This window comes from Dipodomys merriami, unplaced genomic scaffold (assembly GCF_024711535.1).
Source record: "Dipodomys merriami isolate MVZ:Mamm:240054 unplaced genomic scaffold, mDipMer1.0.p SCAF_238, whole genome shotgun sequence".
Classification (NCBI taxonomy): Eukaryota; Metazoa; Chordata; class Mammalia; order Rodentia; family Heteromyidae; genus Dipodomys; species Dipodomys merriami.
The window spans coordinates 616,541-760,719 of NW_027203804.1; positions in this window are offsets into that span (position 1 = coordinate 616,541).

Consider the following 144,179-nt stretch of genomic DNA (forward strand, 5'->3'; position numbering starts at 1 on the left):
GTTACAATGGAGTACTTCCTGATAACAGGGTTAGGGCTTGGATCATGAGAACTTCATTTGAACCCAGGATGGGTCAATAATGTTTCTTTCTTGCTTCTGTAGCTTCAGAACTCTAAGAACATTTAGAGTGCAAGTAACTTCTTATCATCAAGGGAAACCCAGGAAGCTCTTGAACATCTGACCTTTCAGAAGTGGAAGTCAGTGTGTCATAGACTTTCCTACTCTGGCTGGCTTTACCCTGTGATCATGAGACCTCAGCCTCCTAAGCTAGGGTGATGGGCGTGAACTACTAATGCTCTGCTAGGTTCAGAACTGTAATGACATTGTCAGTACAAGTCAACTGCTTATCACAAAGGGCTTGGGGAGCATATTAACCCTTTCAACATTGGACCTTTCAGAACCTTGTAGCACACAAGGTTATAATGCTAGAGTCTCAGAAGCTGGGCATATGGATCTACTAAACTTGAATCTTGAGCTCTGACTCCAATTCTGGTATATATCAGCGTTCATTTTCCAGAGAATGTTCCCTTAATTAGCAAATAGGAAAAGTACTTTGATTAACCCTCAATTTTTCAGTTGTGTGTCTCGAACTCAAGCCTGGGCACTGTCCCTGAGCCCTTCAGCTTAAGGCAAACAGTACCACTTGAGCCACAGTGTCTTTTGGTGGTTCATTGGAGATAAGAGTCTAACTGGCTTTTCTTGCTTAGCCTTTCTTTGAACTGTGGTCTTCAGCTCTCAGTCTCCTGAGAAGCTATTTTTCCAGATGTGAGCCACCAGCATCTGGCCTATTATTTTTGAAAGTCCTGGGGCGTGATCTTAGGGCCTGGGCACTCTCTCTGATCTTCTTTTTCTCAAAAGTAGAGCTCTACCTCTTGATCCACTCCACAGCTTCTGGGTTTTTGTGTGTATGTGACACTGAGGATTCAAACCATAGCATTCATGCATTCTGAGTGAGCTCCTTACCACTAAGTCACATTTCTAGCCCCACCCTTACAATTTTATCACTCAACTTGCCTATCCTCAAGAAAAGCCCTCTGATTATAAATCATCTAAAGAAATCCCTATAGGAAGGTGTTCAATGATAAAGAAGACAAAGCTCATCTGTGGGAGAGACTCTAAACATGTGAAGACTGTGACAAATGCTTCCATTGAATTATGTATCATGTTTCAACACTTAATAAAGTATAAATGAAAATGAGTCAATGTCCTAAATTATTGTGAATCATTTTATAATAGATGTAAATCATGTACTAAATATTATGTATATAATAATACTAAATACAATAAACAATAAATAAATGAATCAAATAAAAAATAAAATAAAAAATCAATAATAAAAATAAAATATGTAGTAAACATAGATATGTAAGCATATATCATATATTACAATTGTACAGAAATATTTTTTCCATTGCAGGGTGTTCACTTGGGCCCTCGGAACTCTAGCCTGAATTTGTTTTCCTCAAAGACAGTAAGCTTCACCTTCACCCATGGTGCAAAAGAGTTACTTGGAGGAGGAGATCAAATCACAGCAATTACAGAAATACTGGCTCCAGTTTCAAGACAATGGCTTAATTTTTTTTCAATGAAGGCAGTTATGTTCATTCAGTTCCATACAGAACACTTTTTTAAAAAGCAATGTCGAATTTTGTACAGCTTTTCAGACATCCTTACCTTACCCCCAAAGTGCTTCTCTGAGCACTACATTGTTTCTTTTTTTGTACATTTTTATTGCAAAAATGTTGTACAGAAAGATCACAGTTACATGAGCAAGGTAATGAGTTCATTTCCTATTGAGCATTGTTGTTTTTTTCCCCCCTACCTTTTGTTTTCCCCCTACCAACCTTTCCCTACCATCTCCACAACTACTCCCCTTGCCGAGCTCAGTGAATTGTTTTTTTTATTTTTGGCTTGGCATGGGGTTTGAACTCAAGTAGTAGCAACTCTGCATCTTCTCTCACATTGCTACAGATTTACCAAGACCCTGAGTTCAAATCCCAGGCTAAGGAAGGAAAGTGGCAGAAATTCCAAACCAGAGAGCTTTATTTCTTTTTAATTTAGTTAAATAATTAATTAATTTTTATTTATTCTTTATTTTTTCCAACCACGGGGCTTGAACTCAGGTCGTGGCAACTCTGACTCAGCTTCCATCACCCTAGGCTGGGGTGCAGTCTCTGGACCCATAGCCGATCCTGGGATCCTAGGCCATGAGGGTTTGCAGGAAGAAAAAAAAGTATGATACCACAAATAGTGGCGAGCTTCAGAGGGCTGGGGTATTACGTCTTTTTCTTTACACCGTGGGTCTTACAAGGCTGCAAAGAGGACATGACCTGCTGTTGCTCATACATGCAAGGCAAGAACTCTACCACTGAGCCATCTTCTATTTTCTCCTTCCTAGAAGAAGCTGCACATGAAGACAACACTGATCCTCATTTTCAGTCTGTACTATTGAATATGGAGGAACATCTTTCCTCTGTTCTCCATCAATTCCCTACTTTCCTGTTAGAATGACTTAGAATAATATAAATGAAAAGAGAGAAAATAACTCATCATGAAAAAAAAAACAGAGAAAATTCACTGTATTTTTCTCACACGTTCAACCAATATGAACTATTGGGGAAATACATGGACACCTTATTTCCACTGGCACTTAAAGTCTCTAGTTAGGCAATTCTGATGAAGATGAGTAACAAAATGAAAAGGGAGAAATTGTATTAATTGCAAGAAAAAAAATGGAGTAGGATCCAAGCAAATTTCTTCTTTGGGCTGCTGAAAATAATTGGCTTACTAGAGTATGGTGACTACTTTCCATAAAGGCCACTCATGTGAATACTATGGATGACAATGAATATACCCCTATTCATAGGGAAGCCTACAGTGGACACTTTGACATTGTCCATGAGTTGGTGGCTCAAGCAGCAGAAATCCATGCAATAATTGTTAATAGCTGGACACCCCTGTGCAGTGCATACTTGTGAAATAATATCAGTGTGGCGTCTTTCTTACTTCATGCAGATAACAATGCCCAAACTAAACGCCTCTTGACTCCCTTGCATCTTCCTGGTGGGAATATAGATAGAAAAGATACAATGGATCTCTTTATGTTGAAACATTATATCAAAGCAGGTCTGAAGAACAACTTGGAAGAAATTTGATATTAACAAAAGGATAAGTATGTATCACTACCTGTTTGAAGTTGTGGAAGGCTGTACAAATTGTTCTATTAAATTGTAATGGTTCGGTTAAGTTTCTTTTCTCTTTTTTTCTTTTTCTTTTTTTTTTTTGTTGAGTTTTATTATTTTATTGTGAAAACACCCTACAGAAGGGTTAAAATTACATGGGCAAGGTAATGAGAACATTTCTTATCAAGCATTGTAGCCTCCTCCTTTATTTCCCCTTTCCAAACTTTCTCATCTCCCCCCCACTCCCCAACCCCCTCATTACCCCTCCCTCCTGGCCAAAGTTGTAAAGTTCGTTTTTCTACATGATGACTTGTATATCTCATTGTTGCAATGGGTCAACCTGTATCCCTATTTAAACAATTTGTTTTTCCCTTCCCCTCCACAAATCATAGCAACATCAAATACAGTTAAAGCAGGCGTTATACGGTGGGGGAGGGACATACAAAGCAACAAAGAAATCATCTTATAAATATGTTAGAAACAATTGCAACAAAGAAAAAAAACATTTGAATCTTTATCTTGGGATTCATTTCTCCTAACATTAACTTATCTGACCATTTCTGCTTGTCTCAGACATATACTAGTTATTGCAAATAAGGGAAACCATGGAATCTATGTTTCTTTGGGCCTGGCTTACTTCACTTAATATAATTTTTCCAAGTCTTTCCATTTCCTAACAAATGGGGCAATGCCATTCTTTCTGAAGGAGGCATAAAATTCCATTCCATAGAATTCTATTTTCTTAATCCATTCATCTACTTAGGGGCATCAAACAAGACCATACGAAAGCTAGCAGAACAACTATGTTTATTGCAGCATTATTTAGCATAGCTAAGATATCAGTTACGTTTCTTAAACATCAAAATGGTAGTCTATTCTTTGTTTCCATAGAAAATATTTTCACAATCCAAATAACAGCAAAATCTTACTGTAAAAGTTCCATGGAATTTTTCCAAGTGAATTGCCTGACTTTGATGTCAAAATGTATTTGAGTTGTTTGTGTACATCTATAATTTCTGCAGAGTTTGTGATTTTCTAATCAGAAATAATTTGATCTTATCTGTTGAAATGAGTAGTACAGAAAATAAAGATATTTCTGGTTCTTGTCTGAAAAAAGTATATTTTAAAATATTCTATATTCTATGTTTGCATATTATCCATAATGTATTTCATTCTTTCCTAGATATAATTTGAAGTCTACATTGTTTTATAATATATATGTATTCATTAATAAATGAGTCCTTTCAGATTGCATTCCGTATAGAAAATTTAAGATTACTTTCTTCCAGGTTCTTTTTTTTTTTTTTTTGGTCCAGTCATGGGTCTGAACTCTGGGCCTGTATGCTGTCCCTCAGCTCTTCAGCTCAAGGCTAGCACTCTACCACTTAAGCCACAACGCCACTTCCGGCTTTTTTCTTTTTGCTTATGTGGTGCTGAGGAATTGAACCCAGGGCCTCAAGTATGCAAGGCAAGCGCTCGACCACTCCTTCTCAGGGAGGAGAGGAGGGAAGGCCACAGCTTCACCCCCAGTACTGGAGATCTCCATCTTGGGTACCAACAAAGATTGCGTAGCTGCTAATCCAACTCAGGCCTTGGGAGAAAACTGGAGTTATTTAGCAGGTCACAAGATTCTAAGCTGACTTGCCAGACTCAGCTTCACCCAGGGAAATGTCACCCATCTCAGGTGACAGCCCTACGAGTGGCTTTCTTCACTAGGTAATCAGAGCCAGAGGCTGCCCCTCCCTTTAGTAGCCTTGACAATCAATTGAAATTCAGTAAACATAAACCTTGAGAGTGGCTCCAGGCTGGGCTCTGTGAGTTTCTCACAAACTAGCCCCCTAGAAAAGCTATTGTTTGTTGAAAAGCCTCAACTCTACCCAGAACCTAGCCTCTTCACAGCATCTCCAAACTTGAGGAAAAAATCATTTCCCTCTTTTGTGAAACTCAAAGCAGATCTCCCTTCCCTTGAACTAACCTGGGAGGAGGATTGCAAAATCCTGGGTAAAGCAGAGCATTTTTCTGCCTGCTCAAACAAACTGACATAAGAAACCAACCAAGCAACAGGACCACAAGCAGACCAGATTTCAAAAAGAGGCTGGTTACGGAAACAAGGGTGATACAGGATTTTTCACAACCCTCCCCCAAGATTCAAAGACCTTTTTTTTCATCTTCTTTTTTTTTTTGTACTTTTATAAAAAAATTTTTTCAAAAACTTTTTTTAATTTGTAATTTTTACCTTTTTTGAAAAAAATTGTTTTCTTGTAACTTTATTCTCTTTATTTTCTTCTCATAATATTTATTTTATGGGTACATGTGTGTGTGCGTTTTTCTTTCTTTTTTTTCTATCTTTTGTAAGAAAATTTTTTTTGTTAACTCTATTGAACTTCTAATCTTTTTATCTTTCTTCCTTATCCTTTTCACCTTTTCTTCCCTTTCGTTCTTCTTTATGTGAATTAATTGTTTTTCTGCACATCCTCAGATAAACCCATAGTTGACTATTAAACCCTATCCCCCATTGTGTACACATTTAATCCACAAATTTATTACTCAATGCAAAACCTCTGAGACTTAAATACCTTAATAGCAGTACTACCTCTTTATACCTATATAATATTTTAAGTTTTTCACATCTCCTTTATATCCCTCCCCTTTTCTCATTATATTCACGTTCTTCTCTGAATAGTTTGTTTTCGTTCTGCATAATATTTTTAATTACTACTTTTCTGTTTTTTTCTGGTCTCTTTTTTTTCCCTTTCTCTTTCTTCTTTTTTTCTCTCCCTCTACTTTCATCTTATGCAACCTATTTCCTGCTTTCAGATTAGGACTTCGTTAAGTTAACTCTCCTTGTGCCTTCCCACATCACTGTATTCATATTTTTATCTACATCTCTCCTTAACCCTAATAATTTCTGGTTTTCCAAATTCTTCTTTGCGGTGTGTAGCCCATTAATTTATAGTTGTTTGATGTTGAATAGTTGTATTTACTGAACAAGATTGTACTGTACAAATTGACTGTACAAAGTCAGACTTTGGTTGATGCTTGCCTTAAGATAGTGTTCTAGCACAAAACTGGTGTTAATTTCGTCCCAAATGGGCAGAGTAAGCCAGATAAACACAGGAAAAATGGCAAGTCTGGGTACCCCAACTCCCACTCATGATAATCAGGGGACAGAACAGATAATGAATAATCCCGAGGAGAGTTCATAAATAGCTCTACAAACACTGCAGGCAAAGATGATAAATGAAAAGATTGAAAACATGCAAAGGAATATATATGCGCGTGAGAGGGAGAAAGACGAGGCAAACAAAAGGTCAATGGAGGAAAAGATTGAAAACCTACAAAGGACTCTGTATGAGCGTGATAGGGAGAGAGAACAGGCAATCCAAAGGTTTATACAGGAATATCATGAGCGTGAGGAAACTACTCAAAAACTGATACAGCGTTTGTGTAAGCAGCTTGAGAATACTCAAAGAGAAAGGCAGGAACAGCGTGAACAGGATGAGAACACTCAAAGAGAACTACAGGAATGGCATGAAGGGGAGGAAGCTAAGCAAAGAGTAATGCAGGAATTGAGAGATCAGGATAAGGATACACAAAGATCACTTAAGGAATTCATGGGAGCCATTAACAAAGAGCTGAAGAAAATCAGGGGGACCACAAAGGGAATGCTGAATGGAAACAAAGAGAAGGAATGGGAGTCCAAGGAAACCATAACCAATCAACTAAGTGATTTGAGAATAAACACTGAACACCAAATTAAGGAAGTAAAGAAGTTCATACAAGATCTAAAACAAAGCTTCAACAAAGAATTTGAAGCCATCAAAGCTGACCAATTAGAAGCAAAAGAAATAAAAAAAACAAAGTAGAAAGTCTTGACAGCAGTTTAGACCATGCAGAAGATTGAATCTTGGGGATTGAAGACAGCCTAGATATTATAGAGAAAGAACATACAAACATCCACGACAAGTCCAAGAAATATGATAGATCTATCCAACACTTGGAAGACACCATCAGAAGGCCTAATCTAAGGATAATGGGTGTAAAGGAGCACCTAGAAACAGAAGTTAATGGTCCAGGAATTTTGTTTAACAGAATCCTACCAGAGAACTTGCCAAACATGCAAAAAGATAGGCCTATTCAGGTACAAGAAGCTTTTAGAATGCCAACTAGACCAGACCAGAATAGGACATCCCACCATCACATTATAATCCACACAGGATCAACTCAGACCAAGGAAAAGATCCTTAAAGCTGTGAAGGAAAAAAGATTAATCATCTATAAAGAGAAACCAATTGGAATCACATGAGATTTCTCAGCAGAGACAATCAAAGCAAGAAGATCCCGGAAAGATGTATGCCATGCCTAAAAAATAAACAACTATCAACCAAGAATACTGTACTCAGCTAAACTCTCCTTCATAACTGAAGGCCAAATAAAAACCTTCCATAGAAAAGAGAAATTGAAACAATACATCTCCACCAAACCAGCCCTACAAAAGATTCTTAAAGATGTCCTACACATAGAAAACCAACAAGCCACAATAAAGGCCAAGAAACTGAGAATCCAAGAACAATAGTAAGAACACAGTTTTCGCAACCCCCAAGAAGGTGGATAACATGGAAAGAACTACCAAATACCTCTTAGTCCTATCTCTTAATATTAACGGACTTAACTTTACAATTAAGCGACATACACTGTGTATTTGGATTAAAAAACAAGATGCTTCTATCTGCTGCCTTCAGGAGTCACATCTTGCCCATAAAAACAAACACATTTTGAATGTGAAAAGCTGGAACAAAATCTACCAAGCAAACGGCCCGCATAAACAGGCAGGAGTTGCAATCCTAATATCTGATAAAATAGACTTCCAATTAAAATTAATGAGAAGAGATAAAGGTCGCTACATACTAATTAATGGATCTCTCTTTCAGGACGATATTACAATTCTAAATATCTATTTGCAAAACAATGGAGCACCAAATTTATCCACAAATCCCACAAATATCCAAAGACATTAATTGCTGGGGACTTTAACACACCACTCTCCCCACTAGATAGAACAACTCAGCAAAAACTAAATGGAGAAACCGCAGATCTAAACAACTGCATAGATCAACTAGATTTAACAGACATCTACCGAATATTTCACCCAGAAGCATCAGAATACACGTTTTTCTCAGCACCACATGGAACATTTTTTTAAATAGGCCACATTTTAGGCCACAAAGCAAACTTGTCCAAATCCAGAAACATTGAAATCATACCTTGAATTCTCTCTGACCACAAGGGAATAAAATTGGAACTCAACACCAAAAGCCACCAAAGAAAGTCCGATAACTCGTGGAAGCTGAACAACACACTGTTGAATCAGGAGTGGGTCATGGAAGAGATAAAGAAAGGAAATTCAAATGTTCATGCTATCCAACAAAAATGAGCACACTAATTACCAGCTCCTCTGGGACACAGTAAAGGCAGTACTCAGAGGCAAGTTTATACTTCTGAGCTCCTACAACAACAAATTGGAGAGATCTGAAACCAACAATTTAATGACACATCTAAATTTAATTGAAAAAGAGCAGCAAGATGAACCCCAAACCAGTAGATGGAAAGAAATAATTAAAATTAAATAAGAATGAAATGAATAGGAATCCAAAAAACTATAGAAAGAATCAACAAAACAAAGAGTTTGTTCTTCAAAAAAATTAACAAAATTGACAGACCCTTAGTAAATCTTATTAAAAAAAGAAGAGAACATACCTAAATAAACTCAGAGATGAGAATGGAAACATCATCACAGAAACAACCAAGATTCAGAACATTATAAGGGAATACTTCTCAAAACTTTATGCAAGAACTTGGCAGAAATGGAAATTTTGCTAGCAAATACTGACATGCCAAAACTAAACCAACATGAGTTAAACCAGCTTAACAGGCCCATATCAACCATTGAAATAGAAAGAGTAATAAGAGACCTTCGAGCTAAGAAAAGTCCAGGACCTGATGGTTTTACAGCGGAATTCTACAAGGCTTTCAAAGCGGAGCTCATGCCAAAACTCCTCCAACTCTTCAATGAAATTGAAAGAGAAAGTTTACTACGGAACACATTCCATGAAGCCATCATAACCCTCATCCCAAAACCAGGCAGGGACTCATCAAAGAAAGAGAATTATAGAACCATTTCTTTGATCAACATTGATGCAAAACTTCTCAACAAAATTTTGACCAATCGCCTTCAACAATTCATCCAAAAAATCATACACCACGATCAAACAGGATTCATTTCATGGATGCAAAGCTGGTTCAATATATGCAAATCAATTAATATTACTCATCACATCAACAGTAGCAAGGATAAGAACAACATGGTTATCTCAATAGATACAGAAAAAGCATTCGACAAGATCCAATACCCCTTTATGATGAAGGTTTTGGAAAAATTAAGAATCCATGGAACATTTCTCAATAAAATAAAGGCTATATATGACAAACCTACAGCCAGCATTATACTTAATGTTGAAAAAGTAAAGCCATTTCCTCTTAACTCAGGAACAAGACAAGGATGCCCACTTTCTCCACTTCTCTTCAATCTAGTAAAATAGAATGCCTAGCTACAGCAATAAGACAAGATGCAAACATAAAGGGGAACCAAATAGGGAAACAAGAAGTAAAACTCTTCCTCTTTGCAGATAACATGGTCTTGTATTTAAAGAATCCCATAGACTCCACTCCCAAAATACCCAAGTTGATCCAAAACTTTGGCAAAGTAACAAGGTATAAAATTAACCCCCCAAAATCAATGGCTTGTCTGTATGCCAACAATGAGAAAAGTGTGGTTGAAATTAGGAAAGCAACTCCATTTGTAATAGCCAGCCCAAAATAAAATGCCTAGGAATCAACTTAACCAAAGAAGTGAAGGACCTCTATGATGAAAACTTTAAAAACATGAAAAAGGAAATCAAAACAGAACTTAGAAAATGGCAAAACCTCCCATGCTCCTGGATTGGAAAGATTAATATCGTGTAAATGGCAATACTTCCCAAGGTTATCTACAAATTTAATGTGATACCTATCAAAATTCCAACCTCATTCTTCAAGGAAATAGAAGAGGCAATCCAAAAATACATATGGAACAATAAAAGTCCCCGCCTAGCAAAAATGCTTTGCAACCGGAAGTACACTGCTGGAGGAATATCTATACCAAATTTCAAATTATACTATAAAGCTATAGTAATCAAATCAATTTGTAGTGGCACAAGAACAGACCTCAGGTCCAATGGAATAGAATTGAAAATCCAGAAATGAAACCTACAGACCTATTGCCATCTATTCTTTGATAAGGGAGCTAAAACAATAGAATGGAACAATGACAGCCTCTTCAGTAAATGGTGCTGGCAAAATTGGTTAACTACTTTTAGAAAACTAAAGCTAGAACCTTATATATCACCCTGCAATAGAATCAATTCCAAATGGATCAAAGACCTCGGAGTCAAAGCAAACACTGAAAACATTAGAGGATGGAATAGGAGAAACCCTAGGTCTCCTTGGCTCAGGCCGAAATTTTCTGAATAGAGACCCGGAAACACAACAAATCAAAGAAAGGTTGGACAAATGGATAACATGAAGTTCCAGAGCTTCTGCATGGCGAAGGACATAGCTAGCAAGATCAATAGAAAGCCCACGGATTGGGAGAAGATCTTCACTATCCATACAACGGCCAAGGGTCTCATATCTAAAATATACTTGGAACTCAAAAAAATTAAATCCCCCAACAACAAATCCTCAAAGAAACAACTGCACAATAAATAAGTGGGCTAAAGATTTAAAGAGAAACTTCTCTGAAGAAGAAAGAAGGATGGCCAATAGACACATGAAGAAATGCTCAACATCCCTAGCCATAAAAGAAATGCAAATCAAAACAACATTGTGATACCACCTCACCCCAGTTAGAATGGCAAAAATCAAGAACTCTAATAACAATAGATACTGGAGGGGATGTGGACAGAAGGGAAACTTACTTCATTGTTGGTGGGTGTGTAAACTTGTTCAACCACTTTGGAAAGCAGAATGGAACTTCCTCACAAGACTTCACATAGAACTCCCCTATGACCCAGCCATCCCACTTTTGGGCATTTACCCAAATGTTTACAAAAAAGACCACACTAAACCTACCAGCATGACTATGTTCATTGCAACACTATTTACTATAGCTAAGATATGGTGCCAACCCAGATGCCCCTCAGTAGATGAATGGATCAAGAAAATGTGGTATATATACACAATGGAATTCTATGCCTCCATCAGAAAGAATGACATTGCCCCATTTGTTAGGAAATGGAAAGGCTTGGAAAAAATTATCTTAAGTGAAGTAAGTCAAGCCCAAAGAAAGATAGGTCCCATGGTTTCCCTTATTTGCAATATCTAGTATATGTATGAGTGAAGCAGAAAAGGTCAGATAATGTGATGTTAGGAAAATGAACCCTTATATATGTATTTAAATGTTTTTTTTTTCCTTTCATGCATTTGTTTCTAATGCATTTATAAGATTATCTCTTTGTTGCTTTGTATGTCTGTCCCCCACACTATAACCCTGCTTTCACTATATTTGATGTCGGTTTAATTTGTGGAAGAGAAGGGTAAAAACAAATCGTTTAAGGATACAAGTGGACCCGTTGCAACAACTTTGGTGGGGGGGACCGTTGGGTGGGGGTACAGGGGGAGGCTGGGAAGGGATGTGAAGTGTAAACGAAGGAGGAGCCTGCAATGCTTGATAAGAAATGTACTCATTATCTTGCCCATGTAATTGTAACCCCGCTCTACAGTATGTTCACAATAAAAAATATTAAAAAAAAAATACTCAGGAGCCTGAGATCTGAGGATAACTGTTCAAAACCAGCCCGGGCAGGAAAATCCGTTAGACACTTATCTCCAATAAACCACTAGAATATCAGAAGTGGCACTTTGGCTCAAGTGGTAGAGTGCTCACCTTGAGCTGAAGAGCGCAGGGACAGTCCCCAAGCCCAGAGTTCAAGCCCCACGATCTACCAAAAAAAATCACATTCGCCAAAATAACATTTGACAAACAGATTATACTTAGTGGCAATAGAGTTATAATAGAGTTACAATAGATTTGATTTACTTACCCTCAATAATGCCAATCAGGTTCAACCATTCATTGAACTGTAGAAATAGTACCACCCACCATTTGTGTCATTCTTTAGGTGCCTTCCAAAATTTGTTAAATATATCAGCCTCCAATATTTCAAATCCAAACATTAGCTAATAAAATAAATTTCATAATTTAATAAGTTACATTTTAAAAAGTCACAAATAGTTGCCTTATCATATGTTATTTTATATTTTCCCTATCTGTCTAACATAGTAAGACTTGAATAAGGGTTCTCGTCAGAGATGTGACAAACATAAAATCTGTCTTCTATTTCTATCATATTCCTCTATAATAGTAAATTTTAATTTTCTTTTTTCAAAACTTAAATGTAGTAGAAAATATTATCCCATGTAAAATAAAATAATCACACACCATTGTACAAAGCCATTTATAAAAATTGGTAGTTAGGAATACATTCTAAACCATTTTTAAACTTTCTTATTGACTAAAGATCAATCTTCCAAATGGATGAGAATTAAATCATGTCTTGGTGATTCACGCCTCCAGTCCTGCAAATTATTATTGCAGATGAATGAATTATGGAAATATAAGCTGACATAAGTTTAAGTATATGCAGGATTGAAACTCCATGGAATGTATATAAACATTTCAAACTATTAACAGACAGTTTAACAGAATGACTATCAGGAAGTTGAAACCAGAGAGGAATGATAGTAAATACAAAGAATGAATGAGAAATGGAACAAGGAGCAAGTACATCTAGAATATCAATGTACATATGTGATAAAGGAAGTGGTAAATCTGAAATAAATCTTGGAGAAGGAGTTGGTTGACAATGATAGAAGGAGTGAATCTGATCCAGGAGCATTGGACAATTAGATCGACATATTTAATTGTAACACACTTGCACAATCTTTTGAAATAGTGAAAAAACACACAAAAATTACAACCAAACAGCAATCTCTAAAGAATATGAATATGACCTCTCAAAATTTTAAGCAGTTAATGAAGGGCAGTCTTGGGAAAAGCAAACAAAACTATCCAAAGAGGGCAGTTTGGGGTAGGGGAGAAATTTGAACGGATTTAAATAGATTGTCTCAGGTTACAAATCTCCTATATCTCTGCAAATGTTATCTTCCTTCTGTGAGTTCTCTCTGTCTGAAATGGATACTCCAGTTCTGAGCCACAGTTAATCGCTTGTGAAGACAGAATGGAAGAAACAAGATCAAGAACCTATTACTCGGCTAAAGAGAAAACAATCCTCTATGTTTTCTTTCATCTCTCTTCACTACTCTTTCCTCATACTTTAAAGTCAATTGATTTTGAGTTATATATTTATTTCCTTCTTTGTTCTGGAAAAATAATTGATGAAAGTAATTCACTAAATATTATTTGCCATTTTTTTTGGTGCTGTCGTGGGGCCTGAATTCTGGGCCTGGGTGCTGTCCCTTAGCTCTTCAGTTCAAGGCTAGTGCTCTACCACTTGAGCAACAACGCCACTTCTAGATTTTTTTTTAATTTTTATTTTTTTATTGTGAACATAACGTACAGAGGGGTTACAATTACATGGGCAATATAATGAGTACATTTCTTATCAAGCATTGAAGCCTCTTCTTTTGTTTACCCTTCACATCCCTTCCCAGCCTCCCCTTGCCCCCCCAACGAACCTTCCCCCCACCACCAAAATTGTAAAGTTCGTTTTCGACATGATAATTTGTACTTCTCCTTGTTGTAACGGGTCCACAGTTATCCTTAAACGACTAGCTTTTCCCCTTCTCCTCCACAAATTATACCAACATCAAATATAGTGAAAGCAAAAGTTATACTGTGGGGGAGGGACATACAAAGCAACAAAGAAATAAACTTATAAATGCGTTAGAAACAAATGCATGAAAGAAAAAAAAACATTTAAATACATATCTAAGGGTTCATTTTCCTAACATCACATTATCTGACCTTTTCTGCTTCACTTACACATACTAGATATTGCAAATAAGGGAAACCATGGAACCTATCTTTCTTTAGGCTAGGCTTACTTCACTTAATATAATTTTTTCCAAGCCTTTCCATTTCCTAACAAAAGGGGCAATGTCATTCTTTCGGATGGAGGCATAGAATTCCATTGTGTATATATACCACATTTTCTTGATCCATTCATCTACTGAGGGACATCTGGGTTGATTCCATATCTTAGCTATAGTAAATAGTGCTGCAATAAACATAGTTGTGCTGGTAGGTTTAGTGTGGTCTTGTTTGTTATGTGGTGCTTAGGAATCAAACCCAGGGCCTCAGGCAGGCAAGGCCAGCACTCTACCTCTGAACCACCTTCCCAGCCCCTAAAGTAATGAGTACTTTTTTTTTGGTGGTCATTGGGCTTGAACTCTGGGAGCTGTCCCTTCGCTCTTCACTCAAGGTTACCACTCTACCGCTTGAGCCACAGCACTACTTCTGCCTTTTTTTTTTTTATCATGCTGTTTACTTGTTCAAGGGCGTCCATTAAACTTCACCCCTGCATTTGGTTGACATAAAAACCCAACATTGATGTTAATCAGGCTAAACTCTAATATAAAACATTGTCTCCAAAAAAACCATTCCAAGAAATTGTGATCACAAATATTTGGATATCCGTTTTTCTTTATTCTTTTACCTTGAAAGTCTTCTTGTGTCTAAAGTGCCCACAAACATAAGTACTCCACCACTTTTTGGTTCAATCACTTCTAACCTCAAAGATATATTTTGCTAACTAGGTGCTTAGAGAAACCGCAGAATACTCCACTTTTATTTTCTCTCTTAAGACTCTCCTTTGATACTATATCTGGAACAGTAAAGTTATTTTTGCAAAGTTATTTCAATAGATTTTTTTCTCTTAGTCTTGCATTTACTCATCAAGATGTATGGAAGAGAATAAAGTTAATTCACCCATACCTTGGATGACAGTGTCTGTTACAAAGGACAATGCTTCTATGTCCTATTTCTATGTCCTCCTCTTATCTCTTGCCCGATTTCCAATTAATCACAACTTCTTGGCTTCAAGTCTAGTGAAGCTGAAGGACTATAAGGCCTCCCTCACTGCTACATCTTCATGGTTTCTCCTTTAAAAATGTTTGAATTTGCCTCGTTTGGATGTGGGGTTTATTTTCATGTCTTCATTCAATCAGTTCTGCATTTTAGTGAGCCAAATCGGCTTTGTAAAATCACTTTAGGTAGGAAAAATATTACAATCTATATCAAAAAGTTTTGACCTCCCTCCACTGCTAAAGCCAATTTGCTTAGCTAGGGCTTCTAAGAACACTGTTTCTTACCTTTTCCATGTGCTCAATTCTTTTCTGAACCCAAAACTTTTTGTCTTATGTACTAAGAGAAGTCATCTCTATCTCATGTTAATAAGGATATTATATTTGTGAGCCACTTAGAAATGTGAAATCACTGGTTTGAAGGAGCCAATCAGATTTTTTTTCTGTTTCAGTGCTTTACGTACAAAAACATTGTGGAAAGTATTACAAACAGAAATGTGTTAACCCAATACCTTTTTTCATTGTGGAGGGCACTTTAGCCCAAAATATTTTGACCCAAATTATATTTTTCAGAGAATTACTGTTTGGTAATTAAAGGTCAGTTCACAAATATTGATGTCTTTTTTTTAAAGAAATTTGAATTAAATTGCACTATAACCTTGTTTCACACAGTGAGAGTATATTTCCTGGGTAAGAACAATTTTCAAGGGAAGCTACAGGATATACAGAAAGGTTTCTGAGGTTTGTTTGTTTAGTGTGAATATGAGCCATCTTCATTCACATTGCTCCCTCTCCCCTAAGTATCCATAGATTTCTTTGCATGAAAGCCTATTTTCCCAGGCAATTTTAAATTTTCTTAATAGGCTACGTTGTTAAAAAGTTTGAACAATTAAAATGTACGTGTAATAATTTTAAAACTCTTTTAAAATTCCTTTATCAAAACCGTGAATTCACCAATCCTAATTCCACCTTTACCATCAAAAACAGTTAACATGCTGTTTTCACTATATCTAGTCCATTCAACTATTATTTTCCAGTGACCTCGTTATGCATATATATGACCACATAAGCTGATATTGAACAAAATGAACTCCAAGATATGGAATCAGAGATTTTTATTTGCGGTTGTTGTTGTTTTTATGTATTATGTGATTTCAATTTTCTTTGGTTTTCCCCCTTTGGTTTATCTCTTGCTGTATTTGATTTTGGTACCCTGTGTATTGTGTATACATTTACCTTAATTAGGGAAGAGAAGAGGAACATAACAATGGTGACACAAATGACAAAGGGCAAACCAATGCATTAGCAGTACTCACAAGACAATATGTTGGAAATATACATTACAACTTGTGAGGGGTATTGAGGTGAAGGAAAACTGTGAGAAAAGTGTGGGAGGGGGTAACAAGTTTGAAAAGTTATGTATTAACTGCCTTACAATTACTGTAACCCGACTGTACATTACTTTGACAGTAAAATTAAATTTAACAAATAAGCTGCATAAAATAAAATTTCACTGTATTGGTATAGTTAATGTTATTCTTTATAGAGTAAAATTTTAAAAAATCAAAAATATTTGTCATCTAATTTGATTTAATTAACCTTTCTTTATCAGAAGGTCGTCAACTTGAATGTTTTCCAACTAGACAATATTTTCCAATATACTTGCATATTTTGGAAAAAATAAATTTAGCACATTCACACACATAAAACAAAAACAGTTTAATTGTATAGAAACCCATAACTTTTAAAATTAAATAAGTTGTTAGGAGAGAATATATGTGTTCTTCAAAATTCCTATGACTAATAACTACTCATTTTCAAATTCTGAACATTCCATACCTGAGAGATTCAAAACAGTACTTGTTTTCATGTTATATAATTCTGTAATAGATGCAGTTTCCAATGGGGTGTTAAAGATTGAGAAGTGAACAGAAAAATAGTCACATTCTTGTAGAGGATAAAACTATGAAGCATCTGTAATAATTCTTCAAGAGTAAGCAATCCCCAGCTTTATGCCATAAAGTCATCCTAGCCCAACAGTTTCCAACTTGTAAGGTGCACCTTAAAGTTCCCTTAATTCACATCAGGAATAGCTTATATCTGCTGTGAAAAAAATACTACACGTCTGGTATTGTGTTGCCCTCCTTGTTCTGCAAAGAACACCACAATAAACTCAGTTGAATCAATTTTCCCCCAGTGGTATTCTTGAGATCAGAACACTTGCAAATATTACTTATATTTATACTTTTTTAACTATCATAGATATTCCGGATACTAAGATCAGAAGATTATGGTTCAAAGCCCATCCAGGCAGGAAGGTCCCTTAGAATCTTATCGCCAATAAACTTCTCAGAAATAGCCAGACACAAGTGGCACTGAGGTTGAAGTGGTAGGGCAGGAGCCTTGAGCTCAGAGACAGTGTCCAGGCCCAGAGTTCAAGCCCTAGGTCAAACCAATAAAACAAAAACAAAAATTGGGCTGGTAAGGTGGCTCAATGGTAGAGCGCCTTGCATGCATGTTCGATTCCTCAGCACCACATATGCAAAAAGAAAAAAAGCCAGAAGTGGCGGTGTGGCTCAAGTGGAAGAGCGCTAGCCTTGAGCAGGAGAGCTGTGGGACAGCGCCCAGGGCCAGAGTTCAGGCCTCACGACCGGACCCCCCTAAAAAATATAAAATAATAATGAACCCAAACTTAGCGTTATTCTCATTGCATACCGAGGCACATAATTAAGGAAATTGCTTCCTGTGTAACATATAGGTAGAAGAAAGATGTCACACAATTATTCTCTTCATACCATGTTATACCAAACCCTCAAAAATGCTTTTTCTAAATTTATAAATTAATATCATCCATTTGTTGGCAATTCTGTCTAGATTATTCACATTATTATTTTATACATGAACTGTTGGAATTACCTATTAGCTAAGTTCTAATTATAACTCTCTTGAAAGAATATTCTAGGCAAATAGAATGCCAGAATAATTTGTGAATTTGTCAGTTAAAGCCTCTACTTAAAAAGAATTTTGTAGTATCCTATAGAATATGGAATTACAAAAAAAAAACTATTTATTTTGAATCTAAATTCTAATTTTGCAAGGTCCACAAAGTCCTACATTAGACGAACTGTGCTATTTCTCCGGGCTTAAGTTTTGTAAACCTTCATCATTTCTTTGGCATCCAACAGAATGACGCTTACTTACTTTTTCAAATTTTGGATGGGAATCATGAGCTATTTTGCATATAAGAATGTTTGTAATGAAGAGAACATTTAAAACACAACTGAGGATTATATATCAGTTGCATTTCAATAGGAAACTTGACTTCTCAAAACATAATGGCAAAATTAGCCCAAACTCCCAACTGTGTATTCCTTTCTTATAATTTGGTTTCTTTTGAGACAAAACTATACTACCTGGTCCAGGGAAGGAATCACTGTGTAATTCCACTCTCTAATCTCCTGTCTTAGTCTGAGTGCCAGAATTCCAGGCTTGTATCACATTGCCCTGCCATAGTTTGTTGGTTTATTTAATCTAGAAACACTCTAGCAATTCTGAACTTCTCTGATGATCTTATCCATTGACTGCTCAGACTGTTTATGTACAACTTTGAAAGATGTTCTAACATTTGACACAGGATATGACCATTTTCAGATGCACATGCAGGGGTCTCTGATTCATTCCTCCATGAATCCGATCCCTTTAATAATGATTACTTGACTTTCTTACTATCTCTGGTCCCTACCTATGTAATAGTGTCAAACATTTTTGAAGAAAGTTCACTTGAGGACTTTTTAATATTCAAATTTATCACTTGATTCTAGTTTTACTCAGGACATATTTTCTATTGCTTTCTAACTTTTCTACATATTCTGAGAGTTGTTTCATTTGTGTATTCATGTGTGCACATATAAGTGCCTCTGTGTGTATGCGTGTGTTTGTATGTATGTATGCAAAAGCCTCAAGCTCTTATTCAACAATCTTGCTCATGAGTGGTATTCCATCACTTCCAATGCAGCTTTGGCTGGTTAATTATAGATACTGTCTCAAAGATTTTTCTGCCCAGGCGGGATGAAAACTGAACTTCCCAGACTCCTTTACATTCTTAAGTTTTAGTTTTCCATGAGTATCAACTTTTAAACTACAAACGTTTTGTGACTGTGAAGTCTAACCTGTAGCCCAGATTTTTAACTCAAGAATTTATATAAAGATAGATGAACATACACATTACATATGCTGAATGTACACTGTTAGAAATGTGATCTTAAGCTGGGTGACGGTGAGATCGGAGGATTGAGGTTCAAAGCCAGCCCTGGTAGGAAAGTCCCGGAGACTCTTTTCTCTAACTACAAGAAAACTGGAAGTGGTACTGTGGCTCAAGTGGTAGAGCACTAGCCTGAAGCTGAATAGCAGAGGGACAGCACCCAGGGTTCAAGTGCCACGACCAACAACAATATATATATATATATATATATATATATATATATATATATATATATATATATATGAAATAAAAATAAACATGATCTTTGCCTCCAGGTTCATTGCTAGCATAATCCCTGCACTTTCAAAATGGACTTTTTTTTCCAGTTAAGCCCATTCTCTTATATTTGACTTGCATAGAACCAGAATCATTCTTCTATTCTTTTTACAAATTTGCACAATTGGAAGTGTGATTTAGAAAGGGAGTGGTGTCATACTTTATGTTCCACTTAGGAGTAATGCTTTCTCTATATCACTTCTGTAAATCTACATACTGAACTTGGCTTCATTGTTTCAATGTTGTCTTATTTGTAGAGTCTTCTATATTGTATTGAACCCTTAAACACAGAACTTCTCTTTCTCCTATTATTGCTATTGTTTCTCTTATTATTAACTTTTGTACACTTGGAAAATAATGCACAGCACATACACTCACAAAAAAATGATCTAAGAACCCTCTTCCCATTTAAAATTCACCTTAAATTACAGAGCACTTATGAAGTTTGAGCTCAATGTACTCATGGATAATGTATTTATAAGCAATTTAAATTTCATATTTTCTCTTTACTAAGTTGTCTCTGAAACACTGCTACATGATGTCAAAGGTGTCCTGGTGCTATTTCAATGAAGCCAGCACACATTCATTATACCTTAAGCAGCACCATAAATTGCTACTGGAAGTAACTATTACTGGAGGTGGAAACTGATCCCAGGAGAGGAATTGAACATAGAGGTATGACAAAGTTCAAGTTAATTTGTTTTCCTTTTTACTGTACAAGAAAAGGATCCAAGGATTGAGGGAAACTCTGTCCCTGATTTTTCGAGTGTGTTTTTACTCATATAAAACTTGTTTTAAACTTCTGGTTGAGAGTATTACAAAAGGAAATAATGTGCCATTTGAGGGCCAGCATGGAAGAAAAGGAAATAACGTTGTTTTAAAAGTGTTCTACTGAAAAGAAAAAAAGACATGGAGATTTGAAAGTGCTTTATGGATGGATATTTCACTCCTGAGATGATTCTCTTGTTGCATGATTTAGTTATCCATTCCTTTAGTCTGGTCCTGAGTTCTCCATAGCAATAAAGATTCCAAAAAAGCAGGATCCAGTGAGGATAATCAGCAAATTCAGTTTCTTCTCAGACCAGTACTCCTTTAAGGAGGGTCCCAAAGAAATACCTGTTTTTTTTTGTTTGCTTGTTTGTTCAGTTTGTGTGGATTCTGGGGCTTGATCCCATAGGCTGGACCATGTACCTGAATAGATGTCTTTCCTGCCCACCTGCCCCCAAAGCTTGTACTTTACTGCTTGAGCCAAACCCCCACTTCTGGACTTTTTGGTGGTTAATTAGAGATGAGAGGTTGACAGACTCTCCTGCCTGGGTTTGCTTTGAACTGAGATAGTAAGAATGTCAATGATGGGCTGAGAAGGTGGCTGAGGAGTAGAGTGCTTGCATTGAATGCATGAGGCCCTGGCTTCGATTCCTCAGCACCACAAGAGCAGAAAAAGCTGCTGGATGTGGTGCTGTGTCTCAAGTGGTAGAGCACTAGCCTTGAGCTGAACAGCTTAGGGACAGTGCCCAGGCCCAGAGTACAGGCACCTTGACTGGCAAAAAAAAAAGCCAAGTGACATTAACTGTATCAAGACTTCTGATTTGAACCAAGAAATACTATATGAAGTTTATTATAAAGCTAATATTTGACAATTTTCAAAAGAAGAGAATATGTCCATCCAAGAAGCCATAACTTAAATAAGTCAGCAAAAGAAAGTGCAATGAATCATTTTGGAATTTTTTCTGCTTTGGAAGATTACTATTGACATTGTCCTTCCTTTTGGGGAAACTTTAAGTCATATTTGCACTTTTTTTTTAGTCGTGGGTCTTGAACTCTGATCCTGGGTGCTGTCCCTCAACGATTCAGCTAAAGCTCAGTGCTCTACCACTTTATCTATGGCACCACTTCTGGGGTTCTGGTAGTTAATTGAAGATAAGAGTCTCATGGACTTTCCAGAGCAGGCTGGCTTTGAACTGGAATCCTGTGGTCTCAACCTCCTGATTAGCTAGGATTACAGGCTTAAGCAACCAGTACCCAGCTCATATTTCCAATTAGTGCATTCAATGACACTATTTAGACAAAGAATGGAAATTTGAATCAAATGATGACATGGCAGCTTTTCAGAAAAATTGAGGTAACAATACATAATTCCTCCTATTCCATTTTGTTACATTAATGACGCATGAGCTATGGGACTCTTACATTAGCAACCCCTTGCCATCTGTGCAGTTGTATTTAGTATCAGGAAAGATTGAGATTTTTAGAAAGAAAAAAGATCAGGTGTGGAAAAACAGCATAGGAGGAGATACATTTATCACACAGAGATTAAGAAATAGCCTAAGAGATTTGGAATGCTAAAGGCAATGAAGAATAAGCCTGGTTGATAACTAGTTCTTCAATAACCAAAAATGGTTCCCCAGAATGGTTTCTGGTATACATTAGTTACTATCATTTGTTCCTTCCATCTTGAGTTATTCCTTCTCTTGTCCCAACTGATAATTTGCCTCTGCCTTTTTGTTGCCATGACTGACCAAAAAGATTTCCAAATCTCACTTGACTATCCTTCTCATTGTGATTAGCAGTGACCACTCAAAAGCCTAGAATCTTTGAGTTTCCAGAATTAATCTTCACCTGACATCTAAGCACATTCCCAGAATTAATTGCTGTGATCTAATGAACAAAACTTTTTTTTCAACACAGTGTCCTAATATAGGTAAATTACATGAATTAGGGAGTATTGTCAGGTATTAGTATGGAAGGAGCAATATATATTCCAAGTATGGATTATTTATTTTGCATTTACTCACTACATTTTTTTTTGCCAGTCCTATAGTACTGGGGCTTAACCTCAGGGCTAGGGAATTATTCCTGAGCTTTTTCTTTCTCTCATGGCTAACATTCTACCACTTGAGGCACAGCACCACTTCCAGTGTTTCTTTTTCTGTTTATCTGATATGAGGAATTGAACTCAGGTGTTCATGCATGGTAGGCAATCACCGTACCATGAAGCCACATTCCCAGAGCTCTAAATGAATTTCTTAAGATGGTATCATATTTTCATTCCATAACTATGTATCATAATTGTGGCCAATTGCTACAAAAGGACGTAGAAAACAATACTAAGTCCAATAAGGCTAGATCGACAATGAATAACTGTCACGGTCTAGCCAGGCACAGAGGGGCTTTCCTCATGGGGCTGGTTCAACAGGCTGGAGTGAGACAGTTCCTGAACCACAACCCACCTCGAGATTGAGAGGGCCACCTTGGGTTCCAGCCACATGGGAACACTGGGCCACCTCTTCAGCACCCATTCAACCAGTTCCTGTGAGAGAAAGAGAGAGAGAGAAAGAAAGTCAGAATTACAATTAAGCCGGGTGCCGGTGGCTCAGGACTATAATCCTAACTAAGAGGCTGAGATATGATGAACATGGTTCATAGCCAGCCCAGGTGGGAACGTCCATGAGAATCTTATCTCCAAAGAACCACCAGAAAACTGGAGCACTGTGCCTCAAGTGGTAGAGTGCTAGTCTTAAGCTGAGGAGCTCGAGGACAGCACCCAAGCCCAGAGTTCAAGCCCCACGACTGACAAAAAGTGGACTTTCCACCACAAGAAGTATACTGAATACCACACATTCTCCTCGGGACCATGGCATAGAAGTCATGCTGAGCTTTCTGTCAACTGGAGGTCATGAGTTGGTCACCGTATCTGACAGCTGCTCCCTCTGTGCCTGGCCCTGCTCCAGAGATCCCCCTGTATTGATCCCTTGTTTCCTCACAACTGTCCCAGGAGGAGACTGAGGTACAATTGTGGAGCCTCAACCCAGAGCTTTACGGTTGCTGTAAACTAAGTTCAGGACAATCATCTAAAGCAATGACTGAGCATGGTGCTATATGTCTACCATCCCAACTAAGGAGGACCAGGCCTCATGGCTCATGCCTGTCACAGATAGGAGGATCACGATCCAGCCCAGCCTGAGCACATATGGAGTGAGTGTCTATCTCGGAAATGCCCAAGACAGAAAGGCTTGGCTACCGTGGTAGACGACTTGACTGGCAAGCCTAAGGCCTTGAGTTCAAACCCTAATACACCAAAAAGAATGAGAGTCTAAATGCCAGAGACTCATGCATATAATCCTAGCTACTCAGGATGCTGAGATATGAAGATCACAGCAAAAGATATAAAATAGGTTTGGCCTCACCCATCAGAAGTCATGATGAGAAAACACAGAGTCTGATATATGCTGGTGAAATCCATACCAGTAAGGATCACATCCGTACTAAGTGCTGACCATACTGTCTGTCCCCCTTGGAAGCCAACCTCTGTGGGCCCCATACCCAGGTCCTCCCAAGCTCTAGCTGCCACCAACCAGGCCCAAAGGAGTAGACAGCTCCAAGGCACACAGGACCCTTGGTCTTGTAATTTAATGTTGCTGAGTCCTCTTCAAGCATCTCACACTTCCAGGCCCCCAGACCCCAAGCACAAAGTCCATGCATCCCCCAAATGTAGCAGGCAGAAGTTACCAAAGGACCCAGCCTCCTTATTGCAACCCACTTCTACACACACACACACACACACACACACACACACACACACACACACACACACACACACACACACACACACACACACACACACAGTCTCAGAGCAGTGCCTCTCCAGAGTTTGTTGGTTCCTCATCTGGCACAATGTACAAGCTGAAGCACAGGGGTTCCCTTGGAGGAATCTGGAGCTCCCACCCAAGGGGAGCACCACTGTAATGATGCAGCACCACCCTGCCTATCCCTTTCTCCATGGCCAAACCCTTGACTCCCCATTCACCAAAACTCTAGGCTAGAACTTTGGGTTAAGGAGTCCCCAGACAAGTGGATCCTCAGAGCCAGGACTGAAAACAAGCAGGGGGTCATGGGTTCCCCAAGGGGGTGTCTGACCCGAGGTGAGGGCGGTGTTGGGGAAATGGATGGAGTCCTAAAAGCTACATACATAGACTTACTCCCTACTTCCAGGCTACATGCTTCTGGGCCACATGGCAGATTCTTGGAAAGGACAAGGAGACCAGATGGACTGGGAGCACCAGCAGAAGCTGGCAGAGCTGGGAAATGTGATCACTCTGTGAGAACTGTTCATAGTTGGGGGGAGGGTACAGGCTGGGTGTATGTGTATGTTTGTTTGGGGGGGGTCCTCCCAGATATTCACATTCTGCTCTGTCCCCCAGCACTCTCACTTCCCTAATGGGCTCTTCTGGGACCCTCTCTTCAGGTGAAAGGGTGACCGAGCACGGAGGACAAGGGCTCACACAGCAAGAGAGACCTATCTTCTGCATCCAACACCCTCAACCCCCAGAAAAAAGGAAAAGACCCAAGAAGGCAGGTGTGGAGGTGCTGCTCCCCACCTCTGACTAAAGCCACCAGGTTCCCACCAGGAAGAGGAAGGGTGCAGATTCGTGGCTGTGTGGCTCTCACTGCTCCAGGCCAGGGCCTCTGTGGTGACTTCTCCTCAACCATTCCTGCATCTCCCTGTTTCCTGGGACACTGGCAGCTAGGGATGGGGGTGGGATCCCCTGATCAACACCCACTCCCACCCAACCCCTGGGGCACATTTGTGGCAGAGCCCTGGCCAGAGTGGAGGGTATGGGGGAGCCGGAAGTCCAATAAGCATGGAAGGGATTCTGTGTTGTTTTTGTCACAGGATATGGGCTCAGGAGGAAGCCACTCACATGTGCTGCTGGGAGAAACTGTTGGAGGTAGCTCTGGGTGGGTTCGAGCAGCGAAGGCAGTAGCATGGCAAATACTCAGGCTTGGAGCAGAGACAGGTGGCCTGGACCAGGTCAGGGCCACAAGTCTGCCTGTGGTGTGCCATCACCTGAGGACTCCAAGAGGTGCCATGGGTCCAAGCAAGCAGTGCTAGGTTTGAAATGCAGTGCCATGCAGAATGCTGAAGGGGACTGGTGTGTGCAGGTGCGTGGCAGGGCTAGGCAAGGCCTCTCCTCCTACGGTTTGAGTCTCTTGATCACCACTCAGCCACCTCTACCTTCCTCAACTGTTGGTAGTGGTGTCAACCAACAGAGGAATCCCAGTGCTATCAGGCAGGATGGAATGTGGGTGTGACCACCATTCTTATATCAGAAAGAAGTATGAAAGAATGGGAATGTGGCCAGAATCCTGTGATGCAGGCAGAATGACCAGAGTGAAGATTACAGTGGCTCCCCCAACCCCTTTCCCAGGGAACTCTGTCCAATTCAGTTGGGGACAAGAGGGTGACCGGTTTTAGATTGTTGTCTATGTCTGTTTGTTGCCAGTCCTGGACCTTAAACTCAGGATCTGCGCACAGTATGTAAGCTGCTTTTGGTCAAGACTAGCCCTCTAACACTGGAGCCACACAGCTCTACTTCTGACTTTGTTGGCATTGAAGTTGGACAGGACTCTCAAGGACTTTCCTCCCTAGGGTGACTTTGACAATGATCCTCCTATCACAGCCTTGTAAGTATCAAGGAGGACTGCTGAGAGCCACTGGTGCCTGCCTAATCATTGGTCTTGCTGATGTTCTGGCACAAACCTGTGAGTTCCCTATCCTTGGGTTGAAGTGGTGTGAGCTGGAGCCCACAGTTGGAATCCTGGACCTGACACCTCCAAATGGCAGGAGAACCTAAGAAACTCATTCTCATCCATAAGATTACCAGTGGGATGTGATCATTGTCAAGACTGAATGAGCAGTTCTTGAATGATTCTAGGATCAAATTATGCACAATTATATCCTAGGATACTGGTGTATTTTAGTTAATACTTCATTAAGCATTTAAACAATCACATTCATTAAATGGAGGCAGAATGAAATACCTAAGAATTAGACCTCACAAAGTATAAAGGTGCAATTTTTTTCTGCCAGGATTGGGATTTGAACTCATTGTCTGGGTAACTCTGTTGCACTGTGTGGGAAGGGGAAGCTTGCCTCCTTGAAGTCAGGAAATTCAAGTCTGTTCCTTAGGCCTGAATTGGATCCCCAGCACTAAAAAACATCTTATTCATGTACATATTAAACATATGATTTATATTCATGTACATATGTTCATTCCATATTACACTCACTCATTCTTTTTTTGTTTTTTTTCTTGTATTCACCATTTATTTTATTGACTATTATGACACATGGAACATTGATTACATAGGATTATAGGTCTGCATATGTATTCCACTTTATACCTGACACCCAGGACTTTCACAGAAAAGGAAACAAATATGTCACCATGATTACTCCATGATTTATTGTTTGGGAGTGCTGGCATCTGAACTCATGGCCTACAGGCCAAATTCATGAATTGGTGAGTGTCAACACACCAACCTGGGGCAATAGAGCTGACAGGCAGTTCCCAGGACCTGAGTTCGAGCCCCAGGGGTTGACAAAATATGAACAGATTGACATGCAGATGACAGTACACTAATAAATATAAATAAATATGTTTATAGAGTGCCAGAGATGTCTATACATTATTCAGTTATATAGATTACATTCCTAAAAATTGTGGGGTAATTAATGTAATTAACGTTATTATTTTTATCGTTAATAAACTATTAATGAAATCAGTGTCCTGAAATTATTGCATTCATGTAAGTAATAGTATTCTTTTAATGCTTCATAAATATTAAATAAAATCAATCAGCTTCCTGAAATCATCTTGTCTAATTATATAGGAGAATCATTCATGATCAACTCATTCAACCGTGACATTGATAACATTCTTATGGATGGGAACGAGTCTCTTAGTATCTCCTGCCATTGGTAGGTGTCAGGACTGGGATTTGAAATCAGGGCCTATGTTGCCACGTGGTCCTATGGCTTCCCCGATAGTCCACCACCTTTCAGCAATGCAAGGTAAAATACCCATTGCAACAGTTCCGACCCAGGAGATTCACCTCACAAAGGAAGAAAACATAAAAAGGCCATCTTGCCATATTTTTCCTGTGATTTTTTTTCCCTTCAAGGCCTAGGGATCTTGGATCCCAGGATCAGCTGTGGATCCAGTGGCTGCACCTCAGCCTAGGGTGATCGAAGCTGAAGCAGAGTTGCCACGACCCGAGTTCAAGCCCTGCTCTGGGAAAAAATAAAATAAAATAAATTTAGCTCCCTGGCTTGCAATTCCCACCATTTATTCTGCCAGGTTTTGGATTTGAACTCAGGGTCTGGGTAAATCTGCATTGGATAAAGGGGAAGCTCACCATACTTGAAGATAAGAACTTCAGGCCTGTTCACTAGGCCTGAATTCAAGCCCCAGCCTTTGAAAACATACTATTTATATAAACATAGGCTTTGTACTTACCTACAGATGTTCAGTCCATACAAGTTTGGTGTGGTTGTTCCTTGTATTTATTGTTGTATTCATTTATTTACCATTGATTTTACTGTCTATGATGACACCTATTCCATTTATTACATTAATGACAACGTATCACATAGCATCTAGATTTGTAGACATGTTCTCCATCATGCCTGACACCCAGGACTCTCAGAGTAAAGGAAAACAAGTTTCACACTCAGCTTCTTACTCCATCATCCAATTGTTGGTAGTGCTGGAATCTGAACTCAGGGCCTAGCAGGATTAATTGGTAAATAGGTCAATGTGAACACACTATCCTGTGAACAACTAAGGAGGAAGGCCATTCCCAGGATATGACATTGATCCCCAGGGTGGGGCACAATAGTTATAAATTCATTGTTTAAGTATAGGATCTGTATTTACATATATGTGTGGACAGCATCTCGTGTTCGGTGTACTTCTTATTTTGTGTCTTATCCATGGAGGTATATTGTATTTTACTGAGTATTGTAACAGATATGACAGTGTTTACATGGATGACAACCTATTGCCATGTCTATAGGGTTTCTTATGCGTTCTCCATCCTAGCTGAGTCCCAGAACATTCACAAGACAGGTAAATAGGTGAATCGTTTGGCTTATCACATCAGGATTCATATTTTGGCTGCGTTGGGATTTGAACTCAGAGCCTAGCAGGCCTAATGGAGGAAAAGGTCAAGATGAGGACACCGGTCTGTGAGCAATGAAGGAGATAGGCCATTCCCAGGACCTGACATCGAGTGCCAGGGAAGGCCAGATAGTCATAAATTCATAATTTAAACATAGGCTCTATATTTACATACATGTGTGAGCAGCATCTTGCATTCAGTACACTTCTTTTCCTTATTTTGTTTCTAATTCATGGAGGTATTGTGTATTTTATTGGTGACAGGTATAACTGTGCTGACATGGATGATAACCTGTTCCCATAGTTATAGGGTTGCCTATGCATTCATTCTCCTTCCTAGTTGAGACCCAGGACTATTACAGGAGAGGAAAACATTCGCAACGAGTGGCTTCTGACATGAGGATGAAACTTTTGTCAGTGCTGGGATGTGAATTCAGGTCTGGGTAGCTCTGTTGAACTGTGGTGGAAGGGGAAGCTCACCATCCTTGAAGACTAGAATGTGAGGCCAGGTCCCACGCCTGATCTGAAGCCCCATCACTGGACAAAACAAGCCCAACTTTTTTAAACATAGGATCTCTCTTTATCTACAGGTGTGTTATGCAACTTGCATTCAGTGTAGTTATTCTCTTTATTTTGTGTCTTATTCATGGATGTATTGTATGTTTTATTGAGTATGACAGATATAACTGTGCTGACATGGATGTCAACCTATTCCCATGGCTATAGAGTTGCCTATATAGTATTCTGCATCTGCGCTGAGACCCAGGACTTTCACAGGAAAGGAAAACAGATGGATCAATTGGCTTCTCACATCAGGGTGAAGCTTTTGGCTCTGCTGGGATTTGAACTCAAGGCTTAGCAGGCCCAATTGGTGAATGGGATATGGTGAGCACACCAGCCTGTGAGCCACTAAGGAGCTTGGCCATTTCCAGGACCTGAGATCAAGCCTCCCAGTGTGGAGGCCAATATAGTCAAAAATTCCCAATTTAAACAGAGGACCTCTATTTCCATACATGGGTGGGCAGTACCTTGCATTCTGTGTAGTCATTCTCATTATTTTGTCTTATTCATTGATGTGGTATGTATTTTCTTGAGTATAGAATGACAAATATAAATGTGTTGACCTGCATGACAACCTATTCAAATAAGTAGAGAGTTGCCTATGCATTCTCCATCCTAGCTGAGACCCAGAACATGCATAGCACAGAAAAAAAACGGTGCAAAGTCTGTCTTCTCACATCAAGGTGAATTTTTGGCAGTGTTGGGATTTGAACTTGGGGCCTAGGCATCCCAATTGGCCAATGGGTCCATGTGCGCACGCCAGCCTGTGAGCCATGAAGGAGCTGGGCCATTCCCCGGAACTGAGATCGAGCCCCAGGGAGGCTGCAATAGACATCAATGCATCATTGAAACATGGGATGTATATTCACATCTGTGTGTGGACTGCATCGATAATTTAATGTAGTTCTTCTCTCTATTTTGTATGCTATTCATGGATGTAATGTGTATTTTCTTGAGTATATGATGACAGGTATAACTGCACTGACATGGATGACAACCAATTCCCATGGCCACAGGGAGACCCATGCATTCTCCATCCTAGCTGAGACCCAGAACTTGCACAGGAAAGGAAAACAGGTGCAATGATTGGCTTCTGACACCAGGATGATTCTTTTGGCAGTGCTGGGGTCTGAACTCAAGGCCTAGCAGACCCAAGAGGTGAATGGGTCCACGTGAATACACCAGCCTGTGAGCCACTAAGGAGCTAGACCATTCTCAGGACCTGAGATTGAGCCCCCAGGTGGGGGTAGGGGGAGAGTGCACAGCAGTCATCCATTCATAAGCTGAAAGTAGTATGCAAATAAGTACGTATTTGTATATAGTAGGAGAGATGGCCACCTGTGATGGAATCGAATCTACTGTGTGACTACCAATTCTTGGATCTTTCCTGATGCCTCTGTTTCACAATTGATAATTATTGTCATGTTTCATCAAATCTTCATTGCAAATAAGCAATATCCCATGATTCTTGCCTATCATTGCCTACTCCTATAACACATGAACTACTGATTCAAAGATGACATCAATTGCATTCCATGACTCTTCTAGGTCCATAAACTAATATCTTGGGATCTTTCTCCACCGTCTTAGTATGGTGGCTGAATTCAAGCCTCAGGCCTGGAAAACACACTCCTGATATACATTTTAAAGATAGCACTTATACTTCCAAACAGATGTTCAATCCATATCGTGTTTGGTGTGGTAGGGTTTATACTTCCATAGAGATGTTCAGTCCATACAGTGTTTTGTGTGATTATTCATTTTATTTCTTGTTTTATTCATTCATTTACCATTTATTTTATTGACTCTGATGACACCTATACCATTTATTATATTGTTTATATCCTATCACATAGCATCTAGATTTTTAGATGTGTTCTCCATCATGCCTGAAACACAGGGCTCTCCCAGAAAAGGAAAACATGTGTCACAGTCGGCTTCTTAATTCAAGAATAAATTTTCACAGTGCTAGGATATGAACTCAGGGCCTAGCTTGCCCAATTCATGAATGGGTGAGTGTGAGCCTGGCAGCCTCTAGCCAATGAAGCTGTCAGGTGGTTCCCAGGTGCTGAGATTGAGCCTCAGGTTTGGCCAAAACTGCGATACATGGATAGGCAGACGGGGATATATAAATAAATATATATTGGTAAAAAATTGCCAGAGCTGACTATGTATTATTGAACGACATCTACTACTTTCCTACCAACTCTTAGGTATTTATTATACTTCCATTGGAGGAATATGATTCTTTTCATGCTTAATAAACTATTAATTAAGATCAATCAGCATCCTAGGATTCTTGCATCCAGTTTTAGACTAAACCACTGCACGAACTACTCTTTCAATCAGTATTCCAATGCATAGAAACGAGTCTCTTAGGATCTCTGCCACTGGTAGGTGTATGGACAGAGATTTGAAACTGGGGCCTATGTTGACAGGTGGGCCTATGGCTTCCCTGATAGCCCGCCATCCTTCAGCAATGGCAGGCCAGGTCCACTTTGCAGCTATATCATTCAGAACCAGTAGGGTCACCCTGCAAAGAAAAAAATTTAACCCCCCCAACCCTCTGCAGCTCACTATTTTTGGTGCTGTTCCACGTTTTTTTTCTTCCTGCAAGCCCTCTTGGCTTGGGATCCCAGGATTGGCAATGGGTCCAGAGGCTGCAGCCCAGCCTAGGGATATCATGCTTAGGCAGTTGCCATGATCTGAGTTCAAGACCCCTGGTTGGCAAAAAAAAGAGCAAACAAACAAACAAATAAATAATTTATTTATTTATTTAACTAAATTGAAAAAATAAAGCTCCATGATTTGGAATTTCTGCTAGTTTTATTTCCTATACTGGGATTTGAACTCAGGGTCTTGGTAAATCCATACCAATGTGAGGGAAGGTGCAGAGTCACGACTCCTTTAGTTCAAACCCGTGCCAAGCCAAAATTAAAAAAATAAGTCACTGATCTTGGCAGGGGGGAGGTAGTTGTGCAGATGGGAGGGAAGGGATAGTAGGGGGGAAACAAAGGAATAGGCAACAATGCTCAATAGGAAATGTACTCATTACTTTGCTCATATAACTGTAACCCCCTGTACATCATTTTTACAATAAACATCATACAAAAAATAAACAATGAAGTGCTCAGAGAAGCACTTTGGGGTTAAGGGAAAGCTCTCTGAATAGCTGTACAAAATTCTACACTTTTTTTTTTTAATGTTCAGGATGGAACTGAATGAACATAACTGCTTTCATCAAAAAAAATTGTCAGTCTCTTGGAAATAGCGCTAGTATTTCTGCCATTGCTGGGATTTGATCTCACATTCCAGGTAACTGTTTTGCACAATGGGTAAATTCAAAGTTTACTGTCCTTGAGGAAAACAAATTCAGGCTAGAGTTCCCAAGGCCTGCAGTAAGGCCCTGCAATGGAAAAATATTTATGATATATACTTACATATGAATGTTTATTACATATTATGATTATTATCATTGTTTTTATTTATTTTATTTTTATTTTATTCATTTATTCATTGTTTAATATATTTAGTATTATTGCATGCATAATATTTATTCTATTTTGTACATCTATTATAAAATTATACTCAATAATTTAGGACATGGAGTCATTTTTCATTAATAATTTATTAAGTGTTGAAACATGATACATAATTAAATGGAGGCATTTGTCACAGTCATCACATGTTTAGTGTCTGTCCAAAGTATGAGCTTTGTCTTATTCATCTTTGGACAACTTCCTACAGGGATTTCTTTAGATGATTTATACTCAGAGGCTTTTTCTTGAGGATAGGAAAGTTGAGGGATAAAAGAGTAAGAGTGAAGCTGGGAATGTGGCTTATAGGTAGAGAGCTCGCTCAGCATGCATGAATGCCAGGGTTTAAATCCTCAGTGCCACGTACTCAGAAAAAGCCAGAAGCTGTGGAATGGCTCAAGTGGTAGAGTGCTAGCCTTGAGAAACAGAAGCTCAGAGACAGCACCCTGGACCTAGGTTCAAGCCCCAGAAGTGGCAAAAACAATAGGCCAGATGCTGGTGGCTCACACCTACAACCCTAGATAATCAGGAGGCTGAGACCTCAAGACCACAGTTCAAAGACAGCCTAGGGAAGGAAAGCCTTTTAGACTCTTACCTCCAATGAACCACCAAAAGACCCCACGTGGAGCTGTGACTCAAGTGGTAGAGTGTTCACCTTGAGCTGAAGGGCTTAGGGATAGTGCCCAGGCTTGAGTTCAAGATACATACCTGGAAAAAAAGTGAGGGTTAAAGTACTTTTCTTATTTGTTAATTATGAGAACATTTTTCTGTAAAATGAATGCTAGTGGAGTCAGAGCTCAATGTTCAAGTGTAGCAGATCCATATGTCCAGACTTTCAGGCTCTAGCATTATAACCTTGTGTGCTACAGGGTTCTGAAAGGTCCAATGTTGAAAGGGTTAATATGCTCCCCAAGCCCTTTATGATGAGCAGTTGACTTGTATTTTCAATGTTATTACAGTTCTGAACTTAGCAGAGCAACAGAAGCTCATGCTTGTCAACCTCGCTTAGGAGTCTGAGGTCTGAGGATCACAGGGTGAAGACAGCCAGGACAGGAATGTTTATGAGGCTCTGACTTCCTCTTCACCACAGACAAAGCAGAAAGGGACTAGTGGCAGAGTGCTAGCCTTGAGCCAAAGGAGCCCAGGGACAGAGCCTAGATCCACAATTCAAGCCCAAAACCTGCAAAACATTTAAAGCAAAGGACAGAAAAAGAAGGAAAAAGCCAGTAACTCCCTTTGGGTTTGATCAATCTATTTCTATCTTGGAAGCTCCTGAGGAGCTAGCAGGACAAGCACCAAAGAAGGACATGGACTAGGAGAGCAGGCCGAGTTCAAGGTTCAAGTGTAGCAGATCCATCTGCCCAGCCACTCACGTGAAGATTGGAATCATCTTGTGTCCTCCAGTGGGCTTCCGAAAGGTCACATGTTCAAGAATTCCTGGGTTTCCCTTGGTGATGAGAAGTTACTTGCACTCTAAATGTTCTTAGAGTTCTCAAGCTATAGAAGCAGGAAAGAAACATCATTGACCCATCCTGGTTATAAATGAAGATTTTAGGATCCAAGACCTAGCCCTGTTAGTAGGAAGAACTCCAATGTAACTCTGTATTTAAAGGACAGGGAACAGTTTCAAAAAAACAGGCTAGGTGCAGAGACCTAGGCCTGCAGGATTAGGAAGCAGAATGTGCACACTCAACAGGGAAGTGAGCTGCAAAACCACTTCATTCATCCCAGGCACAACCAGCAATGGGGGTGGGGGGGCAACTTCAAACATTTGTTAGAGTTACACCAGGGTCAGGCTTTTCTCAGCCTCTTCAAACAATGACGAATTAACCTTCCTCCCTCAGGTGAAGGGAGCCTCAGGCTATCTTTAGGTTACCAATAGAGATCCAGTTTAGTGGGGGAGAGGGGGAGGAACAGAGTAGAAAAATCCTACTTTTTGGTCTTAGGGAGTGGGTTCTTTACTCTCCATCTGTCAGATTTGAAGGCCCTTCTTCTACTTCTGCCAGTCCATTCTCCTTCCTTCCTTCTCCACATCATTAATGTAAATCCCCAGTCCAAGGAGAGGCAGGGTCCTTTCTCTTCTACCCCCAAGCACCTGAGTTAGAACCTGGCTCTGCCCTCTTGACTCTGGGGCTCTCCACTGCCTGAGAAGTGGGAGAGAGACAGTCTTCCTGCTATATGGTTATGTGAAGGCGATGCTGGTGTCCTGGCACACTGCAGAAGGCCTCATGGTTGGGAAGTGTTCCCTTCTTTCCTACTGACATCCAAGACCAGATTCACCTATCATCTTTATCTATCTATCTATCTATCTATCTATCTATCTATCTATCTATCTATCTATCTATCTATCTATCTATCTATCTATCTATCTATCTATCTATCTATCTATCTATCTATCTATCTATCTATCTATCTATCTATCTATCTATCTATCTATCTATCTATCTACCTATCTATCTACCTATCTATCTACCTATCTATCTACCTATCTATCTACCTATCTATCTACCTATCTGTCTGTCTATCTGTCTATCTATCTATCTATCTATCTATCTATCTATCTATCTATCTATCTATCTATCTATCTATCTATCTATCTATCTATCTATCTATCTATCTATCTATCTATCTACCTACCTGTTATCTCTTTAAGGCCTGGCCACTGTCTCTAGCACTCTGCTACTTGAGTCACAGCACCAATTCTGGCTTTTTCTGTGTATGTGCTACTGAGGAATCAAACCCAGGGCTTCTTGCATGCTAGGCAAACACTCGCTAATCCACATTCCCAGCCCCCTCATCTTTTTCTTAATGGTAGATTTTACATAATTAGGCGACCATTTTTCATCCCCAAGTTAATTTTTCTGAATACCTGTTATAACTATGAACCCTGATCTTCTCTTCCCCTGCCTGATTTGTGACTGTTCCTGGGTTGGCCTCATAATAAAATGTAGATAAAGGCTGCTGAGAACTTAATTGTACATCATATAAGGGTGCAGGTGTGGAGCCCTGGAAGAGAAAAGCGATGGGCCTGAAATGAGAATGCTGCAGTATGCGCAATGAGCATATCTGAAAAATAAATCAGTAAGTAAAAGCAGAAGCATTGATATGGTCTGTTTGTACTCAGGGAAGTAATATACACACATAAGTTGGTAGGAGGACACTGATACGTAACTTGGCCTTCTCTTTTTGAATTTTTTGTAGGCATCGCAGGGCTTAAACACAGGGCCCAATGCATTCCTGAGCTATTTTGCTCAGGCTGAGGCTCTACCACCGCCACAGTTCCACATCCAGCCATCTGGTCAATCATTGGACATAAGCGCCCCCCAGGCTTTCCTGCCTGCTTTGGACAATATCTCCTGCTTGGCTTTCTCTCTCAAAGCTGGAGTTCTACCCTCTGGGCCACTGCTCCATTTCTGGTTTGCTGATGGTTTATTGGAGATAAGAGGCTCACAGACTTTCCTGCTCAGGTTGGCTTTGAATGGTGATCTCCTGAGGAGGATTTAAGCAGCTTTCCTTAGGGATTCGCTGAGATGCCGCTCCACAAAACCTTTAGTCTAAATCTCGATAGGAACTGGAGAAAAACAGAAACAGGAAGATGCTTCTAGTGTGTTCTAGATACTTAAGGGAGTAGACAAAAACATTCATAATTATTAGGTTATTTTATAGTCTAAAGGAGCAATGCAGACAGTATGAAAATTGCTCAAGGTTTCAGTCCTCTCATCCTGAGACAGTAAATTCACTGCAGCTCAATGCTAAGTGACCGAACTGGCATGTCCTGTGGACATTTGCTCCAAAATCCTGGAACACTCCTTTCTCAATTTTGGCTTCAAACCTGTGGCCAGAGGGGAAGATGAGGAGAGAAAATCCTTCTCAGAGAAACCAGCTATGAAGAACATTGGGTAGTTTACTTATAAATTCAAACCATTGGAATGACCCTGTTAAGAAGTCAGATATCCAGAGTAAAAAGCGAAGAAGAAAAGAAAGGCAAGTGCCAGTGGCTGCTAAGTGTAATCCCGGCTCATCAGAATGCTAAGGTGTAGAGAACCTTAGTTTGAATCCAGCCAGTGTAGTAAAGTTGACACTATTATATCTATGAGATCTGAGAAAAACCTAGAAATGGGGCTGTGACTCAATTTTAATGTGCTACCTTTGAGCAAAAGGAGTTCAGGGACAATGGCTAGGTTTAATGTCCAACCCCAGGACCTTCCCCCCACCAAAAAAAAGAATGTGTAGCTCCAGGTGAATCTACAGAGTAGCTATGATGAATTGCACTGAATTAGGAAATTTGTTTTAAATACAATGATTTCATAGCACAGAGAGGGCTTTCAAGACATTGCATATTCTGAGGCTCCCCTCACTGTTCCCAGTGTAGCCTGAGGGTTTCTCTGCATCCCAGGGCTGTTGGAAGAAGTCTCCCATTGTCTGGACAGGCAGACAAAAGGCCTCACTCCTGTACAGCTATGTAACAAACAACTCCATCTGGGCCAATGAGTGAGGATGAGTGTGTGTAGGTTGTGAAGTTCAGGAGAAAAAGGCCTCTTTGTACCCCAAGCTATCTCTATCACCAGTGCTCTGTTTTGACAGGAAGCCTTCATTTATGGCTCACCCTTGGCAGGCCAAGTTTCCTGCACTTATCCTGCCTTTGTGAGACTATATTCCGGTGTATAGATACAGTGTTCACTATAATTCAGGAGTCCTGACAGACAACTAGGGCACTAAACGTAATGAAATGTTTAATTACAGGCGATGATGGGCCTATGATGCCTCTCCTAGGTTTCTGGAACCTTGGGAAATCCAAGCACATGTCGGATATCACAAAGCTTCCTGTCATCTAGGGCTGGTAAAGCTCATCAGGTTTTGAAACATTTGACCTCTCCTAGTTGGGCCCTGGGTGGCTAGGTTTTGGGATTGAACACAGGCCCTTGGTGCTGAAGATGAGCTCAGTGCAGAAGCCCAGCGCTATACCACTTGGTGTCACAGCTTCAGTTATGGTCTGTGTGTGTGTGTGTGTGTGTGTGTGTGTGTGTGTGTGTGTGTGTGTGTGTCTGTCTGTCTGTCTGTCTGTCTGTGCATGTGTGCGTACACCAGTCCTGGAGATTGAACTTAGGACCCTAGCAGTGTACCTAGTTTATCTTGTACAAAGATATCTATCTCGCACTTGAGCCACAGAGACATTTCAGGCTTTTTTCTAATGATGTGGTCCTGAGAAATCATGCCCAGGGTTTCATATGTGCAAAGCACTCTACACTTAAGGCCCATTCCCAGGCCTCTATTTCAGGTTTGTTATTTTGTTTCTGTCTTTTTCTTATTGTTGTTGTTGTCTGTTGTAGCAGTTAAAGTCTGGAACTGGGTGCTGTCCCTGAGTTCTTCAGCTCAAGTCTTGTGCTCTACCACTTGAGCCACAGTACCACTTCAGGTTTCCTTGTGGTTCATTGGAGTTAAGTGTCTCAAGGACTTTCCTGCTCAGACTAGCTTTGAACCATGTTCCTCAGATCTCATCCTCCTGAGTAGCTAGGATGACAGGCATGAGCCACAATAACCACACTTCCAATTCAGGTTTCTGGAGATAATTGTCTCATGGGACATTTTGTGTTTGAGATAGTTTGGAACCCAGATCCTCAGATCTCAGCTTCCTGAGATGGCAGGATGACAGACCTCAGCTATAGACCCCTAGGCTGTGACACTCTGCTGCAAAGGGCTCCTTGGCTCCACGTGGTGGAGGGCTATCCATGAGCTTAGAGATAAGGGTCAGTGCCTAGGCCCCAAGTTCAAGGTTCATGACAGAAAAAACAGAACAAAACAATTGTCTGCATGAGACAACTCAATAGTCTTCAGTAATACATAATTTTGTCCATGCCATGGGGACACATCTGAGCCACAATATTCTTTTTTTTTAATCAAACGTCTTTTTTTTTCTTTATTGTGAAAATATCATACAGAGGAGTTACAATTACATCGGCAAAGTATTGAACACATTTCTTAGTAAACATTGTTGCCTCCTCCTTTGTTTCCCCTTCCTATCCCTTCTCCCTCACTCCCCCCCACCAAAGTTGTAAAGTTCATTTTTAGACGTAATGAATTGTGCATCTCATTGTGGCAATGGGTCCACGTGTATCCCTATTTAAACGATTCGCTTTTTCCCTTCCCCTCCACAAATTATACGAACATCAAATACAGTGAAAAAAAGGGTTATACTGTGGGGGAGAGACCTACAAAGCAACAAATAAATCATCCTTTAAATATATTATAAACAACCGCATGAAAGAAAAAAAAAAAACATTTGAATCCTTATGGTGTGGTTCATTTCGCCTAAGAACAACATATCTGACAGTACCTGCTTGTCTCAGGCATATACTGGTTATTGCAAATAAGGAAAACCATGGGACCGGTGTTTCTTTGGGCCTGTCTTACATCACTTAATATATTTTTTTCGAAATCTTTCCATTTCCTAACAAATGTGGCAGTGTCATTTTTTTCATATATATATATATATATATATATATATATATATATATATATATATATATATATATATATATATATATCACATTTCGTCTGCAAAATCATCTCAGTTGTGGAGCTCTTACAAGGACCAGATGAATGAATGCACCCTGTAAAGGACACAGCACGTGAAACTTTGCATGACTCCGCACACTGCACCCAATGTAGGACTCAGCACATGGCATCCTGTAAAGGACTCAACACATAGCACACTGTGCAAGACTCAGCACAGAGCACCCTATGAAGGGCTCAGCACATAGCTCTATTCCATAAATTGTCATTAGAATTAGGGTGGTTTCATCAGTATCATCCTTCTTTGAGGAACATTTCACAAACCACACAAGATCACATCTAATGGTTTAGAGGGGTGTTTTTTTTTGAGGGGGGTTACCCATGGGGCTTGAACTCAAAGCATGTGAATACTGTTCTAATAACATTTGCTCAGGGCTAGAGCTCTGCCACTAGGAGCCACGTTTTGAAGCGTCTCACAGACTTCCTGCCAGGTCTGGGTTTTAAAGCCCTCAAACAGCTTGGATGATGGGGTTAAACCAGCAATCAGCGTCTGGTTCGGTGCAGCTGGGTTGCAGCAGTTTACATATGGCTAATTGAGGTTAAGTGGCAGCTGTCAGCGCCAGACTCCTAGCTTGCTCTGTGATGATGTATTTGAAGTCCTGTCCTTATATCATGCAGGTAGAACATTCTACCTTTATTTTGGCAGCAGTCCTGGGGCTTGAGTAAGGGCTTAGAAAATGTCCCTAAGTGTTGGTGCTGCAGGCTAGCATTCCATTGATTGAAAAACAGAAGAACTTCTGGATTTTCTGTTTATGTGGCACTGAGAAATCCACCCCAGGGCTTCTTGCTTACTAGGTGAGCATTCAACCACCGAGGCCCAGGAGTGAATGAGGTATAAATAGATAGAGCTTCCTATATATCAGTATTATATACACAAAAAGAGAGATGTCTGTATATTATTGAATTATAGATAATATTACGACCAATTATTAGGTTTTAAATTATGTCGCCATTTAATGATGTGTCCCAGTTGAACAATTAATAAACCATTAATTAATAATTACTCAATATAGATGAGTTCCGGGAAGATGGCGGAGGAGAAGCTGGAATCTGAACAAGCTCTCGTATAGAAAACAGTTTAAGAGTTCCAGTGAACAGTTCTAGGCCAGAGATTCACACCAAGTGTGCCATCACAGGACAGAGAGTTAGACAAGAGAGGGGAAGCCAAGGAAACACATCAGCTGCCACTGCGGCGGCAGGGTCGTGGCGGCAACCACCGCCGCGGGGTCATACCTGAGACACAGAGAGTCCGGGACGAAGGAGCCAGACGCAGCGGACGAGCGGATTCTACTCAACACCAACAAGAACCGACAAGGAGCGGACATCTTCATCCTGCTGTTTGCAGACCAGAGACGACCCAGGATCCAAGACTCGGCGTGAGTATAAGCCCGACGTCCTCACTCCTTCTCAGGGAGCAGAGGAGGGAAGGCCACCCCTCCCCCCCAGCACCGGTGATCTCCATCTTGGATACCGACAAAGCTCGGAGGAGCTGCTAGCTCCAGCTCAGGCCTTGGAATAAAACGAGTCATTTAGCAGGTCACAAAAACTTAACGGCGAAGTGACCTGCCAGACTCAGCTCCATCCAGGGAAAAGTCACCCAGCTCAGGCGCCAGCCATTGGAGTGCCTTGCCTCACTGGGTAACCAGAGCCAGAGGCTGCCCCTCCCTCTAGCAGCCACCACAATCAATTGAAAAACAGAAACCCTGAGAATGGCTCCAGGCTGGGCGCTGTGAGCTTTATCACAAAATAGCCCCAGGGAAAAGCTACTGTTTGTTGAAAGGCCTCAACTCTACCCAGAACCTAGCCTCATCACCACATCCCTCTCTTTTGTGATTCTCAAAGCAGATCACCCTCCCAGAAAACTAACCTGAGAGGGGGATCTCAAAATCTTGGGTAAAGCAGAGCATTTTTCTGCCTCTTCCAACCAACCGATTTAAGAAACCAATCAAGCCACAGGACCTCAAGCTGACCAGAGATTCCAACAAGAGACTGGTTACAGACAAAAGGGAGATACAGGATTCTTCCCACTCCTCCCCCCCAAAAAAAAAATCAAAAGATTTTTTTTCTTTTTTTTTTCTTCTTCTTCTTCTTTTCTTTTTTTTGCTTGTTTTTTGTTTTTTGTTACCTTATATATATATATATATAAATTTTTTTCCCTTCTAAAACTTTTATTAATCTTTAATTTTTGCCTCTTCTGAAAAAATAATTGTTTTCCAGTAACTTTTTTTTTCTCATCTTATAATTTTTATTTTAGGAATATGTGAATGAGCGTTTTCCTTTCTTTTCTTGTCTTCTTTCTCTTTTTCTTTCTTTCTTAATTATCTTTTTGTTTTTTGTCTAGCTCTATTGAACTTCTGATCTTTTCTTCTCCATTTCCCATCCTTAAAGTTTTTCACATCTCCTCTATGTCCCTCCCCTTCTCTCAACATATTCACATTCCTCTCTAAATAGACGGTCTTTTAACCTCTATAATAACATTAATTTTTACGTTTCTATTTTTTTTCTGGTCTCTCTTCATTCCCCTTTCCGTCTCTTCTTTTTCTCTCTCTCTCTACTTGCATCCTACCCAACCCATTTCCTGCATTGTGATTAGGACATAGTTAACTCTTCCTGTGCCTCCGCACACCAATCTATTCCTATTTTTTACCCACATCTCTCCCTAATCCTAATAATTTCTGGTTTTCCAAATTCTTTTCTGCAGTTCGAAGTCCTTTAACATATAGTTGTTTGATGTTGAATAGATGTATCTGTTTAACTAGATTGTATCTGTAGACTATTGACTGTACAAATGCAAACTTTGGTTGATGGTTGCCTTAAGATAGTGTTCTAGCACAAAACTGGTGCAATCTTCATCTCAAATGGGCCGAGTAAGCCGGAAAAACACAAGAAAAATGGCAAATTCGGGTATCTCAATTCCCAATCTTGATAATCAGAGGAGAGTTCCCAAATAGCTCTACAAACACTAATAGCAAACATGATAAATGAGAAGTTTGACAATGTACAAAGGACTCTGTATGAGCGTGATAGGGAGAGAGAGGAGGCATCCCAGAAGTTTATACAGGAATATCATAAGCGTGAGGAAGCTACTCAAAAACTGATACAGGATTTGCGTGAACAACTTGAGAATACTCAAAGAGAAAGGGAGGAATGGCGTGAGCAGGCAGAGAACACTCAAAGAGAACTGCAGGAATCCCACGAACGGGAAGAAAGAGAACTGCAGGAATCCCACAGACAGGAGGAAGCTAATCAATGAGTAATTCAGGAATTGAGAGACCAGGTAGAGAATACAGAAAGATCACTAAAGGCATTCATGGAATCCATTAAGAAAGAGCTGAAGGAAGTCAGGGAGACCACAAAGGGAATGCTGATTGGAACCCAACAGAAGGAATGGGAGTCCAAAGAAACCATAACCAATCAACTAAGTGATTTGAGAACAAACACTGAACACCAAATTAAGGAAGTAAAGAAATTCATACAAGACCTAAAACAGAGCTTCAACAAAGAACTTGATGCCATCAAAGCTGACCAATTAGAAGGAAAAGAGATAAAAAACAAAGTAGAGAGTCTTGACAGCAGGTTAGACCATGCAGAAGATCGAATCTCAGGGATTGAAGACAGCCTAGATATTATAGAGAAAGAACATACCACCATCCATGGCCCAATCTAAGGATAATGGGTGTAGAGGAGCACCTAGAAACAGAAGTTAATGGTCTAGGAAATTTGTTTAACAGGATACTAGCAGAGAACTTCCCAAACATACAAAAAGATAGGCCTATTCAGATACAAGAAGCTTTTAGAACCCCAAATAGACCAGACCAGAATAGGACATCCCACCATCACATTATAATCCACACAGGATCAACCCAGACCAAGGAAAAGATCTTTAAAGCTGTCAAGGAGAAAAGGGTAATCACCTATAAAGGGAAACCAATTAGAATCACCTCAGATTTCTTAGCAGAGACAATCAAAGCAAGAAGAGCCTGGAATGACGTATGCCATGCCCTAAAAACAAACAACTATCAACCAAGAATACTGTACCCAGCTAAACTCTCCTTCATAACTGAAGGCCAAATAAAAACCTTCCATAGCAAAAAAAAATTGAAACAATACATCTCCACCACACCAGCCCTACAAAAGTTTCTTAAAGATGTCCTACACATAGAAAACCAACAAGAACGCAACAAAGGCCAAGAAACTGCACCCAAACTGAGAATCCAAGAAGCTTAGGAAGAACCCAGTTTTCGCAGCCCCCAAGAAGGTGGATAACATGGCAGGAACTCCCAAATACCTCTCAGTCCTATCTCTTAACGTTAATGGACTGAACTCTCCAATTAAGCGACATAGACTGTCTAGTTGGATTAAAAAACAAGACCCTTCTATCTGCTGGCTGCAGGAGTCACATCTTGCCCGTAAAAACAAACACATTTTCAATGTTAAAGGCTGGAACAAAATCTACCAAGCAAACGGCCCTCATAAACAGGCGGGAGTTGCAATCCTAATATCAGATAAAATAGACTTCAAATTAAAAATCGTGAGAAGAGATAAAGAAGGTCGCTACATACTAATTAAAGGATCACTCCTTCAGGAGGATATTACAATTCTAAATATCTATTCGCCAAACAATGGAGCACCCAAATTTATCAAAGAAAGACTACTTTCCATCAAATCCCATATAGATCCAAAGACATTAATTGTTGGGGATTTTAACACACCACTCTCCCCACTAGACAGATCAACTCGGCAAAAACTCAACAGAGAAACCGCAGATATAAACAGCTACATAGATCAACTAGACTTAACAGACATTTACCGAACATTCAACCAGCAGCATCAGAATACACGTTCTTCTCAGCAGCACATGGAACGTTTTCTAAAATAGACCACATTTTAGGCCACAAAGCAAACTTGTCTAAATTCAGAAACATTGAAATTATTCCTTGCATTCTCTCTGACCACAAGGGAATAAAATTAGAACTCAACACCAAAAGCCACCAAAGAAAGTCCGGTGTCACATGGAGGCTGAACAACACACTGCTGAATCATGAGTGGGTCATGGAAGAGATTAGAAAGGAAATTCAAATGTTCATGCTATTCAACAAAAATGAACATACAAATTACCAGCTCCTCTGGGACACAGCAAATGCAGTAATCAGAGGCAAGTTTTTAGCTCTGAGCTCCTACATCAACAAATTGGAGAGATCTGAAAATAACAATTTAATGACACATCTAAACCTCCTTGAAAAAGAACAGCAAGATAAACCCCAATCCAGTAGACAGAAAGAAATAATCAAAATTAAATCAGAATTAAATGAATTAGAATCCAAAAAAACTATACAAAGAATCAACAAAACAAAGAGTTGGTTCTTTGAAAAACTTAACAAAATTAACAGACCCTTAGCAAACCTTATCAGAAAAAGGAGAGAACACACCCAAATTAATAAACTCAGAGATGAGAATGGAAACATCACCACGGAAACAACCAAGATTCAGAACATTATAAGGGAATACTTCTCAAAACTTTATGCTAATAAGTTTTAGAACTTGACAGAAATGGACCTTTTCCTAGCAAATATTGACATGCCAAAACTAAACCAAGATGAGTTAAACCAGCTTAACAGGCCCATATCAAGCATTGAAATAGAAACAGTAATAAGACACCTCCCAGCTAAGAAAAGTCCAGGACCAGATGGTTTTACAGCAGAATTTTACAAGGCCTTCAAGGCAGAGCTCACACCAATACTCCTCCAACTCTTCAATGAAATTGAAAGAGAAAGCTCACTACCGAACACATGCTATGAAGCCATCATATCCCTCATCCCAAAACCAGGCAGGGACTCATCAAAGAAAGAGAAATATAGACCCATTTCTTTGATGAACATTGATGCAAAACTTCTCAACAAAATTTTGGCCAATCGACTTCAACAATTCATCCAAAAAATCATACCACATGATCAAACAGGATTCATTTCAGGGATGCAAAGCTGGTTCAATATACGCAAATCAATTAATATTATTCATCACATCAACAGGAGCAAGAATAAGAACCCATGGTTATCTCAATAGATACAGAAAAAGCATTTGACAAGATCCAACACCCCTTTATGATGAAGGTTCTGGAAAAATTAGGAATCCATGGAACATTCCTCAATACAATAAAGGCTGTATATGACAAACCTACAGCCAGCATTATACTCAATGGTGAAAAACTAAAGCCATTTCCTCTTAACTCAGGAACAAGACAAGGATGCCCACTCTCTCCACTTCTCTTCAATCTAGAATTAGAATGCCTAGCTACAGCAATAAGCCAAGATGCAGACATAAAGGGGATCCAAATAGGGAAAGAAGAAATAAAACTCTCCCTCTTTGCAGATGACATGATCTTGTGTTTAAAGAATCCCATAGACTCCACTCCCAAATTACTCAAGCTGATTCAAAACTTTGGCAAAGTAGCAGGTTATACAATTAACCCCCAAAAATCAATGGCTTTACTATATGCCAACAATGAGAAAAGTGTGGCTGAAATTAGGAAAGCAACTCCATTTGTAATAGCCCCACAAAAAATAAAATACCTAGGAATTAACTTAACTAAAGAAGTGAAGGACCTCTATGATGAAAACTTTAAAATCTTGAAAAAGGAAATCAACACAGAACTTAAAAAAATGGCAAAACCTCCCATGCTCCTGGAATGGAAAGATTAACATAGTGAAAATGGCAATACTTCCCAAGGCTATCTACAAATTCAACGCGATACCTATCAAAATTCCAACCTCATTCTTCAAGGAAATAGAAGAGGCAATCCAAAAATTCATATGGAACAATAAAAGACCCCGAATAGCAAAAACGCTCCTCAACGGAAAGAACACTGCTGGAGGAATAACAATACCAAATTTCAAACTCTACTATAAAGCCATAGTAATCAAAACAGCTTGGTATTGGCATAAGAACAGACCTCAGGACCAATGGAATAGAATTGAAAACCCAGAAATGAACCTACAGACCTATAGCCATCTAATCTTTGATAAGGAATCTAAAACAATAGAATGGAAGAAAGACAGCCTCTTCAGTAAATGGTGCTGGCAAAATTGGTTAACTACATGTAGAAAACTAAAGCTAGATCCTTATATATCACCCTGCACCAGAATCAACTCCAAATGGATCAAAGACCTTGAACTCAAAGCAGACACTCTGAAAACATTACAGGATGGAATAGGAGAAACCCTAGGTCTCCTTGGTTTAGGCCGAAATTTTCTGAATAGAGACCCGGAAGCACAACAAATCAAAGAAAGGTTCGACAAATGGGATTGCATAAGATTGCAGAGCTTCTGCAGGGCAAAAGACATAGCTAGCAAGATCAATAGAAAGCCCACGGATTGGGAGAAGATCTTTACTAGCCATACAACGGACAAGGGTCTCATATCTAAAATATACTTAGAACTCAAAAAATTAAACCACCCAACAACAAATCCTCAAAGAAACAACTGCCCAATAAATAAGGGGGCAAAAGACTTAAAGAGAAGCTTCTCTGAAGAAGAAAGAAGGATGGCCAATAGACACATGAAGAAATGTTCAACATCCCTAGCCATAAAAGAAATGCAAATCTAAACATTGAGATATCACCTCACTCCAGTTAGAACAGCAAAAATCAAGAACTCTAACAACAACAGATGCTGGAGGGGATGTGGACAGAAAGGAACCTTACTTCATTGTTGGTGGGAATGTAAATTTGTCCAACCACTTTGGAAAGTAGTATGGAGGTTCGTCAAAAGACTTCACATAGATCTCCCCTATGATCCAGCAATCCCACTTTTGGGCATTTACCCAAATGTTTACAAACAAGACCACACTAAAGCTACCAGCACAACTATGTTTATTGCAGCATTATTTACCATAGCTAAGATATGGAACCAACCCAGATGCCCCTCAGTAGATGAATGGATCAAGAAAATGTGGTATATATACACAATGGAATTCTATGCCTCCATCAGAAAGAATGACATTTCCCCATTTGTTAGGAAATGGAAAGGTTTGGAAAAAAATATATTAAGTGAAGTAAGCCAGGCCCAAAGAAGCATAGGTCCCATGGTTTCCCTTATTTGCAATATCTAGTATAGGTATAAGTCAAGCGGAAAAGGTCAGATAATGTGATGTTAGGAAAATGAACCCTTAAATATGTATTTCAATGTTTTTGTTTCTTTCATGCATGTGTTTCTAACGCATTTATAAGATTATTTCTTTGTTGCTTTGTATGTCCCTCCCCCACAGTGTAACCCCCGCTTTCACTATATTTGATGTATAACATGTGGAGGAGATGGGGACAAACAAGTCGTTTAAGGATTCAGGTGGACCTGTTGCCACAATGAGAAGTACAAAATGTCATGTCAAAACCAGCTTTACAATGTCGGTGTGGGGGGGGGAGGGGGGTATAATTGGCCTGGGGGAGGGGGGAGGCTGGGAAGGGAGGTGAAGGGTAAACAAAGGAGGAGGCTGCAATGCTTGGTAAGAAATGTATGCATTATCCTGCCCATGTAATTGTAGCCCCTCTGTACAGTATGTTCTCAAATAAAATAAAATTAAATTAAAAAAATTTTTCAAAAAAAATTACTCAATATACTGTTATTATTTATCATATATGTACATACATCCATACATATAATTACATATTTTATAAATTAGACAAATTAAATTATGCATCGTGTGTTACTACCAATTAGTAGGTATTTAATTATGTCTCCATGTAATTTTTTTTTCTCATAATGCTCAATAAAATATTAATTAAACATCCAAGTCCTATAATTATTGTGTCTAATTTTATCCCAGAACGATTCACTACTAATTCAATCTGTTTTTCTTCCACCTATGTCATTTCTTACCTTTATGACATCCTATTGCACAGCATATAGATTTGCATATAATTTATACATCCTACCTGTCACCGAGCACTTTCAAAGAAGAGGAAAACGTGTCACCCTCGGCTTCTCACTCCATGATTACATTTTTGGCAGTGCTTGGATCTAAACTCAGGGCCTAGAAGGCTCAGTTCATGAATAGGTGACTGCCAGCACAGCAGTCTCTAGCCAATTCAGCTGCCAGGCAGTTCCCAGGCCCTGAGATCGAACCCTGTATGTTGATTCCATATAGCACTTAGTGTAGTTATTCATTTTATTTTTTGTTTTATTCATTTATTTACCATTTATTTTATTGACTGTTATTACACATGAAACATTTACTACATTTATTATATAGGATATAGATTTGTCTATGTATGAAACTTCACACCTGACACCCAGGACTTTCACAGAAAAGGAAAACATGTGTCACCATAGGCTTCTTACTCCATGATTCAATTTTTGTGAGTGCTGGCATCTGAACTCATAGCCTGCAAGGCCCAATTCATGAATGGGTGAGTGTCAGCACACCAGCCTTGGGCATATAGAGCTTACAGAACCTGAGATTGAGACCCAGGTATTGACAAAATAAGAACAGATTGATATGCAGATAGTAGTACACAAATAAATACAGATCTTTAAAGAGTGCCAGAGATGTCTATACATTCTTCAGTTATATATACTACATTCGTAGCAATTCTTGGGTATTTATTATGCCTCCATGTAATTAATATTTTCATTTTCACCCTTAATGAAATATTAATTAAATCAACTACTCTCCTGAAACTATTGCGTCCATGTAATTAATAGTATTCTTTTAATGTGTCAAAAATATCCATTTAAATCCATCGGCTTCCTAAAATCACTCTGTTCAATTTTATAGTAGTATCATTCAGGAACAACTAATTCAACCTTGACATTCATAACCTTCCATCGGTATTCCTGTGTATAGGAACCAGACTCTTGGGATCTCCCTGCATTGGTAGGGGTCAGGACTGTGCTTCAAACACAGGGCCTATGTGGCCGTGTTGGCCTATGGCTTCCTTGGTGGCCTGCCAGCCTTCAGCAATGCCAGGCTAGAAAAACTTTTCAGCCATGTCATTCAGACCCAGTATGGTCACCTTGCAAAGAAAACAAATGTAAAACCGGCAGCCATCTGCGAGTTGCCGATTGTTTTTTTTTTTGGGGGGTTTTTTTTTTTTTTCTTTTTTTTAATACCGTACAGAATGGTTACAATTACATGGGCAAGATAATGAGTACATTTTTTTAATCAAACATCATTGCCTCCTCATATATTTCCCCTTCCCATCCCTTCCCATACCCTCCCTGATCCCCTACCAGGTCCTCCCCCCACCAATGTTGTAAAGTTCATTTTTTGACATAATGACTTGTACATCACATTGTTGCAATAGGTCAACCTGTATCCCTATTTAAACGATTTGTTTTTTCCCTTCCCCTCCACAAATTATACCACCATTAAATACAGTGAAAGCTCGGGTTATACCGTGGAAAAGGGACATACGAACAACATAGAAATCATCTTATAAATATGTTAGAAATAATTGAAGAAAATAAAAAACCTTTTCAATACTTATCTTGGAGTTCATTTTCCTAACATCACCTTATCTGACCTTTTCTGCTTGACTCAGACATATACTAGTTATTGCAAATAAGGGAAACTTTATCTGTGTCCTTTTATTTATTTTTATTCCTGTCAATCTTTGGGGCCCAGGAACCCAGGTTCGGCTGTGAGTCCAGTGGCTTCAACCCAGCCTGGAGTGATCAAAGCTGAGGCAGAGGGGGCTGGGAGGTGGCTCAGTGGTAGAGTGCTTGCCTTGCATGCATGAGGCCCAGGGTTCGATTCCTCAGTACCACATATGCAGAAAAAGCTGCAAGTGGTGCTGTGGCTCAAGTGGTAGATCGCTGGCCTTGAGCTGAAGAGCTGAGGGACAGTGCCCAGGGCCAGAGTTCAGGCCGCACAACCAGCAAAAAAAAAAAAAAAATGCTGAGGCAGAGTTGCCATGATCTGAGTTCAAGCCCTGTGCTTGACAAAATAAAAATAAATGAATAAATACATTAAAAATATTTTTAAAATTATGAGGCCCCGTGGCTTGGAATTGACGCCATTTTTTCTGCCAGGCCTGGGATTTGAACTCAGGGTCTGGGAAATCTGCAGCATTGTGTGGGAAGCGGAAGCTCACCATGCTGGAAGACAAGAAAGTCAGGCCTGTTCCCAGGGCCTGAATTCAAGTCCTAGCACTTGAAAAAATAATATTTGTATATATTTTAAATACATGATTTATATTTACAGTTTACTGCATATTGCGGTTCATGTAGTTATTGATTTTATTTTGTGTTTTACTTATTTCTTAAGTATTTTAGTGAGTATGATTACACATATAATATTTTTACATCCTATTACATAGAACATAGATATGCCTACGTATTATCCATCATTCCTGAGACCCAGGACTTTCGCCGATAGGGAAAACAAGTGGGAGAATTAGCTTCTTCCACCAGGATTAAGTTTTTGGCTGTTCTGTGATTTGAACTCTAGGCCTACAAGACCCACTTCATAAATGGATCAATGTTAGCACACCAGTCTGATGCAAGTGAAGTTGGTGGGCAAATTTGAGGACCTGAGATCAAGCCCTAGGAGTGGCCAATATATAAACAGATAGATGTGTAGATTGCAGTGTGTGTGTATTTACATATGCATATGCATCTATACATAAATGTATACCGAGACAGATAGACATTTGTGTAGATTCTACTGCATAACTCTCTATATAAGTGATGTCTATACCTTCTTTTTATATATTCTATTGCTACCTATTATTTGGTCTAAAATTATGAGTCCATTAATTAATCTCGGTAGAAGACTTAATAAAGTATTAATTCAATTAATCAATGACCTATATTTATTGTGTACAATCTTACACTAGATTGATTAGCTAATTAGTAATTCTATTGGTACATGCCAAACATTCTATTAGTCTTCCTATAGATAGGAATAGATAGGAATGACTTTCCTAGCATCTTCAGCCATGTGTAGGTGGCAGCCCCAGGATCAAACTCAGGGCCTAGATGTCTGGATTGGGCTCAGGCTTCACTGAGAGTCCCCAGCCTTCGTCCATTCAAGGACATGTACAATTTTCAAGCTGAGTTATTGAGACCCAGGGTTGTCACAGTGCAAAGGAAACAAAGGTAAAATGGTTGTATAAAACTTCCTGGTTTTTCCCTCCATTTTTGTTGCTTTGATTTTTTTTGCCAGTGCTAGGAGTTGAACTCGGGTCCTAGGATCCCTGGATCATCTGTGGGTGTAAATGCTGCCCCCCAGCCTAGGGTAATCATGGTTTAGGACACAATAAAGTGCTCCCTTCAGCAAAAGGATCTCAGGGACAATGTCTAGGCTCACAGTTCAAGCCTCAGGAGTGGCCACACAAAAAAACAGCCATTAAGTCCGTGTGTCTGTGTATGTATGCATATATTTCTATCGGAGAACATCCAAAGTCGCTATGAAGAGAGGAACCCAGATAGGAAATTTGCTTTGAATAGAATGACTTCATAGCACAGAGAGTGCTTTCAAGACAGTGCATGATCCTGGGATCCCTTCACTGTTTCCAGTGTAGCCTGAGGGTTTCTGCACACCCAAGGCTGTTGGAGGAAGTCTGCCTCATTGTTGGAACAGGCAGAAAAAAAGCCTCACTCCTGTTCAGCTGTGTAACAAAAAATTTATGTGGGGCAATTAGTGAGGATGAGTGAGGGCAGGTTCTGAAGGCCAGGAGAAAAAGGCCTCTTTGTACCCCTAGCTCTCTCTCTCTCCCCCAGTGCTCTGTTTTGACAGGAAGCCTTCATTTGTGCCACCTCCCATGGCAGGTCAAGTTTCCTGCACTCATTCTGTCTTTGTTAGACTATGTTCCAGTATTGAAAAAAAACTACTACAGTTAATTCAAGAGTCCGTCTGGCAGACAACTAGGGAGCTGAACCTAATAAGATTCCTAATTATCAAAGGTGCTTCCCTAGTTTTCTGGGAGCTTGTTAAAACTAAGCACTTGTGCAAAATCACAATGCTTCCTGTCATTAGGGCTGGTGAAGCTCATCATGTATTGAAACCTTTGCCATCTTCGAGTTGGGCCTTGAGTAGGAAGACTTCGGGTTAAACACAGGACCAGGGTGCTGACCTGGAGCTCAGAGGATAAGCTCTTTGCTTTACCATTTGGTGTCACTGCTTCATTTCTTGTATCTTTGTGTATGTGTGTGTGTGTGTGTGTGTGTGTGTGTGTGTGTGTGTGTGTGTGTGTGTGTGTGTGTGTGTGTGTGTGTGTGCATGTGCATACACCAGACCTGGAGCTTTTATTCAGGACCTGAGCACTGTACCATAGTTTCTCCTGTACAAGGACAGCCCTCTACCACTTGAGCCACACAGCCAATTCAGACTTTTTTTCTAGGGATATGGTACTGAGGATTCAAGCCTAGGTTTCTTAATTTCTTTTCTTGTAAGTTGGAGGAGTTGACGTCTGGGCCTGGGTGCTGTCTCTGATCTCTTCAGCTCAAGTCTAGCACTCTACCACTTGAGCTACAGCGCCCCTTCAGGCTTTCTGGTGTTTCTTTGGAAATAACCATCTCAAAGAATCACCTGCCAAGGCTGGCTTTGGACCATGATCCTCAGCTCTCAGGCTCCTGAATAGCTAGGATGAGAGGTGCGAGTCACTGGTACCCAGCTTCCACTTTAAGTTTCTAAGTGGTGAATAGGAGATAATAGTCTCATGGGACCGTTTGTTTCTGGGATAGTTTGGAACCCAAATCCTCAGATTCCTGAGCAGGCAGGATGATAGACCTCAGATAAAACACCTAAGCCGTGACAATTTGCTGTAAGGGGGTCTTTGCCTCCGCGTGGTAGAGTGCTAGCCCAAGAGGAAAATCAGCGCCTAGGCTCTGGGTTGAAAGTTCATGATGGAGAAAACTAAACCAAACCAATTGTCAGCAGGAGACAAGTCACTAGAGTTCAGTACATATATAAATTTGGCCCTGCCTTGGGGACATATCTGAGCCTCAACTTTCTCATCTGCACAATCATCTTACTTGTGGAGCTCTAACAAGGACCAGATGGAAGAATACACCCCATGAAGGACTCAGCACATAACACCCTATGAAGGACTCAGCACCCAGCACCCCAGGAGGGACTCATCACATAGCTGTCTCCCACAAGCTGTCATTAGAATTCAGGTGCTTTCATCAGTATCACGATTCTTTCAGAAAAATGTCAAAAACCACAAAAGTTCACATCTAATGGTTTAGAGGGGTGGTTAATGGGGGTGAGGGTCCTCAGCCTTGGGGATTGCACTCATAGGTTGAGGGTACTCTCCTAAGACCTTTTCCTCAACCCAAGAATTCTACCACTGTGAGCCTCAGCTCAGTGTCTCACAAACTTCCTGCCAGGGCTGAGTACTCAAACCACCAGTTTCAGAACTCATCCCTGAGCAGCTAGGGGTGAGCCAGCAGTGTCTGGTTCCATGGATTTGGTTTGCAGCTGTTGACCTCTGGCTAAGTCAGGTTAGATGATAGCCATCAGCTTCAGACTCCTGGCTTGCTCTGTCATGAGGTATTTGAAGTCCTGGCATTCTATAGTTGCAGTCATAACTTTCTAACTTTTTTTGGTGCTTCAGTGACAGCACCACTTCTGGCTTTTTCTTTGCATGTGATAGTGTGGAAATGAACCCAGAGCTTCATACATACTAGCCAAACACACTACCACTGAGCCCCAGTAGTGACAAGTGTAGAAATAGATATTTTTGGTTATATATATATGAAACAAGAGAGAGATGTCTGTATATTATTAAGTTATATATACTATTTTACTACCAATTATCAATTAATAAATTATTTCTTCCTTTATTTAGGTATCATGTTTGAATTCATAATAAAGTATTAATTGAAAATTAAGCAATGTACTACGATTATTTTGTATAATTTTATAATATAAACATATACTAAGTACTAATGTAATTGTTACTTTGACAACATTCCATTCTTATCACTGTCTATCGGAATGCATTTTTAGGATCTCCTGACATTTGTAGGTGGCGGGGTTTTGAACCCCGGACCAATTTGCTGGTTTTGGTTATGGCTTCCCTGATAGCCCATCAAACTTCAGCAGTGCAAGGTCACGTACACTTTCCGGGCTCTGTCATTTAGACCCAAGATGGTCACAATTCAAAGGAAAAAACTATGTAAAACCACATTCTGGAACTTCCCAGTTTTATTCTTCTCCTTCTTTCACCCTCGTTTTTTTGTCAGTTGTCAGACAGAAGTCTGAGTCTGTGCACTGTCCCTCAACTCTTCAGCTCAAGGCTATCGTTCTACCACTTGAGCCATAGCAACACTTCCAGCTTTTTTCTGCTTATGTGTTGTTGAGGAATCGAACTCAGGACCTTATGCATGGAAGGCAAGCACTCTACTACTGAGCCACCTTCCCAACACTTCACCTTATTTTGCCACTCGAAAGATTTGAACTCAGGTCCTAGGATGAGCTGTGGGTCCAGAGGCTGCACCCCAGCCTAGAGTGATCAAGGCTGAGGCAGAGTTGCCACAAGCTGATTTCAAGGCCTGGGCCTGGCCAAAAAAATTAAAGCCCTGGCTTGGAATTTGCACAATTTTTCTGGCAGGCCTGGGATTTGAACTCGGTCTGGGGAACTCTGTGGCACTGTGGGGGAGGGGAAGCTCACCGTCTTTGAAGACAAGAATTTCAGACCAGCTTCAAGGGCCTCAATTCAAGCCCCATGATTGGAAAAATAAACTCATATATGAGATCTTTTTACATACATAGGTTTACTCCATTTATTACCCTTCTTTATTCATTGTTTATTTTATTTAGCATTATTACATATATAACATTTTTTCATTTATTATATCTTATCACATGGATATATTTGCATATGGATTATACATCATATTTAGACTTTATCAGAGAAGAAAAATTGTGTCAAAATTGGCTTCTTATTGCACATATAAACTTTTGGCATTGCTGGGATTTGAACTCACAGCCCACAATGCATAATTTATGAATGAGTCAGTTTTAGAACAAAAGCCTTTGGCAAACTGAGCTGCCAGCCAGTTCTGAAGACCTGGGATTAAGCCATAGTAGCGGGATATATATATATATAGGTAGATAGATAGGTAGATAGATAGATAGATAGATAGATAGATAGATAGATAGATAGATAGATAGATAGATAGATAGATAGATAGATAGATAGATAGATAGATTGTTAGATATAGGCATAGATATAGAAAAATAGATATAGATAGATAGATAGATAGACATAGATAGATAGGTAGGTAGATAGATAGATAGATAGATAGATAGATAGATAGATAGATAGATAGATAGATAGATAGATAGATAGATAGATAAATAGATAGATAGATAGATAGATAGATAGATAGATGTGTAGTTTGCTATATAGATGAGAGAGACAATGTGAGGATATTAAATTATATATATTGTGAATTATTAGTTATTAAATTAGGTCTCCATTTAATGCAGTATCATGGTTGAATACTTACTAAAGTATTAATGTAAAAGAAGTCAGTGTTCTTTAATTAGGAAAACCAAACCAGGGTGTTAGAATGGAAGACATAATCCAATAATTTTTGTGTGACATTCTATAAGAGAATCATGAACTAACTGTCAATTTAATTCTAACTTTTATAAATTCCATTAAGCCTTCCCATGGATAGGAATGATTTTCTCAAGATCTCCCTCCATTTGTAGGTGGTGGTCCTGGCATTGCAACTCCAGGCCTGAGTAGTTTACTCAGAAATGCAAACCATTAGAATGACACTGTGAGGATTTCATATTGTCATGAGGAAAAATAGAACAAGAAGAAAAGAAACCCAAGTGTCAGTGGATCCTGTCTGTAATCCTAGCTCTTCAGGAGTCTGAGAGGTAGAGAATGACAATTTGAATTCAGTCAGGACAGGAAAGCCCAGGACAATCTTATTTCTAAGGGATTACAAGAATTAAAAATAAAACATGGCGGAGGCTGTTTCTCAAGGGCACTACCCTTGAGCAAAAGGAGCTCAGGGACAGTGCCTAGGCTCATAATATAACACCCAGACTTGCAAAAAAAAACAAAAAACACAAAAACAAAAAACAGTAACTCCATGTCTACCCATGTATGTATGAATGTATTTCTATCAGTGAAGATCTAGAGTCCCTATGTTGAAAGGCACACATCTAGGAAATTTGCTTTGAATAAAATGGCTTCATAGCACAGAGTGCTATCAAGACAGTGCATATTCCAGGGCTTCCATCACTGTTCCCAGTGTAGCCTAAGGGTTTCTGTGCACCTCAGGCTGCTGGAGGAAGTCTGCCTCATTGTTGGAACAGGCAGACAAAAGACCTCACTCCTGTACAGCTGTGTAACAACAACTCCATCTGGGCCAAATAGTGAGGATGAGTGTGGGTGGGTTCTGAAGGCTAGGAGAAAAAGGCTTCCTTGTATCCCAAGCTATCTCTTTCCCCAGTGCTCTGTTTGGGCAGGAAGCCTTCATTTGTGCCACCTCCTGTGGCATGCCAAGTTCCTTGTACTTATCCTGTCTTTGTTAGACTATGTCCCAGTGTTGAAACAAACTGCTACAATTAATTCAAGGGTCCTTCTGGCAGAAAACTAGAGAGCTGAACCGAATTAAAATATTCCTAATTGGCAAAGTTGCCTCCTTAGGTTTCCAGAAGCTTGCTGAATCTAAGCACATGTGTAATACCACAATGATTCCTGTCATCTAGGGCTGGTTAAGCTCATCAGGATTTGAAACTTTTGAGCTCTCCTAGTTGAGGCATGGACGGCTAGCTTTTGGGGTTGAACACAGGGACTGGGTGCTGACCATGAGCTCAGAACCGAAGCTCATCGTTTTACCACAATTTGGTGTCACAGTTTCACTTCTGATCTCTCTCTCTCTGTCTCTCTGTCTCTCTGTCTCTCTGTCTCTCTGTCTCTCTGTCTCTCTGTCTCTCTGTCTCTCTGTCTCTCTGTCTCTCTGTATCTCTCTGTCTCTCTCTCTCTCTCTCTCTATCTCTCTCTCTCTCTCTCTCTCTCTCTCTCTCTCTGTGTGTGTGTGTGTGTGTGTGTGTGTGTGTGCATACATTTGTCCTGGAACTTGAATTCAAGACCTGAGCACTGTACCTGAGTTTCTCCTGTACCAGGATAGCACTCTACAACTTGAGCCTCAGGGCCACTTCAGGCTTTATTTTTTAGTGATGTGATACTGAGGAATCAAAACCGAGGGATTCATACATGCAAAGCAGCCTAACCCCTCTTCTTCAGGTTTCTTTCTTTCTCTTCTTGTATGTTGGAGGAGTTGAAGTCTAGGCCTAGGTGCTGTCCTTTAGTTCTTCAGCTAAAACCAAGTGCGCTACCACTTTAGCTACAGCATTTCTTCAGGTTTTTGTTGGGTCGCTAGAGAGTAGCGTCCATCTCAAGAATTTCCTGCCCAGACTGGCTTTGGACCCTGATCCTCAGCTCTTAGGCTCCTGAGTATCTAGGAGGACAGGCGTGAGTTAGTGGTGCCCAGCTTCCACTTCAAGTTTCTAAGTGGTGAATAGGAGATAATATTCTCATGGGACACTTTGTGTCTGGGATAGTTTGGAACCCAGATTCTCAGATCTCAGGTTCTTGAGTAGGCAGGGTGACAGACCTCAGCTACAGACTCATAGATCATAACACTCTATTACAAGAGAGTCCTTGGCTCCACGTGGGAAGGTATTAGCCATGAGCCAACAAGAAAGTGTCGGGTGCCTAGGCCCTGAGTTCAAGGTTCACGACTGAGAAAATAAACAATTTTCTGCAGAAGACAACTCACTAGATTTCAGTACATACATAATTTTGGTGAGGCTCAAGTTTCTCATCTGCACCATCATCTTACTTGTGGAGCTCTTACAAGGACCAGATGAAAGAATGAACCCCATGAAGGACTCAGCACACAACTCATGAAAGACTCATCACATAGCTGTATCCCACACGCAGTCATTAGAATTAGGGTGCTTTCTTTGGTTTCAGCATTCTTTCAGAAACACGTCACAAACCACACAAAATTCACATCTAATGATTTCGAGGGATGGGTTTTTTTGGGAGGGCTGGGAGTCAGCCACAGGGAATGCACTGGAAGGTTGGAGGTACTGTTCTAAGATCTTTTGCTCAAGGCTAGAGCTCTACCACTGTGAGCCACAGCTCAGAGTTTTGCAGACTTCTTGCAAGGGCTGGGTTTTAAACCCACTAGTGTGAGATCTCAGCCCCTGAATATCTTGGATGACAGGGCTGAGTGAACTAGCAGCATCTGGCTCCGTGGGGCTGGGTGGCAGTGATTTACTTCTGGCTGTCAGTTTAATGTCAGCTGTCAGCACCAGACTCCTGGTTTGCTCGGTGATGAGGTATTTGAGGTCTTATCCTTATACCATTGCAGTTAGAACATTCTATTTTCTTTTATTTGGTGCCACTCCTGGGTCTTGAGTAAGGGTCTAGACATAGTCCCGATTTTTCTGTGCATGCTGTAGTGAGGAATCGAACCCAGGGCTTTGTACGTACTAGGCAAGCACCCAACCATTGAGCCCCGGGAGTGACAAGAGTATGAACAGATAAATGTGTAGATTGGTTGACAGATAAATGGATGTATATGTGTACAACAAGAGAGAGATGTCTGTATACTATGTAACTGCAAATAAAATATTACTACCAATTATCATGATTGAATATATAATAAAATATTAATTGAAAAATTAATGTAGTATAATTGTTGTGTATAATTTTATAATAAAATCGTACACTAACTACTAATTTAATTGTTACTTTTATAACATTCCATTCCTATGGATGCATATGGGAATGGGTTTCTTAGAATCTCCCACCATTCATTAGTGGCAGTCCTGGGATTCGACCTCCAGACCTAATTTGCCGGTTTCGGCTATGGCTTCCTTAATAGCTGCCAAACATCTGCAATGCAAGGTCATGTACACTTTCTGGGCCTTGGCATTTAGACCCAGGATGGTTACAATACAAAGGAAATAAAAAGGTAAAACTGCTTTCTTGAACTTCTCAGTATTATGCTTCTCCCTTTTATTTTTTATATTTTTTGTCTGTCCCGAGATTTGAACTCAGGTCCTAGGATCCCAGTGCTGGCAGTGGCAGAGATACCAAGACCTGACTTCAATCCCCGTACATGGCAATAATAATAATAATAATAATAATAATAATAATAATAATAATAATCATCATCATCATCATCATAATCATAATCATAATCATAATTAGACCCTGGCTTGAATTTGCACAATTTTTCTGGTAGGCATGGTATTTGAATTCAGGGTCTGGGTACCTCTGTGACAATGTGGGTGAAGGGGAATGGCTCACTGTCCTTGAAGACAAGAAATTCAGACCAGTTCCTAGGACCTGAATTGAAGCCCCAGCACTGGAAAAAAATGTTCCTTTATGAGATCTATTTACATACATGGGTTTACTTCATTGACATTTATTACCCTTATTTATTTAGTATTATTACACATATAACACTCCTTTTAGTATATCATACCACATAGGATATATTTTATACATCATACTGAGACCAAGGACTTTCTCAGAGAAGGAAAACAATGTGTCAAAATTGGCTTCTTACTACAAAGAATCAATTTTTGGCCATCCTGGGATGTCAACTCACGGACTACAATGCCCAATCCATAAATGGGGTCACAGTCTTAGCAGACCAGACTCTGACAAACTGAGCTGCCAGGAAGCTCAGAGGACCTATGATCAAGCCACACTATTCCCATGGGACTAGTGGGGCTTGATCATAGGTATGATTATATATGTATATTTATATATATGTAAATATACATATCTATCATATATATGTATATTTATCTATAAATATACATATATATACATATGTATGTTGATAGATGTGTAAATTGAGATATATATATGTATATATATACATATATATATATAGCGAGAGAGAGGGACTGTGAGGATATTAAATTATATATATTATTACCAATTATTAGCTATTAAATTATGTTTCCATTTACTGAAGTATCCTGGTTGAATACATATGAAAGCATTAATTAAAAATTAGTCAATATCCTTAATCATACCATCATGATAGAATGGATGATATAAATCCAAAACTTATTCTGTGGCATTCTAAAATAGAATCATGAAGCAACTGCACATTTAAGTATTACTTTTATAATATTCCATTAGCATTCACATGAACAGGAATGAGTTTGTCAGGATCTCCCTCCATTTGTGGGAGACCTAGCATTGCAACTCCAAGCCTGAGTGGTTTAATTTGAATGCAAACCATTGGAATGACACCGTGAAGATTTCAGATTGTTATGATTAAAAAGAAGAAGAACAAGAAGAAAAGAAAGCAAGTTGTCAGTGGCTCCTGCCTGTAATCCTAGCTCCTTAGGAGGCTGAGGTGTAAAGAATGCCAATTTCAATTCAGCCTGGGTGGGAAAGTCCATGATACCCTTCTTTCTAAGAGGTCACATGAAAAAGAAAAACCAAGGGTAGAGTGCTACACTTGAGCAAAAGGAGCTCAGGGACAGAATCTAGGCTCATAGTACAACCACAGATCTGCCAAAAAATAGGAGGCAATAACTCCTTGTATCTTTGTATGGATGATGAGCATTCAGCAGGTTGCCCATGCCAAGGCACCCAACCTGGGCAAGCTGGGACAAGCCCTCAGAGAGTACTAAGTCTGAGCGGGCAACTTGAACAAAGCATCCTTCTCTGCCATTTAAAAAACGGAAGCCTTATGTTCTGGCCGAGGTGTCCCATTGGGACACCTAGAAGCCAGAGAGTGCCTCCAGGGAGACAACGGTTCTAGGCTATAGAAGCGGTCAAAAGTTCTGGCTTCAAATTCTCTATCCCTATGTATGATGTGAGCCTAGACGTCCGGGGCCTGGTGGCTATCACTCATTTATCATTCCTCATTGCCAAGTCACAGGCTGGTCCCAAATTGGCAAAGATATGAAATAGTCAGCGATTTCTACAATGAAAGGGATAAGTTAATAAACCCCACCCTCATAACTCCCATGAGAAGTGAGCCTTGGGTTGTGGGTTGTGTATGTGGCTTAGTGGTAGAGTGCTTACTTAGCACGCATGCATGAAGCCTTGGGTTCTATTCCTCAGTACCACAGAAACAAAAAGCCAAAAGTGGCACTAGGGCTTAAGTGGTAGTGTGCTAGCCTTGAGCAAAATAAGCTCAGGAACATGTCCACACCCTGAGTTCAAGCCCCAAGACTGGCAAAACAAAAGTCAGCTTGGTGAGATATATTGTTCTGGGACTCAGAGGAGGTCCGATGTTATAGGTAAGAGGTAGGGTAGAGGGCAGGTGCTGGGGGCTCACCCCTGCAATCTTAGCTACTTAGGAGGCTGAGATTTGAGGATGACAATTGCAAGCAACCAAGTCTATATGAGACACTTTCCTCCAATTAAACACCCCAAAATCCAGAAGTAGAGCTTGTGGTTCAAGTAGAGCGCTAGCCTTGAGCACAAAGGCTCAGGGATAGAATAGCATCCAGGCACACACATGCACACACACACACACACACACACACACACACACACACACACACACAAACACACACACACACATCAAGATAGAGCATTTGCCAGTCAGCCTACACAAGTTCCATCTCTAGAAACTTAATACTAAAAAAAAAAAAGAGAGGGAGATTGCTCCACGAGGTGATATAACCAGTGCCAAAATTCCACAGGAGTTCTAAGATGTGAAAGAGGACAGAGAGCCGCAGGCAGAAGGTCCAGCATGGGCAACAGTCCTGAGGTGTGGTTAAGAGCAGGTGGTGTGGGTGGAATGAAGGTTTTGTGGCTTCAGACAAGTCTGGTAGGCCATTCAAGGCTGTGTCAAGGTTTGTACTTGAGTCACATGTAGAGCAGAGGTTGGGATCCAAGAATGGGGTCCAGGGGGAAGATTAGCTTGTCTTTTCACCATGGACCCCAGCCATTTCCTGTAGCTGGCAGCCTATTTTTCATAGCTCCTGACCCTCAGGCCTCCTTTGCATGGAGGAGTCAAGGCAAATGCAGGGAAGAACATTTGCTTAAGAAAAGCTTCTAGGGACTGGGAAGTTGTCCCAGTGGTAGAGTGGTTGCCTTGCATGCCTGAGGCTCTGGGTTTGATTCCTCAGTACCACATAAGCCAAAAAGAAAAAGGCTGGAAGTAGTGCTGTGGCTCACGTGGTAGAGCGCTAGCTTTGAGCTGAAGAGCTGAGGGACAGCACCCAGGCCCAGAGTTCAGGCCCAACGACTGGACTCCCCCCACTCAAAAAAAGAAAAGCTTCTAGCCTAATGCCACTAGTGGCACAACCCCTGTAAATACTAGCTACTCAGGAGACAGAGATCAGAGGGAGGAAAGTTACTAAGACTCTTCTTGCCGATGAACTACCAAAAGCCAGAAATGGAGCTGTAGCTCAAGTGATAGAGTCCCAGCATTGAGGGAAAAATTAAGAGACAAATCCCAGACCCTGAATTCAAGCCCCAGTACTGGCACCTAAAAAAATAAAGAAAAGCTTTCAGGAGCTCCTAGTCCACTGTAGTGAAACTTCAGATCAGCCTAGCACCGGTGGCTCACACCTGTCCTCCAAGCTCCTCAGGAGGCTGAGACCTGAGGATCGCGGTTCAAAGCCAGCCCAGGCCAGAAAGTCCAGGAGACTCTGATCTCCAAGGAACCTCCCAAAAACTGGAAGTGGCGCTGTGGCTCAAGTGGTAAGCTGAAGAGCTGGTGGACAGCGCCCAGGCCCAGAGTTCAAGCCCCATGAACAGCACCTGGCCTGCTTGGACTTCACTCTGTGGCAGAGTACTTTCCAGTGTGCCCCTGAGGGTCTCCCAATGTCTAGGTGTCCTACCAGTCTTCAGAGCAGCCTCTTTGGAGGTCTTTTCCTACAGAATAGGCCACAGTATCAGAGAAAGGTCAAGCCTTGGGGCACGGAGGTCTTCAGTCGAGTCATCAGAATGGCATCTGTCAAAGGTGCAGTGTGGATCTGAGCAGGAAATCAACATCTCATACCAGGGTTCTGGGCCAACAGGGGCAGGAGCTGCAAGATGGCACAGCAGGTAATGCCCACCCACGCAAGTATCACAAAAGTACGAATCTGTCAGACACAACTTTGACGGGTGTTGAGTTGGGCTCATGAAAGACTTGTAGGCTCAGGAATCCACAGGTGGCTGGCTGCTGCTTGTAGCAGTCACTACCCCTGGAGTCCCAGGGCTTGGAGCCCTGCTTTCCTCACCAGTGCTCGGGGGCAGATGAAGGTCTGCAATCGTGGGCCAACTACAAAGGAGCATCCATAGTGTCCTTCCGTTGGTCCTGTGGCCCCATGCATGGATGGAGGGGCAGGTCCCATGGAACTTACTGCCATAACCCAGACCCCTAAGCCCAAGAAGGACTTAGGGAGAAACAACTTGATCTGCCTTGAGAGTTTACTATGATTATGCCTCAGGACTGGCCACAGTTCTACCTCAGCTCATCATTAACACCTCTGTGTGTGTGTGTGTGTGTGTGTGTGTGTGTGTGTGTGTGTGTGTGTGTGTGTGTGTGTGTGTGTGCATGCGCGCGCATGCATGTGTGTGTGCACATTTTGGTACAGGGTTTTAACTCAGGGCTCGGGCTCTGTCCCTGAGTTTTTTTCATTGAGGGCTAGCACTCTACCACTTGAGCCACAGCTTTTCTTCCAGCTTTCTGTGATTATTTGCAGAAGAGAGTCTCATAGACTTTTCTAGCTGGGCTGCCACTGAATGGCAATCCTCATATCTCAGCCTCTGAGGAGATAGGAATATGAGAGAATGAGCTGTTAGTATCTAACTGGCCACACTTTCCTTCTTGGATAAAACAGAGTACTTGTCTGTCCCAGCCAAGCACCCATGTACAGCTACCCCTGCAACCCAGGCTTCAGACAAAACATACCCTCCCCTGAGGACAAAGAAATGGGATCAGGTTTGAGCTTTAGGTTCTCACACAGTCAGGGGTTGCTAGGAGCTGATGTAGAGGTCAAAGTTCTAGGCCAGGGCAAGTAGACAGCTGTTAGAACAGAAGAGCATATGAAAAGACTTCCTTGCAGCTGGGTGCCAGTGGCTCATGCCTATAATCCTAGCTACTCAAGGCTGACACCTGAGGATCAATCAAGATTCAAAGTTAGCCTGGGTACACTCTTATCTCCAATGAATCATCAAAAAGCTGGGAAGCCGAGCTACACTAGTTCACATGGTACAGCACCAACCTTGTGCAAACAAGCTAAAGGATAGCACCTAGGCTCTGAGTTCAAGCCCCGGTAAACACACACACACACACACACACACACACACACACACATACACACACACGCACGCACACACACAGAGTAACACCTTTAGCAGGTGCCAATGTCTCATACAGCTATCCAGCTACTCAATAGGCTGAGCTCTTAGGATGGCAGCTTGAAGCCAGCCCAGGCAAAAAAGTCCTAAAAAAGATGAAAGGTGAGCTGTCATTCAAGTGGTAGAGTGTTAGCTCAGGAACAGTGCCAAGGCCCTGAGTTCCAGCTCTGAGATTTTGGTTTTTTTTTTTTTTGGGGGGGGGGGGTCCAGTCATGGGGCCTGAACTCTGGGTCTGGGCACTGTCCCTCAGCTCTTCAGCTCAAGGCTAGCCCTCTACCACTTGAGCCACAGCGTCATTTCCGGCTTTTTCCTTTTTGCTTATGTGGTGCTGAGGAATCGAACCCAGGGCCTCAGGCATGCAAGGCAAGTGCTCTACCACTGAGACACCTTCCCAGCCCTCTGAGATTTTTTGTTAAATAGAAACTCTTTGCCATCCCCAACCCCACAGGCCATAAATCCAGATTTCGGTCATCCTAGATCTCACTTCCATTCCTGCTACTTCCACAGAACTGCCACAAGTAGCCGATGTGTGGCTAGCACTGGGCTAAGAATTGAACTTACACAAGGGGGATATAACCAGGTCAAGGCTAATGTCCCAGAACATTGAGGTACTGGCCATCCCAGTCTCTCACCCCCTCTACCCTGACCCTGGAATCTAGTCTGTGCCTCTGTATTATGGTTATCCGGAATTGTTTAGAAGGACCTGAGAGACCCAGCTGGGTGGGGGAAGATAGACTTTCCTGTGATAAGTTACATTTACATTTCCTAGACACCAATGGATACTTCCATGACAACTTGGCCTTACCTTCCATGTAGCCCCAGATCCTCCTTGTTTGGGCAGCCTTCAGTCAGCTATCAGGCTGAAGTTGGCCAGAGCCATTGGCAATCACCCTTCCCCGACTCCACTGCCAGCCTGCTAAGATGGACATGCATCCAGAGGCTCAGCTGAGGAAAAGGAAAGGACATGGCATGACTGAGCCCCTCCCCTCCAGGGGCAGGGGAGAACCTATGCCAGCTGGCCATGCTGATCCAGAATCCTCTGGAGGCGGCCAAAGTTATGGACAGCCAGACTTGGGCCCCAACAAAAAGCTAGAATATACAGGTCTTTGCCAATTTAGGACTCATTGTAGACCCAGATAGGGGGCTAAAGGCAGGGTGCCATGGAGGAGGGGCTCCCTCTGAAATCAGGAAGAGGCAGACAGGCGCCCAGGAAGGGGACAGAGAAAGATGAGGGAAAAATACACACAGACACACAGACACACAGACACACAGACACAGACACAGACACACGCACACACACACACACACACACACACACACACACACACACACACACACACACACAGGAGTAGCCCAAGGCCTCAGCAGTCCCTGAGCACCTGAACATCTCAACCCCTGAGAAGATAGCACTATGATCCTCAGACCAACTGTAGACAAAATTCTGAGTATCTCTGAAATGGCTCATAACATAGCATGGCATTTCCTACTGTACACAATGCTATGCAGAAAATTCAGCTACCTTATTTTTGGTTGTTGGTCATGGGGTTTGAACTTTGGGCCTTCACACAGTCCTTTAGCTCTTCAGCTAAAGGTGCGTGCTCTACCACTGGAGCCATAGCACCACTTCCGGTTATCTGGTGGTTCAAAGCCACCCTAAGCTGGCTTTGATCCGCAATCCTCAGATCTCAGTCTGGTGAGTAGCTAGGATTACAGTTGTGAGCCAATGGCAGCACCTGGCTTCAGTTACCTTCTTATACCCAGGGGAAACCCAACTTGTCAGGCTACAAGTCACATGCAATCCTTCGCTTCAGACTTTGACACCAGCACCCAAAACCATACTTCCATGGATGGAGAGAATAAAATTGACACTACCCTCCCATCCCTGCTCACATTCACTCCACTCCCTGCCTAAGACAGGCCACCACCTCTGGAGTTCTTGGTAAGGCAATGCCCACCCTTCTGTGATTTTACACTCGGGCAAAACAGGGGAGATCTTAGAAATTTCTGTACATTGAGGCCAGCACCTGTTCTTCCAACCACAGCACCCCCACTCCTTCACCATCTCTTACAGGCAAGGGGTGTCTTTCTGGTTTTTTTTTTTTTTTGCTGTTAAGGGGCTTGAACTCAAGGCTTGGATACTGTCTTCAATGATGATTTTTACTCAAGGCCAGTGCTCTACCATTTGAGCCATGGAAACACTTCCAGTTGGAGACTGGAGATGAGACTCTCATGGGACTTTCCTGCCTGGGCTGGGAAACGGGATCCTCTGGATCTCAGTCTCCCAAATAGCCAGGATGACAGGTGTGAGACACCAGCCCAGGGCTTATGGTGTCTCATTCTTTAGAATTTCCTCCTAGTCCTCCTCTAGACACAACCACCGAGATACTCCTCTACCATCCTCAGGGACAGCAAAGGGAAGCTTGGAATCTGGGTAGGGACATATGCATTAAAGGGTCCCCTCCACATCTCTACCCCTCTCTAATTCCCATCTGCCTCCTGTGGATGGCCTGGTCATCTGGAGCAGATCAGACCCACTAGGACTCTGGGGCCTGCCTGTATCCCCCTGCCCCACCCAACAGTGACCTGAGTATTTCTTGGGCCAGCTGCTTCATGTCCTGGTGGAATATGTTGGGAGGGTTGCTGATAACCGGGTCCAGGTGTTCAGGGCAGAAGGAGTGTCCAGTTCCCTTGTCAATGAAGGAGACACAAAGCATGGATGGATCTATTAAGAATTACAGGGCATAGCCATCCACCCATCACCAAGGTCACTTTGAGAGCTGTTTTATGTTGACAGTCCTGGGGCTTGATCTCGGGGCCTGAGTGCTGTGTTGGAGCTTCTTTTCCTGGAGGTGAGCGCTCTTCCACCTGAGGCAAGGTGCCACTTCCGACTTTTTTTCTGTGTATGTGGGACATAGGAATGGAATCAAGGGTTTCCTGTGTGCTTAGCGAGCCCAATACTGCTAAGACACAATTCCAACCTTGGATAGCTGTTTTCCTGTGACCCCTTGACCCTGTCTCGGGACAGTCTTGCACATCTGTACTGAGTTTCTCATCAGCAGCCATGGCTGGAAATGATCATGCTCAGCTATGTTGTCCTATATCTACAGTTTCTTTGCACTCTGTGCTTCCTGTCTGCTCCTCCTTGTTAAGTAAGATCCCCTTTCAAGTCCTACTTCTAAGAAGCCCACTGCAATTGTCCTGGCAGAGAGGGATCTTCATTCTGCAGGCTGCTGGCCTTGTCACGCTCTGCCTTCTGGCCGGTGTGCATGAAGGAGAAGGCCTGGCTTCCACCACCCACTTTTTGAAGGCTCTCATACACTACCCTGGGACCGCTGCTGTACCATACTACATGAGAGGTCACTCGAGGCCCAGGCAGTATGGGGCAACAAGATGGGGCCATATTTTTGTGTGGGCTTGAACTCAGGATCTGGGAACTCTCTCTCTCTCTCTGAGTTTTCGTGCTCAAGGCTGCTGCTCTACCACTTGAGCCACAGCTCCACATCTGGCTTCTTGGTGCTTCCATGGAGAGAAATGTCTCTCTGGCTTTCTAGCTTATGTCTGGCTTTGATCTTTGATCCTCAGATCTCTGCCTCCCAAGTCACCAGGATGTCAGGCTTGAGCCTGAGTCAGAGGTGATGGGCACCAGAGCCTTTCTTTTGAGTTTCTGTTTATCTCGTGTCAACTAGCAAGCCCCAGTTAAAATAGTCAATTTCAGGGGTTCAAGTTTGTCTCCTAGATCAGTTAATCCAAGGAGATAAAGTCTCTTTGGAAAAGGCTACTTTGAATTGAATTGGCATAGGTGAGTGTCTGTGTGTGTGTGTGTGTGTGTGTGTGAGAGAGAGAGAGAGAGAGAGAGAGAGAGAGAGAGAGAGAGAGAGAGAGAGAGAGAGAGAGAGAGAGAGAGAGAGAGAGAGAGAGAGAGAGAGAGAGAGAGAGAGAGAGAGTTTGTTTCAGGGATACCTACCCCCATCTCTGCGGTGCCTCATCCTCCAATTGGTGAGTCCATCCTGGATCCCCACCCCAAGGAAGGTGGGTAGGGAGAGTACGTAAGGTCACATCGAGTGGAATGATCTGAATTTTATCCTGCAACTGAAGCCTGGAGAGATAATGGAGAGAAGGAGAGGTTTAGAGGAACATCAAAAGAAGCCTCTTATCTTTGGCTACAAGTACCAGAGAGAAGACTGAATCCATCCTTCTTGGTAGTAAGATAACACGTGCCCACTATTCATTTATTCTATTTTATTTCTGTGAGTCCTAGGTCTTGGATTCAGGGCCTGAGTGTCATCCCTGAGTTTCTTTTTCTCAAGGCTGAGGATCTACCACTTGAGCCACAGCACCACATCTGGCTTTTTTGTGTATGGGGGGAGGTTTTTAATGGGACATAAGAATCTGACAGACTCTTCTGCCCAGGCTGGTCCTGAGTCACAACCATCAGACCTCAGCCTCTGAATAACCAGGATGACAGGTGGGAGCCACCAGCACCTGACTGCCACCATCCATTTATATTCCCCTAGGGCCAGTTCTGGGCCACCCACATTGCACCCCCTTTGTTGTGAGTGGGAAGCCGACATGGGTGCGTTTTATACTTCAACAGCCTACCTACCTGTGAGCATTGTTCCAGGTCAGTCTGATGGCAGCTTCCTCCTTATTGACAGCAATGACTTGGCTCTGTCACAAGAACAAATGTCCCCCAAGAGGTGTCAGGCCTAGGGTCTTTCCTCTGCATACTGCCCCTCCACCCCAAAATAACACACTCCAGCAAAGTGAAGTAGACATAAAGTGGATTCATTTTCTTATAACCAGGATCTGGCGAGATAAGCAGTGGTGAGGATCAGAGGCCCTGGATCGTGCTGGGTGGGAGGACAATGTGATGCCTCCGTATCCACTTTCCTTTAACTGTCTTAGCAGAGGGTAGTGGGGAAGGACTCACGGGAGAGACGGACGATGAATATCCGACACAGTCTAACCCGGGCACGGTGGGGCTTACTTCAGGGAGGTAGTTCAATAGGCTGAGGAGACAGCTCCTGACCTACAGCCAACCTCCAGAATGGGAGGACCACCTTGAGTCCAGCCACATGGGGACCCTGGGCCACCTCCTCCAGCACCCATTCAACCAGTTCCTATGTGAGAGAGATAGGTAGGGAGAGAGACAGAGACAGAGACAGAGAGTCAGAAAATGTGTGAGAGATAGAAAGAAAGAAAGAAAAAAAGAAAGAAAGAAAGAAAGAAAGAAAGAAAGAAAGAAAGAAAGAAAGAAAGAAAGAAAGAAAGAAAGAAAGAAAGAAAAAAGAAACAAGAAAGAAAGAAAGGAAGGAAGGAAGAAAGAAAGAAATAGAAAGAAAGAAAGAAAGAAAGAAAGAAAGAAAGAAAGAAAGAAAGAAAGAAAGAAAGAAAGAAAGAAAGAAAGAAAGAAAATCCGAATTACACTTTAGCCAGGTGTCGGTGGCACAGGACTATAATGCTAACTACACAGGAGGCTGAAATATGAGGATCATGGTTCATAGCCAGCCCAGGCAGGAACGTCTGTGAGACTCTTATCTTCAAAGAACCACCAGAAAATTGGATGTGATGCTGTGGCTTAAATGGTAGAGGCTAGCCTTTATCTGAAGAGCTCGGGGACTGTGCCCAGGTCCAGAGTTCAAGCCTCACAACTGACAAGAAGTGGACTTGCCACCACAAGTAGTGGACTGAATAACACCCACTGTCCTAGGGAACATGGCAGAGAAGTCAGGCCGAGCTTGCTGTCAGCTGGGGGTCATGAGTAGGTCACCTAGCGTCTCCATGCCTCGTTTTCCCCAGCTGCAAAACTGAGCACAGTGAAGGATACCCTTCCTCATCGTGATAGGGTAAGGATGAGAGCCATGTTTTGTTTCATAATCCCGTACTAGTTGCACGATAAATAACAGGCCCCATCTGAGCACTTTCTGGGAATCTTCCTGTCATATGCTCACAGAATTGTGAAGAACCATATCTGACAGCCTCTCCCTCTATGCCTGGCTCTGCCCCAGAGATCCCTCTGTATTAATTCCTTGTTTCCTCACAACTGTCTCAGAAGGAGACTGAGGACCAATGGTCGAGGCCCAACCCAGAGCTTCACCTTAGGTCAAGAATCGGCTGCCATGGACTGAGTTTGGGACAATCCATCTAAACCAATGACTGAGCGTGGCGCTACATGTCTAGCATTCCAACTAAAGAGGACCAGACCTGCTGGCACATGCCTGTCACAGATAGGAGTGCTGCGATCCAACCCAGCCTGAGCATATATTATCTATTTCAGAAATGTCCAAGACATAAAGGCTTAGCTCACATGGTAGAAGACCTGACTGGCAAGCCTAAGGCATTGAGTACAAACCCTAATATACCAAAAAAAAAAATCAGAGGCCTTGTGCCAGAGGCTCATGCATGTAATTCTAGCTACTCAGGATACTGAAATCTGAAGATTACAGGTCAAGATTTAAAATAGGGTTGGCTTCACCCATGAATCGTCATTATGAGAAGACCCAGACTCTGACCCATACCAGTGTACTCCATACTAACAGGGCTCACATCCTTACTAAGGGCTGGCTATGCTGTCTGTCCCCCTGGGGAGTCACCCTCTGTGGGCCCCACCCCCAGGTCCTCCTAAGCTCTCTTTGCCACCAACCAGGCCTAAGGGAGTAGACATCTCCAGGGAACACAGATCCTTTGGTCTTATAATTTAATTGTGCTGAGTTCCCTTCTAGTGTTCCACCCTTCCAGGCCCCTAAACCTCGGCCCATGCATCCCCCAAAGATAGCATTTATAAGTTACCAAAGGGTCCAGCACTCCGTGTTACAACCTACTTCTACACACACACACACACACACACACACACACACACACACACATACACACACACACACACACACACACACACACACACACACACATACACACAAAGCCGGCACGGGTGGCTCATGTCTGTCATCCTAGCTACTCAGGAGGCTGAGATCTGAGGATCACGGTTCAAAGCCTGCCCATGCAGGAATGTCTGTGTGGCTCCTATCTACAGTGAACCACCAAATAGCCAGAGGTGGAGCTGTGACTCAAGTGTCAGAGCACTAGCTTTGAGCACAATAGCTCAGGAACAGCACCTAGGCCCTGAGTTCAAGGCCCAGTTCTACCTCCAAACACACATACAGACACAGACACAGACACAGACACACACACACACACAGCCTAAAGCTTAAGTAGTCTCTGAGAAGAGAACCATGAATTCCTTCCATTAGGATCACATCCCACCCCCGAGAATGTGGCACTCCCGACTTCAGACCCACTGTAGACAAAACATTAAGCTTCTCACATACCTCCAATGTCTCATAGCCCAGTATGGCATTTCCTACTGTACACACTGCTATGCGGAAAACTTAGTCACTTCTTTTTTTTTGTTGTTGATCATGGGATTTGAACTCTGGGCCAGGGCACTGTCCCTCAGTTTTTCAGCTGAAGGTGAGCACTCTCCCACTTGAGCAACAGTGCCTATTCTCTGGTGGTCCATTGGACATCAAGTCTTGCAGAACTTTTCTGCCCAAGCTGGCTTTAAACCGTGATCCTCAGATCTCAGGTCCTGAGTAACTAGGATGACAGCCATGAGTTACTGGCAGCCAGCCAAAGATACTTTTCCATGCCTTTCATCCTATCTCTTCAGGAGACTGAGATCTGAGGACTGCAGTTGGATGCAACCCTTCGCTGCAAAATCCATGAGAATTCTTTATGTCCAATTAAACACCCAAAAAAGTTGTAAGTGGAGCTGTGGCTCAAATGTAGACTGCTAGCTTTTAGCATTAAAGACAAGGGATAGGACCCAGTCTCTAGTTTCAAGCTTTTTGTAGCAAAGACCCACCGAAGAAAAGGAAGCAGATGGGCACAGCAGAGCTCAAAGCTCACACATATACTCAAGACTCCCAGAACAGACCCAATCCTGCTCTGATTCTCTAGATTCTATGTCCTACATCATGGCAGTCTTAGATGGGACTGACCATGCACCAAGTTAGGACGTTCAAGTACAATCTCATACTGAGGATCCCTGACCTATCAGAGACTCAGGATCTCTCACTGTCCTGCATTGACACTGAGCAGTGAGGTGAGGTCTAGTTATCCAACCACAGGATGTGGGAATAAAAGGATTTCGCAGCCAAGGGAAGCAGATGGGAGGGCTCTATGTCCCTCTCTCTCGGGAAGGAGAAAAGGGCTGATCCATCCCAGCAATGTTCCTGGGTTGTGAGTATTCTCAATAACAACCCTGCTCAGAGCCCAGGGTCTCTGGTTTTCCCACCAGCCTCTACTCAAGCCTGCCCCACCTTCAGTTGGCCCTCTCTAAATGCCAGATCTGCCATCTAGACTAAAGGCTGAGCCAGAAGAGAGACCCACCTCTGCCTCTGAGAATGGCAGTCAAGAGGTCTTAGTGCCCCCTAGAGGAAATCTCGGGGCTACATGGGTCCCGACTCCCGCCCTCATTTCCTGTCTGTCCTGTGCCATTGGCAAACTTATCTCTGTCTCTGGTAGAGGAATGAACACCAGGGTAATTGTAAAACCTAACTCTGAAATCCTTACCCAAAAGACCACCAGAGACCGTCACCATGTAAAAGCAAAAGAGTCTTTATTGGAAGCTTGATCTTGGTCCCCCCAGTGTACATGGCAGCAGCCCATGATGCTGAGAGGCCCCAAGCCCATGGTTACAACACTTCTTATACACTTTTTTAGGGAAGGTAGGGCTTCACGTACATCATAATTTCTTGTAACAAATCACTACAAACCCCAGGAAAATCACAAAACGACTTTATAGTATGATTGGCACACTACAAAGTGGGAAAGGACCAGAAACAAGTTGTTGGTTAGATCAAGGGGGCCTACGTTCTTTAAACTGGTTGGCTTGCACCACAGAAGAGTCTCAAGAGAATACATGCTAAACTGCAGAGTTCCTTTTTTAAACAAACACCACCTGTGGCCTGACTGCAGCGTCACCAAGCACTCCAGCACCTGCCTGCCTGCGGTTTTCCCAAGGATTGTTTATGTTCCTAGTCCCCTGGGAATTGCTTCTTCTGTTCATTCTCAGGTCGGGTTCATGGTCAGCTGCATAACTCATACCTCAGAATATGCTCGCTAGCTCAAGATGAAGTCACCCAGGCCTCAGTCTTCTCAGTGTCATCTTCAGATTGAGCCCTGGAATGTTCATGTCTCCAAGGATGTACTGCACAGGCATCCTGTGGCAGATGCCAGCCAGGTGGTCAATGGTGAACTCAAGGTGGCAGGACTTTTAAAAGCCATGTGGTTGGGTAGAAGGCTCTATCACTGATGGTCGAGGTTGTCAGGCGAGGTCACAGCACCAATGTCCTGACACACCTGACCTGGGATCATCCTCCTTCTTCATCTTCCTTGCCCACTCCCCCCGCCTTGACACTCCCTCACCCCAAAACCTTCCTAGATCTTGGACCAGAAAATAAACTTATTGGGGCTGGGGATGTTTGAAAACTGGTGACACAGCCTGAGCCTTAGAGTCTACCTGAGGCTGCTTCCCTCTGCAGTCGGTGACCACAAAGTTCCTGGATGTCATAAAGTTGCTGAGGGGTCATTGGCTTGGTCCTACATACTGTCTTTAAGCTCTGATACTGTCCCCATAGATATTGTGAATGGTTGGCTTCCTTGATTCAGGGAATCCAAACCAAGGCTCACATGCTCCCTTCTTCCCTTCCTTTCTTCTTTTTCTCCCAACGTCCTCCTCTCTCTTTCCTTTCTTTCTCTGACTCTTGGGCCTTGAACTCAGAGCCTAGGTGCTGCCCCTGAGTCTTTGTGCTTAAGACCAGTGGACTAAGGCTTGACCCTCACATCCACTTCTGGCATTTTCTTTTTGGTAGTTAGTTGGAGATAAGAGTCTTACAGGCTTTCCTGCTCAGAACTTAAGCCTCGATCTTCCCATCTTAGCCTCCTAAGTAGCTAGGATGACAGGCATGATGCACAGGCATCCAGCTCAAACCAAGGTTTCTTCATGTGTTGTGGAACCACCACTGGAAATTTTCATCATCTGTGACCTATCCCCCCCACCCCGAGCTTGGCGCACACTGTAACTCTTTGTTGGATAAATAAATATCTGTCTACGACAATACTACAGAAAAGTCCCATCTGATTCTGGTAAGCATCTTGGGTGGGCATAACCTGATGTAACTCTCCCACAGTTCTCCCTACTCCCTCTTCCTGTCCTTCTGGTGCCACCGCACTTAACTCTTTTGGCTCCGAGGACGTGAGCCACGATGTACTTGCTGGATTCTGGGGCCTCTGGAATGCCTATCTTAAAGATCTCTGTCCAGAGGCTGACCAGCTTTGTGGCACTCAATTCCCCACTCAGGTGTGAACAAGGTTGCCGTGAGCTGAACGTCTGGCTGAAGGGGCATACTCTCCACCGCCTGGGGCCAGACAGGATGGTCCACCATATCCGGCCCCCAAGTTTCATGTTGCAGAGAAAGGATCCTTGAGGCATCCCAGGTCTCTGAATCTCCCAGAGTCCAGTACAGGTGATAGGAATCGTCTCTGCTTACAGCTGGCAGGTTGGGGATGGCGAGGTCACAATCTCTGCTCCCCACAACATTCTCAACTGTGGTAGCCACCCTAGACAGAGCCAGAGGCTAATCAGTAGCTGCTGGAGAAAGGCAGTCAGGGCACGATGTTCGTAGCAGGAGACCATCTGTCTAGGGAACTCTACCTGTGTTGCTTTGAACATCATTTTTTGGCAGCTGAAATGGTCAGTCTAATTTGACCCATAATCCCAGGTGTTAGTGGAAATTGCCAACTTCAAGTAAAAACCTTGGAAAAGATGGCATTTCACTTGTCCCAATCAAACTTAAAAGGTTCCAAAGTCAGTGGACTCTTTTCCTTCCAGACAGCCTATAGCAGGTTACAGAAACTGGCATTCAGAGAGCCCTAGCTAACTGCCATGTCCTGATACTGAGCAGGCTCCAGCAGAGAGAACACACTTGCATACCACTGCCCAGCTGGAAACGGCCCAGGCAGGACAGAGATTGGAGTCTGCAGGACTCCAGGGAGGACTGCACAAGAGTGCACTGACACGGAAGGGAATCCACACCACCAGTGGGGGCCTGTAGCTCTCTGCCCAGATGCCCACACACACATCAATGTCCTGGGTAAGGTTGCCCTCTCATCCTTCGTCGTGGTGAGCCATCAGCCATATCACACCGTTCAGTACATCCCAGACCCTCCTAGCTTCACAGCCCCTGCCCTCCTCCCCCACATCTCATTCCCAAATTATGTTTGGCAGACACATTCCCAAGCCTTGAATTAGTTCCAACTATACACACGAGAGCAGAGTGTCTGGGTGGAAGAGTGTGGCTGTGGTTACACGCATGAGCCTTCTGGCTGAAGAAAGAAGGACAGGTGTCCACTCTGGTCTGCGCTTCCCACAGGCCTCCGAGTAGAGACCTAGACAGGCCCAACAGCTACAGTTGGCTACAGGAAAGGGGAAGAGGGAGGTGGAAAGAAGTGGAAAGGAAATCTACTGAAACCTTCTCCAAAGATGCCGTGAAATGATGAAGGAGAAAACAGAAATTGTGGCTGGGCTTGTATTGGGCATTCATGAAAAAAGAACAACAAATACACATACACAAAAATAAAATGCTTTTGCTCTTTTTAGGCACGGTGACTAATGTATATTTTCATTGTTCTCATCTCCCTACACTCCCAACACACACACATTCACACACACACACACACACACACACACACACACACACACACACACACACACACACACACACACACACAAACAAACACAAATACAAACCAGTGACAGAAGACTCATTCATGCAGCACTTGCAATTTACCACCTGATCATTCACAGTCAGTCTGTAAAAAGAGAAAGATGATCGCTCTCTCTCTCTCTCTCTCCCTCTCTATCTCCCTCTCTGTCTCTGTCTCTCTCTGTCTCTCTGTCTCTGTCTCTGTCTCTGTCTCTGTCTCTGTCTCTGTCTCTCTCTCTCTCTCTCTCTCTCTCTCTCTTGCACACACAGACTCAGGGCATTGTCTCTCCTGAGTTAGTTGGTTCCTCATCTGGGAAATGTAGAAGCTCGAGCATGGGGATTCCCTGGTCAGAACCAGGGGATCCTACCAAGGAGAACATTGCTCTAATAACACAGAACCCCCCTGCCTCTCCCTTTCGCCAGGGACAGACCCCTCCCATTGGGAACAACCAGCCTTGAGTCCCCATTCACTAAAACCCTATGCTAGGACTCTTGGGTGAAGGAGTCCTGAGACAGGTGGCTCCTCAGAGCCAAGAGAGAAAACAAAGAAGGAGGTCATAGTGGGTCTAGAGGGGTGTCTGACCCGGGGTGGGGGCAGTGTTGGGGAATTTGATGGAGTCCTAAAGGCTATATACATGGATGGACTCCCTACTTCCAGCCTAGATGCTTCTGGGTGACTTGGTGGATTCTTGAGGAGGACGAGGAGACCAAATGTACCAGGAGCACTAGCAGAGCTGGCAGAGCTGGGAAATATGATAACTCTGGGAAAACTGTTAACAGCTGGGGTGGGAGGGGGACAGGACAGGTGTATGTGTGCTGGAGGAACACACCTCCCAAATATTCACCTCCCATCTGACCCCTAGTGCCCTCACCTCCCTACTGGGCTCTTCTGGGACCTCCTCAGGTGAAGGTGTGACTGAGCACAGAAGACAGACAAGGGCTCCCACAACAATAAGGGGGCCTATCTTCTGCATCCAACACCCTCTACCCCCAGAAAAAAAGGAAAAGACCTGAGAGGTGCTGCTACCCACCTCTGACTAAAGCCATCAGGTTCTCACCAGCGAGAGGAAGGGTGCAGATATGCGGCTGTGTGGCTCCCACTGCTCCAGGCCAGAGGCTCTGGGGTGTCCCCTCCTCACCCATTTCTTCATCTTCTCTTTTCCTGGGGACACTGGCCACTAGGGATGGGAATGGGATCCCAGGGTCAACACCCCACCTCAGCAACTGGGTCTCATTTGTGGCAGAGCCAGGGCGGACTGTGGGGCATGAGGGAGGTGCAGGTGGGACAGGAGAGGGGAGGCAGGAGGCGCGGGTCTGGGTCCACTGGGGGAGTGACAGGAAGTCACGAGGTACAGGGGTCATGGGGTGTGGGCCCAAGGGACAGTCACTTATGTGTGCTGCTGGGGAGAAGCTATAGGCGGTTGCTCCTGGTGTTTGAGGGCCCTGGAGTCTGAGGACCTGGGGCGGGGTCAGGTTCGGGCCACAAGCAGGTTAGGGCTGCGCCATCTCTGCCAGACAACTGAGAGAAGCACCAAGGATCTGAGCTGGCAGCACCATGTGTTAAATGCGGCACTGCTGGGAGGGGGCAGGGGCGTCTGTCGGTGCCTGGGAAGGCTGTGAGCTTCCTCTGCTCCTCCTCCTCAGCTGCTGATACTGCCCATTCCTCAGTAGCCTCTGCCATCACCTCAGCAGCCTCCTCCCCAGGGGCCTCTGCTTTCACCCCCGCCCCATCTCAGCAGCCACCTTCTCCACTGCTGCACCTCAGCCACTGCCACCTTGCTCCCCCAGCCAGGATATCAGACTCATTGATGCCATGGACGCCTCGCCTCCATGGGGCTGCTCGGCAATTTGCCTGCTGTGCTGGCTCCGCATGCTCTCTGCTCCTTGCCAGGACCCGCACTATGATCTAAGTGGCCTCCAGCCACTGAAGCTGCTTCCCCTCCTGCATGTGCTTGCTCTTCTCTCTGACCTCACTCTCTGCCCTCCACTCGTCTCCTAGGCTGCCCCACCCCCGCCCGTGCATGTGCGCCCACCCTCACAGGGCCCTGGCCTTGGCTGCCATTGCAGTGTGCCCCTGGGCAGCCCTCCCCTGGGTTCGCCCCCTCACCCCGACTACAATGGCAGCCCTGACTGGGCCCTGGTGCTTCCAGTCCATGGAAGCTTCCAAGCCATGGCAATTACAATCTCACTTCAGCATAGCACTCCCCACCAACCCCAGTACCTGCCCGGGAAAACTAGTCTCCCCTCAGCCCCACTCCCTCTACTCCACACACCAAGCAAGTGCATGGTGACCCTTGTGTGTGTGTGTGTGTGTGTGTGTGTGTGTGTGTATGTGTGTGTTTGATTGTGTTTGTGTGACTCTGATTGTTGGGATAACTACCACTTAAGGACTCAGAACATAGCACCCTTTTGAATGACGCAATACACAGCCCACTTCCAAAAACAGCACAAAGCACCCTGTGTAAAGGACTCAGCACACAGTTAACATTGAAGGTCTCAGCAGATAGTACCCTGTTTAGAGAACTCAGCACACAGCACTATTTGAAGGAGGGAGACCATAGCCTGCAATGTAAAGGACTAAGTGCATGACATGTTTTGAAAAACTCAGCCTGTAGCACTCTTTCCCAGGTACTCATTACATAGCACACTGGGTTAAGACTCCACACACAGCACCCTTTGAAGGGCTGAGTATGTAGCACACTGTGTGAAACACTCAGTGCACAGCACCCTTTGAAAAACTCAGCATATAGCACAATTTTGAAGGACTCAGCACAATCACATTGTGGAAGGTTTCAGAACACAGCACCATTTGAAGGACAGTACAGAGCACCCTCTGTAAAGGACTCGGCACACAGCACTCAAAAATCTCACCTCATCCCTCTCTTCCCAAGGGTTCAGCACATAGCAGCACCCTTTGGGATGAATTAACACACCACACTTTTTGAAGGACTCAGCATACAGTACATTGTGTAATGGACTCTGCACACAGTACCCTTTGGAAAACCCAGAACAGCTCAACTTTCTTAGGGACTCAGAACATAGCACCCTTTGTGATGACTCAGCAAACAGCACAAAACCCCCAGGTGGGAAGGACCCAGCAAACAGCTCCCCGTGAAGGTATCAGCACATAGCTGTATGTCACAAGTTCAGCTGTCATTAGAATTAGTGTGCTTTCTTCAGTATCACCGTTCTTCAGAAATACTTCACAAATCCTATTAGTTCACATTTAGCTAACCAGTGTTTTATGGAGGAGGGTCAGCTGGGAGTCTTGAACTCAAAGCTTGGGGCCTTGTCTCTGAGCTCTTTGTTTCAATGCTAAAGCTCGACCATTTTGAGACACAGCTCCAATTTTGTTTTTTGGGATTGTACTTTGACAGGCCTTACAGTGATCAGAAAGGCCAAGTAGGGGTGTCCATGGGCAAAGGCTCTTAGCTTGGCCTGGAGCTGACCTCTCCCTTCCTTGTGCCCCTCAGAGCCAGGCCTCCTGGAGCTCTCTTGGTCTAGGTTGGAACAGACCTGCTCTGGCATCAGCACTCAGGGTGAGCAAAATCAGCTTGGCCTGGGTCACTTTCCCAAATTGAACTGTAGAGGATGATGGCAGGGGAGGGGGGGAGGAAGAGGGGAGGGGCAATGTCCAGTGTCTGGCCACCAGGGGGCAGGAGTATCCCACCATAGGGATGGTACCTGCGAGTTGGGTTTACTCTTGCTTCCCTGGGGCCCCCATCATGCTTCAAAGCCACCCTGGACATCGAAGTCCTTGAGACTCTTACCTACATTTAACTATAGAAAAGCAAGTGGGGCTGTGGCTCAAGTGGCAGAGCGCTAGACTTGAGCAAGAAAACTCAAGGATAGAGCCTAGGCCTTGTGTTCACATACACACACATACACACACACACATACACACACACACACACACACACACACACACACACACACACACACACACACCCCACATGCATGCAAAATCAAAGATTTCTACACTGCAATCTTTGGGTATTCTCTACCTTTTCCCCACTAAGCCTGGTGGTTGTTGGCCTAAGAGTTTGATGCATACATCACCATCTGGCATCTTTGATTTTAAGGAACAGAATGGATAGAAGGTCAGCCTACCCGCATCCCAGTTCCTTAGTCATGTCAATGTCTATCCAGTCCCTTTGGGGCTCCTTTTACAGACTCGCCAAGAAGCCTTCAAATGGTATCACATGCTGGGCACTGGTAGCTCACTCCTGTCATCCGAGCAACTTAGGAAGCTGAGATCTGGAGCTTTACGGTTCCAAGACAGCATGGGCAGGAAAGTGTGTGAGACTCTTATCCTCAATGAACCATCAGAAAACAAGAAGTGGCCATGTGGCTCAAGTAATGAGTTCTAGCCTCGAGAAAAAGAGCTCAGGGACAATGCTCACAGCCAACAACAAAAAGGAGAGGTATTGCACGTTGGCTTTGGGATTAGCATGGGCCAAATGTAATTGGAATTTTCAATTGCTCCAAGACAAAGCAGTACCTCCTTTAGTCCCTGCTTCTCCATCTCGTCTCACCCCCTGGCTTTGGCCATGCTTTAGGCCAGCCTGGTCCTGGCTGGACGGGAGGGCTTCAAGGAGGAAGATCCCAGAGCAATCACCCCGCCTCTTTCTGCCCTGCTCACCCTGCTGTTTCTGCTCTTTGCCATAGACCTTTTTCCTGGAATCCATCTGTGAGGTCATCACTGCCAATATAGTGGTGAATGGTGGTGGTCCAGGCTAACAGGGCAGTCAGAGGTGGAAGTGGGTCTGGGACTAGGACCTTCCACGCTAAGTGTGGGCTGAGGCCAGGACTGACCTCTATTTCATCCTGAGCCTTGCAGGGGTGGGGAGTCAGTGTAGACTCCACATTGAGTCAGGTAAGATCGGAATCTGTAGTACCAGTTGTGTGGGGAAGGATGTGGGGCTCAGGGGGGGGCACTGTTGTTGGTACTCCTCTCAGGACTCCCCTCTCCCTCTCTCATCCCTCAATGGTAGAAGAGAAACTTCAACTAAGGGTGTGGGAAGAGGGGGCTGAGGAATATTTCTGTGTGAACCAGACTTGTGCTTCATAGTCATCCTAGCTCCTACTTTCTATTTATCTGAGGAATGGCCATATGGATTTGGGAGGACCAGGGATCATCCTAGCTGAGAATGTGTCTTAGCTGTAGAGTAGTTGCCTAGCATGCTTGAAGCCCTGGGTTTGATTCCACACAGAAAAAGTTGTAGGGAGAGGTGGTGCTCAACTGGTAGAGCAACAGATTTGATCAAAAAGAGCTAAGGGACAGTGGCCAGCCACTGAGTTCAAGCCCCAGGACTGGAAGAACAAACCTTTGTTGGAGGCTTTTTTTTCCTTTGAAAACAAATTATTCTTTGTGATAAGCAAAATATAGACCTCTTCCCTGGCCACCAATGGGCCATTAGATGTCCCTTGAATTTTGGCTGCCTCCTGGCAGCCTCTGCCCTACCCGACCCACAGTTTACCCTTCCCATCACCTGGGAGATAGAGGCCTGAGAGAAGGCCACCTGGCCACCTACTTGTGGTGTCTGCTGAGTTTTTGAGAGTCATGTCACATAGAAAGTTATCATCTGCATGAGTCTACAGAAGAAAGGGAGGGAGCAGCCCTTGCCCAAGCCCTCGAGCTGTAGGCTGCTCTGGGTGTGGGGCATCTGCCACAGGATGTGCTCTGTGGGGGAGTCTTCTATGTGGTCGGGAACTCTGACCTCTCCTTTGGCAGTTTCCAATGGTCTTGAAGTTGCAATTCTTCAAAACATTTCTGCTCCTCCCTCATTTTGCCCACTCTGGAGCCTGAGGCGTCTGAAGGGATGGTGGTTGCGGGGGCCTCAGCCTATGCAGGCATCTGGAGCATTCTGTCAGCACCTTCCCCTGCGAGTAGCAACAGCAGCTCTCTCTTCTCCATCTTCTGGGAGAGCCGTCACACATGCTTGTCTTTCTCCAAACACAGCTCATACAGGATGAACATCTGCTCTTTACATGACAGGAGGGACTCATCTATGGTGCAAATGTGTGCTGACAGCTGGGTGCATCGATGGTGGAGTTAATCTGCTGGACTATGGAAGTCCACCTCATCATGCAGGTCATGGATGAAGCAGATTTTCTTCTTGGATGCCCACGTGTCCCACTTGCCATCCTCATGCCTGCTGTGGTAGCAGCTCATGGGGCGGGAGGCTTGTGGCTCCAGCACCATCTTGCACTGAGCTGCTGTGTTGGCAGGGCGCCTGCAGTGGGGCTGCCGCTCCTGCAGCATGAGTTTCCCCCTGTGGATCTGAGCCTTTGAGAGTGCTTGCAGAGCCATGTCACTCTAGGTCTGGGGCATGTCTCTGTCTTCTGCGATTGTCATGTTGGGAGAAGTCACCTCCTCACCTTTTGCTTCTCCAGGGCTCACAGCTTCCACTCCCCAGGGAAAGCCAGGAAGCTCAGCTGGGCCTGCAGGCTCTCCTTCTGTGGTCTGGTCACTTCTAGGAACTTAACCTGTCCTACCACTTTGGGGGCACCTCGTCCCCCCAGTTGATTGGGCCCTGCACTTGCTTCATCTGGGTGTGCCTCTGAAGGGTCTATTGCAGGGCCTCCTCAGAGTTGAGCCACTCATTGGAGGCAATGTGCTGCTCACAGGTGGCTCTGAGCTCTTGCAGCTGGGCTAGGGACTGTTCCTGCTGCTCCTGCAGCTCCCAAGCTCCTTGGATCTCTCTCTCTCTCTCTTAGCCACGTCTTTACATTCGTCTATCTTCTCCTCTGAGTGGACTAGCTGTTCCCACAGATGTTTCTACACCTGCTGCTCTGTGTCCAGGATGCTGGTGAGCTCCTCCTTCTCACCTCTTACCCTGTGGAAAGCATCCCACAGCAGAGCCAGCTGTTCCTCTTGTTATGGGTTTCACACACATGTGCATCGTGGGGTCTCGGGGATCTCCTGCCAATCCTTGGCCTTTTCCTCCAGTCTCTGTAGTTTCTCCTGCTGCTCCGCATTCTGGAGACAGAGCCTCTGGTTTTCCTTGACCTGGATGTGAAGTTGTTTCTCCAGGTTTTTCAATTCCATCTGTCTATGGTATTCCTGGGCCTGCAACTGCCGCTCAGCCTGAGATGGTTCTGCCAGCTTCCTCCTCAGTTCCCGCAGCTCATTCTCTAGGTCAAGCACCTGCCTCATCCTTTGCTCCTTCTCCTCTGTCAGTTGGTTCACCTGCTTGGTGAGCCAAGGAAAGTCCTCCTCCATTCAGGCCTGTCAAAGCTCAGGTCCTCTGGGAAGGTGTTTCTCTCCAGATTTGCTGAGTTGGCCATCCAGATCAGATTGTCCAATAGTCCCTCCAGTAACAACGCCCCACCAGCACTTGTTGGAACTTGCAGATTCTGTTCTTCCTGTTACTCTTCTGTGTCCAGAGCACTCCCAGCTTCTCCTGAAATTCTGTGTTCACTTTCTCCAGGTCATCGAAACTTCTGGTCTTTTCCTCGAGCTGAAGTGTCACATATATCAGCTCTTTGAAAAACATTTCTTTCTCCTTCTGTGCAGTAGTGACCACAGAAGCCGCCATCTCCAGTTCTGCCATGTGCCGTTTTGAGACCTACAGGTGGCTGGTGAAAACTCCTTGCTCTATTTCTCTGCCATTGGTTGCCTGCTTGACTTGGGCCAGTGCAGATTGTAAATCACTTTCTGCTGAAACCAACCTCTGTATGGGTGGCTTGTGGATCTCTAGCTCTGTTTTTGGTGCTTCGTGCACCTGAGCTATCTTCTCCCTCTCTTTCTCCAGTCAATCCAGCAGGTTTGTCTTTTCCTGCTTCAGTGGTTGGATCTTGGCACAGAATGCCTGGTTTCTTTTGCTGCAATCCAGGGTAGGTATCACATGTAAACAGCACCTCTGCAGATCCTTGGTGGTATCAGGAATATTGACTATGACTGTGTCCAAAGGCAAGGGAGGCCCGCAATCAGCATCAGCTTTGGCCAGACGCTCTGTTGAATCACGCTCCCCAGTGGTGTTTGTCGTGGGGATCCCTCCCTTTTTCCTGTTCTTTGTTTTCTTGAATGTTGCAGGTCTGATGGAAGGATTCTTCTGCTGGTGTTCTGGCAGTAGTTTCTTGTCTGTAGCTCTCTCATGGAGTCTTGTTGTTTCAGACATCTGTGCACTGGGATGGGAAAGATGGGCTGGCCACATTACCAGGCTCTGGGAAATCCTCTATTCTCCCACTCACTGACTAGGATGTCAATTTCCTATTCTATTCCAAAGTCTCCTCGAATCTCCTGCTCACCACTCAGCCACCTCTACCTTCCACAACTGCTGGTGGTAGTGAACAACTGACGGAATCCTGGTGCTGGGCAGCATGGAATGTGGGCATGTCTACAATTCTTGTTTTGCATTGGTCAGAAAGAACCATGAAAAATGGGGGTGTGGCCGAAATTATGAGATGCAGTCACCATGGGTGGAGTCAAGATGACAGCGGCTCCCCCAGCCCCTTTCCCAGGGAACTCTGTCCAATTCAGTTGGGTACAAGAGGGTGACATGCTTTAGCCGGATGGTTGCACAGATTGTTGTGCATGTCTGTTTGTTGCCAGGATCTGGGCACATTCTTTGAGCTGCTTTTGCTCCAGTGGTAGCCCTCTACCACTGGAGCCACACAGCTTTGTTGACACTGAAGTTGGATCGGGGTCTCAAGGACATTCCTGCCTAGGGTGAATTTGCCCATGATCCTCCTATCACAGCCTTGTAAATATCAAGGAGGCCTGCTGAGAGCCACTGGTTCCTGCTTAATCATGGATGTTGCTGTTCTTGGACAGATCAGTGAGTTCCCTATCCTCAGGTTTAAGTGGTGGGAGCTGGAGCCCACAGTTTGAATCCTGGTCCTGCCACCTCCAAATGGCAGGAGAGCCTTAGAAATTCATTCCTATCTATACGAATACCAATGGAATGTGATTTATGTTATGACTGAATGGGCAGTTCTTGAATGATTCTAGGATAAAATTATATACAATTTTGTTATAGAACACTGATCATCAATACTTTATGAAGCACTTAAACAATCACATTCATTAAATGGAGGCATAATGAAACACCTAAGAATTGGTATTTCATTTCCTAAGAATTGCGCCTCACACAGTATAAAGGTGTCATTTTTTTCTGCCAGGATTGGGATTGGAACTCTTAGTGTGGGTAACTCTGTTACACTGTGTGGAATGGGGAAGCTGGCCTCCTTGAAGTCAAGAAATTCATGTGTACACCTCAGTTCTGAAATCGATCCCCAACACTAGAAAACACCCTCTTCATGTACATTTTAAATATGTGATTTATATTTACATACATATGTTGACTCCATATTGCTTTCAGTGTAGTTATTCATTTTATGTTTTGTTTCATTCATGTAGTGACTATTTTATTGATTATTATGGCACATAGAACATTGATTACATTGATTACATAGGATATAGGTCTGCATGCGTATTACAATTATACCAAACACCCAGAACTTTCACAGGAAAGGAAAATATGTGTCACCATCTGCTTCTTACTCCACGATTCATTTTGTCAGAGTGCTGGTATCTGAACTCATGGCCTACAAGGCCCAATTCATGAATGGGTGAGTGTCAACACACCATCCTGGGGCAAAATGAATTGACAGGCAGTTCCTAGGACCTTATCTCGAGCCCCAGGTTTTGAAAAAATAAGAACAGAGTGACACCCAGATGGTAGTATGCTAAAAATATATATCTTTATAAGGTGTCAGAGATGTCTATCCATTATTCACTTATAAAGACTACATTCCTACCAAAACTTGGGTATTTATTATGCCTCCATGTAATTTATGTTATTATTTTCATCCTTAATAAATGATTAAGTAAATCAGTGTCCTGAAATTATTGTGTCCCTGTGAGAAATACTATTCTTTTAATGCTTCATAAGATAATTAAATAAAATCAATCTGCTGACTGAAATCATGAAGTCTAATTTTATTCAAGTGTCATTCATGAGCAACTTATTCAACCGTGACATTGATAACATTCCATCATTATTCCTGTAGATGGGAATGAGACTCTTAGGATCTCCCACCATCCAGAAGTGGCATGACTGGGATTCGAACTGGAGGCCTATGTTGCCGTGCAGGACTATGGCTTCCTCAAACGCCCACCATTACAAAAAAATATTTAGCTCCATGGTTTGCAATTTGTGCCATTTTTCTGCCAGACCAAGGATTTGTACTCAAGGTCTGGGTAAATATGCAGCACTGTGCGGGATGGGAATCTGACCATATTTGAAGACAAGAAAATCAGGCCTGTTCCCTAGGCCTGAATTCAAGCCTCAGGCCTGGAAAAGATACTCCTTATATCCATTTTAAAGATAGAATTTATATTTCTATACAGATATTGAGTTCATATTGTGTTTGGTATGGTTATTCATTTTATGTCTTGTTTTATTCATTTATTTACCAATTATTTTATTTATTTGGATGACACCGCTACCATTTATTACATTATTTACATCCTATCACATAGCATCTAGATTTGTAGATATGTTCTCCATCATAACTGCCACCCAGGACTCTCCCAGAAAAGGAAATCATGTGTCACACTCGGCTTCTTACTCCAAGATTAAATTTTTGTCAGTGCTAGGATCTGAACTCAGGGCCTGGCAGGCCGAATTCATGAATGGATGAATGTGAGCATGGCAGCCTCTAGCCAATGAAGCTCTCAGGTGCTTCCGAGGTGCTGAGATCCAGCCCCAGGTTTGGCCAAATCAGTGATGCATAGATAGGCAGATGGTGCTATACAAATAAATATATATTGGTAAATGCCGCGGAACGGCTCTGGCGGGACGACAGAGGACACCTAGGGGAGGAACCTGGAATAAGGGGGGAGATGGCAAACAGACAACTCACACACATTAGGAATGGATGCTGAGTGCGATTTAATGCAGAGGATAACAAACTTTTTTAGCAAAAAGTCTACATAAGAAAGGGCAAAATGTTACACAATCTTGCTACAGGGCTTCATTCTTGTATGGTCACCAGCTGGTCGCCTGAAAGGCACTTGTTTCCGGCTTATCTCTAAGAAATATAATGGATTTCGATGTTTGTCACCATCTAACCATTACCTTATTTCTATAAAGGCCTTAATTGTCCCATAAGATTTTTCCTGTTCCTTCTTTAACAATAAGGTTATGGAGGCCTAGATCTAGCAAGTCTCTTAGTAAATGAAAGAGAGTAACAGGAAGTTCTTTCTCCTAAGTAGTTATCTCAGCAATTGCCATACATTCTTCCTGTTCTAGCCGCGCCTACAGCTTCTTGTAAATCTCTTACAAACAATTCCTTCTGCTGAGATGACATCGTGAAACCCCCAATACTTTTATATTTAATTATGACTTGTCTACTAAACTCCATAAGAGGGGTTTCAGGGTAGCACTTAACTCTGGTGAGTTAGTCATATTTTTAAGACACTCATGAGATATTTGAGTCGTCAGCACTCTTAAGAAAGAGCTTTGAATAGGGGAACGTTGACAATGAGTAAGTACAATGAACAGCAGAAACAGTAAAAGATTTATAGGCACTCTTACACAGTGGAGAAAAGAAAAGCAAGAACACATCTTTCCCAGGGGTTTGCCAGCCTTTCCAGGAGTAGGCCTCTTTGAAGCCCTATTCTCCTAGGTAGACTTCGGTGAAGTCCCAATACTCAGAAATAGGTTTCTGTAAAGCCCCATTCTCTGAGGTAGACTTCAGTGAAGTCCCAATACTCAGAGGTAGGTCTCTGAAGCCCCATTCTCAGGTCTGAAAGCTCATTTCCCATGCTAAGCAGACTCCACTGGAGTAGGCATGGCAGGTAAAGAGCACCAGCGCCCTCCATCTATGATTGAATGACACCTAGTACATTCCTACCAACTCTTAGGCATGTATTATACCACCATTGAAGGAATATTATTCTTTTGGGGCTTAATAAACTATTAATTAGGATCAATCAGCTTTCTAGGATTATTGCATTCAATTTTAGACTAGACCGAAACATGAACTACTCTTTCAATTGGTATTCCTATGCATAGGAATGAGTCTCTTGTGATCTCCTGCCATTGGTAGGTGTCAGGACTGGGATTTGAACCCGGGACCTATGTTGACAGGTTTGCCTATGTCTTCCCTGATACCCCACCAGCCTTTAGCAATGGCAGGTCAGGTCCAATATGCAAACATGTCATTCAGGCCCAAGATAGTCACTGTGCAAAGAAAAAAATGTGAAATCCTGAGCCCTATGCAGCTCACCACTTTTTTTCTATGCTACATTTTTTTTCTTCCTGCAAACCCTGTGGGCCTGATACCAGGATCAGCTATGGGTCCAGAGGCTACACTCTAGCCTAGGGCGATTGAAGCTGAGGCAGAGTTGCCACGACCTGAGTTCAAGCCCCCTGTTGGCAAAATAAAGAACAAATTAAAAATTAATGATTTAACTAATTTAAAAAAGTAAGAAAGCTCCCTGGTTTGGAATTTCTGCCAGTTTTGTTTCCTAGGCTGGAATTTGAACTCAGGTCTCATTAATTCTATAGCAGTGTGCACGAAAGTGGCAGAGTTGCCACTTCTTGAATTCAAACCCGGTGCAAAGCCAAAAATAAAAATTAAGTCACTGAGCTCAGCAGGGGGAGTAGATGTGGAGATGGAGGGGGGGATGGTAGGTGGAACACAAAGGAGGAGGCTACAATCCTCAACAGGAAATAAAATCATTACCTTGCTCATTTTACTGTAACTTCTCTGTACAATATTTTTACAATAAAAAAATGAAAAAAGTCGTGCTCAGAGAAGAAGTTTGGGGGTAAGGGAAAGAGGTCTGAATAGATGTACAAAATTCCACACTGATTTTATTTTAATATTCAGTATGTAACTGAATAAACATAGCTGCTTACTTAAAAATAATTAAGTCAAAATCCCCAACAATTAATGTCTTTGCATCTATGTGGGATTTGAGGAAAAGTAGTGTTTCTTGGATAAATTTGGGTGCTCCATTGTTTGGCGAATAGATATTTAGAATTGTAATATCCTCCTGAAGGAGAGATCCCTTAATTAGAATGTAGCAACCTTCTTTATCTCTTCTCACGAATTTTAGTTTGAAGATTATTTTATTTGATATTAGGATTGCAACTCCCGCCTGTTTATGGGAGCCGTTTGCTTGGAAGATTTTGCTCCAGCCTTTAACATTGAAACTGTGACAAGACCACACTAAAGCTACTAGCACAACTATGTTTATTGCATCATTATTTACCATAGCTAAGATATGGAACCAACCCAGATGCCTTTCAGTAGATGAATGGATCAAGAAAATGTGGTATATATACACAATGGAATTCTATGCCTCCATCAGAAAGAATGACATTATCCCATTTGTTAGGAAATGGAAAGGCTTGGAAACAATTATATTTAGTGAAGTAAGCCAAGCCCAAAGAAACAAAGGTCCCATGGTTTCCCTTATTTGCAATATCTAGTGTATGTATGAGTCCAACAAGAAAGATTAGATAATGTGATGTTAGGAAAATGAACCCTTAGATAAGTATTTAAATGTTTTTTCCTTTCCTGCATTTGTTTCTAACTCATTAATAAGATTATTTCTTTGTAGCTTTGTATGTCCCTCCCCCACAGTACAACCCCTGCTTTCACTATATTTGATGTCAGTATAATTTGTGGAGGAGATGGTGAAGAACAAGTCGTTTAAGGATACAAGTGGACACTATGAAACTATGTGAAGTACAAGTCGTCATGTCAAAAACGAACTTTACAACTTTGGTGCGGTGGGGGGATGGGCAGGATTGGGTGGGGGGCAGGGGGAGGCTGGAAAGGGATGTGAAGGGTAAACAAAGGTGGAGGCTGCAATGCTTGATAAGAAATGTACTCATTATCTTGCCCATGTAATTGTACCCCTCTTTACAGTATGTTCACAAATAAAATGAAATTAAAAAAGAAAAAAGAATTAAGTCACTGTCTTGGAAATGGGCCCAGTATTTCTTTCAGTGCTCGTATTTGATCTCACCATCCAGGTTACTCTTTTGCACCGTGGGTGAAAGCAAAGTTCACTGTCCTTGAGGAAAAGAAATTCAGTTTAGAGTTACCAGGGTCTGAATGAAGGGCCTGCAATGGAAAAATATCTCTATATATGTGTAATATATGATATATATTTTCTTATGTATGTTTATAACACTATGATTTTTATTATTGATTTTGTATTTATTTTAGTTTTTACTTGATTCGTTTACTTATTGTCTATTGTATTTAGCATTTTGGGGGGGGAGGAGTCCACTCGTGGATCTGAACTCTGGGCCTGGGAGCTGTCCCTCAGATCTTCAGCTCAAAGCTAGCACTCTACCACTTGAGCCACAGTGCCACTTCTGGCTTTTTTTCCCTACTTATGTGGTGCTGAGGAATTGAACCCAGGACCTCATGCATGCAAGGCAAGTGCTCTACCAGTGAGCCACCTTCCCAGCCCCTATTTAGTATTATTATACACATACTAATATAGGACTGAGTTCCGGGAAGATGGTGGAAGAGAAGCTGGGGGTTAAACAAGCTCTCCCATAGAAAGCAGTTTCAGTGCTTCAATGAACAATCCTAAGCCAGAGAATCACACAAAGTGTTCCATCACAGTAAAGAGTATTAGGCTAGAGAGGGAAAATCCAGGCAATGAGATGGATCTGAGCACTTGCTAACAGCTGTGACTGTGGTGGTGGCGGCAGTGGCAGTGGCAGCAGTGGCAGTTGCAATGGCAGCACCTTTGGTGGCAGCCATAGACACTATACCTGCAACACAGAGAGTCCAGGACAAAGACGCCAGACGCGGCCAGTGAGCGGGTTCTACTCAACACCAGCAAGAACTGACAAGGAGCACATATCGTCATCCTGCAGTTCACAGACCAGAGATGACCCAGGAACGAAGACTCCGGCTTGAGTAGAAGTCTGACATCCTCTCAGGGATCAGAGGAGGGAAGACCACCCCTCTGCCCACTATGGGAAATCTCCATCTTTGATAATGGCAAAGGCCTGGTTGAGCAGCTAGCTCCAACTCAGGCCTTGGAAGAAAACAAAAGAGTCATTAAGCAGGTCACAGGAACCTAACCTGACCTGCTAGGCTCTGCTCAACCCAGGTAAAAGTCACCTAGCCTGGGTCGCCAGCCCCAGGAGTGTCTTTCTTCACTGGATAAACAGAAACAGAGGCTTCCCCTCTCTACAGCAGTCTTGACAATCAATTGAAATTCATTAAACATAAACCCTGAAAATGGCTCCAGGTAGGGCTCTGTGAGTGTCTCAGAAGCTAGACCCCCCGGGGGAAAGCAAACGTTTGCTGAAAGGCCTCAACTCTATCCAGAACCTAGCCTCATCACAGCATCTCCAAACTAGAGAAAACAGCCACTCCTTCTTCTGTGATACTCAAAGCAGATCTCCCTCCCATTGAACTAGCCTGGGAGGAGGATCATAAAACCCTGGGTAAAGCAGAGCATTTTTCTGCTTGCTCAAACAAACTGACATAAGAAACCAATCAAGCCACAGGAATATCAAACACCACAAACAGACGAGAGACTCCAAATAGAGACTGGTTAAGGACACAAGGGAGATACAGGATCTTCCCATTTCCAAAAAAACTCAAAGAACTCTTTTTTTGTACCATTTATAAAGAAATTTTTTCTAAAACTGTTTTTAATTTTTTTCATTTTGAACTTTAAAAAATTTGTTTTCTATTAACTTTTTTCTTCCTCATAATTTTTATTTTAGGGGTATATGTATGTGCTTTTTTTCTTTTTCTTTTAAAAATTTTTTTATGTTTAGCTTTATTGACCTTTTGATTCGTTTTTTTCTTTCCTTCTCATTCTTTTCACCTTTTTCTTCTCTTTCATTCTTCTTTGTGTTATTTAATTGATGTTCTGCTCTTCCTCAGATATACCCATAGTCGATTATTAGACCTTATCCCCCATTGTGTACACATTTAATCCAAAAATTTCTTACTCAATTCCAAACCTCTTAGACTTAAATTCCATAATAGCAGTACTGTCTCTTTACACTTATATAATATTTTAAGCATGTTTATTTTTAAGTTTTTCACATCTCCTTTTATCCCTACCCTTCTCTTATCCTATCCATATTCTCTGAATATTGTGTTTTTAGTTTGCATAATTTTTAAGTATTTAAGTGTTTCATGTTTTAACTTTTAAATTTTGTTTTTCTATTTTTTCTTGTCTCTTTTTTCTCTTTCTCTTTCTTCTTTTTTTCTCTCTCTATTATCATTCTATCCAACCTACTTCCCACTTAGAAATTAGGACTTCGTTAAATTAACCTTCCCTCTGCCTGTCCACATCCCTCTATTCCTATTTTTACCCACATCTCTCCCTAAACCTAATAATGTCTGGTTTGCCAAACTATTCTTTGCGGTTCGTAACCCATTAATACATAGGTGTTGGATGTTGAATAGATATATCTGTTGAATTAGATCGTATCTGCAGGCTTTGATTTTGAAACTACAGATTTTAGTTGATGCTTGCCTTAAGATAGTGTTCTAGCACAAAACTGGTGTTACTTTCATCCCAAATAGGCAGGGCTAAGAACAATCAAAGAGAAATACAGGAAATGCGTGAAGGGGAGGAAGCTAATCAAAGAGTAATACAGGAATTGAGAGCGCAGGATAAGAATACACAAAGATCGCTAAAGGCATTCATGGAATCCATTAACAAAGACTGAAGGAAGTCAGGGAGACCACAAAGGGAATGCTGAGTGGAACCCAACAGAAGGAATGAGAGTCCAAGGAAACCATAACCAATCAACTAAGTGATTTGAGAATAAACACTGAACACCAAATTAAGGAAGTAAAGCAGCTCATACAAGATCTAAAACAAAGATCCAACAAAGAATTTGAAGCAATCAAAGCCAACCAACATGAAGGAAAAGAAATTAAAAGCAAAGTAGAAAGTCTTGATAGTAGGTTAGACTATGCAGAAAATTGATTTTCGGAGATTGAAGACAGCCTAGATATTATAGAGAAAGAACGTACAACCATCTAAGACAAATCCAAGAAAGGGGATAGATCTACTCAACACTTGGAAGACACCATAAGAAGGCATAATCAGAGGATAATTGGTGTAGAGGAGCACCTAGAGACAAGTTAATGGTCTGGGAAATTTAACAGGATCCTAGCAAAGAATTTCCGAAACATGTAAAAAAAATAGGCCTATTCAGATAGAAGAAGCTTTTATAACTCCAATTACACCAGACCAGAACAGAACAACCCAGCATCACATTATAATCTTCACAGGATCAATTGATACCAAGGAAAATATCCTTAAAGCTGTCAAGGAGAATAGATAAATCACTTAGAAAGGGAAAACAATTAGAATCACCTCAGATTATTCATCAGAGACAATTAAAGCAAGAAGAGCCTGGAATGATGTACGCCATACCGTAAAGACAAACAACTATCAACCATGTTTATTGTACCCAGCTAAACTCTCCTTCATAACCAAAGGTCAAATAAAAATTTTCCATAGCAAAGAAAAAATTGAAACAATTTATCTCCATCAAACCAGCCCTACAAATGATTCTTAAAGTTATCTTACACATAGAAAACCAACAAGACCACAAAAAGGCAAAGAAACCGCAGCCAAACTGAGAATCCAAGAACCATAGAAAAAACCCAGTTGCCACAGCCCCCAAGAAGGTGGATAAAATAGCAGGAACTCTCAAATAATTCTCAGTTCTATCTCTCATCATTAACGGAATTAACTCTCCAATTAACTGACATAGACTGTTGGATTAAAAAGCAAGATCCTTCTATCTGCTGCCTTCAGGAGTCACACTTTGCCCAAAAAACAAAGACATTTTCAGTGTTAAAGGCTGGAACAAAATCTACCAAGCAAACGGCTCCCATAAACAGGTGGGAGTTGCAATCCTAATATCAGATAAAAAAGATTTCAAATTGAAATTCGTGAGAAGAGATAAAGAAGGTCGCTATATACTAATAAAGGGATCTCTCCTTCAGGAAGATATTACAATTCTAAATATCTATTCGGAAAAAAATGGAGCACCCAAATTTATCCAAGAAACACTACTTTCCCTAAAATCCCATATAGATCCAAAGACATTAATTGTTGGGGACTTTAACACGCCACTTTCCGCACTAGATAGTTTAACTTGGCAAAAACTCAAGGGAGAAACCGCAGATCTAAACACCTGCATAGATCAAATAGATTTAATAGATATCTACCAAATATTTCACCTAGCAGCATCAGAATACACGTTTTTCTCAGCAGCAAATGGAACATTTTACAAAATAGACCACATTTTAGGCCACAAAGCAAACTTGTCCAAATTCAGAAACATTGAAGTTATTCCTTGTATTCTCTCAGACCACAAGGGAATAAAATTAGAACTCAACACCAAATCAAAAATTCCTGTAACACATGGAGGTTAAAAAACACACTTCTGAATCACGAGTGGGTCATGGAAGAGATTAGAAAAGAAATTCAAATGTTCATGCTATTCAACAAAAATGAGCACACAAATTACCAGCTCCTCAACATATGGGGCTCGATCTCACTGCCTGGGAACTGTCTAGGAGTTGAATTGGCTAGTGGCTGCTGCACTGAAAATCACCCATTCATGAAATTCTAGGCCTTGAGTTTAGATCCCAGCACTGCCAAAAATGTAATCTTGGAGTGAGAAGCTGAGCATGACAGTTTTCTTTCTCTTTGAAAGTGGTCGGTGAAATTGGGTGGGGGGAGGGGGGAGGCTGGGAAGGGAGGTGAAGGGTAAACAAAGGAGGAGGCTGCAATGCTTGGTAAGAAATGTATGCATTATCCTGCCCATGTAATTGTAGCCCCTCTGTACAGTATGTTCTCAAATAAAATTAAATTAAATTAAAAAAAAAAAAAAAGAAAGTGGTCGGTGACAGGTAAGATGTATAATTCAGGTGCAAATCTATATGCTATGTAATAGGATGTCATAGGTGTAATAATTGTCACTACAATAAATAATGAAGGGTTTAATTAGTGTATAATTTTAAATAATATTAGATGAAATAATTCTAGGATATGTATTAAGTTTTATTAATATTTTATTAACCATTAACACAATAAAAATTCCATGGAGAAGTTCCAGGAAGATGGCGGAGGAGAAGCTGGAATCTAAACAAGCTCTCACAGAGAAAGCAGTTTTAGAGTTCCAGTGAACAGTCCCAAGCCAGAGAATAACACCAAGTGTGCCATCACAGGACAGAGAGTCAGGCCAGAGAGGGAAAATCCAGGCAAGGAGACACATCTGAGCTCTTGCCAGCAGCCGCCACTGCAACAGCTGCAGTGGCAGTGGTGGCCGCGGCCATACCTGAGGCACAGAGAGTCCAGTATGAAGGAGCCAGACACAGCGGACAAGCTGATTCTACTCAACACCAGCAAGAACTGACAAGGAGCAGACATCGTCATCCTCCAGTTCGCAGACCAGAGACGACCCAGGAAGCAAGACTCAGCGTGAGTAGAAGCCTGACGTCCTCAATCCTTCTCAGGAAGCAGAGGAGGGAAGGCCACTCCTCCCCCCCCAGTACCGGAGATCTCCATCTTGCATACCGACAAAGCTTGGCGGAGCTGCTAGCTCCAACTCAAGCCTTGGAATAAAACGAGTCATTTAGCAGATCACAAGAACTTAACAGCGGCATGACCTGCCAGACTCAGCTCCAGGGAAAAGTCACCCAGCTCGAGCACCAGTGCTAGGAGTGGCTTTCTTCACTGGGTAATCAGAGCCAGAGGCTTCCCCTCCCTCTAGCAGCCTCGACAATCAATTGAAGTTCAGTAACAGAAACCCTGAGAGTGGCTCCAGGCTGGGGTCTGTGAGTTTTTCACAAACTAGCCACCAGGAAAAGCTACTGTCTGTTTAAAGGCCTCAACTCTACCCAGAACCTAGCCTCATCACTGCATCCCCCTCTTTTGTGATACTCAAAGCATATCTGCCTCCCAATGAACTAGCCTGGGAGGAGGATGGAAAACAATTTTTTTTCAAAAAAGGCAAAAATCCTGGGTAAAGCAGAACATTTTTCTACCTGTTTGAACAAACTGACTTAAGAAACCAACCAAGCCACAGGACCAAAAGCAGACCAGAGACTCCAACAAGAGGCTGGTTAAGGACACAAGGGAGAAACAGGATTTTTCCCACCCCTCCCAAAAAAATCAAAGAACTTCTTTCTTCTTTTTCTTCTTCTTCTTCTTCTTCTTCTTCTTCTTCTTCTTCTTCTTCTTCTTCTTCTTCTTCTTCTTCTTCTTCTTCTTCTTCTTCCTCCTCCTCCTCCTCCTCCTCCTCCTCCTCCTCCTCCTCCTCCTCCTCCTCCTCCTCCTCCTCCTCCTCCTCCTCCTCCTCCTCCTCCTCCTCCTCCTCCTCCTCCTCCTCCTTCTTCTTCTTCTTCTTCTTCTTCTTCTTCTTCTTCTTCTTCTTCTTCTTCTTCTTCTTCTTCTTCTTCTTCTTCTTCTTCTTCTTTCTTCTTCTTCTTCTTCTTCTTTGTTGGAACAGGCACCCAAAAAGCCTCACTCCTGTACAGCTGTGAAACAGACAATTCATCCGGGGGCAATTGGTGAGGATGAATGTGGGTGGGCTCTGAAGTCAAGGAGAAAAAGCCCTCTTTGTAACCCAAGCTCTGTCTGTCCCAGTGCTCTGTTTTGACAGGAAGCCTTCATTTGTGCAACCTCCAGTGGCAGGCCAAGTTCCCTGCACTTATCCTGTCTTTGTTAAACTATGTCCCAGTGTTGAAACAAGTTGCTACAATTAATTCAAGAGTCCTTCTGGCAGAAAAGTTAGGGAGCCGAACCTAATGAAATGATTCATTATCGGCAACAGTGCACCCCTCGGTTTCCAGAAGCTTGCTAAATCTAAGTACATATGTAATATCACAATGTTTCTGGTCATCTAGTGCTGGTGAAGCTCATCAGGTTTTGAAACCTTTGACCTCTCCTAGTTGGGCCTTGGGTGGCTAGGTTTTGCGGTTGAACACAGGGCCAGGGTGCTGATCATAAGCTCAGAGCAGAAGCACTTTGCTTTACCATTTGGTGTCACAGCTTTACTTCTGGTATCTTCGTGTGTGTGTGTGTGTGTGTGTGTGTGTGTGTGTGTGTGTGTGTGTGTGTGTGCGCGCGCGCGCGCATACACCAGTTCTAGAGATTGAACTCAGGAGCTGAGCACTATACCTGAGTTTCTCCTGTACGAAGATAACACTTTCCCACTTGAACCACAGAGACACTTCAGGCTTTTTTTCTAGGGATGTGTTACTGAGGATTCAAACCCAGGGTTTCGTATATGCAAAGCACTCTACCCCTAAGACACATTTTCAGCAATCCACTTCAGGTTTCTTGCTTTCTTTGCTTGTAAGTTGGAGGACTTGAAGTCTGGGCCTGGGTGCTGTCTCTGAGCACTTCAACTCAACTCTAGCACTCTACCACTTGAGCTACAGCACCCGCTCAGGCTTTCTGGTGACTCACTGGAGATAACCATCTCAAGGAATTTCCTCTCCAGGCTGGTTTGGACCCTGATCCTCAGCTCTCTGCCTTCTGAGCAGCTAGGATGACAGACGTGATTCTGTGGCACCTGGCTTCCATTTCAAATTGCTAAATGGTGAGTAGGAGGTAATAGTCTCATGGGACCTTTTGTGTCCGGGATAGTTTGAACCCAGATTATCAGATCTCAGCTTCCTGAGTAGGCATCACGACAGACCTCAGCTATATATGCCTAGGGTCCTTGACTCCATGTGATAAGGCACTAGCCATGAACTCAACAGGGAAAGGTCAGTGTCCTGAGTTCAACCTTTACGACCAAGAAAAATAAACCAAAACAATTGTCTGCAGGAGGCAACTCATTAGAGTTCAGTACATACATAATTTTGGCCCTGACATGGGGACATATCTGAGCCTCAACTTTCTCATGTGCACAATCATCTTACTTCTGGAACTTTACAAGGACCAGCAGGTGGATGAACGTGTGATGCACTCTGTGTTGTGTGTGTGTGCGTGTGTGTGCGTGTGTGTGTGTGTGTGTGTGTGTGTGCATGTGTGTATGTGTGTGTGTGTGTTTCAGGGAAGGCTTTCAGGAGAAGTGATACCTCTCTGAAGAATGAGCAGATACCAGGTTAAGGTGAAAGACTCAGCACACAACACCTCATGAAGGACTCATCACATAGCTATATCCCACAAGCTGTCATTAGAATTAGGGTGTTTTCATCAGTATCACCAATTTTTCAGAAACACTTCACAAACTGCACAAAGTTCACATCTAATGGCTTAAAGGGGTGGGGTTGTTTTAAGGGGGAGTTAGCCATGGGCATTGCACTCAAAGTTTGGGGCTACTGTCCTAAGACGTTTAGCTCAAGGCTAGAGCTCTAACACTTTGAGCCACAGCTCAGAGTTTCGCAGACTTCCTGCCAGGGCTGGGATTTAAATCCACCAGTGTCAGATCTCAGCCCTGGACTATCTTGGATGATAGGGGTGAGTGAGCCAGCAGCATCTGGTTCCGTGGAGCTGGGTTGCAGCAGTTTACATCTGGTTAAGTCAGATTAGATAGCAGATGTCAGCACCAGACTCCCAGCTTGCTATGTGATATTTGTAGTCCTATCCTTATATCATTGCAATCACAACCTTCTTTTATTTTTTTATTTTTGGTGCCAGTCTTGGGTCTTAAGTAAGGGTCTAAACACAGTCCCTAATCTTTTATGCTCAAAGCTAGTGCTTACTGCTTGAGCGACAACACAACTTCCAGATTTTTCTGTGCATGTGGTAGCAAGGAATTGAACCCAGGGCTTTGTATGTACTAGAGGAGCACTCTACCACTGAGCTCCAGGAGTGACAAGTATATAAACAGATGAATGTGTAGATTGGTAGATAGATAGGTGTATATGTATAAACTAAGAGAGATGTCTGTATTATGAATTTGCATATACCATATTACTACTAATTATTGGCAACTAAATTATTCCTTCCTTTTTTAATCATCATGATTGAATACATAATAAAGTATTAATTGAAAATTATTCAATGTAGTATAATTGTGTAAAATTTTATAATATAAAAAAATACACTACTAATTTAATTGTTACTTTTATAACATTCCATTTGTATGGATATATCATCAGAATGGGTTTCTCAGAACCTCCCACCATTCATTAGTGGCAGTCCCGGGATTAAACCTCCAGGGCAAAGTTGCTGGTTTTGGCTATGGATTCCCTAATAGCCCACCAAACATCAGCAATGCAAGGTCATGTGCACTTTCTGGGCCTTGTCATTTAGACTCAGGATGGTCACAATACAAAGCAAAAACATTAATATCACCTTCTTGAACTTCTCAGTTTTATACTTCTCCTTCTTTTTTTTTGCCAGCCCCGATATTTGAACTTGGGTCCTAGAATCCCAGGTTTGGTTGTGGCAGAGGTGCAAAGACCTAAGTTCAAGCCTTGTGCTTGGCCAAAAAAAAATAATCATAATAATAATAAGGCCCTGGCTTGGAATTTGCACTATTTTTCTAGCAGGCATGGGATTTGAACTTGGGACCTAGTTAAATCTGTGACATTGAGGGTGAAGTGGAAGCTCACCGTCCTTGTAGACAAGAAATTCAGACCAGTTCCCTAGGGCCTGAATTCAAGCATCAGCACTGGAAAAAATAATATTCGTATATGAGATCTATTTACATACATCGGTTTACTGTGTATGATGTTTATTACCATTATTTATGTAGTATTATTACACATATAACACTTCATTTATTACATCATATTACCTAGATTATATTTGCATATAGATTATACATCGTACTGAGACCTAGGACTTTCACAGAGAAGGAAAAAAATGTGTCAAAATTGGCTTCTTACTCCACAAATAAATTTTTGGCCATGCTGGGATTTCAACTCACTGCCTACAATGCCCAATCCATAAATTGGGTCACAGTCTTAACACAACAGCCTCCAGGAAACTGAGCTGCCAGAAGATTCTGAGGACCTTTGATCAAGGCACCGTAGTGCCCAATATATACATTGATAGATATGTATATATGTATGTGTGTATATATATATATATATGTATATATATATATAAAGAGAGAGAGAGAGAGAGAGGGAATGTGAGGATATTAAATGATATATATATACATTATTACCAATTATTAGTTATTACATTATTCCACCATTTTATAAATATCATGATTGAATATTTATAAAAGCATTCATTAAAAATTAGTTAAAATCTGTCCATTAGGGGAATCAAACCATGGTGCTAAAATAGAAGATATAAATCCAATAATATTTGTGTGGCATTATGAAATAGAATCATGAATCAACTGCAAATTTAATTATTACTTTTATAGCATTGCATTAGCATTCATACGAATAGGAATGAGTTTGTCAGAATCTCCCTCCATTTGTGGGTGGCAGTCCTAGCATTCGAACTCCAAGGCTGGGTAGTTTACTTTGAATGCAAACCATTGGAATGACACCGTGAAGATTTCAGATTGTCACAACTGAAAAAAGAAAAACAAGAAGAAAAGAAATCCAGGTGTCAATGGCTCTTGCCTATAATCTTAGCTCCTCAGGAGGCTGAGAATGTAGAGAATGCCATTTTGAATTCAGCAAGGGCAGGAAAGTCGGTGACACTCTTATTTCTAACAGATCACCGGAAAAATAAAAATAAATAAAAATAAAAAAAATGAGTGAAATTGTGGCTCAAGTTTCACAGTGCTACCCTGGAGCAAAAGGAGCTCAGAGACAGTGCCTAGGCTCATGGTACAAACACAGAACTGCCCCCTACAAAAGGAGGCAATCACTCCATGTCTCTGTGTATGGATGGATGATGTATGGATAATGGGCATTCAGCAGGTTGCCCATGCTCAGCCCACCCAACTTGGGCAACCCGGGACAAGCCCTCAGATTTCCTAGGCTGTAGGAGTGGTTGAAGGTTCTGGATACATATTATCTATCCCTATGTAGAATGTGAGCCTAGACATCTAGGGCCTGGTGGCTCTCACTCATTCATCATTCCTCATTGCAGAGTAACAGACTGGTCCAAAATGTCGGCAAAGTTATGAAATATTCAGCGATTTCTATGCCAAAAGGGGTAAGCCAATAAATCCCACCCTCATAACTCTGGTTACAAGTCAGCCTTGGGCTGTGTATGTGGATTAGCGGTAGAGAGGTTACCAAGCATGCACGAAGCCCTGGGTTTGAATCTTCAGTAATACAGAAACAGAAAAAGCCAAAAGTGGCACTGTGGCTAGCCTTGAGCAAAAGAAGCTAAGGAACATACCCAGACCCTGAGTTCAAGCCCGATGAACAGCAAAAAAAGAAAAAAGTGAGCCTGGTGAGACATATTCTTCTGTGTCTCAGGAGGGTCGAGGTGCGAGGTAAGAGGTAGAGAGCAGCTGCTGGTGGCTCACCCCTGTAATTTCAGCTATTCAGGAAGTTGAGATCTGAGGATCACAAGTACAAGCAGGAAGGTCTACATGAGACACTTTTCTCCAATTAAACATCCAAATAGCCAGAAGTAGAGCTGTGGTTCAAGTAGTAGACTGCTAACCTTGAGCAGAAAAGCTAACGGATAGCGTCCAGGCCATGAATTCAAACCCCAGAATGTGAAGACTCCGGGTCTATGTTGAGGGGTAAGAATGATGCAGGCTCCAGCCTCAGGATTATCTGAGGACTGTGTTTGGGATTAGGAAAGCTCTTGGAATGCCAGGCTAGAGAGGGAAAATGTTCTCTCTCCCTATCTCAAAACACATGTCACAGACTCCTGGGCTAGAGAGGGAAAATGTTCTCTCTCCCTATCTCAAAACACATGTCACAGACTCCTGGGAGCTGAGGAAGTGGCTCTTCTGCTTGCTTAAGCATAGATGAACAACTGGTCAAGCATTTTCCTGAGATTGGAGAAGTAGTTTTAGCTTTCTCTAAAATAGTTTAGATAATAATATACCTAGACATTGTCTTATAGGTTAAGTAAAAATGTATCTGTTGAAATTTTTGTGTGAATGTCTTCTGATCAAATCTTGGCAAAGATTATGCTTGCTTGTCTTTAAATACCCACTAACAATAAAGCACAGCATGCAGTGGCAATTGTTTGCACGCTGCATCCCCTGTGTCCTGGTGATATTGTGACCCTTATCCAGGGACCCCAATACACTAGACGTTGACACCAGAACTGACACACACACACACACACACACACACACACACACACACACACACACACCAAGATAGAGCATTTGCCAGTAAGTCTGCACAATTCTACATCTAGAGAGAGATAGGAAGGAAAGATTTGCTCCAGAAGGTGATATAACCAGTGCCAAAATTCCACAGGAGTTCTAAGGCTTGGAACAGGACAGAGAGCCTCAGGCAGAAGGTACAGAATGGGCAAAGGTCCTGCGGTGTGGTGTAGAGCAGGTGGTGTGTGTGGAATGAAGGTTCTGTGGCTTCAGACAAGTTTGGCAGGACATTCAAGGCTGGGTCAAGGTTTGTACTTCAGGCACAGGTATGAAAGAGTGTGGAGTCCCAGAGTGGGGCTCAGGGGGAAGATTAGATCTTTTTCACCATGGACCCTAGTCATTTCCTGTGGCTGGAAGCCTATTTTTCACAGCTCCTGACCCTTAGGCCTCCTTTGCATCTGTCATGGGCACAGTGTGGATCTGAGCAGTAAATCAACTTCTCAGAGCACAGTTTGGGGCAAGGAGGTCCAAAAGCTGCAAGATGGCATGGCAGGTAACATCTGCTCATGCGGTATCACAAGAGTGCAAATCTGTCAGGCACACCCTGAGTGGGTGTTGAGTTGGGCTCATGAAAGACTTTTGGGCTCACCAATCCACAGCCAGCTGGCTGCTGCTTGTAGCAGTTGCTATCCCAGGAGTCCCAGGGCTCAGAGCCCTGCTTTCCTCACCAGTGCTCGGGGGCAGATGAAAGTCTGCAATCGTTGGCCTACTACAAAGGAGCATCCATAGTGTCGTTTCCCTTGGCTCTGTGTCCCCGTGCATGGATGGAGGGGCAGGTTCCATCGAACTTACTGCCATGGTGCAGACCCCTCAGCCCAAGTACTTAGGGAGAAACACTTGAACTGGCTAAAGAGTTTACTACTACTATTCCTCAGGACTTCCCCCAGTTCTGGCTCAGGTCATCATTACCACCTTTCTATGTGTGGGCGCATCTTAGAATTAGGGCTTGAACTCAGGGCCGGGGATCTGTCCCTCAGTTTTTTTTCATTCAAAGCTAGCACTCTACCACTTGAGCCACAGTTTTTCTTTCAGCTTTTGGGTGGTTATTGAGAGAGGAGAGTCTCACACACTTTTCTAGCTGGGCTGCCTCTGAATCGCAATGCTCAAATCTCAGCTACTCAGATCTCTGAGTAGCTAGGAATATGAGAGCATGACCTAATAGCACCTGGCCACACTCTCCTTCTTGGCTAATGACAGAGGACCTCTCTCCCAGCCTAGCACCCACGTACAGTTACCCCTCCTACCCCACTCCTATTCCTCCAGGCTTCACAGGAATCATACCCTCCCCTGAGGTCAAAGAAATAAGATCAGGTTTGAGCTTTTTGTTCTCCACAGAGTCAGTAGCTGCAGAGAGCTGATATGTACTGTAGTTCAAGTGGTAGAGCACCAACCTTGTGCAAACCAGCTAAAGGATACCACCTAGGATCTGAGTTCCAGCCGGCAAACTCACACAAACATGCAAACACGCACGCACACACACACACACACACACACACACACACACACACACACACACACACACACACACACACACATATCCTTAGCAGGGTCCAATGGCTCATACCAGCAATCCTAGCTAAAGAAGCTGAGCTCTTAGGATGGCAGCTTGAAGCCATCCCAGGCAGTAAAATCCGTGAGACTCTTCTTTCCACTAAGCTACTAAAAAAATGAAAGTTGGGCTCTGGTTGAAGTGATAGAGTGTCAGCTTTGAGCAAAAGAAGCTCAGAGACTGTGCCTAGACCTTGAGTTCCAGCTCTAAGATTTTTTAAGACACCCTTTACCCCCACTCCACATCCAATCAAGCCATAAATCCAGATTTTGGTCACCCTGTATCTCACTTCCATTCCTGCCGCTTCACAACACTGCCATAAGTGGCCGGTGTGGGGCCAACAATGGATTAAGAAGTGAACATACAACAAGGGGGGCATAGCTAGGTCAAGGCTAATGTCCCATAACATTGAAGTATTGGCCATACTAGTCTCTAATCCCCCCAGATTCCTGGACCTAGAATTTAAAGTGTGTGCATCTGTATTCTGGGCATCCAGAATTGTCTAGAAGGACATGAGAGGCCAAGCTCAGGTGGGAAGATAGACTTTGCTACAACAAGATATGTTTACATTTCCTACACACCAATGCATACTTCCAAGCCACCTTGACCTCAAATCCCATGTAACCCTGAATCCTCGTTTCTTGGGCAGCCTTCAGTCAGCTATCAAGCTCAAGTTGGCCAGAGCCACCACAAACCCCCCTTCCCCCACTCCACTGCCAGCATGCAGGGAGGGACGTGAATCAGAGGCCCAGATTGGGAAAAGGACAGGACATCACATGACTAACGCCCGCCCAGAGGCAGGGGAGAACTTATGCAAGCCGGCCCTCCTGACCCAGAATCCTCTGGAGGTGCCCCAAGATTTGGACAGGCCTCACTTGAGCCCCAAAGAAAATCTGGAATCCAGGCCTCTGGCAATTTAGGACTCATTGTTGACCCTGACAGGGGGCTAAAGGGAAGATCAGTGTGGAGAAGGGGCACCATCCGAGATCAGAAAGAGGCAGCTCAGGAAGTGGACAGAGGAAGATGAGGGAAACACACGCACGCACACACACACACACACACACACACACACACACACACACACACACGCACATGCACACAGGAAGCCCAAGGCCTCAGCAGTCCCTGAGGACCCTGACCATCCCCACCCCCAAGAAGATGGCACTACTATCCTCAGACCAATTATAGACAAAACTAAGGGCCTCTGACAAGTCTGAAATGGCTCATAACAGCTTGGCATTTCCTAAATGTACACACCGCTATGCAGAAATCTCAGCTACCTTATTTTTGGTTGTCGGTCATGGGATTTGAACTCTGGGCCTGTGTGCAGTCCCTCAGCTCTTCAGCTAAAGGTGAGTGCTCTACCACTGGAGCCACGGTTCCACTTCTGGATTTCTGGTGTTTCACCGGAGATAATGTCTCACAGATTTTCCTGCCCAAGTTGGCTTTGAACCACCATCCTCAGATATCAGCCTCTACCATCCCACACCTGCTACCATTCATCCAGTCCCTGCCTGCCACAGGCAACGACCTCTGGAGTTCTTGGTAAGGCATTGCCCACTGTGCTGTGGCTTCACACTGGGGCAAACCTGGGGAGTTCTTAGAAATGTCTGTACAGTGAGGCCAGCACCTGTTCTCCCAACCAGAGCACCCCTACTACTTCACCATCTCTTACGTTTTTTCTTTCTTTCTTTCTTTCTTTCTTTCTTTCTTTCTTTCTTTCTTTCTTTCTTTCTTTCTTTCTTTCTTTCTTTCTTTCTTTCTTTCTTTCTTTCTTTCTTTCTTTCTTTCTTTCTCTCTCTCTCTTTCTTTCTCTCTCTCTTTCTCTCTCTCTCTTTCTTTCTCTCTCTCTCTTTCTTTCTCTCTCTTGTTTCTTTCTTTTTTTCTTTCTTTCTTTCTTTCTTTCTTTCTTTCTTTCTTTCTTTCTTTCTTTCTTTCTTTCTTTCTTTCTTTCTTTCTTTCTTTCTTTCTTTCGGGTTGAGGGACTTGAACTCAGGGCTTGGGTACTGTCTCTAATGTCTCTTTTTCCTCGAGGCCAGTACTTTACCACTTGAACCACAGCTCCACTTCCAGTTGGATTGGAGATGAGGCTCTCATGGTACTTTCCTGCCTGGGCTGGGAAATGAGATCCTCTGGATCTCAGCCTCCTGAGTGTGCAGGATGATAGGCGTGGGATGACAGGCATGAGCCACTGGCACACAGCTTATGGTATCTCGTCCTTCAGAATTTCCACCTAGTCCTCCTCTAGATGCTACTACCTAGACACTCCTCTACCTCCCTCATGGACAGCAAAGGGAGGCTGAGAATTTGGGTAGGGCCATAGGCTTTAAAGGGCCCCCTCCACATCACTAGCCCTCTCTAAATTCCCATCTGCTTCCTCTGATGGACTGGTCGTCCAGGGAAGATCAGACCCACTAAGAGTTCTGGGGCCTGCCTTCTATCTCCCCGCACCACCACCCAACAGATACCTGCAGATTTCTGGGGCCCGCTGCTCCATGACCTGGTGGAAGACATTGGGAGGGTTGCTGATAACTGGGTCCAGGGGTGCTCAGGACAGAAGAGTTTCCAGCTAGCCTCTATCAAAGAGGGAGACACAAAGCATGGATGGGTCTACTAAAAGCTTCAGGGCATAGCCATCCTCATGTCACCAAGGTCCCTTGGAGAACTGTATCGGACAGTCTCGCACATCTATACCAAGACTCACACGACTGTACCGAGTCTCTCACCTGCAGCCCTGGTTGGAAATGAACACGCTCTGCTATGCTGTCCATCATCTGCAGCACCTTTGCTCTCTGTGTTTCCTGTCAGATCCTCCTTCTTAAGCAGGACCAACTTTTCAAGTGCTGCCTGCAAGAAGCCCGTTCCAATCACCTTGGCACAGCTGGAGCCTCTCGGCTCTGTGGGCTGCGGGCTTTTTCACACTCTGCCTTCTGGCCAGTGTGTGTTGAGAATGCACAAAGGGGCAGGCCTGGGTTCCACCACTGGATTTCTGAAGGCCCTGGTACACCATCCAGGGACAGGTGTTTTATCACACTCCAAGAGAGGGTACTCAAAACCTAGGCAGTTTGTAGTCATAAAACAGGGCCATTTCTTGGTGTGGGCTTGAACAGGGGATCCAGGAGAAGAATCTCTGAGTTTTATTGCTCAAGGCTGGTGCTCTACCTCTTGAGCCACAGCTCCATTTCTGGCTTTTTGGTGGTTCCATGGAGAGTAGAGTCTCACGGGCTTTTCAGCTTATGGCTGACTTCAAATAGTGATCCTCAGATGTCAGCCTCCTGAGTAGCCAGTATGACATGGATGAGCCTTAGCCCCAGATGAATGGCACCAAATGCTTTTTTTTGCTCCTGTTTATCTCCAGTCAACTAGCAAGCCCAAGTTAAAATAATCAGTTACTGGGGATCAAAATCCTCTCCTAGGTCAGTTAATCCAAAGAGATAAAGTGTCTTTGGAAAAGGCTAGTCTGAGTTGGCTAGGGGTATTTGTGTGTGTTTTTGTGTGTGTGTGTGTGTGTGTGTGTGTGTGTGTGTGTGTGTCAGGGATACCTACCCGTATCTCTGTGGTGCCTCATCCTCCCAGCAGGGAGTGCATCCAGGATACTGACCCCAAGGAAGGTGGATGGGCGAGGGTATTTTAGGTCATATCCAGGGGGATGATCCGAATTCTGTCCTGCAACCAAAGCCTTGACAGATAATGGAGAGAAGGAGAGGTATAGGGGGACATCAAGGGAAGCCCCTTACCTTTGGCTAGAAGTGCCAGCCAGCTAGAAGACTGAATCCATCTTTCTTGGTAGTCAGATAAAAGGTGTACACTGTTCATTTATTTTATGATGATTGTGTGAGCCTTAAGGCTTGGATTTAGGGCCTGGGTGTTATCCTTGAGCTTCTTTTGTTGAAGGCTGAGGCTCTACTACTTGAGCTACACCACCACATCTGGCTTTTTTTGTGTGGGTTTGTGGGGAGGGAGAGGTGGTTTATGAGTGATAAGAATCTCAAGGACTTTTCTGCCCGGGCTGGCTTTGAGTCACGACCATCAGCCCTCAGACTCCTGAATAGCCAGGATGATGGGTGGGAGCCACAATCTCCTGACTGCCACCATCCATTTATAATCTCTTTGGCCCAGGGCTGTGCCACCCACACTGCACCTCCTTGTTGGGAATGGGAAGCAGACATGAGTGGGTTTGATACTTCAACAGCTTACCTATCTTTGAGCATTGTTCCAGGTCAGTCTGATGGCGGATTCCTCCTTATCCACAGCAATGACTGGGCTCTGTCACAAGAACAAATGTCCCCCGGGAGGTGTCAGGTCTGAGGTCTTTCCTCTGAACCCTGGCCCCTAACCGAAATGAGGGTCTTTCCTGCCTAAGCTGGCTTTGAGTTGAATCGTGATCTTCAGATTTCCACTCCTGATTACTTAGGATGATAGCCATGAGACACTGGCACCTGGCCAAAGATACTTTTCCAAGCCTGTCATTCTATCCACTCAGGAGACTGAGCTCTGAGGACTGCATTTGGATGCACCCTTTTCAGCAAAGTCCATGAGAACTCTTATCTCTAACTAAACACCCAAACAAGTTGGAAGTGGAGTTGTGGCTCAAATGGCAGAGTGCTAGCTTTGAGCATAACACAAGGGATGGGACCCAGGCCCTATTTATAAACTTTTTCTAGCATAGACCCACCCAAGAAAGGGAAGCAGGTGGGCACACGGGAACTCAAAGCTCACACATAATACTCAAGACTCACAGAATAGACCCCATCCTGCTCTGATTCTCTAGATTATATGTCCTAGATTATGGCAGTCTTAGATGGGACTGACCATACACCAAGTCAGGACATTCAAGTACAATCTCATACTGAGTATCCCGTGACCTCATCAAGGACTCAAGATCCTTTGACACTGGGCAGTCAGTTGTGGTCTAGTTATCCAGCCACAAGATATGGGATTGAAAGGATTTCTTGGTCAAGGGATGCAGACTGGAGAGCTGTAGGTCCCTCTCTCCCGGAAAGGAGAAAAGGCCTAACCATCCCAGGAATGTTCCTGGGTTGTGAGTATCCTCAATGAAACAACCCTGCTCAGAGCTCAGTGCCTCTGGTTTTCCCACCAGCCTCTAACCAGCCCTGCTCCACCTTCAGTCGGTCCTCTCTGAATCCCAGATCTGTCATCTAGACTAAAGGTTGAGTCAGCAAAGGGACCCACCTCTATCTCTGAGAATGGCCGTCACAGGGCCCTACAGTCCCCTAGAGGAAGTCTTGGGGCAACACGGGTCTAACTTCCCCCCTCATTCTCTGGATGTGCTGTGCCAGTGGCAGGCTTACCTCTGTCTCTTGTCGAGGAATGAACACTGGGGGTGTCATCTTCAGATTAAGCCAGAAGAAGTCCCAATCCCCAAGGATGTACCACACAGGTATCCAGCAGTGAATGACAGCAAGCTGGTCAATAGTGAACACAAAGTGCCAGGACTTTTAACAGCCATGTGGCTGGGTCGAAGTCTCTATCACTGATGGTCTAAGTTGTTAGGTGAGGTCATGGCTCCAATGGCCTGACACACCTAACCTGGGATCATCCTCCCTCTTCATCTTCTTGCTTATCCCTTGCCACCTCCCTCTTGACACTCCCTCAGCCTATACCTCCCTATCCCTTGGATAATTTCTTCTTATCTGACTAGAAAATAAACTCGGTGGGCTAGGAGAGACTGATATTTGGTGACACACCCTGAGCCCTAGGGTTTACCCAAGGCTGTTTCCCTCTGCAGTCGGTGACCACACAGCTCCTGGATGTCATGAAGTTGCTGAGGGTCAGTGGCTTGGTCCTACATACTGGCTTTAGGCTCTGAAACTGTGCCCACAGTGATTATGAATGGTTGGCTCCCTTGATCCAGGGACTCCAAACCAAGGCTTGCATGTTCCGTTCTTCCTTCCTTTTCTCCTTTTCTCCCTCCATCCTTCTCTCCTCTCTTTCTCTTTCCTTTCTTTGTGTCATTCCTGGGCCTTGAACTCAGAGCCTGGGTGCTGTCCCTGAGCCTTTTTTCCTCAACGCCAACGGTCTACAGCTTGAGCCACTCATCCACTTCTGGAGTTTTCTTTTTGGTAGTTTGTTGTAAATAAGAGTTTTACGGGCTTTTCTTCCTGGGACTTAAGCCTCAGTCCTCCCATCTCAATCTCCTAAGTAGCTAGGATGACAGGTGTGAAGCACCGGCATCCAACTCAAACCAAGATTTCTTCAGGCGCTGTGGAACCTTTCATCTTCTATTACCACCTGGACCTGGCACTCGCTGTAACGTTTTGTTGGATAAATAAATGAGCATCTGTCTACGACAATATTACAGAAAACTCCCATCCAACTCAGGTAAGCATCCTGGGGGTGGAGGGGTTGGTGGGGGAGATGTCGAAGCCTGACATAGCTCTTCCACAGTTCTCCCTCGTCCTTTGTCCTGCCCTCCTGGTGCCACTGCACTTAACTCTATTGGCTCTGAGGATGTGAGCCACGATGTACTCGCTGGATTCTGGGACCTCTGCGATGCCTCTCTTCTCAAAAATCTTTGTCCAGCGGCTGACCCACAGTTTGGCACTCAATTCGTCCCTCAGGTGAGAATGAGGCACTTGAGGTGAAAGCCTGGCTCAAGGGGCCTCCTCTCCTCCCCCTGGGGCCAGACAGGATGGTCCACCACATCCGGCCCCCAAGTTTCATGTTGCAGAGAAAGGATCCTTGAGGCATTCCGGTTCTCTGAATCTCCCAGATTCCAGTGCAGGTGCTGGGAATCGTCTCTGCTCACAGCTGGCAGGCTGGGGATGGCGAGGTCACCATCTCTGTTCCCCATGATGTACTTGACTGTGGTGGTCACCCTAGAGAAAACCATAGGAGAATCAGCAGCTGCTAGAGGAAGGCAGTTAAAGCAGGATGTCTCGATCTGGCTTGGGAACTCTACCTGTGCCACTTTGAACATCATTGTTTGGCAGCTGAAATCATCCATCTAGTTTGACCCATAATCCCAGTCATTAGTAGTAATTGCCAGCTTAAAGAAAAAATCCTGGAAAAGCTGGCATTTCAGTTGTCCCAATCAAACTTAAAGGCTTCCAAAGTCAGTGGTCCCCTTTTCCTTCCAGACAGCCTACAGCAGGTTACAGAAACTGGCATTCAGCCAGCCCTAGCTAACTGCCATGGCCTGATACCATGCAGGCTTCAGCAGGGGGAATGCATTTGCCTACCACTGCCCAGCTGGAAACGGCCCAGGCAGGACACAGATTGGAGTCTACAGGACTCCAGGGAGGGAGGACTGCCCACCGGTGTAATGCCCTAGGAGGGAATCAATGCCACAAGTGGGGGCCTGGAGACCCCTGCCCAGATGCCCATGGTCACCACCAAAGCCCTGGATAAGTTTCCCCTCTCATCCTTGCTTGTGGTTAACCATGTGCCAGGTCACACCATTCGCCACCCACCAGACCCTCTTAACTTCACATCTTCTGCCCTACTCCCCCCATCTCATTCCCTAATTATTATTGGCAGACACATTCCCAACCCTTGAATTAGCTCCAACTCTACACACCAGAGCAGGGTGTCTGGCTGTATGAGTGTGGCTGTGGTCACCGGGAGCACCAGCAGATTCTGGCAGAGCTGGGAAATGTGATCACCCTGTGAGAACTGATGATGGCTGGAGTCGGGAGAATAGGCTGGGTGTTTGTGGGAGGGGGTATGTTCCTCCCAGATATTCATCTTTTCTCTGACACCCAGTGCACTCCCCTCCTTAGTGTGCTCTTCTGGGACCTTCCTCGGGTGAAAGGGTGACCAAGCATAGAGGACAAGGGCTCACACAGCAAGGGGGTCTATCTTCTGCATCTAACACCTCCAAACCCAGAAAAAAGGAAAAGACCTGAGAAGGCAAGTTTGGAGATGCTGCTCCCCATCTCTGACTAAAGCCACCAGGTTCCCACCAAGGTGAGGAAGGGTGCAGATGGGTGGCTGTGTGGCTCCATTATTCCAGGCCAGGAGCTCTATGGCGCCCCCTCCTCACCCAACCCTGCATCTTCCCGTTTCCTGGGACACTGGCCACTAGGGACATGAGAGGGATCCTGGGGTTGCCACACACCCTACCCCCACTCCTGGGGTGCATTTGCAGCAGAACCAGGGTGTACTGTGGGATACAGGACAGGCACAGGTGGGACAGGAGAGGGGAGGTGGGAGGCACTGGTCCAGGTCTGCAGAATGGGGGAAGCGGTGAGGGGGGGCCGAGGGGTTCGCTGGGCATTGGGGTTCCCAGAGAGTGGGCTAGCAGGGTGGCCACTCACGTGTGCTACTGGGAGAAGCTGTAGGCAGCACTCCAGGTATGGCAGGCCCGGAGTCTGAGGATGAGGGACCTGGACCAGGTCCTGAGACAAGCCAGCCAGGGGTGCGTTATCTCAGCCTGGCAACTGAGAGAGGCTCCCTGGGTCTAGGATGGCAGCGCCATTTTTGAAACGCAGCACCTTGGGAAGGGCCGGGGTCTGAGGGCACATGGTAGGGCGAGTTCGGCCTCTCTTCCCCCTCAGCTGCAGACAACTCAGCTCTCGCCTCATCCTCAGCCAGACCTGTTTCTGCCGATGCCGCTATCACCTCTGCCACTGCTGCCGCCAAGGCTGCCTCTTCAGCTGCCTCCTCCTCAGTGGCCTCCTCCTCTGTGGCGACTGCCAACACCATGAAAATTGGAACCTTGGACTTGGGACAGCTCATGGCCACCACGCCACCGAGGGGCTGCTTGAGGTGATGTGTCTGCTGTGATAGCTCCACATGCTTTGCACTCCCAGTCAGGACCTTCACTTCAATTGAGGCCTCAGCCAGCCAGTCAATAGAGTGGAAGAAAGACAACCTCTTCAGTAAATGGTGCTGGCAAAATTGGTTAACTACATGTAGAAAACTTAAGCTAGATCCTTATATATCACCCTGCACCAGAATCAACTCCAAATTGATCAAAGACCTTGAACTCAAAGCAGACACTCTGAAAACATTAGAGGATGGAATAGGAGAAACCCTAGGTCTCCTTGGCTCAGGCCGAAATTTTCTGAATAGAGATCAGGAAACACAACAATCAAAGAAAGGTTGGACAAATGGGATTGCATAAAGTTGCAGAGCTTCTGCAGGGCAAATGACATAGCTAGCAAGATCAATAGAAAGCCCACGGATTGGGAGAAGATCTTTACTAGCCATACAACGGACAAGGGTCTCATATCTAAAATATACTTGGAACTCAAAAAATTAAACCACCCAACAACAAATCCTCAAAGAAACAACTGCCCAATAAATAAGTGGGCGAAAGACTTAAAGAGAAACTTCTCTGAAGAAGAAAGAAGGATGGCCAATAGACACATGAAGAAATGTTCAACATCCCTAGCCATAAAAGAAATGCAAATCAAAACAACATTGAGATATCACCTCACTCCAGTTAGAACGGCAAAAATCAAGAACTCTAACAACAACAGATGTTGGAGGGGATGTGGACAGAAAGGAACCTTACTTCATTGTTGGTGGGAATGTAAACTTGTTCAACCACTTTGGAAAGCAGTTTGGAGGTTCCTCAAAAGACTTCACATAGAACTCCCCTATGACCCAGCAATCCCACTTTTGGGCATTTACCCAAATGTTTACAAACAAGACCACACTAAAGTTACCAGCACAACTATGTTTATTGCAGCATTATTTACCATAACTAAGATATGGAACCAACCCAGATGCCCCTCAGTAGATGAATGGATCAAGAAAATGTGGTATATATGAAGCTATTTCCTCTTATGCATGTACTTACTCCTCTCTTCTCTCTCTTTCTCTGCCTCCACTTCTCTTGCGGGCCACTTCGACCCCTCTACGCATGCATGCCTGCCACAGAGAGCCCCTGGCCACTGCTACCACCACATTAAGCCCCCGGGCCCTGCCTCCTCTTCCCCTCAGTCCCACCCTTTCCTCTCCTCAGCCCTGCCACCGATTCCCCTCAGCCCCGTCCCCACCCTTGCCTAAAAGAGCAGCCCTGACTGGGCCCTAAGGCTTCCAGGCCATGGGAATTGCCTCACCTCAGCTCAGCACTTCCCGCCAACCCTAACACTTGCCCAGGGAATCAAATCTCCCCTCAGCCCCACCACTGGAGGAGACTCTTCTCCATTCCTCTCCACTCCACACATCAAGCAGGTACACAATGACCTCTGTGTGTATGTATGTAGGTGTGTGAGTGTGTGTGTGTGTGTGTGTGTGTGTGAGAGAGAGAGAGAGAGAGAGAGAGAGAGAGAGAGAGAGAGAGAGAGAGAGAGAGAGAGAGAGAGAGAGAGAGAGAGAGAGAGAGAGAGAGAGAGAGAGAGATTGTTGGGGATAACTACCTCAGAACCTAGCACCCCTTGGGATGACTCAACACATCGAACATTTCAAAAAACAGCACAAAGCAACCTGTGTGAAGGACTCAGCACAGTGCTCCATTTGAAGGACTTAGCATATAGTAACCTTTGGGATGACTCAACATGCAGCTCCCTTTGAAAGAGGAAGTCCATAGCACGCAGTGTATAGGACTCAGTTCATGGCACACTTTGAAAAACACAGCCCGTAGCACTCTTTCCCAGGACTCAGCACATTGCACCCTGTGTTAAGGCTCCACACACACCACTCTTTGAAGGGCTGAGTATGTAGCACCCTGTGTAAAACATTCAGTGGACAGCACCCTTTAAAACACTCAGCACATAGCAGTGTTTTGAAGGACTCAGCACATACCACCCTGTGGAAACACCATTTGAAGGACAGTACAGAGCACCCTGTATAAAGGACTCGGCACACAGCACTAGAAAAACTCACCTCATCTCACTCTTCTCAAGGATGCAGCACATTGCACCCATTGGGATGACTCAGCTTACAGCCCCCTTTGAAGGCGTCAGCTAAAATAAAGTACCCTGTGTAAAGGACTCGGCCCACAGCACCCATTGAAAAATTCACCTGTCCCTCCCTTCTCAAGGGCTCAGCACATAGCATCCTTTGGGATGAATTAGCACACTGCACCTTTTGAAGGACTCAGCATAAATACATTGTGTAATGGTCTCAGCACACAGCAACCTTTGAAAAACCCAGCACTGCCCACTCTTCTCAAGGACTCATAATATAGCACCCTTTGTGATGACTCAGCACACAAAATGCTTTTTGAGGACTCAGCAAAAAACCCCCATGTAGGAAGGACTCAGAAAACTGTACCCTTTGAAGGACTCAGCATAGAGCTTTATGTCACAAGCTCAGCTGTCATTAGAATTAGGGTGCTTTCTTCTGTATCACCATTCTTCAGAAACACTTCACAAATCCTACTAGTTCACCTTTAACCTATGTTTTGTGGAGGAGGGTCAGCTGGGGGTCTTGAACTCACAGCGTGGGGGCCCAGTCTCTGAGCTCTTTGGTTCAATGTTAGAGCTCTACCACTTTGAGACATGGCTCCAATTTTGTTTTTTTGTGGGAGGGGATTGTTCTTTGACAGGCCTTACAGTAATCAGGAAGGCCAAGTTGGAGTGTCCATGGCCAAAGGCTCTTAGCTTGGCCTGGAGCTGACCTCTCCCTTCCTTGTTCTCCTGGAAGCCGGGCCTCCTGGAACTCTCTTGGCCTAGGGTGAAACAGATCTGCTCTGGAATCAACATTCACAGTGGGCAAAAGTCAGCTTGGGCCTGGTCACTTCCCCCAATTGAACTCTAGATGACAATAGTCCCCCACGATGGCACGTGGCCGCATGTCCTACATCTGGCTACAAGGGGGCAAGAGTCACCCACCATAGGGATTGTACCTGCGAGTTGTGTTTACTCTTGCTTCCCTGGGGCCCCCATCATGCTTTGAAGCCACCCTGGATGGGAATGTACTTGAGAGACTTACCTACAATTAACCATCAAAAAGCAAGTGGGGCTGTGGCTCAAGTAGAAGAGCACTAGCCTTGAGCAAGAAAACTCAGGGATAGAGCCTAGGCCCTGAGTTCACACACACACACACACACACACACACACACACACACACACGAATGCAAAAGCAGATTTCTACACTGCAATCTTTGAGTATTTTTTTATTTGGGGGAACAGAATGGCTAGAACATCAGCTTTCCCCCATCACAGCTCCTTGACTGGGTCAAGGTCTATCCTGGTCCTTTGGGGCTCCTTTTACAGAATCGCCAAGATGCCTTCAAAAGGTGTCACATGCTAGGCACTGGTGGCACATGCCTGTCATTCTAGCTACTCTGGAAGTTGAGATTAGAGGACCACAGTTCAAAGCCATTTTGGGCAGGAAAGTATGTGAGACTCTTATCTTTGATGAACCATCAGAAAACAAGAAGTGGCACTATGGTTCAAGTCGTGGAGTGTTAGCCATGAGAAAAAGTCGTGGAGTGTTAGCCATGAGAAAAAGAGCTCAGGGACAGTGGCCAGGCCCTGAGTTCAAGCCCCAGGACTGGAAGAACAAATCTTTGTTGGAGGCTTGTTTTCCCTTTGAAAACAATTCATTCTTTGTGATAAGCATAATATGGGCCTCTTCCCTGGCCACCAATGATCCATTAGATGTCCCTTGAATATTGTCCACCTCCCAGCAGCCTCTGCCCTACCCGACCCGCAGTTTACTCTTCCCATCACCTGGCAGATGGAGTCCTGAGAGAAGGCCACCTGGCCACCTACTTGTGGTGGCTCCTGAGGCTTTTGAGAGTCAGTATGTCACATAGAGAGTCATCATCTGCATCAGTCTACAGAAGAAAGGGAGGGAACACTCCTTGCCTGAGCCTGTGAGCTGTGGGTGATCTGCATGTGTGGCTTCTGCAGCAGGATGTGCTCCATGGGGGAGTCCTATATGGGGTAGGGAACCCCGACCTGTCCTTTGGCAGTTTCCACACTGCTTTGAAGTGGCAATTCTTCAAAACCTTTCTGCTCCTCCCTCATGTTGACCACCCCAGAGCCTGAGGTGTCTGAAGCAGTGGTGGTGGCGGGGGACTCAGTCTGTGCTGGCATCTGGTGCCTGCTGTCCATGCCTTCCCCTGAGAGGAACCACAGGGGCTCCCAAAACTCTCTCCTCTTCATCTTCTCCTGGGACAGCCAGCACATGTGCTCAGCTTTCTCCTGACACAGATCATCCAGGATGAATATCTGCTCTTTACACGCCACGAGGGAGTTCTCGATGGTGCAGATGTGTGACAACATCTGGCTGCATCGATGGTGGAGCTCATCCACTGGACTCCCGAAGTCCACCACAATAGGCAGGTCATGGACAAAGCAGATTTTCTTCTCAGACTCCCACGTGTCCTGCTTCCCATCTCCACGTATGTTGTGGTGTCAGCTCACAGGGTGGGGTGCCAGTGGCTCCAGTTTTCTCTGGCACTAAGCTGCCAGGTGGACTGGGCACCCGCAGTGGGACTGCCACTCTTGGTACAGGAGTTTCTTTCCCCCTGTGGATTTCAGCCAGGAGAGGGCCCCCCCTCGGTTTGGGGGATGTCTCCATCCTCTGTGATGGTCACATCTGGGGGAGTTGCCTCCTCAACTTTTGCTTCTCCAGGGCTCTCAACTTTCCCTTCCCCAGGTAAAGCCAGGAAGCTCAGCTGGGCCTGAAGGCTCTCCTCCTCTGGTCTGGTCACTTCCAGGCACTTGAGGGTATCCTGCCACTTTGAGAGCACCACCTGGTCCCACAGTTGGTAGGCCTACACTTGCTTCAGCTGCTCCAGCAGCTGGGTCTGCCTCTCTAGGTGCTGCCTATCTAGGGCCTCCTTCTCAGAGCTCAGCTACTCATTGGAGGTGTTGTGCAGCTCACAGGTGGCTCTGAGCTCCTGCAGCTGAGCCAGGGACTGCTCCTGCAAATCCTGCAGCTCCCAATCTGCTTGGCTCTCTCTCTCAGCCACCTCTTTCCATTCCTCTATCTTCTCCTCTGTGTCGTCCAGCTCTTTCCACAGATGTTCCTTCACCTGCTGCTCTGAGTCCAAGATGCTGCCTAGCTTCTCCTCACTGATCACCATGTGTAGAGTGTCCCACAGCAGGGCCAGCTCTTCTTCCATCTGTCTGTTGCACACATGCACATCATGGGATCTTGCAGATCTCCTGCTGATCCTTGGCCTTCTCCTCCAGTCTCCACAGTTGCTTCTGCTGCTCAGTGTTCTGGAAATGGAGCATTTGGTTTTCCTGGACTTGGATGTGAAATTGTTCCTCCAGGTTTTTCAACTCCATCTGGGTGCAGTAGGCCTGGGCCTGCATCTGCTGTTGGCCGGAGATGGTCCCAAAGGGGGCCATGTCTCTGCCAGCTTCCTTCTCAATTCCCCCAGCTCCTTCTTTAGGTCAAAAACCTGCCTTGCCCCTTGATTATTCACCATGTCAATTGGTGTGCCCACTGGGTCAGCCTCCGGGCCTCTTCCTTCTGCACGTACCTCTCAATGCTCAGGTCTTCTGTGAAGATGTCTCTCTCTAGATTCACTTCAGTCACCATCCAGCTCACTTTGGCCAGTAGTCTCTTTAGTACCTCACGCCCCACGAGAGCTTGTTGGAACTTACAGATTATGCTTTTCATGTTGCTCCACTGTGTCCAGAGTGCTTCCAGCTTCTCCTGCAACTCAGTGTTCACTTGCTCCAAGTCATTGAAGCTTCTGATCTTTTCCTCGAGCTGAAGGGTCACATCATTCAGCTGTTCTAAAAACATTTCGGTCTCATTCTGTGAGCAGTGACCAGAGACGTCACTATCTCCAGCTCTGCAATGTGCTTCTCTGCGGTCTGCAGGCAGCTGGTGAGAGCTTGATGCTCCCTTTATCTGTCATCGGTCCCCTGCTGCATGCGGGCTGGTGAACATTGTAAATCACTTTCTGCCCAAACCAACCTCTGTATGGGTGCCTTGTGGATCTCTAGCTCCCTTTTCATTGCTGTGTGCAGTTGGGCTATCTTCTCTCTTACTCCCGTTCATCCTGCAGGTCAGTCTTTCCTGCTTCAGTGGTTGGATCTTGGCACAGAGCACCTCTTTTTTTCTTTTGCTGGGATCCAGGGTGGGCACCACATGTCTGTACACCTCTGCAGATCCTTGGTGTTACGGGACCATTGACACTCTGGACCCTGATGGTTGTGGCTGTGTCCAAAGGCAGGGGAGGCCCATGGTCAGCATCACATTTGGCTGGACTCTCCTTTGAATCATACTCCACAGTGGCGTTTGTCTTGGGGATCCTTCACTTTTTCATGTTCTTGGTTTTCTTGAATGTTGCAGATCTGTTGGGAGGATTCTTCTGCCAGTGTTCTTGTGGCAATTTCATGCTCACAGCTCTTTCATGGAGTCCTGTTGTTTCAGACATCAGAGCGCTGGGACAGGAAAGATGGGCTGGCCACTTTCCCATGGTCTGGAAATCCTCTATTCACCCACTCACTGTCTAGGACCTCAATTTCCTACTCTACTCCAATGTGTTCTCGAGTATCTTGCTCACCACTCATCCACCTCTACCTTCCTTAACTGCTAGTAGTGGTGTCATCCAACTGAGGGAATCCAGGTGCTACCGGGTAGCAAGGAATATGGGCGTGGCCACCATTTTTGTTTCCCATTGGTCAGAAAGAACCATAAAAGAATAGGGGTGTGGACGGAATCCTGTGATGCAGGCAGAATGGGCAGAGTCAAGATAACAGCACCAATTTCACATGAAATTCTGTCCAATCCAGTTGGGGACATGAGGGTGACCTGCTTTAGCTGGATGGCTGCACAGATTGTTGTGTTTGTCTGTTTGTTGCCAGTCCCTGACCTTGAATTCAGGATCTGGGCACAGTCCTTGAGCTGCTTTTACACAAGGCTAGCTCTCAACTAGTGAAGACACATGGCTCTACTTCTGGCTTTGTTGGCACAGAAGTTGGACAGGGGTCTCAATGACTTTCCTGCCTAGGGTGACTTTGACCATGATCCTCCTGTCACAGCTTTGCAAGTTTCAAGGAGGACTGCTGAGAGCCATTGGTGCCTGCCTAATCATTGGTCTTGCTGATGTTCTTGGACAAACTGGTGATTTCCTTATCCTCGGGTTAAAGAGGTGAGAGCTGGAGCCCATATCCTGGTCCTGCCACCTCCAAATGGCAGGTGATCCTAAAAAACTCAATCCTATCCATATGAATACCAATGGCATGTGATATATGTGATTAAATGGGCAGCTCATGAATCATTCTAGGATAAAATTATACACAATTATATTATAGGACACTGATCAATTTTAATTAATACTTTATGAAGCATTTAAACAATCACATTCATTAAATGGGGGCAGAATGAAATACCTAAGAATTGGATATCACATAGTATACAGCTGCCATTTTTTCTGTCAGGACTTGGATCAGAACTCATGGTCTGGGTAACTCTTTTGCACTGTGTGGAAAGGGGAAGCTCACCTCTTTGAAGTCATGAAATTCAAGTCTGTTCCTTAGACCTGAAATCAATCCCCAGCACTAGAAAACATGATTTATATGATTTATATTTATATATATGATTTATATTTATATGATTTATATGATTTATATTTATATACATAGGTTGACTTCATATAGCGCTCAGTGTATTCATTGTTAATTTTTGTTTTATTCATGTGTTGGCCATATATTTTATTGACTGTTATGGCACATAAAACATTGATTCCATAGGATATAGGTCTGCATATATGTTCCACTTCATACCTGACTGCCAGGACTTTCACAAAAAAGGAAAAAGTTTGTCACTATCAGCTTCTTACTCCATGATTCATTTTTTGGGAGGGCTGGCATCTGAACTCACGGCCTACAAGGCCAAATTCATGAATGGGTGAGTGTCACACGCCATCCTGGGGAAAATTGAACTGACAGGCTGTTCCTAGGACCTTAGATCAAGCCCCAAGGTTTGACAAAATAAGAACAGCGTGACACCCAGATGGTATTATGCTAATAAATACATATCTTTATAGAGTACCAGACATGTCTACACATTATTCAGTTATGTAGGCTACATTCCTACCAATTCTTGTGTATTTATTATGCCTCCTTGTAATTCATGTTATTGTTTTCATCCTTACTAAACTATTAATTAAATCAGTGTCTTGAAATTATTGCATCTCTGTAAGAAATAGTATTCTTTTAATGCTTCATATTAAATAAAATCAGTCTACTGAAATCATGATGTCTAATTTTATACGAGTAGTATTCACGATCAGCTCATTCAACCGTGCCATTGATAGCATTCCATCATTATTACTATGGATGGGAACCAGTCTCTTAGGATCTCCAACATCTGTAAGTAGCATTACTGGGATTTACCTGTAGGCCTACATTGCTGTGCGAGACTATGGCTTCCCCAATAGCCCTCCATCCTTCAGCAATGCAAGGTGAAGCACCCTTTAGAGCCATGTCATTCAGACCCAAATGGTCACAGTGCAAAGGAATAAAATGTAAAAACGCAATCCTGCTACTTTTTTCTTTTGGGGGGGGGTCGGTCATAGGGCTTTAACTCTGGGCCTGGGCGCTGGGCCTATGGTCTTCAGTTAAAGGCAAGCACTTTACCACTTGAGTCACAGCACCACTTCCAGTTTTGTAGTTTCTTGGAGATAAGTGTATCATGGATTTCCTTGCTTTGAACCGAGATACTCAGATCTCAGCCACTTTAGTAGTTAGGATTACAGGTGTGAGCCACCGGCGCCTGGATCTGCCACTTTTTTTCTGTGCATAGGTTTTCCCAGAACAAGGCCTGGAGGTCTAGAATCCCAGGATCAGCTGTGGCTCCGTGGCTGCACTGCAGCCTAGGGTGATAGAAGCTGAGGCAGAGTGCCATGATCTGAGTTCAAGACCTTGCTTCACAAAAAAAACACAACCCCCCCCCCCCACACACACACAAAAAAAATTTAGCTCACTGGCTTGCAATTCTCACTATTTTTTCTACTTTGGATTTGAATTCAGGGTCTTCGTAACTCTGCAGCACTGTGGATGAAGGGGAAGCTCACCATGTTTGAAGACAAGAAAGTTGGGCCTCATCCCTAGGCCTGAATTCAATCCCCAGCCCTGGAAAATATACTGTTTATATACATTATAAAGATCGGATTTGTACTTACCTATAGATGTTTAGGCCATATTGTGGTTATTGATTGCATTTTTGTTTCATTCATTTATTTACCATTTATTGACTGTGATTACACACATTCCATTTATTATATTTATGACATCCAATCACATAGTATCTAAATTTGTAGACATGTTCTCCATCGTGTCTGACACCCAGGACTCTCAGAGAATAGGAAAACAGGTGTCACAATCGGCTTCTTACTCCATGATCCAATTGTTTGCAGTGCTGGCATCTGAACTCAGGGCCTAGGAAACCCAGTTCATGAATGGGTGTGCCAACACGGCAACCTCTAGCCAAGGAAGCTGCCAGTCAGTTCCCAGACCCTGAGATTGAGCCACAGGGGTGAACAAAATAGCCATACATGGGTAGGCAGGTGGTATATATCAATAAATATATATTTGTATAGAATTCCAGAGACATCTACCTAGGATTCAACATCAACTACGTTCCTACCAACTCTTGGGTATTTATTATGCCTCCATTGAAGGAATAGTATTGTTTTCATGCTTAATAAACCAGGCATTAAGATCAATCAACACCCTAGGATCATTGCATCTAATTTTAGACTAGAACTTTTCCCCCCAGAAACTTCTTATTCAATCATGAGTTTGCTAACATTCCATCATTATTCCCATGCATAGGAATGAGTCTCGTGGGAAGTCCCCCCATTGGTAGGTATCAGGACCAGTATTCAAAATCAGAGTCTATGATGACATATGGGCCTGTGGCTTCCTCGATAGTCTGCTAGCCGTGGCCAATGCAAAGTGAAGTACCTTTGTAGCCTTGTAATTTGGACCCAGGTTGGTCACCATGCAAAGGAAGAAATTGTAAAAAATCCATCCTGTGGCTATTTTTCTGTGTGTGGTTTGTTTTTGACTCCTGCAAGGCTTCAGGGCCTAGGATCACAGGGTTGACTATGGGCCTGTGGCAGCCCACCAGGCTAAAGTGATCGAAGCTGAGGCACGGTTGGCATGAAGTGAGTTCAAATCCTTTGGTTAGCCAAAAACAAAAAACAAAAAACAACAAAATTCTAAAAACTAGTAAAGCACCCTAGTTCAGAATTCACACCATTTTTCTGCCACAGCTCAGATTCCAACTCAGGTCTAGGTAACACTATAGCACTATGGGGGAAGGGGAAGCTTACCATCCTTGAAGACTACAAGGTCAGGCCTGCTCCCAGGGCCTAAATTGAAGCCCCAGCACTGGCAAAAATCATATGCCCATCTATTTTAAACATAGGATCTCTATTCACATAAATTTGTTCAGTACAATTATTCTTTTTATTGTGTATCTTAGTCACGGATGCAATTTGTTTATTGAGCATGATGACAGATATAACTGTGCTAGCATGGATGACAATCTATTCCCATGTCTATAGAGTTGCTTAAGCGTTCTCCATCCTAGCTGAAACCCAGAACTTTCACAGGACAGGAAACAGGTGGATGGATTGGATTCTCACACCTGCATTCCTCTTTTGGCAATGTTGGGATTTGATCTCAGACCCTAGCAGGGCCAATTGGAGAAAAGGTCAAGGTGAAGACACCATGATGTGAGCATCTAAGGAACTAGGCTGTTCCCAGGACCTGAGATTGAGTCCTGGGGATAGGGCAGGTGGAGAGCACAATAGTCATCCATTCATAAGCTGAAGATACTATGCATATTTGTTTAGAATAGGAGAGATGGCGACCTGTGATGGAATCCAATCTACCTTGTAACTACTGATTCTTGGATCTTTCCCGATGCCTCCATTTCATGACTGTGATGATTATGGTCACGCTTCATCAATTCTCCATTAAAAATAATTGATACCCCAGGAATCTTGCCTATCAGTTCCTGCTCACATCCTGCAGGAACTACTCATTCAAGGATGAGATTGATCACATTCCATGACTCTTCCTAGGTCCAGAAACAAGTATCTCAGGATCTCACGCCAATCCCTCAATGTAGGGGGGCTGATTGGGATTCGACCTCTGGGCCTCTTTGCCTGGATGGCCTGCGGCTTCCCCAACAGCTGCAGGCCTTCAGTCACTCCAGGTAACCTTCACTCTGTAGGTCTCCGGTTTCAGACACACCATGGTCACTGTACAAAGGAAAATGAACATAAAAGCACCAGGTGGAACTTACCACTGCTTTTTTTCCACTCACAGCTTTCTTTTTTTCTGCAAGCTCTGGAGTCCTAGGATTCGAGGATGGGCTGTAGGTCCAGAGCCACAGCATAGGATGATAGAAGCTGAGGCAGAGTTGCCACTACTTGAGTTCGAGCACTGGGTCTGTGAAAAAAAAAATACATACATATATATATATATATATATATATATACACACACATATATGAATGAAGCATCTTAGTGCAGAATTCGAGCCATTTTACTGCCAGAGCTGAGATTTGAACTCAGGTCTGGGTATCTCTGTTGCACTGTTGGGGAAGGGGAAGCGAACCATCTTTGAAGACTACAAGGTCAGGTCTGTTGCCAGGGCCTAAATTGAAGCCCAACACTGCCAAAAATCATATGCCCAACTATTTTACACATAGGGTCTCTGTTTACATACATATGTGGAATGCATCATGCTTTCAGTGTAGTTATTCTTTTTATTGTGTGTCTTAGCCAGGGATGCATTTTGTATTTTATTGAATATGATGACAGATATAACTGTGCTTAAATGGATGACAACCTATACCCATGTCCATGGACTTGCCTATGTCTTCATGCTAGCTGAGACAAAGGACATTCACAGGACAGGAATACAGGTCGACCTATGGGTTCTCACATCAGGATTCTGCTTTTGGCAATGTTGGGATTTGAACTGAGTGCCTAGCAGGACGAATTGGTGAAAGACTCAAGGTGAGGACACCAGCATGTGAGCAACTGAGGAGCTAGGCCATTCCCAGGACCTGACAATGAACCCCAGGGAGGGCCAGGATAGGCATAAATTCATACTTCAAACATAGGATCTGTATTGACATATATGTGTGGACAGCATCTTGCACTCCGTGCATTTCTTCTCCTTAATTTGTGTCTAATAAATGGAGGTATTTTGTATTTTACTGAGTATGGTGACAGATATAGCTGTCCTGACATGGATGATGACCTGTTCCCATGGTTATAGGGTTGCCTATGCATTCATTCTCCATCCTAGCTGAGACCCAGGACTTCCACATTAGAGGAAATCAGGCACAATGACTGGCTTCTGACATCAGGATGAATTTTTTGTCAGGCCTGGAATTTGAACTCAGGTCTGGGTAACCCCGTTGCACTGTGGGGGAAGGGGAAGCTCATAATCCCTGAAGACTAGATTGTCAGGCCTGTTCTTGGGCCTGATTTGAAGCCCCAGCAGTGGACAAAGCTTACCTTTTTTAAACATGTAAACATATTTACATACAGGTGTGGTATGCATTTTGCTTGCAATGTAGTTATTTTTAAATTTTGAGTCTTATTCATGGATGTATTGTGTATTTTATTGAGAATGGTAACAGGTATATCTGTGCTGCCATGGATGACAACCCATTCCCATGGCTATAGAGTTGCCTATATAGCATTCTTCATCCTCGATGAGGCCCAAGACCTTCACAGGACAGGAAATCATGTGAACCATTGGTTTCTCACATGAGGATGAATCTTTTGGCTGTGCTGCGCTTTGAAGTCAGAGCTTAGCAGGCAGACTTGGGGAATGGATCAAGGTGAGCACACCAGCCTGTGAGCCACTAAGGTGCTAGGCCGTTCACAGGACATGAGCTAGTGCCCCATGGGGGTCAATATACTCATGAAATCATAATTTAAAGACAGGAGCTATATTTCCATACATGAGTGGGAGGCATCTTGCTTTCAGTGTACTCATTCTCTTGATTTCGTGTCTTATTCATGGATGCAATATGTATTTTAATGAGTGTGATAACAACATGACTGGCAACCAATTCCCATGAGTATAGAGTTGCCTATATAGCATACTCCCATTCACAGCATAGGAAAACTGGTGCAACCATTGGCTTCTCATATCAGGATGAATCTTTTGGTAGTGCTGGGATTTGAACTCAAGGGCTAGCTGGCTCAAGTGATGGATGAGTCATGGTGAGCACACCAGCACGTGAGCCACTAAACATCTAGGTCTTTCCTGGGACCTGAAATCAAGCCCCGGTGGGCTTTATAGTAGTCATAAATTCAGAATTTAAACAGAGGATCTCTATTTCCATACATGGGTGGGCAGCATCTTGGGTTCAGTGTAGTTATTGTCTTTATCTGGTGTCTTACTCATTGATGTATTGTGTATTTTCTTGAGCATAGGATGACAGATATAACTGTGGTGACCTGGATGACAAGCTATTCCCATGAGTATAGAGTTGCCTATGCATTTTCCATCCTAGCTGCAACCCAGAACTTGTACAGCACAGAAGAACAGGTGCAACGAATGGTTTCTGACATCAGGGTGAATTTTTGGAAGTGCTGTGATTCGAACTCGGGTCCTAGGAGGCCCAACTGCCCAATGGGTGCACATGAGCAAACCAGCCTGTGAGCCACTAAGGAACTGGGCTGTTCCCAGGAGCTGAGATCAAGCCCCAAGGAGGCCACAAGAGTCCTCCATTGCGGCGAATGCCTTCTCGACCAGCGAGGAAGAACGACCACCACACCAGGAGTCTTCTCAGATCACACTTTACTGGAGAGCCTTCTTACATGTAGGAGAGCTTGAGCGCGAGAGAGAGCGCACAAAAAAAATGGCCGCTTATATAGGGAATAGGGACACGTGTCATTCTACTATTGGTCGTCTGCCTTTCACCGTCACCAAGTGCCACGGGATTGGCTGGGGACTCTACATGGCTCGCGCATGCGCAAAGCCCAGGACCCACCATCCCACCAAGCACTGCCTAATATGGAGTTGTTTACCTCAAAGCTGCAAGGGAGTGGGCGGTGTCTAATTGCGTTCGCACTGGCTCCCCGCAGTTCCCCCTTTTTGTTTTTTGGCAACAGGTAAGAGTAGAGGTTGGACCTCTGTCTAAAACATTAATGAGAGGACCTTGCACTGGCCTTCGCCTGAGGGGCGCCTTCCCCAGTGATGACCAGGCCCGTCCGATGCCTTTTTTGCAGAGGTGGGATCTTGGGCATCAACCCACTTGCAACCCAACATGCTCTTCTTGAGGAGATGGTCCTCCTCAATTGCAGTGCACTTGCCTCGCACCCTGTCCCAAATTGCAAGTTGCATACCTGTCCCGGTCCAATGGGATCCCCTGATCCCTCGGGGTGCTAAGGCTATGCAGAATGGTAAGGCTTAATTGCCTCTCAGGGCCGACAGCCAGATCTGGGGTGAGGATCCACTCTCCAAAGCGGCTAATGCTTGCGAGATAACAACCTTGTCCCTTCTGGTTTGGGCTCAAAGGCGACAGACCAACCATAGGCAGACCACGCATCCTCCCAGGCAGCAGGCTAAAAACACTCCGACTCCCACCCACTCTTTAAACCAGGAGACTGCAGAGGAGATCCAAGACTGGAGTCCCTCCACGAATCCAGGGTCCACTCGCATTGAATTCACGGTCACGATGGCAATCCGCAGCTGATCCAGCATTTCATCAAACTCACCAGTCCAGTTACCTAGAAGATAACTCGACAACTGTTTAGATAAGTTTGCAGCTCGGGTAAAGTTATCATACTGAATGCTTGTCACACATAACCCCTCATACTTCCACTGACAGCCAAGCTGAGCAATTTGCCAAAGGGTGTCCACTTGTTCCTGGATGAGATCAATCCTTTGGTTGACCACCATTAACCCTCCTCGCAATTGAGAATTAATGCCCCTCTGTAAATCCAGGGCATGGGCTACATTGGCAGAAAGATTATTTAAGGTTTGTGCCGTTTGTACCGTATGGCTCATTGCAACAGCTGCTGTGGCAGCTCCTACAGCCGCCAAGGAAATAGCTGTAACTATAGCAGCAGAAATGCCAAAATCTCTCTTTTGTCTAAACAAGGTCAACGCATTGGAAGCATTAACGGGCACAGGCACCCAGCGAGGCATACGGGTTATCACAGCATATTCATATTTAGAAGCATTCCAACATTGAGCATAGGAGCAAGATTTATCAGTACAATTAGCAGGATCTATGTTGCTAACAACAAACACAAATGGGGGATACACACAAACTGGGGTAGGACCATATGTGATGTTATTATATGGCTTAACTCCGTCGTCATAACAGCCTGTATCGGTCCTCCACTTGAATGGTGTGGCTGCGCCTGCTGAGATTGTGGTTAATTTTTCCTGTGGGTCCCAGGAAGCCCATGGTTTGGAGGAACTCCACCCAAACTGGCTTAACCCGATCTTTCCCCCACCAATCATAACCAGGGGCTCCAAGTTCAGACAACTCCCATCCACACCACACAACAACCAATTGTCAAAGGGGTTAGAAACATATGCCTGATTGGGATTTTGATCAGTATAATTTCGTCCCTTATACGTCTGATTAAACGCCGTGCTTATACCAGGGGAGAAGTAAAAGGTCTTGTCTTTAGGAACCCAAGTCCCAATACAGGACTGACAACCTGTCCAGGGCCAGGCATTTCCCGAATGTTGACCAGCACAGAAGGGAGCCCACTTTGGAAAGTTAGTCAGGTCGCCTTCCTCCCTCCTTGCTGGCCACCACCCACTGACCCAGGAGGCATTGGCCTGATAACAAAGTGGCCCGCGAGGAATGTCAAACCAGCCTGCTGTCTGTGATGTAAGCAAAATGCATGAGGAATAAGAAGAAAGGGACGTATTTCGGACAAGTTGAAAGCACAGGCTTCCCTGCTAATCAAGAGACCTGTTGTCCCCCAGTGGGGCTTCCTCTGCATCTAGCAAAATATATGGGATATCCATGGTCCTGTTGGTCCCAAATAACCGTGGGAACAGTCTGGCATCATGTTTGACTGGCATCGGCCTCGGGAATACCGACAGGATTCCCCATCGAAGTTCCCCCTGGCTGGGGCAGATCTTGACCATCAGTAATATTGTCACACTCAACACTTTCAAGATCATCTTCCTCCTTGTCCTGGTTTCTTTGACAGGTCTCGTTAGCCGACTTGGGACCCAATGTGGTGTTTCTTGATCCTGTGGAAAAACACAAACAACTCCTCTGGATCTCGTTATTAACAGATCCAGTCCATACCATTTATTATTAATAACATCCTTCCACATAACCATATCTTTAGTATCCATGGAGTCTCTTGTCATATGCCGATCTGCGGCAGACTGATCATTGTCATTTAGAATTAAAAAATTAAGGGTAAAAAGCACAAGAGAAAGTCTTTCCCTGGGGGACGCTGACTCAGCAATTCCCCCGTTTTGTTTTTGAAGCATTTCTTTTATGCTTCTATTAGCTCTTTCCACTATACCTTTCCTTGAGGATTGTAGGGCAATCTGGTGGTGTGGTCTACCTGCATTTGTGCACAAAAGGTGCGAAAACCATGGGAGGTATAAGAAGGGCCATTATCGGTCTTAAGTCTAAGGGGTTTTCCCCAAGCTGCCCAAGCTTCTAAGCAGTGTATTTTGACATGAGACACCTTTTCTCCTGCCAGAGGTGTGGCATGAATGACACCGGAAAAGGTATCGACAGACACATGTAAATATTTTAATTTACCAAATTCTGTTAAATGAGTCACATCCATTTGCCACAGGGCGTTTGGCCTCAACCCTCTGGGGTTGATCCCCACGTGGGGAGAGGGAAGAAAAGTAACACAAAATTTACATGTTTTAACAATATCTCTCGCCACATGTCTGGGTAAGTTATATCTTTTCTTAAGGGTATTAGCAGGTACATGATACAATTTATGAAAGTCCTTTGCCAATTCTATGGGATTAGCAGCAACCAGAGCCACAGCCCGAGTTGCCTGGTCCACCAGGGCATTACACCTTGCCATCGGGCCCGGCAGCATAGAGTGGGCGCGAATATGTCCAATATAAAAAGGGTGTTTTCTGTTTAAGATAAGGGATTGAATCTGTAACAAAACATTAGAAATTGTACTGGCCTGCTTAATTGAAGCAGCAACTTCAAGGGAAACAACAGCATTTACAACATATAATGAATCAGAAAATAAATTAAAAGGTTGATCAAATCTTTTAAAAACTTCAAGCACAATTAAACTTTCAACAGCCTGTGGGACATTCGGCCGAAAATTAAAGACCACCGGCTGTTTGTGTCCTTGAACAAAAAAGGCACCTTGTCCAGATTTTGAACCATCCGTAAAGATGGTCGGGGCACCAACTAGGGGCTCCTTTGAAGTAACGACAGGAAAATACACTAAGTTTTTACTAACAATGGCAAGCAGGGGATGCTTAGGATAATGATTATCAATTACATTGGGAAACGAGCAAACAAGAATTGCCCACATATCCACTGTAGCAGCCAAAATCTCAACTTGTTCACGGGTATATGGAATGATTAATTTATCTGGGATCTTTGCAAAGTGCATCAAACAATACTTTATGCCCAAAAGTGCTTGCTTAGCCACTAATTCAGGAAAATATTGAACTGTTCTTGCTCCCACAGAATTGCCATGAAGCCACCACAAGGGGCCATTTTGCCAAAGAACCTCCGTGGGATAATTTTTTGTTTTTAATATACATAAATCGATAGGTAATTTTAAATCAACCCGTGAAAGTTGAGCCTTAGACAAAGCTGCCTCAACCTTTTGTAGGGAATTTAGTGCTAAAGGTGTCAGGGACCTAGAGGAGGTGACTTCAGGGTCATCCTCCAAAATGGCAAACAAAGGTAACAACTCTGACTGAGGGAGATTAAGAAACCCCCTTATCCAATTAATATCTCCGGCCAATTGTTGAAAATCATTAAGTGTTCTAAGATGACCAGTTCGAATGGAAAGTTTTTGTGGTTTAATCTCAGTAGGAGAAACAATGGTTCCCAGAAATTGAACAACACTAGTCTGTTGAACCTTTTCAAGGGCAATAATCAATCCTTTATCAGCTAAGGTCTCCGTTATCCGCCCAAACACTTTATGAAGAGTCTCTACCGAGGGAGCAGCCAACAAGATATCATCCATATAATGGATAATCCGTACTTTTGGAAAATTTTTCCTAACAGGGGTCAATACAGCTCCCACGAACAATTGACAAATTGTTGGACTATTAGCCATCCCTTGGGGGAGACCTTTCCACTGATAGCGAGCATCCAGGGTTTCATGATTAACAGAGGGCAAAGTAAAGGCAAAGCGCTCCCTATCCTTTTCATAAAGAGGTATGGAAAAAAAGCAATCCTTAATATCTAAAGCTAAAATGGGCCACTCTCGAGGTAACGCAGAGAGCAATGGAAGTCCCCTTTGGATGGGCCCCATAATTTGCATCTGGGCATTTACTGCTCTAAGGTCATGTAATAATCTCCATTTTCCGGAGGCCTTTTTGATCACAAAAATTGGGGTATTCCAAGATGACACTGAAAGCTCAACATGCCCCAGCTGTAGCTGTTCCTGAACAAGAGTTTGAGCTGCTTCCAATTTTTCTTGAGAGAGGGGCCACTGGGGAACCCACACCGCCCTCTGTGTTAACCAAGGTATGGGCACCGCACCTTCAGTGGAAGCCTTGTTTTCAGAGGCCCCTACGAAAAACCCAAACCCTTTCTATCCTGTTTAGAAAGTGGCTCTATCGGCTACTTGTGTCCGTGGAGATATCGACCAAGCCCCAAGGCCGGAACATATCCTTGCTGTCTCATTATATTCTGACTGGCCTCAGAATAATCATTGGTTAAAGTTAACTTCAGCTGTTGCTTCACGTCTCTTCCCCAAAGATTGACAGGGACGTCTACCACAAATGGCTGCATTTTTCCAACCTGGCCTTCGTCCGTTCTCCAAGTCAATTCTTTTGCACTTAACTGTGGGGCATCAGCATAGCCCAGCCCTTGCAAGGTCTGGGAGGATTTCTGAGTTGGCCATTGCTTTGGCCATTCCCCTCTTTGGATGATGCTTCTATCTGCCCCTGTATCCACCAGTCCCTCAAATCTTCTCCCTTCCACTTGGAGAGTTAGCATGGGTCTTTGGTCTAGAGTTATGGACAGGCATGTAAGGTCGACTCCTGGGGAGCCTAGCCCTTTATCTCCTCTCTTTATCTCCTTAGCAGGGAAGTTGCCATGAAGAGAAGGCAAAAGCAGGAGCTGTGCGATTCTATCCCCGGGAGAAATGGACACCACTCCATGGGGGACATGGCAGAGGACATTGATAGTCTCCGTAGAGTCAGGGTCAATCACTCCCGGGAAAATTATTAATCCTCTCATTGAGGAGGAGGAGCGTCCTAAAACTATTCCTACAGTGCCTTCATCTAAGGGTCCTGTCATGTCCGTCTCCACAATCTGGACTCCCATCTGCTGTGTTAATACCAGTCCGGAGGTGGCACAGAGGTCCAACCCTGCGGAGCTTGAGGTTGCTCTTTTTGGCTGGGGGGTTGTTGTGGGTGCTGTCCGGGAGCCGGAGTCTGAAATGCCCATAAATTTTCGGGCCCTGGGGACGAGGGCCCTTCTTCCCCTTTTTTGGCTCTGGTTCCGAATCAGTGTTTGGAATAATTTGGGGGATAAGATGTCCATTGATGTCTCTAACTGACCTGCATTCGTTGGCCCAATGCTTCCCCTTTTTACAACGAGGACACACCCCTGGAGTCCTTGGCGGCCTGGGCGTGTTTCGCGCAGGACCATCATTTTGTGGGCACTGCCGTTTAAAATGTCCCAACTGACCACACCGAAAACATCATTTTCCTTTATTATCTTTTGCGGCCCTGGCAGCTGACAAGATAGCAGCCGCCAGCCCCGCATTGGTCAGGGGGCCACCCACTTCTCTGCAGGTCCTTAACCAAGCTTCTAGGCTTTGAGTTCTTACTGGGGTAATTGCCCTCTGACATTCCTTGGTGCTTTGTTCAAAAATGATTTGTTGTACAAATGGCATGGCTGTTTCCAGATTTCCTAACACCCGCTCAGCTGTCTCTAGCATACGGGCAACAAAATCAGAAAATGGCTCATCAGGGGCCTGAGTGATTTTTGTTAGATTGCCGGCCGTCTCTCCCTTATTTGGGAGGGCTCACCAGGGTTTGTAAAAAAGAGTATTCACTTGTCGATACACTTCAAAGGGATATCCTGTTTGATCTACAGCAAAGGGTCCCTGCCCGAGAAGCATATCTACGGTCCAGTCCGGGTGCCCGTCATGGACATTTTGTCTGTATTGGGCTTGAGCCTTGTCCTGAACAATAGACCGGAAATCGAGGAATTGCCCATGATTAAGACAGGTACGGGCTACCTCAAACCAGTCCGTGGGCGTCATAGCATTAACGGTCAGTCTTCGGAGCAGGGCAGTGGTATAATTAGCCGTCACTCCATAAGTCCGGACTGCCTCAACTAAATCCTTAAGCTGGGAGTAGGAAACTGGCTCAAAACTCCTCTCATTAGTAATTGGATTTTCAAAAACCGGAAAGGCGGCTGCCAGCCGCGACCATGTGCTTCCTTTTATAAAGTGACTCCTCCCTGCCAGCGGGTATGGCGGGGGGGGGGGGGGGGGGGGGGGCTGACGGGCGAAAGCCAGCTCCGTTTCCTCTTCCTGGCTGCTGCGGTACTCCCACCCCTAGGGGACTCCACCCCCCATATCTGTTTGCCTCAGACTCAGCCTCAGCCTTTTCTAAGTCCTCACATTAAGCTGGATCGAGCTGCTCTCCCTCCTCCTCTAACATTTCCTCCTCAGAGTCACCCACAGGGTCACTGTTTTCTTGGTCCTGCCCTTCCACATGTAGGGCTGAGAACCGGTTTGAAAATTCCTCCAAAGAAGGATACAGAGGTCCCCTCGAGACCTCCTCTTTGCGGTCGTACCTAAGACACTTTTGCTTTTCCTTTCCTTTTGTGAGGGGTGCAGTCCCTCCTGTTTTAACTCTTTAGGATCCTTTTGTCTTTTTTCCTTTTTCCTTTTTGGCCTATTTTCCTCCCCTTTACTTGATGCTGACTCCGATACACTATCCTGATGCTGCATTAATGCCTTGCATCCCTCCTGAATTAAATCGGACCCTCCCTCCTCGAGGCAGGCGCGCACCATCCGCCAAAGGGGGAGCGTTGCACCAGTTACTTGACCCTCCTCCTGGGCCCTAGTCAGGCCCTTACCCAACTTGTCCCAGCAAGGAAGAGTGAGGTCCCCGGAAACCGCGAACCAGGGCGCATGTTCATGGAAATCGCCCAGAACCCTTTGAACGGTGCCTTTGGACACTCTTAGCCCTCGCTGCCTTAACAAAGTCTTTAAGGGAGTGTAAAAATCCGCTGGTCCACAAACGGTCCCCTGACTATTGCCCATGGTGCGCCCCTTAAAGCGTGAGGCTATTAACAGCGGCACACCTTCCCAGGCTCCCCACAACGTAGGCAAGCACAGAGAACCACCAGAAAGACAAACCACAAGGGAAGAAGCAACGCAAGCAACCAGTAATCTATAGTAAACAACATACCGGGTTATACTTACCGACGTCTCCTCTCCGTGTGTTGAGTTCTGGCTCCTGTTCAGCCTCTCGCGTGGGTCCCGGGTTTCGGCACCACTTGCGGCGAATACCTTCTCAACCAGCGAGGAAGAACGACCACCACACCAGGAGTCTTCTCAGATCACACTTTACTGGAGAGCCTTCTTACATGTAGGAGAGCTTGAGCGCAAGAGAGAGCGCACAAAAAAAATGGCCGCTTATATACGGAATAGGGACAGGTGTCATTCTACTATTGGTCGTCTGCCTTTCACTGTCACCAAGTGCCACGGGATTGGCTGGGGACTCTACGTGGCTCACGCATGCGCAAAGCCCAGGACCCACCATCCCGCCAAGCACTGCCTAATATGGAGTTGTTTACCTCAAAGCTGCAAAGGAGTGGGCAGAGTCTAATTGCGTTTTCCCGGCTCCCCGCACTCCATGCATCATTGAAACATTGGATGTATATTCACATCTGTGTGTGGACTGCCTCATGCATTGAGCGTAGTTATCCTCTCTATTTGGTATGCTATTCATGGATGTATTATGTATGTTCTTGAGTATATATGACAGGTATAACTGGGCTGACGTGGATGACAACTTTTTCCCATGGCCACAGGGTGGCCCATGCATTCTCCATTCTAGCTGAAACCCAGGACTCACACAAGAAAACAGGTGCAACATCTGGCTTCTGACTGGATGAGTATTTTGGCACTTCTGGGATCTGAACTCAGCACATAGCAGGCCCAGTCGGCGAATGGGTCCACATAAGCACACCAGCCTGTGAGCTACTAAGGAGCTAGGCCATTCCCAGGACCTGAGATCGAGTCCCAGGGGTAAGGCAGGGAGAGCACAATAGTCATCCATTCATAAGCTGAAGGTAGTAAGCAAATAAGTACATATAGAGTAGGAGAGATGGTGACCTTTGATGGAATCCAATCTACCCTGTGACTACCGATTCTTGGATCTTCCCCAATGCCTCCATTTAATGATTGTGATGATTATGGTCATGCTTCATCAACTCTTCACTAAAAATCATTGATACCCCATGAGTCTTGACTATCATTTCCTACTCGAATCCTCAGGAACTACTCATTCAAGGAAGAGATTGATCGTATTTCACGGCTCTTCCTCGGTCCAGAATTGAGTATCTCAGGAACTCCTGCCATTCCTTCAATGTAGGATAGCTGACCAAGATTTGACTTCGGGGCCTCTGTTGCCCGATCGTCCTATGGTTCCCCCGACAGCCAGCAGACTTTCAGCCACACCAGGTCACCTTCAATCTGTAGTCCACGGGATTGGGTCTCACCATGGTCGATATTCAAATGAAAATAAACCGAAAAGTGCCAGGTGGAACTTCCCGCTGCTTTTTTCTCCTCTGGTTTTTTATTTTTTCCTACAAACTTTGGCCTAGGATCTGAGGATGGGCTGTGGGTCAAGAGGCTGCAGACTAGGATGATCAGACCTGAGGCAGAGTTGCCACAACTTGAGTTCAAGCCCCAGGTCTGGCAAAAAAATATTGAAAAATTGAAAAATTATGAATGAAGCACCCTAGCTCAGAATTCGTGCCATTTTACTGCCAGAGCTTGGATGTAAAATCAGGTCTAGGTAACTCTGTTGCACTGTGGGGGAAGGAGAAGCTCACTATCTTTGAAGACTACAAGGTCAGGCCTGGTACCAGGGCCTGAATTGAAGCTCCAGCTCAGGCAAAAATCATATGCCCACCTATGCTACACATAGGATCTCTATTTACATACATGTGTGGAATGCATCATGTTTTCAGTGTAGTTGTTCTTTTTATTGTTTGTCTTAGTCAGGGATGCATTGTGTATTTTATTGAGTATGATGACAGATATAACTGTGCTGACTTGGATGGCAACCTATTCCCATTTCTAGAGTTTCCTACACCTTCTTCATCCTAGCAGAGACTCAGGACATTCTGGGGACAGGAAAACAGGTGGATCAATGGGCTTATCACATAAGGATTCATGTTTGGGCAGTGTTGGGATTTGAACTGAGAGCCTAGCAGGCCCAATTGGCAAAAGAGTCAAGGTCAAGACACCGGCCTGTGAGCAACTAAGGAGCTAAGTCATTCTCAGGACCTGAGGTTGTGCCCCAGTGAGGGCCAAGATAGGCATAAATTCATAATTGAATCATAGGATATGGATTGACATATATGTGTGGATAGCATCTTGCGTTTGGTGCAATCCTTCTCCTTATTTTGTGTCTAATACATGGAGGTATTGTTTATTTTACTGAGTATGGTGACAGGTATAATTCTGCTGACATGGATGATGACCTGTTCCCATGGTTATAGTTTTGCCTATGCATTCATTCTCCATCCGAGCTGAGACTCAGGACTTCCATAGGAGAGGAAAACAGGTGTAAAATGCGGCTTCTGATATCAGGATGAATCTTTTGTCAGGCCTGGGATTTGAACTCAGATATGGGTAACCCCGTTGCACTGTGGGGGAAGGGGAAGCTCATCATCCCTGAAGACTAGAATGTCAGGCCTGTTCCTGGGCCTGATCTGAAGCCCCAGCAGTGGACAAAATAACAAGCTTACCTTTTTTAAACACAGGATCTCTATTTACATACAGGTGTGGTATGCATCTTACTTTTGTTGTAATTATATTTTAATTTTGAGTCTTATTCATGGATGTATTGTGTATTTTATTGAGTATGGTGGCAGGTATATCTGTGTTGCCATGGATGACAGCATATTCCAATGGCTATAGAGTTGCCTATATAGCATTCTCCATCCTCGATGAGGCCCAGGGTTTCACAGGACAGGAATACAGCTGTAAGGATTGGTTTCTCACATCAGGATGAACCTTTTGGCATTGCTGGGAGTTGAACTCTGGGCCTAGCAGGCCCAACTTTCTAAAGGGTCCATATGAGCACAACAGCTTTTGAGCTACTAAAGATCTAGGCCCTACCCAGGACCTGAGATTGAGCTCCGGGGTGGGGTTTGTGAGCCATATTCATCCCTTCAAAAGCTGAAGCTAGTATGCTAATAAGTACCTATTTGCATAGAGAAGATGTGGCAAGCTATGTTGGAATCCTATCTACCATGTGACTACCAATTCTTGGATCTTTCCCAATTCCTTGATTTACCGATTTTAATTATTATTGTCACATTTCGTGAAAATCTTAATTAAAAATAATTGTTGTGCCAGAGGTCTTGCCTATCATTTCCTATGTGAATCATGCATGAACTTCTCAACTCTTCCCTAGGCCTGAATTCAAGCACCAGACCACAAAATATAACATTTATAGACATTTTAAATATGTGATTTATATTTACATCTATATATTCAGTCTGTATCGTGTTTGTTGGAGTGATTCATTATATATTATTACTGATTGATTGAATTAACATTTATTTTATGGACTGTGAGTGCACCTATATCATTTATTACATTTCTTCCAATCTATTCCATAGCATGTAGTTTTGCACACATATTATGTACATCATACCTGACACCCAGCATTTGCACAGAAATGGAAAACAGGTGTCTCACTTGGAATCTTACTCCGAGATGAAATTTTTGGCACCTGAACTGAGGGCCTAGAAGTCCCAATTCATGAATGGGTGAGTGTCAGCATGGCGTCTCTAGCCCATTCAGCTGCCAAGTGGATCCCAGGACCTGGGATGGAGCCACAGGTTTGGCCAAAATAGCAGTACCTTTCTATTCAGACGATGGTATACAGATAAATATATATTTAGATATTTTGATACTGTCAATGATGTCTATGTGGAATTAAATGACATATACTACGTTCGTACAGATTCTCAGGTCATTACTGAATAGTATTCTTTTAATGCATAATAAAGTATGCATGAAAATCAATGTATGTTCTGTGATTATTGGGTCTAAATTTATTCTATACTGATTGATGAACTACTCATCCAACCATGACATTGATCACATTTCTCTGACGTTCCTATGGACAAGCAATAGTTTCCTAGGCTCTCCAGCCCTTTGTAAGTAGCATGACTGGGATTCAAACTCAGGGCTTACGTGTCCAGGTTGGCCTATGGCTTCGCTGACAGCCCGTCAGCCTTCAGCAATGTCAGGTGACCTACAAGTTGCAGCAGTGTTTTTTGGACCCGGGATCGTCACCATGCAAGGAAGGAAAACCAAGAAACTGCGATCCGTAGGTGGTTCCTGGCTTCTTTTTGGTGCCGTTTTCATTTTGTTTTCCTGTCAGCCCCTGAGTCCTAGGATCCCAGGATGGGCTGTGGGTCCAGAGGCTGCACCATCCCAGCCTAGGTTGATGTTAGCGGAGGCAGAGTTGCCACGATATGAGTTCAAGCCCCATGCTGGGCAAAAAAAAAAACATTAAAAATAAATAAATAATTTAAAAATATTAAAAATAGCCTGGCACTGGCTATGGTTCACGCCTGTAATCTTAGCTACTCAGGACGCTGAGATCTGAACATCACAGTTCAAAGCCAGCCAGGGCAGGAAAGACTTTGAGACACTTATCTCCAATAAACCACTAGAAAACCAGAAGTGGTGCTGTGGCTTAAGCATTATAGCGCTCATCTTGAGCTGAAGAGCACAAGGAGAGCTCCCAAGGCCAGGCCAGAATTCAAGTCCCATGATATATATATATATATATATATATATATATATATATATATATATATATATATATATATATATATACACAGACATACATACATATATACATACATACATATATACATACATACATACATACATACATACATACATACATACATACATACATACTTACATACAATACTAATGAAGCTCCCTGGCTTGGAATTCATGCCTTTTTTTTCTGCCAGGCCTGGGAATTGAACTCAGAGTCTGGGTAACACTAATTCACTAGGGGGATGGGGAAACTCATTCTCTTAGAAGACAAACAATTCAGGCCTGTTCCCTAGGCCTGAATTCAATCCCCAGCCCTGTTAATGCAATATTCATTCACATTTGAAATAATGATTAATATCTACATACTTATGTTTATTGCAATTTGCTTTGAGTGTATTTATTTTATTTTTTGTATTATTCATTCATTATTTTATTGACTATTATTACACTTATAACATGTATTAAATTGATTACATCTTATGAGAACTATACAGATTTGCATATGTATTATATATCTTACTTCAGACCCAGGACATTCATTGAAATTCTATAGTAGATCATTCCATGCTTAGAAAAACAGAAAGAACACATCAACCAAATTAATTTATCCCTACACACCCCAGTGGCTCACATCTGTAATCCCAGCTACTCAGGAGGTGAGAACTGGAAGATGAAGTTTCAAAGCCAATCCAGGCAGCAAAGCCTGAGATATATCACCTCCAATTAACTGGCAAAAAGCCAGTCAACAGGTATTGCTGAAGTGTTAGAAAATCAGCTCCGAACAACCAAGCAAAGAAAGAGCAAGCTGAGTTCAATTGCAGGGAGAGGGGGGTAGGGGAATAAAGGGGAGAGAAATCCTCCAAAATCAGAGAACAAAATAACAATACACAAATCCCACCTAATTTGTGGCACCAAAAAACTGAAAAAAAAATCAAGCTTGTGCATTTGTATAATTTTACATGAGCACATATATTCTTAGGTACACTCCAAAGCTATGTTTTTAATAATATGTGTGTATATAAATTAATAATGTATATATATAAATAAACTAAGAAACCAGCCAAAGAAAAAATACTTCTGAATTAGTGCCTTAACTATGGCATTATAAATTATTTGTAAAAAAAACTTTGTTTGAGGTTTCTTTCTTTAGAATCAATCTTAAAATATTTGTTCATGAACCAGGCATCATTGGCTCACACAAATAATCCTAGTTACTCTGGACGCTGAGATCTGAGGATGTCGGTTCAAGGCAAGTCCAGGCAGGAAAGTCCGGGAGACTCTTACTTCCAATAAACCACTAGAAAACCATAAGTGGCGATGTGGCTCAAGCTGTAGAGTGCTTGCAAAGAGGTGAAGAGTGCAGGGATAATGTCCAATCCTAGAGTACAAGCCCCACCACAGACCAAAAAAAAGGAAGGAAATAAGTTTGTTCAGACAAAATTCTAAAATTCTGAGCTTTAGGAAACTTTTCTTCCAGGGTCTTATGCTCTTTAGGCAACTACTCCACTACTGAGCTACATCTTAGTACCAATATTTTTGTTTTTCATTTTACAATCCAGTTTAGTCCCAAAATGCTTACAAGTACCTACTGTCCTCACAGAAGTGAGTGTTTATTCAGAAACTCAACCTTTGGTGGTATGAGGACTCCCCTAGTCTATTTCGTGGTAGGCACTGAGGAAAACTCACAGGACACAATTGCAGACATTTTATAATTACAAGAATAACTCTAAATAGAAATAACATCAACTGCCAGGCACGGGTGGCTCATGCCTATAATCCTAGCTATGCAGGAGGCTGAGATTTGAGGAAGGCGACTCAAGGCCAGCCAGGGAAGAAAGTCTGTGGGACTCTTATCTTCAATAAACCTCTAGAAAACTGGAAGTGGTGCTGTGGCTTAAGTGCTTCAGCGTTTCCCTTGAACTGAAGAGCACAGGGACAGCACCGAAGCCCAGAGTTCAAGCCCCACGACCAACAAGAAAAAAAAAAAGAAGAAAGAAAAAATAAGAAATAACATCAACTGTCCCAACCTTCTAGGGAGAAATAATATCCTCATTTTCATTCTCACTCTTCATGGCAGATGGTCAAAAACACCAATGTGCTATGCTGAAATGTAAAAGTTTAAACCCCTTTTTTGAAAAACTCTCATGTTATAAAATCAAAATGTTTCAAATAAAGGCAAAGTGAACTATAAAATAATATTAAAAAAGCTAATGAAACTCCTTGGCTTGGAATGTGCGATTTTTTGTAGGCAAGGCCTGGGATTCAAACTTAGAAACTGGTTAACTGTGTTGCACTGTGGGGGAAGGGGAAGGTCACTATGCTTGAAGACCAGAAATTCAGGCCTGTTCCCTAGGCCTGAATTCATGCCCCAGTCATACTCCTTATATATATTTTAAAGATAGGATTGAACTTCCATATAGATATTCAGTCTATATCATGTTTAGTGTGGTTATTCATTGTATTTGCTGTTTTATTCATTTATTTACCATTTATTTTACCGACAGTGAGGACACCTAAACATGTTTGACATTGTTTACATGCTATCACATTGCATCTAGATTTGTAGACTTGTTCTTCATCATACCTGACACCCAGCACTCTCCCAGAAAAGGAAAACAGGTGTCACACTTGGCTTCTTACTCGAGGATGAAATTCTTGGCAGGTGCTGAGATCAAGCCCCAGAGGTGGCCAAAATAGCCATACATGGATAGGCAGGTGGTAGTATGCCAATAAATGCATATTAGTAGAGATTGCCAGAGCTGTGCATCTAGTATTCAATGATATCTATTATGTCCCTACGAAGTCTTAGGCATTTAGGCAGCCTAGATATTATAGAGAAAGAACATACAACCATCCCAGAAAAGTCCAAGAAATATGATAGATCTATTCAACATTTGGAAGACACCATCAGAAGGACTAATCTGAGGATAATGGGTGTAGAGGAGCACCTAGAAACCGAAGTTAATGGTCTAGGAAATTTGTTTAACAGGATCTTAGCAGAGAACTACCCAAACATGCAAAAAGATAGGCGTATTCAGATACAAGAAGCTTTTAGAACTTCAAATAGACCAGACCAGAACAGGACAACACAGCATCACAATATAATCCTCAAAGGATCAATTCAGACCAAGGAAAAGAATCTTAAAGCTGTCAAGGAGAAAAGATAAATCACCTATAAAGGGAAACCAGTTAGAATCACCCCAGATTTCTCAGGAGTGACAATCAAAGCAAGAAGAGGCTGAAATGATGTATGCCATGCTGTAAAGACAAACAACAATCACCCAGGAAAACTGTACTCAGCTAAACTCTCCTTCATAAAGGAAGGTCAAACAAAAAGCTTCCACAGCAAAGAAAAATTGAAACAATACATCTCCACCAAACCAGCCCTACAAATGATTCTTAAAGATGTCCTACACATAGAAAACCAACAAGACCACAAAAAAGTCCAAGAAACAGCAGCCAAACTGAGAATCCAAGAACCATAGAAAGAACCCAGTTGCCACAGCCCCCAAGATGAAGAAAATGGCAGGAACTCCCAAATACTTGTCAGTTCTATCTCTCAACATTAACAGACTTACCTCTCCAATTAATTGACATAGACTGTCTAGATGGATTAAAAAGCAAGATCCTTCTATCTGCTGCCTTCAGTAGTCACATTTTGCCCATAAAAACAAACACATTTTCAATATGAATGGCTGGAGCAAAATCTACCAAGCAAACGGCCCCCCTAAACAGGCATGAGTTGCAATCCTAATATCAGGTAAAATAGACTTCAATTGAAAATTAGTGTGAAGAGATAAAGAAGGTTGCTACATACTAATTAATGTATCTCTCCTTCAGGAGGATATTACACTTTTAAATATCTATTCACCAAACAACGGAGCACGAAAATTTATCCAAGAAACCCAACTTTCCCTCAAATCCCACATAGATCCAAAGACATTAATTGTGGGAGACTTTAACACACCACTATCCCCGTTAGATAGATCAACTTGGCAAAAACACAACAAAGAACCTGCATATCTAAACAACGGCATAGATCAACAAGATTTTAAAGACATCTACAGAAGATTTCACCCAGCAGCATCAGAATAGACATTTTTCTCAGCAGCATATGGAACATTTTCAAAAATAGACCACATTTTAGGCAACAAAGCAAACTTGTCCAAATTCAGATATATTGAAATTATACCTTGCATTCTCTCAGACCACAAAGGATTAAAAGTAGGACTCAGCACAAAAAGCCACTAAAGAAAGTCCTGTAACACATGGAGGTTGAACAAAACACTGCTGAATCATGAGTGGGTCATGGAAGAAATTAGAAATGAAATTCAAATTTCATGGTATTCAACAAAAATGAGCACATAAATTACCAACTCCTCTGGGACACAGCAAAGTCAATACTCAGAGGCAAGTTTATACTCTGAGTTCCTACATCAACATATTGGAGAGATCTGAAACCAACAATTTAATGACACATCTGAGCCTCCTTGAAAAAGAGCAGCAGGATAAACCCCAACCCAATGAGCAGAAAGAAAGAATTAAAATTAAATCAGAATTAAATGAATTAGAATACAAAAAAAAGCCATAGAAATAATCAGCAAAACAAAGAGTTTGTTCTTCGAAAAAAATAACAAAATTGACAGACCATTATCAAATCTTATCAGAAAAATAAAAGAACACACCCAAATAAATAAACTCAGAGATGAGAATGGAAACATCACCAGAGAAACAACAAAGATTCAGAACATTATA